The sequence below is a fragment of the Catharus ustulatus genome, chromosome Z (genome assembly GCF_009819885.2).
Source record: "Catharus ustulatus isolate bCatUst1 chromosome Z, bCatUst1.pri.v2, whole genome shotgun sequence".
Classification (NCBI taxonomy): domain Eukaryota; kingdom Metazoa; phylum Chordata; class Aves; order Passeriformes; family Turdidae; genus Catharus; species Catharus ustulatus.
This window is the reverse complement of record NC_046262.2, coordinates 62854912-62999090: the sequence shown is the minus strand read 5'-3', so window position 1 is coordinate 62999090 and position 144179 is coordinate 62854912. Positions and strand designations below refer to the sequence as shown.

General features: G+C 38.6%; 1 long non-coding RNA gene across 1 annotated transcript; it reads right to left on the bottom strand.

Moving 5' to 3' along the window:
* Positions 1-82403: 82403 nt before the first annotated feature.
* Positions 82404-120392, bottom strand: LOC117010530. The gene is made up of 7 exons (XR_004420702.1): positions 119734-120392; positions 118406-118692; positions 95555-95660; positions 93409-93465; positions 91385-91666; positions 89291-89441; positions 82404-84110 (listed from the first exon to the last, which is right to left on the bottom strand). It is a non-coding gene; the product is annotated as an uncharacterized LOC117010530 (long non-coding RNA).
* Between the last annotated feature and the right edge of the window lie 23787 nt (positions 120393-144179).

Sequence of the window (144179 nt, the reverse complement as noted above, 5' to 3'; positions counted from 1 at the left end):
CACCCCAGCTGGCACCGGGAGCAGGTGGGACTGCTGGGGCCCATGGCATGGGGAGGGCGCCTGGGGCTGTGTTTAAAGGCTACGCCAATCTGTGAAAATTGTTTGCAAATTGAGCACCTGCCAGTAAACCCTGTGATTGCGTGATTCTGTTACTTATTTGTTACTTTGTTGCATGTGGATCCTTGCTGCGAAAAAAAAGTGCGGCTTATAGTCCGGTCCGCCTTATATATGGACAAAGTTTGGAAATTTACTGACACCCGGAAGCATGCCTTATACTCCGGTTCGCCTTATAGTTGTGAAATTACTGTAATTGCTTAAATTCAGGTATACTTGTATCCAGAACTTTTTAATGTCTTAAAGAATGTGTGCTTACTGTATGAGCCAGGTGCAAAATCCCTAGGAGCCTATAGAATTCTAAAATAAATCTAAGTTTGGAACTTTATGCTGATAACTTGCAGAACTGTATGGGAGAAAATAGCATTCCAAATTTTAGGGAAGAGTTACTACGCAAGTAGCTCAAAACTATGTGCAAGTAGAAAAGGTAGCAGATTTTAGAATGTCTAGTAGTATTATTTTAAATTCTTGGAGAGTGTTCCATGGCTGACAGAAGTTAAAAAAAAACACCTGATGTTTTTGTTTTGTTTTGTATGGTTCCCCCCTGTCCTGCATAGGATTTAATTCAGGAGTAAGTTGGAATGTTTATGTGAGAGAACCTCTATAACTGCGCTTAAAGAAGGGTTCATTTTCTTTCCAGGGCAGTTTGGTCTAGGTGGTAAACACTGTAACAGTTTGTTAAATGTTTTGTTAAAGACCACAAAAAGATAAAATAAGAATAAAATAGGGAGAAGAACCAGTGACTGTTGGGTTCTAATTGAAGAGAAAATGGTGAGAGAAGGGAGTAATGCAGTACTGTGAGTACAGTAGCAACAACTAGACAAAGCAAAAAAAAAAAAAAAATTGAAAGCAGAAGATTTTTTACCTCTGTGTCTCAGTAATTATATTCATCCAGTGCTGTTAATAATTTGAGGTGATAAAACTCCCCACAATGAAATTTTGAGATTGTAAAACAGTTTAACCTCATGCCATAGCAACTGCTGAAATATCTAGCCACAGGCTGCCTGTCTAATTTAGCGTGGTTTGAATTTATTATCTTCACCAGAAAATTTTATTTTAAAGTATTCAGTTAGAAAAAAGTACATGCAAATAATCTTTTATGTATGGTGAGCTCTATTTTTTTATCATGTAGTTTGGAAAATGGATCAGCATGGGACAGATAATTCACAAAGTGAAGTGCTCATAAGTAACCTTGTTTGGTTTTGCTTTAGGCCAGAGAGGGGAAAAAAGGAAAAATGTACAGTAGGCATGAAGAAATACTGAAATTAAAACTAGGTTTATATAGTGTATATGAAAAATGACAATGAAATATGATGGCTATTAAAGAAATTTATTTCAGCAGTTTTAATATTTAACAGCCCTGTTTTATGCAAATTTATAGCCTTATTATCTCCTGGCCTAACCAAAGGATCAGAACAGACTAAGCAATTGATGACCCTAAATTAATACCATGTAGTCATTTCTATAAGTTAATTTCATAGAGTATATTTGCAGTGCCTTGTATAAACTGGAGAATCAGGGTAGTAAAAGCACTGTCACTCTCTGAGCTGATAAAATCTCTGATGACAGTGCATTCTTATGAGTGAAGGATACTGTCATCAGTCTCAGCTAAGAGAAGGAGACAAACACAATCAAAACCCAAAACAAAGCAAACATCAAAGCCCAAAAATCCCCAAACCACCACCACCAGCAACAAGAAAACGCAGTGGAAAAGTATATAAAGCAAGAGAGGATTCTCCCACTCAACCCACCCACATAATGAGGGCCTGGGAAACCCACGCCTGGCTGACACCTCTTCCCCTGCCTCATTTTTCACTTTTTGGCATGTGATATCAGCTGGCACTTGTCCTCTGAGGGTAGTGTGGGACCATGACAGCATCTAGTACCGGTGGCGTTCCTTACTTCCTGATACACAGTCCTGACTCCTCAGGGCTTTTCATCCTTCCCAGCATTAAAAGCTTTTTCGGTTGCTGTTTACATGATGATTAATGGCTTAGGCATCTGGGAGGTCTGATTGAAATGTACAACAGGATCTGTGCACGTACATTTAGAAGGAAGCAAACCCAGTCTTGTTAATAAGAATAAATTCTTTTAAACTTTTCTGACTAAGCAAGACCAGAAGATTTTGCAATTTACTCAGATGCCTCAAATACCTAAAGAAAATGGCTATGGGTGAAGTACTCTCATGCTGATAAAAGGCAGTGCTGAAAAGCTGCTGTGCCTTCACACCACACCCCTTTGGTGCTATGGTCTCCTTTATTCATATCAATATAAAAATGATTTCAACTGTGGATCCAGGTATCAGAGGACAGTATCTAGCTGTGACTTGCTGGCCTTGCTGCATCTCCCTTCAGATCAACTGCTAGATTCAGCAAACTTGCATGAACTGGACTCATGATGCCATGCAACTTATGCCTAGCTGGTCAGAGTGCAACAAAACAAAGGGCTCTGTTCCACTCTGCTGTGTGTTTTACTCTGGGATAAGAGGGAAGGAATTTGGTATGTTTCTCTGTTAAAACAGACTTTTCATCCTGCATTAGGCAAAACTCCAGGGAGACAACCTTTCCCCACCCTTAATTAATCCAGAGAGTGAACAGGAGGATGACTAGACAGATGGGACATAATTTGAGTATGGAAAAATTGTCATCATCCCTCTTTAATTAGTGTTATAGGATGGCTCTCTTCAGATATAAGTAGATATGACAAAGATGTGTTTCACATATTCAAGAGGGTAATTAAACTGCCACATGCTCAAACCAATATACATACAGATCTGATTAAAAAGCTGACTCTCTGAAAACAATGATGGATGAGGTTTTAATGCACTTGGGTATTAGGAAAGCAGCAAGAAGGATTTGCTGTGAAATGAATTGCTGCAGTTCTTGGCTGTAAAGGGGAAAAAAAGGGAAAATATATTAAATTTAAAAAAGGGAAAGGCTATAAGGAGGAACTGAGGACACAAGAGGATGAATTCATGCTATATAGTTTAAAATAATGCTTTAATTATAAAGTCAGAGGAGAGCAGGCAGGCTGTGCCAGTCATCAAACCACCACATATATCTCTGAATAGTTATGCAGCATGAACTATGCAGGCTGCTTTTTCCCTTCCAGAACACATGGTTGCTCCTCAAGAATGTGTGGTAGGTTAGGAGTTTGTATTTCTGGAGATGAGTTTCAACATTTGCATAGAAGCAGGCCAAAAGGAAACCTAAGGTCTTCAGTTGCTCTAACAGGGCAGGAAACTGTTCTTTGGGTTTCTGGCTTTTGTTTCTGCTTTGCTGTTGACAGAGTTTTTACCCAGTAGTAAAAGCTTGTTTCATCACTTTAAAGAGTAAAATCATCTAATACTATTTTTAGTGCAGCAACAATTTTACTGATTGAATTCTTGGTTTAGCCCATTTTCTTCTGGTGAAATCCATGTGGACTCTTGGAGACAGTGCAAAAAGGAAGAAGCCTGCAGAATTTCCAAAGCTGATCTATAGTCAGGTAGTAGATGTATATCACCTATCTATCAGCTCACACAACTTGATTGAAGGCTTTCCAAGGGTTGCTCCCTTTATAAGACAAACCTTCAGTCTCTTTTGACATTTGGTCTCCAGTTAGTGTCACTGTCTTTACAGAATGGCTGCTACAACTCAAAATCACAGAACAAACTCTAACTGCTCTGAGGTAACATGGAATTGATGTCTTAATGCAACACTGAAAAGTTTTGGATGAGCTTGTTAGGCAACAGAATTAAGGGAAAAGAGGACTTAAATATACTCATGTTTTCCTGTCAAAATATTGAATAATTCTATTTGCATGTGAGAAAGTCAGAAGAAAAACAAATGCCAGTTCTCTTGGTTAAAGGAAAGCTTGGGTGACAAGTTTGTGCCCAGTCATATTGTTTTCTATTTTCACTGTATCTGCTAAAATGGACACTATATAAAAATAAAAAGTTTGCATGGGAAGTGATGGTACAGTTGCTTTTATCTGTGAGATGTAAAAGGATGCAAAGCAAATGATAAAAGTTTTGGTCTTCCACAGATGCTTTCTCATTCAGCACTCCTGAAGGTTTCAACTTCAAATCTAATTTTTTCTCCTATGGTGAATCTTATTTCATGGTACCATTTCATCTGATCATTTCATTTTTTTTAAAGTGATGTACTAGTTTGAAAGCCAACCAGTGGGACATCCTGAGTCAGAGCTACAATGTAATAGGAAAATTAAATAAATGCAATAATACTGAAACACTGAGAGAGTCAGAATACAACCTGGCACCGTGTTGGTCAGGGTGGTGATAGCAGTCTGATTAAATGGTGGCTGCAGTCATGTTGAAATGATTGATGTGGTTTTGCTGAAGCAGTGATCCTGTTGAAGGGTTTGATCTTCCTCTGAGGTCCAGTGATGGTTATGGAGCTCTTGTCCTCTGGGAATTCAGTGAATAAAGCTGCTTGTGGTGTTCCAAATCTCGGTTTTTATCTAGGTAGGAGATGCTTGGCTCCTCCCCCTGGGAGGAGCATCTCCCAATGGGATGATGTAATTTTATCAGTCATGCAGTGGGACTCAATGGCCCAGTGACAGAAGAGATCTCTCTGGAGGAAGGATGGTGATGGAAAAGATAAAGAGCACTGCCCCACCTGGTTTTAACAGATGGTGATAGAATACATACTTTTGGTTACATCTTACATTGTAACCTAAGACAAGTGAATACCATACTCAGTAGCAGATAAATAGTTTCCTGAACATATTTAGCATTACTTTTTGACTTTGTACTACATCCCTGGCAGAGGAGTGCAGCTAATGAGCAACTTTGACAGTGTAGAATGACGAGATATTTTCTTCATAACCCTATATTTTACTGGAAGATTATAGCAGTTCCTAGATTTATTTGATTTTTCCCCCCGCCAAATTAGATACATAATTACATTCTGAAGGCACAAATGGTCTGACACTTAATATAGCTGAACAAAACAGAAATCAGTATCCATTAAAATTGGAGCTAGAGTTAAATAAATAAAGTAATATAGAAAATCCCTGGAACCTGCCTCAAATAGAAATTTCAACTCCAGACACTCAGCCAACAGAATCGCCCTGTTATTTATTTCCTGCCACTTTCATTATGATTTATTCTTTTCTATATAAATAATCCCTGTACCATACCCAGGGAGTTGATTCATTTTTGTGAGGTAGAAATCATTCATTTCCTGCCAATAGAAGCTCATAAAACAATATATTGACAATTACAGCCAGCTGAGCTGGTGATTATGAGATTAATTATTCTTGTGTGTGATGGCATTTAGCTGCTTTAGGTTTCCAGCTCTGTTGTGTTGGGCATTTTCTGTGGACAGGAGGCATCTGTGTAGAAAATGCTGCGATGGACATGGGGTCAGGCCTGTGCTGAGGACTCACAGCTCTTCTCCAAATGGGCTGGGGCATGACAGGCTTAGCTCTGGGATTTGCGGCTGATGGCTCCCTGACAGCTGACATTTTGTGAAAATGCCTCTAGTACAATTTGGGTCAAATGCTATCTTTGAAAAGGAATCTCTGGGCTTTATGTTTGGGTAGGAAGCTATTTTCTCTTCTATTTAGAGTAGGTTGCTCAGGATACCCCACAGCTAGCAGTCACCAGTTTTCCCTGCAGTTACCATGAGAAATTAATGCAATGACAGCTGCTTTAAGAAATTCATTTGCAGAAAAAGTAAACTGTCTCTCAGATGTTTTGGGCCATGTGATAGTCAGTGACTGTGATAGCTGTCCCAGAGCCTAGCTATCTGGTGATGCAGAAAGCAGGTTCACTGAACAGGATGGACACTGCTCTAGACGTCGAAGCAGAGAAAATTTAAGTGTTAAGTGTTTCTTTCTTCTTGTCAGGGAAGAGAGTCACTGGATACGTATTTGGTCCAGACCTCATAAGATCCTTGCTTTTGCAGCAGCTCTCTGGGCCAAAGCTGGTGGATCCTGGGGTGAGGCAGTGCCTGTGTGCCTTGCAGTGCTGTGGAGCAGCACTGAGCACAGGGAGTTGTGACACCATGGGGCAGCCCAGAGACAAATGTCTGAGGCACTCTGCTAGACGGGAATGGGGACCAAACCTGGCCAAAGAAATGGCAAATGTGGATGCCCCAAATCAGTCATTCAGACAGCTCAGATGGCTGACCTTGAGGTGATGTGCCCCCGATGCTGAGTTACATCACATCACTGCCTGGTTGGATTGCAATGGGTCCTTTCTTTTGTGTCCCTTGTCACCATCCTTGGAACGGATATATAAAACGGACATGGCCCAGAGTTGCCATGTAAGATAAATATATACAGAAAACCTCACTCAATGACCCAGTGAAAGATTCAAGGACACTTCATGTTCTAAGTAACCGTGAAAAAAATTAGGTATCATGTCACCATACAGTGATTGCCTGGTTATATAGATCCCTGAGAAAGGAAGTGTTAGAGAAAACTTTTATATATATACATATATACACACTTATATACATATACATACACATATATAGACGCTATAGATGCACACACACCACACACACACACACACACACACACACACACACACACACACACACACACATATATAATTTTATATTATATCTACATATGATATATATATGTATGAAGGGACAGTGGGGAGAGGAAGAGAGAGAATATACATAGAACACTTGTACCTTCCATTGTATTTCACTTCCACGGATATCAGACCTTTAAACTGGCCTAAATATCAAAGTTTTTTCGTTTCTGTTCCTTAATCTATACAACTGCCAACAAGACCACTATGAAATATTCAGTTAGTTATTACATATTGTTAATGATGGCATTTGATTTATCAAGAGCTAATTATGATGAGATTTTACTGGGGAGCAAAGGAACATGATCTGTGTGGCAGATGACAGAGAGCTTGTTTTGTAAGACTGATATCTGCAAATGTCAGGAGGTCTAACTTGGTAGCTGGTTTTATCTTGTCTCAGATATGCAGGAAGTGTCTGATATTTTAAACAGGCAGTGCAAGAGATAGGGAATAGTGTTAATTTTAAGGAAATGCAAATTAACAATGAAAGTATCATCACCGGATGATGATATAAAAGAAGACAGTATCACCCCCTCCTTCTCTGCTACCCTTTTTCTGAGAGCAGTTGAGAAGCCTCAATATGCAAATATTTTACTGGCAGTAGCATTTAGGCAGAGATCTAGGAGGGGGCTAAGGGGATGACCAAAGTTTCTCTAATTTCTGGAGTGCTTGGATGCTGTACAAATCCATGAAAATCTCTGGTTGTAACAATGGCAGGTGAAGTACCACACTAAACTGGGGAAAGTCCCTCAAGTACATTGTGAGGAAACGGACAGAGTTCAGCCTCTGTCAGTCCACACTAGATGCTCTGCTCTTGAGCACTGCAGTTATTTCTCAGACAATTCTTTGCACTATCTTTAAGAATTAATGCAATTGCAGGTGTTTTTGTTTGGGTTTTTTTTCCCTTTTAAATATGCTTTCTTTAGAGTCAAAGCATTTTCAAAACTGACATCTGGCCCATTGGGAGGAAAAAAAAACCCCAACAACAACAAAAAAAACCAACCAAACAAAAAAAAACCCCAAAAACAAAACAAAACAAAAAATACCCAAACAGGTTTCAGATTAAAATCGACCTTCACTTCCTTACTCAGTGGTTTGTTTACTTTTTACGTGAATATACAAAATTAAATACAACATGTAGAATGACCAGTTCCAATTACCCAAATGATCTCTCAGTGTGTCTGATTGGAGCCTTTCAGAGTTTCATAGTAATTCCTGAGCCTATGCTGGAGTGCATCAACTTGTGGTTTGGATTGTAGGATGGAGACTAGGGAGCTGTGCTGTGGTGTGGTAACACAGCACATATAAGAGGAAGTTTGATTCTGTCCTTCTGAAAGAATGCATAATAAGGAGCAAAGTAGAGTACCTCACTTTCTATGGTCTTGAACACTGCTTTAATTCAGGACAATGCATAGGTGGGGTGAAATTACCTTCTGAAAGGTGCTTTAGCTTAAGGGAAGAATTTTCCTGATACTTCTCTACTTTAGTTTCTGGCCTTTAAAAGTACAGTTCACTTTTCTGTGCAAATATTGTGTAAGCCAGAAATAGCTTTATTTGTCACAAAATTGCATTCCCGAAATTGAGCCTGTTAAGGCAGAACAGTTTTTAAGGAAAGACAGGAAAGGAGTTTTCCCTTGTAATGTTTAACCTTCTTCCAGAACATCACAGTTAAGTGGGCTACATTTCCCGTTCCTACCTCAAGCCATATTTAATCAGGATCAGACGTAATTGCAAACTGAAATAAAATGCACTTGTTCTCTGAAACCCCTCTGTCTCCATTTTAATCTTTCCGGTCAGCAAATCAAAATAGCAATAATTTGCCTCCACTTATTTCCAGTTGATGCCCTTCTCATCTGAAATTGCTTGTTTCTTTGAACAAGCACTAATAAAGAAATGTTCTTTCATCTGGAAGAACAATGCTGGAAACATTTCAGAAGAGAGCATTAAAATGTGGTAGATTTTGGTTATGACTGAGCTAGTCTGTACACAGGGGAAGCATACAAATATGAAGTACTTTGTGCTCTGAAATGCTCGTGGTTTAATGTTGGCAAGGCTGGAGAGAGGGGATGGTTTGACAGGTACAGGAGATAAAGGAGTTGGACTAAAAGCCTTTGTGCATCCTCTGCTCCCTCCTCTGTGCTACACACCATTTCTTCACAAACGTCTGTATGGTCTGCTAGGAATGATTTTATACCCGCCAGCCAGATTTCCCCAAATAAATATTTTTATACTTTCAAGTACGAGGTGAAATGTGATACACTCTGATATTTTATCTGAAGCCACAAAGTGGAATATCTTTTCATCATGTTCATAATCTCATTTTTTGTGAAGAAGAGCAATTCCAAAAAGAAATGGAAGCATTCGGTTGTATTACAGTCTCAAGCAGTTGGTTTAAATCCCGCATTGGATTAAGCGTGAATAGAGGAACTATCTCAAGCTGAATAGCACTTTTCAGTGATTTGTAAGTGCTGAAGTTTTCTGATCTAATGAATTATTATTTAATTTTTGGCCAGTTGAAGGAATCCTGGTAACAGATGCTATCATGAACTGTAAACAATTCAGCAGAAATTGGGGTATTTATTTACTTCAGAGTTAGCTCCTGCATCTGGACCAATAATAATGCATGACAGACTTGGCCAATATATCGATGTACTTTTGTCAAAGAGTTTTCAAGACGCCTAAAGTTTGGTGGTCTTGGGAGAAGATTTATGAACTCAGCACTCAGCTGCAAAGAAACTGTGGTAGTGGGGAAAAAAAGTGCCATGAGGGAAAATTCCTTTTATTTCTAATGAAAGGCAAACAATATTGTAAGGTTGCAATAGCTCTTGACTGAATCACCAAATCCTAGATCTGCTCAGTACTGTAGAGACCAGAAGTGTCACAATATTAGCAAATAGCAGAGAGCTTCAGGAGGATCCAGTGTAGGGCATATAGCATATGGCTTTTTACTGGCTTGTTGGTTTTGACATCAAAGCATTTTACAGAAAATTAGAGCTTAAAATATATAGTCATTAGGAAGATAGAAATAATAATCTAATTTAAATCTTTAATGCTAAATCAGTTATTTTGCAACTTAAGTTTCTAGTAACAGGAGAGGAGTTTTTCTTCAGGAATCAGTTGTATTGTGCCAGGGCTAATCTTGCACAGATTGTGTGGCTATCCAAATGCATGTCCCAAGGGTGAGAGTTGTCACATCTATGCAGCAGCCTGGTTGCTTGCATTATTATGGGATGCCCAGACATTTTTATGATGGAGCAAAAATTGCTTTTCCTGACTGACAACTACAAGTTTTCAATAAGGTACTGAATACTCTGGGATAAAACTCTCACTACAGCACATCTTTGGGGAAACATTGAAAAGGGATCCACACCTCCATGAGAGCACGTATGAGACAGTGTGGAGGGGCATTTACTAGTTTTCAGGTGTTTCACAACATTTTAGAAGTGGCTAGGGTTGCTGGCATTGGTCCTGAAAGGTTTCACTGGTTGCTGGGTATTTGCATTTTGCTAATAAATGGGTGGATCCTGATTTAAGCATGTTAATGTAGTTTAAGCTTTGTGACCAGAGCAGCTAGCACTTGTAACATATGTGTGTGTATAATTTCGGATTATATTTGTGATTTATACTTCCTAATCATGTAAAGTCCACAAGTCAGTTATTTCCTGATTTTGCAAGTCTAATACCTCTTATGTAAAGATTACTCTTTCTAAAGGAGTTACCAGCGTTCTGTTTGTTTCTTTAAACACCAACATCCCTGTTTATCTATTTCCTTCATACAGATGGATAGTTGGAAGTAAACATACAAAACTCCAATAATAATACTGTTTAGAGAGAAAACTTATTTATTCAACATCTTAATTTTTCTATATTAAATACAATTTTCTGTTAGCCTTTGTAGATCTTGATATACCTGCTGCCTTTCTGTTTTGGGAGATGGGTGCTTGCCACGTGGGAGAAAAGAGACCAAGAAATGCTTTGCAGCCAAACACATGCATAAGGTACACAGAATGCAATTCATTATTTCGAATTTGTTGTGTTTCTTTTCAATTCACCTAATATTGGTAAGATGTCCCTTGATAAATGGAAGCTGTCTGTCTGTTTCTTCTGCCTGGAAATAAAGGCAATAGTCCCATTTGTTATTTTTCTGGTTTGTTTACTGCAGATATTAAGCAACAGCAAAGAGCAGAAACAATGGCTTTCCTCGACTTGTGGAGCTACACAGCATCACTTTTCTTGCTGCCTTTGCCAAAGCTGAAGTAACCAGTGGAACAGATTCAAATGCTCAAATGATATGCTTGTGTGCAGCTGACCTGGATGTCACTGTGGACAGCTGATGGTGCATTTAACTGCAACATTGCTTCACTTGCCTGCTTCTTATTTTTTTTTTAAGTGACTAGTTGAAGGGAGTCCCTAGATTTGATTGCGCATGAAAGAAATTACTGAAAGCTTCACAGCAAATGCATTGGGAATTTGTTTTAAATTCCCAGGCAATCCAGCCAATCTAAACCTATATGCCTCATTAGTCAAAACAAATTTAAAACTCTTGGTACAAACCTTGTTTATCTTGCAGCCTGCATTAAAAAATTCCAGTGTATGCATCCATGGCATACTATTTATAAGACATCCTGTCCTTTAGTGGCCCCTCACAGCCCTTTTGCACAGCAGAAGTAAGTTTACAACATCATGGATTTTCCTCCCAGACTAACAGCTTTTGTCTTGATGGGCTTGAAAAACTTTGCTGTCTTTATGTATGCAGGTTGGACACAGAGGTTGCTATCCTGGTTCTTCTAACTGCAATACAGATTTCTACTATGTGCTGACAGGAAAACTAAATAGTGGGACCCTCTAGTCTGCAGCTTAGCTCTCCAGACAATTAGAGTAGTTTGACTGTAATGTGGAGCTGTTTTGATCCTGGATTGCTTTATTACCTCCTGTACTCTGAAGAGAAGGATGCCTGTTGCAGAGGGGCAGGCAACAGCACCAGCTCCAGACTCTGTCCATCCTGGTGTTTATACACCCCAGGGAAATCTAATGAGTCTTTTTATTACATTCTATGTTCACCTAGTCAGACCCTAACCCTCAGTTTATAACTCCAAAATATCTATTTGTCTGAGCCATACTCAGTAGAGAATTGATCTTATGTGGTGGCTATGAAAGCTGATGACAGTGCTCGTGACCCTGCAGTGCAATTGAAATATAAGGGATTTAATTAACTCTGAAACTTGCCACCTTAAGCCATCAGCTGAAGTGGTCTCCAGCTAGTGGTTTCCAGGTTGTGACTTTCTGTTTATGCTTTGCTGTCCAATCAGTTTTACACCCTTATCACACCTCTTGCATTTTGCTTTGACAAAATACCGTCACTGTGGAAACAGTCTCTGACATAAGACTGAGCTGAGGACTTTGGTCTTACCCGATTTCTTTCCCTCATCTCAACCACTGTTGCTTACTTTATTCTTTTCTGATTGGAGAACAAAGCACATGCTGGGTGAGTGGTTGGCTGACTAAACCTTTTTAGATGTCTGTGACAAGGTCAAAGGAACACTGGAATTTTGTCTCTCTGTGCCTAAGTGTAGTGGCCTCCTGGGGCCTTTTTGTTAATTGGGTAACATCATTTACACTGAAAAAACTCAGAAAAGCTGAAGTTCCTAATAGCAAAACTAAGCAAATACATTTTAAAGTCTCCAAAAATCTAATAACAAGGAAAAAAAACCAAAAAAATAAACCAAAGAGTGCAAAGGTTTCCCCCAAATGTTTTTCCAATTGTGCTTCACATTTTGATTTAGTTACTTCCCAAAGGTTTTTTTGGTTGTCTAGACTGCAAAACTTAGGCTATTTGAATTTTTTCCCCTTGCTTCTCCACCCCAAAAGCCACTATTTCTACTTTTGGAGTATTACTCACACATAATATCCTACCCTTTGTGGGTTTGTCAAAATCATATTTTCTTACTGATAGCTAGCACAGTAATCTTTCCTCTTTTTGAGCATGCCTTTGCTTGCTGAGGACATGAGCTATAAGTCTAAGGCCAAAATCCTGTCAGTTTACTGAATCCCATTTCTCTCCAAGCGCGACACTTGCTCATAAATACACCCAAATGCTCCATGGACTCTTTTCATTACTTATCACCTTCTTCATTTAACTGAGTTCTTTGAGAGAATAGTTGCACTGTTGAGATGGAGTTGGCTCATTTTGGCGAATGTGCATTGCAAGTGAACCTGAGAAATTACCTAACATTCATGGGATTTAAACAGTGAATGTTCTTACCTTGATTCATGAAGGGAACCCTGCAATTAGCAAGCAGAGCACTTGTTAATTAAATAAACATTAAATGCTGCAGTAGATGATTTCATCAATATTCTCTGACCATCAGTGGGGATAGGGAGGGAAGGCAATTTAATAGTGATTGGAGTTAGTAGCACATTTTCATCACAGGTGGTCATAAATATAGTTGACTGAATAATTCATTGCAGACAATACTCATGAAGGAGCCAGCTCCTTGTTCCCTGCTCCTAGTGATTCACAAGCTTTGCCCACATGAACAATGTCTGTCGAGCCCCATTAAATCCATGAGGGAAGAGCATTAATTTCTGGAAATGTGTTTTACTATTGCTATGTATTTGCCAACTAGCAGAGGTTATTTTATAGGCAATTCAAAAACTGTTTACTTTGACTGTCTCTCATTTAACATTCAATGAATGAACTTGGTCAGCTTAAAAGGATGATGCTAGAACTTTGTGGAGGCAAATAAATTTGGTAGAAAACTTTTAGTTTTTGAAAAATATTTTTTTATTATAAAACTGAGGAGCGGAGGATATATTGTATAATAACCAAATTATACAACGTATGTCAAAGCCAATAGGTGTTCTATCAACAATATTTTTTCCCCTCCTGGAGTTTGAACTCATAATAGCTCTGAGTAACTGGAAATGAAAGCTGACAAGCAAAAGTGAGATTTGTCATGTTTTGACAGTTTTACTTTTGTAGGCCTAGCTAAAAGCAGCAATTCTGCAGATGAGATTCTTTCGACAATGATGACAGTGTTTTTGTCAAAAGTATGTATTTTTTTAGAATAGTTGTGACTAATTTGATTAATTTTGAATGCTTTTTTTTCACATTAACCATTCCCCCTCCCCCAGAAAGAAAAAACCCCAAATCCCCTAAACCCTGCTGATTATGAGTGGACTGCTTCAGTTTTGAAAACAACAAATTTTTCCACTGACTCCTCCTCCTTTCTGTATCTATTTTTTTCCCTATTTTTAAAAAATTATTTTAGTACTTTTCCAATTTACCTCTGTGTGGCTGTTGATTAAATTACCTTCTGTCTCCTACTTTTTCACCCCCCACTGACTCTTGTCCACTTGTAGACAACTCTTAATTTTACAATTGTCTGGTGACAGCTTACACTAAAGGAGGGAGGTGCTCTTAAACAGACCATTGCCCAGGGAATATCTGCTGAATCAGATATTCAGTAGTTTGTGTAGAGCAACAATATGGCTTCAAGAAATGGGACAAAATAGCCAATTTCCCTTCTCTTGTACACTTGCCTTTCTATGCTTACAGTTGTTGCATAAATGATGTTGTGTACACTGATGTTGTGTAACAGATCTCTATCAGGCCTTCCTTTTCCTAAATATCCATTTAAGGGACAATTAATGAAACTGTCTAAATTCCCTTCTGAACCTTCAAATTCTGACTCCCTCTACAGAGATCTTGTGGTTCAACACTCTAAAATTTTGCAATCCTCTGTAGAAAGGCACATTTACAGACGTTCTTTTATTTTCAGTGAATACCTTGCTCTTATCTTATATTTTTGTTTCTTTTAGGAAAAGGGAATACAGTTAATTATGGTTCATCAATTTTTTCTCACTTTTCTGTTTTAGAAAACTTATTATCACCTGCATCAGACTTGTTGCTAAAGCAAATTATGTCATCCTTTCCTGGTGTTAATTTTAAGACAGCTGCTTCTTTCTTTTGACAATACCCAAACACAATGCGTGACTATAATAAATATGTGGTTACAACTGAAAAATTACAACCCTTGTGTTGTTCTTAGTACCTGCTTTCTTGAAGGCAAATTTTTTTTGGTGGACTCCCACTGCACATTAGATCTAGGTAGGTGAAAAAATATCCAAAAATAACTTCAAAATCTATTCTGAGATGTGGTGTCATATACTGGGGTTGCACTGTTCCTCCTACAAACTTTTTATCTGTTTGCTCATTCAAACATATAACATCTTTATTTTATTTAGCTAAAATTTTTAGAGGCTTTAAATCTCTTAATAAAAGAGGTGGTTATCTATTATTCCTTGCGATGCTGCACCTTCATAAAATATCCAATAAACTCTTCACCAAATAGCTAGTTTAAAATAAGAAAATGAATATTACTTTACCTCACGTCACAAATTTAATTTCTAGTTGTTGTTGAAAAGGTCCACAGAAGAGAGACTGGAAGATAGATGCACTAGTAGCTATTGGACAATATAAACCAGTTGTAAAGCCCAACTCAGAAAGCTGTGAAGCTCTGTTATCTAAACTCTGAGAGGTTATCTTAGAGCAAGTAGCAGTCCCATTGTGGTATTTTCCTTCAAGCAAGTGATGCTACTGGTCTCATTTGCAATTTATGTATGGATGTAAAGCAGCTACTGAGGTACTGAAGATAAGCATTGCAATTAAAATCACTAAAGAAGAGAGTTTTGGCCAGGACAGAGTTAATTTTTTTACAGTAGTTGTTAAGGAGCAGAGCTTGAAGACATATGGGTTTGTCAGGATTGTTCTAAACTGCTACTCAGAGATATAAAATAGTAGTTGGATATCTGCAACATTAAAACCAGTAATTCCTAGAATGAGCACAGTTGCTCTAAGCACAGTTTTCCATTAGATTTCTGCCCTCCTACTTCCTAAAGTAGTCTGGTTCATCAGCAGAGTAGCTCAGGTACCCTGTACATGAATGTACCAGAATTGCAATACTCAGCCCATGCCTTTAAAGCATGCTCAGACGGGAAGGTTAATGTATACATATTTGTCATTAAATTTAAATGAGTAAAGTCTTAGGATGACTTATTTATTAAATTATACCTTTCTTTAGGCTTGGAAGGATCTGTTGAGGAATAAAGAAAAATTAATGGAATTTTATTTCTTCTTTTAACTGACCTTATATCTTTCTTTACACCAGCATCTTTTGTTAATATACATCACTGTTCCCCTTACTGAAAGAAGACCATACAATTGAGATAGTAGAGGCTCAGTTTAAACAAAGATACCTAAATGCCTGACTTGAAAAGGGAAGACAGAATAATTTTTGTTCCACTGTAATTGAGAATTTAATGTTTCGGGAATGAACTATTCATTTAGGTAATGTTTATGTACTTTGAAACATTTAGTGGACAGAATGAAAGAAACAGTTCTGGAAGAACATATAATTTCTCTTTATTTGTGTATGGTTCATTGATCACTATCTACAAATGTTATCCATTTAGGAGAAATTGGCAGTTTATGAATTAGAAACGGGAATAATTTGGCAGAAATTATTGTTTTCACAGAATCACAGAATCTGCTGAGTTGGAAGGGACCCATGAGGATCATCAAAGTCCAGTTCCTGGCCCTGCACAGCACTATCCCCAGAAATCACACCATGTCCCTGGGAGCACTGTCCAAACACTTGAGCTCTGTCAGGCTTGGTGATGTGACCACTTCCCTGGAGATCCTATTTCCACCCTCTGGGGGAAGAACCTTTTTTGATGTTCAACCTAAACCTCCCCTAACTCAGCTTCAGGCCATTCCTTTCAGTCCTGTCACTGTCACCACAGAGAAGAGATCAGTGCCTGCCCCTCCTGCTCCCTCACAAGGAAGTTTTAGACTGTACTGAGGTCTCCCCTCAGTCTCCTCCAGTCTGAACAGACCAAGTGACCTCAGCCGCTCCTCATACAGCTTTACCTCAAGGCCCTTCCCCATCTTTGTTGCCCACCTTTGGATTCTCTCCAACAGCTTAATGTCTTTCTTATTCTGTGTCACCCAGATCTGCCCCCAGCGCTGGAGCTGAGGCTGCCCCAGCTCAGAGCAGAGCACGTCAATCCCCTCCCTTGCCCAGCTGTGATGCTGTGCCTGATGCCCCCCAGGACAGTCTTGGCCCTCCTGGCTGCCAGGCCACACTGAAGTGCACTGAGGACTGTTGATTAATCAATCAATTTTGATTGATTAATTAATTAATTTCTATGGCAACATTTTGTATTGGCATAGAAGGGGCAGAAGAATTGGTGCTGTGTGCCTCTACTCTCTAGAGCAGCATATGGCAATTCTGTAAATGTGGTCCTATAGTGGTTTATATGTTGCTGGTTCATACATGTTTTAATTAACACCTGCTAATTTAGTCCTACTCAGTGAACTCTGCGATGCAGGGAAGCAAGAAATAATTGCAGTGCAGCAAGAATTTCTCTGAAATGAAGGGTCATATTGTTCAGAAAGTATGGATACAAGAAAGCTGAAGAATATAGAAATAGCAGCAGGAGACCCAGGAGAGTGGGTGTCTTGATGGCTCTGATGATCTGTCTGAATTATTTAGTCACAAAACCGGTTTTACTCCAAGTTGCCAGTATCCTGGAGCAGGCAATAAATCTTAGTCCAGTGGAAGGTCAGAGAGCACTGGTCTTGGCTGGGCGCTGTAGTAGCTGTTGTATCACAAATGGCTGCTCATGGCTCAGGTAGGTATGCTCTGGGTAAAAACCTGGCTGGATGAGTGGGCCCAGAAAGAGGTGGTGAATCATGGCACAACCAGTTTTTGACTGGTCATTAATGGAGTTCCCCAGGGCTCAGTATTGGAGCCAGTCCTGTTTAATATCTTTATTGGTGATCTGGAGAGGAGAATTGAATGCATCCTTAGCCACTTTGCAGTGACACTAAGTTGGGCAGGATTGTTGATCTGCTGGAGAGTAGGAAGGCTCTACAGATGGACCTGGAGAGCTGGATTGATGGGCCAAGGCAAATCATACGAAGTTCAACAGTAACCCCATGAAGTTTGGGGCAGAGTGGTTGGAAGCTGGCTCAGTTGGAAAGGACCCTGGGATACTGAGGTGCAGGAACATGTCAAAAGCAGAACACTGATGCTGGTGAAGCATCTGCAGAACAAGTTTTATAAGAAAAGCTGAGGGAACTGGGGTTTACCCTGGAACACAGGAGATCTTATCCCTCTCTACTGCTACTTCAAAGGAGTTGTGTTGAGGTGGATGTTCAGTCTCTTCTTCCAGGTAACAGGTGATACAACAAGAGAAAGTATTGCACCCAGAGGAGGTTCAGATCAGGTATTAGGAAATTTCTTCACTGAAGATGTTTGGCATTAGAACGGCTGTTCTGCGAAGTGGTTGAGTCACCATCCCAGAAGTATTTAAAGAATTAGTAGATGTGCCACTTAGAGACACGCTTTAGCGGTAGACTTGGGAATTCTGGGTTAATGGCTGGACTTGGTTTTAAAAGTCTTTTCTAACCTAAATAATCCTATGATACTATAACAACACAAAATCTCTTTTTGATTTGAATGCAAAATCCCTCATCTATACTACCACCAAATGCTTAAGTGGTCTTTTTACAGGTTCTGTAACTCCAGGTTTTAACTCAGTTTTTAATCCCCTCAAGTGCTTTTATAGATCTTGAACATCACCCAGCTTCCCATTGTTCTCTTAACCATTATCATCTTCTACTGGGTAAATTAATCTTACCATGTATATCATATGCTCCATTAATATTTTTTCCTGTTGAAAGGATATCAAGCCCTAATCATGAAACATTTTTCAAAATTGTAATCCAGCTAGCTTCCCAACACTGTGCATATTGTTCTTTTTTCATCCATTGTTTTATTTTTTTTAAATGATATCTCAGAAAGTCTACCAGCCTTAAGCAAATATTATGTGCCATTTCGTATGGAAGTTAAATGAGATCCTAATCTACAGAGATATTTTCATGAGCTTGGATTGTTATTTGTCTTTTATTAGTATTACTGTTTTGACAGAAAGCTGTCTTTGGAAGAAGCTGAAACCCAAAATATATTGATATGTATGTATGAGGACATTACTTGTTCCTTCTTTGGAATGCCATAATGCCTGAACCAAAATCTAGCAAACACATATACTCACATTATGTCTTCCAGAATTGAGAAGATGCTATGTAAAGTATGCTTCAGAAGAAAATTATAATTATTTTTTAGTTAAGACAGATGTTTTTAAAAACTAAAGATTTTAAAATTATGCCAGTTTGCTGCTCCTTCAACAGAACGGAATGGAGGCATTTTAATTCTAATATATGTCACACTTAGTAGATTTTTTGGCTATTTAAAGGCTCATCATGTCACCAAAACTGCTGGTGGACAGTCTTATTCTCTTGGTTGTCTTTTCTAAGCAAAAGCGGGAAACTTACAGTAATTTTGTCAGTTGGTTTGTCTAATTTACTTCTCAGACTAGTCTGAAACCTAAATATAGCTAGGGATTTTGTACAAGTCAGGCCACTAATCCTCAGTCACTTAGAGTCACTTAGAATTTCTTACTTTCATCAGAGGAGCAGGGCTGGAATGACTGTAGTCTCCTTTGGGTAACCCACAAAAATGTTTGGGGATGGGGTTTCTTTCTCCCCTTTGTCTTCCTCTTTCACTTTCCATACTGTACCTCCACTTGAGACTCTATCCTCTGCAAACTAAATGACCCAATTTTTTTCCTTTTCTTCCCCAAATTGCGTGAATTTATAAAGAATTCTCAAATAATTAATTTAGAAAGCCTTGACATAACAAAAAAAGCCTAATACTTAGCTAATTCAAAGCCTGCTTTGATATTTGTTATTCTATAACTTGCTAAAGCATGTCTGCCAAAGGCACAGCAAATATAGCAGATTTTATCTGCCCTTTGCTGGATCTTTGAAACTTGATTAATATACTCAGTAAGTGGAGGCTTGTGTTGTTTTTTAGAGTTGTGCCAGATTATCGTTCCTTTTTTATTATTGTTATTCTTTTATTAGGCATCCATTTCCACTGTAATGCATTTTGTGCTGTAACAGAGCTCTGCTTTCAAGCAAAATGTTGTCTATGGTATGAAATGCAGTTGGGAGAGACTATATTATTTTCTCCATAATGATCAATGAGTTTGAAGTTTGCTTGAGCAACACTTTTTCTTAGCTGGGCTAAGCAGAAAATTGTATGAGTGTATTAAATAAATAAGAAGCTGTTCCTTAATTGTGGAGAGGAAACACCAGCTCTAATGACTTTAGAAAGAATTACTGTATTAATAAAAATTTTGCATCCGGAGATTACTTTCATGTATTACCTCATTATGGGTAAATTTATCACTGTTGGTGGGAGGGCTGTAGAGTTTGGTAGAAAATAGAACAGAGTTACTTTAATAATAGAAATATTTAATATATAAGTATTCATCTTTGGAATTAAAATTCTTCTGATTTTATTTTGCTTTTGCTATTGGTTTGTCTTGGAGAATTGCTGCCCCTGACAAAAATGTTCTCCACTTGTTGGAAATGTGTGCAATATTTTTCTCAATTAGGCTTACAAAGAGGTTGTATAATGGTTGTTGCTAAAGTATTTCTCAAAAGTGATCATCTAGAAACCAAAAATGTTAACTTTTACATAATAGGTATTTTTAAAGTGTGTTGGTAAAATAGACACAAAACAAGGAAATGTTAGTATATTAATTTCAAATTAAGGATTATACACTGTGTAGAGATAATTTTTACAAGGTTATGATTGTTTATTTTAACCATTACCAATAGAAAGTTACATTGCTAAAACAGTTATGAATTAGGAATATACTCTCCCCCTTATATGTATTTTTATCAAAATTTTGGAGTCTACAGAAGTAGCAGGGTATTTCTGGACCTGCTTTCTGAATAGAATATTCAGTAATTAAAACAGACTGCTAAATTAATTGATCTTCTGGACATATATAAGGTGCTAATTTCTTTGCTATTATTTGTTTCTTTTTTTCCCTTGCCCACCCTGCATTATTTGCAGATGGAGCTAACTGTTCAGCTGTCTGCTCCAAATGGCAAAATAATGACTTCTCATCCCTTTATTACAGCAGAACTATAAGAGAGTTAGCATTTCCAGTGTCATAGTTCTCTTTTGCAGACAAAATAAAACTGACCTTTTAATATTTTCCTGCAGTTCAAGACCCTCGTTGTAATTTGTTTGCTGGATTTTCTCCCCCTTTTAAGCACAGGGACAAAACCTGAGGCAGAACCTCATCCAGTGCTTTGACACTGCTCTGTATGGCTGAATGGTTATCTCCCATGCTTTCCAGAAAATACAGCTGACAGTAAGACTTGACTAAGATTGTCTTGAATGAGATTTGCTTTTCATGAAGCAGCATCATTAACTTAAAATCAGTTTGCTGGCTAATATAAACTGGAACTGTTTCTTTCACAGCATTATTGTTGCCAAGAGTAATCCTTTCCATATCTACTCATTTTGAATTTCCTTTTTCCCATTTGACACTTTTTACTTGACATTTGAGGATTCTTATGGATGCTTTCTGCATTAGCTCTGAAACATAAAAAGCTTCCTAATATTGCTGTTTAAAGTGTTGTATCCCTCATATCATAAGCAGAAAGATTGATTACATCTAAGAAAGCCACTTGAGTGTCCTTTCAAAGAGTTAGAAAACTACTGATAACATGCATAAAGAGTTTAATTGGCTATGAAATTATCTTCAGTTTCTCAGTTCTCCCTGATGGAATTAATAGTTTGACCTTATTCATGGGCTCGACCAACAGGAAACCAGTCCACAATGATTAACAGCTGCCTCTTTTCCATACATTTTTATGAGCTTGTTCTCAGTTAACTCCACTATTCTCAATAAATTTGAATATCCTTATAGTAAGATAATTAATTGACTTGTTTTTTAACTGAGTTGGACTCTGCTCAACATTCCTTTTTCATGCTCCTAATCCGTGTTAAAATCAATTCTGTAATTAATTCTGTTTTTAAAACTCTAGTAATAAGGCATTTTAATACTTCATAGCTTTCTATTTCAATGCTTATTTTCTCTCTTGATCTACAGTCAATGAACCTATACTTTCCATTTACTCTTTTCTGACTGTGTAAATGCAGTATAGTGTTTTCTGTTCATATGATGAATATCTTTGGCCAGTTTTAACTCGTACCTCTGTCCTATGGTTTCTAGTCATATATTGCTGCACTATTCTTTTTTGCCATTTTTGTGTGTTATGTTTTGATTTTCAGAGATGTCTTTAAAATTTAGTCATAGCTGTATCTTGCCATTTTTTGTATCTTTCGCTTCTTTGAGAGAGACTTTCATGTCATGCTTTCTTATAGTACCCTTTATAACTGACAGCTCTCCTGAATACCTCTAGTGTCTGCATTATCTACTCAAGATACAGTGCCTGTTCATAAGATTACCTTTTTTTTTTATCTTTGTGCTGAATCGGAAACATTTTTCTGAGGAAAAATTATGAAAATAAGAATATTTCTATACTATGATATCAGCATAACTAATGCATTAAAACCTGTGATTTATTTAGAATTGCCTCTATAATTATCAATGACACTGAAGTAAGACTGTTAGTTCACTGGTCAGTTGGAGTGCATGAAATGGAGCTACAGGAGTACAATAATTAGAAATAACCAGGAAAAAAAAAAAAAGACTTGTTATTCTGGACAACAAGTTTAGTTTGTTTCGTTTTTGGTAAAGTGAAGCCTCTTGTCAGCAGTCCAACAATCAACCAGGTCTAGTGGAAGATTCCCTGCCCACGTCAGTGGGTTTGGAAGCAGGTGATCTTTGCAATCCATTCTGATCCATTCTATGAGCTATGATTCTAGGTTTCACGTAGCTAAAGACTACCTCTAAATGAATTACACCTAAGTGATAAAATACAGCAGATGATGTAATCATAACACTGTTGAGACAGTTTTACACACTGCATTTATTGGTGTAATGTGATAAAGTCACTGTTTAAAATATTACATAACTTGATAATATCTTCTTTGTTCAGTGATACAGACATATATGCTTCATTTCTGCTAAGGTTTGGAGAGCAGTTTTACTTTAAAGAGACTAAAGAATTCACACCTTTTACAGCAAGATCTGATGCTATTCCTTTGGATATTCCAGCTGGGCTTCCTTTGAACACAGATTTATAGTGCTAACCAAACCAAGTACAGTGACCTACACTTGCATGCCACAGTCCCCTCTGTGTGAAAGCACAGTCATGTATAAAACGTTGAACTTTGCACACTCTACTGGGTGCAACTGATCTTGAAGCACCTTTCCTTTGTGAAGGCTGACTTGAAACTCACCACAGCCCAGAAGAATATTCCCATCAGTTCTTAAGTCTTTGTGTTAGGAATATAAATTAAACCTCTCCTGTAGAAAAAACATACTTACAAGAATGTATAAAGTCATCCAATCTCTTCAGAAAGCTTTCAGAGCGTAACTGCTCTGTTATTTTTGAGATGTTTGTTTAGGTATGGGTAGAACCTGGAGCTGTGCCTGTTTTCCTGGTACCTGAATAATTGCGCTCCTGAGGATGAAATTTCATGAGGTAAGGGATGATTTGACTTCTCAATTTATAAGTTTTTTGAAAAGAATATTTTAAAGGTCTTTGTTTTTGTTTGTTTTGTCCAGATAGTTTGTGCTGTTGTATCTCTCTACTTTATTTCCAAACTCAAAGTCTACCCTTTTCCCACATGGTTTTGTGATTATTCCATGATTTTTTATTTTCTTTTTAAAATCTTCAGTTGGTTTTGAGGTGTTGTTTCACTTAAGCCCCATTTCTGACTCATTTGACTCATCATAAGGATGTGTTTTCCTTATTTCTGGTAGATAGAGACTTACTTACACTCATATTTTCATTAATGTGTAATCAAATTATTTGTAAAAATTTGATGAAAATGTTGCTGTTCTTTGTATTTCTGGAAAACTGCAAGTATTTTATTAAAAAAATCAGCTGGAAATGTATTTATGTCAGCTAAGATTTTACATATTACCTGCTGTATAAACCAGCAATCTCATGCATGTTTTCTATTTCCCAAAACACTATGGTAGGGTGGGAGGCACGTGAAGGGTGACTGAGTTTGGATCCATCTGTCCCATGTGGAATATATCCTTTCAGAGGCATGGCCATGGCAGTGTCCAATACCTTCTAAGCTGAGCCTCAGCACCGGCAGGTCAGAACACCAGTGACCTATAGAGCAGCTGTCACACCTGTAAGGCTAAGTGTGTGTGCTGTGCTTTCCTGGGGTTTATGATGACTGATTACAATCAGTGGCCACTCTCAGTGCAGAACTGCAAATCCAGTGTCAAAACAGCAAAAACCCAAGTAATCCCCCTACATCTCTGTATGCTCTATCACTGTAGAGATAGATATTTTTTAATCTCCTGCTGAATCAAGCTAAGTCCTAAAGTTCCTAAAAATTCATAAATTGTTAAAGAAATTTCTGGTTTATCCAGATGCTGCTGCAGCAGGAATAATAAGATATATTGGCTTTGTAACAGCTATGCAGAAAACTTGAATGAAGGCAGCTGTATGTAATTTCTGATCATTGAGTCACTTGAGGGTGAAGCCTTGAAGGCTTACATTTGGGAAGTGTGATTTCTTACTAGAATGCCTGTTAAGTAGGACATCTTTTGGGGCAGGATATCCCCAAATATTTTACACCATTACTCTTCACTTTGGGTGCTGTAAATCGTGGAGGTTGACATATAACTAAAACCCCCTAACTTTAAATATATGTTAATAGCCAAACTTAAGGAAAAATTATGTCTCACACAGTCAATGCGCTTAAGAAGAGTTGTGTCAAAATCAAAACCCTGTGGAATGCTACAGGGTTGAACTGTTTCCTGCTAAAATGCTTAGCAGTGCTTTTGAAGCAGGGGCTACATAACATTATTTGCAAAAATGGTGAATCTTAATCTGAGTATCATGGATCATTCCTTCCTGTGGGTCAGATTGGTCTTGGGTGTATCTCAGTAAATCCTGTGTCTGGTTACAGTATGTTTCTCTTGGACATTTTTAGAAGTGCGAAGGCACTAGGTATTGAAGTATAATACTTTCAAAGAAACCCATAGTTTTCAAATTCTTGATTATGTGTTTTCTATATTTGAAAAGTCCCAGTCATTCAATATGGATTTACAAAAAAAAAAAAAATTTTGAATTATGCTTTCTTGCCAAACATCTGTTTAGTGCAATAGAAAGTAAGTACAGAACTGTGAAAAGACAATTTCTTGTCATTACACTTAATTAGCACTTTAAATGATTGTTATTGTACTTGAATATACTTAAATAGTGTACTCAGAGTACATATATAACAGAAGCACAATTATGCTTCTGTCTGAGTGGTCCACTGTCAGTGAGGAGTGAGTGTGTGTCAGTCACTGTGTTTGATCAGAATGTGTTTGTCAGTGGGGAGTAACAGACACACAGCAGATGCCAACTGGCAAGGGCAAAGGCAATGGCTAAAAAATTTGACCTGGAAAATGCAGGAATAGCAGAGGATCCTGTGAAATGGGAACACATATGTGCAGTCCCTTTCTCATATATCTACTTTTCATATGTTGGCTGTCTTGCTCTACCAATGGAGAGAGGTCCTAGAGACATCTTAGAAAGACTAGGGTCATAAGTGGTCTCAGAAAGAAATATACTACTAAAACAGAAAAAAATAATCGGAGCCTTTGCTGCAAAATGTTAGTGTTTGATTCTGAAATTTTGTAAAGCAGCAGATTTGCTTCTTTGCTTGTTTGAGTTGGTCTGGCTTAACCTTTTTCAAGGAGAGTATGAAGCTCACATCTTAAATTTGGAGCAGAACATTATCAAGGTGAAGATATAAAGGAAAATTTTGTCTTGAAGACCAAAGGACCAAAGCTGAAATTGAGAATACCTGGGCATGCAGAAAGAATATAATGATTGCAATATCTTTCTGAAAATGGATAATGACATAATCTCAAACAGGAAAACTTTAACAATAAGAGCTGAAGTCTGGGTTTTGCTATTAGAGCTTCTTACTTGCAGAGATTGTGATAAATGAGCAGTATCTGATTTATGGCTCTAGAAATGTCTCAAGCCACTTCCTAAATGTTCTTGATAAAAGTTTGATTGTGTGAGTCCATCCAAGGGAAATGTTTGACTAGCCACAAAGACACTGGGGTCAGAGAGTTTAGAGATATCTGCTCTCAGGAAGCAGAAAGTTACTTCTGCAAAGTCCTTTCATTTTCTTATTGTAAATTCCTGCTAAGTAGTTATTCCCACGTTTACTGAGCAGCACAAATAGTGCCTAACTTCACAGCTTCTATTGTATGTAAAAAAATTTGAATATTAATTACAGTAATTTCACGATTACAAGCCGCACTGCGTATAAGCCGCACTTCCAGGGTGTCGGCAACATTGAGGTCTTTGTCCATGTATAAGACGCACTGCACTGTAAGCCGCACTTTCGTTCACAGCGTGGATCTGTGTGCAACTTTCACAAAGTTGCCAAATAGTAACAGAATCTCAGGAACGCAGCGTTTACTGGCTCAGCCCTGCTCAGGGTGGCCGCCAGGGAGCGGCCCCAGTCCTGCTCGCCGCTGCCGCTGGGAGGTAGGGGAGTGGCGTGTCTGGCCGGTGCTGCTGGGAGGAGGGAGAAGGGTGTCCCTGGCTGCTGCCGCTGGGAGGAGGGAGAGGGGTGTGCCTGGCCGGTGCCACTGGGAGGAGGGAGAGGAGTGTCCCTGCCTGGTACCGCCAGGAGGAGGGAGAGGGGTGTGCCTGGCCGGTCCCGCCGCCGTGCCCCCCGGGGCCGGGCAGCGCTGCCACTGCACCGCCACTGCCCCAATGCCCGGGGCCGCTGCGGGCTCGAACTTCTGGGTTGGGAAATTTCCAAAATTTGTTCATATATAAGCCGCTCCTGAATGGATGCCCCACTTCTGGTTTGGGAGCAAAATTGTAGCCAAAATGGTGCGGCTTGTAATCATGAAATTACTGTAATTTTCATTCATATGGCTGCTGAAAACAGGTTGCTGAGAATATGAGAGTTCAGAGGATGCTGAACTGAGTATCACAGAATACAGGCTAATATGAACTTCATATGCATAAGCTGTGTAAAACCTATAACCATCAGTTAATTGGTATTTCTCATCCCAAATATTTTTTAATAGGAAAAGAAGATATTTCTGAAAAGTGTAACAGGAAAAATGCTGCAAGTTACACATATCTGTATAAATCTCCTTGCACACTCCACTCTTCTTCTTTCAACATGATTTCAAAAGTTATGAATAGGTTAATTAAAATTTGGGTAAAGATTCTTTCCATCCAAGGTACTTTTATCACCACAGTAGAATTTTTGAGGATGATAAGATTTGTAGTTAACTAGGTCACTTTTTCATAATTCCTCTTTTCCTTATTATCCTTTTTGCTTTGTACTCACCCTCAAAAGACAACTTGAACTGAGTAAAAACTGTACTCAAGCCTGCATCTGAAAATAAACTTCTCCTTCCTTTTTTCTTCAGAGTGTTATAATAATTTACACTTGGGCAGTATTCTTGTGTATGTCAAAATAAGACCGAGTTCCCCTATCCATCTCCTTCTTACCCCAAACCAGCTCTGTAAAGGCACTATAAGAATTATTGGTTACCGCTGAGGTTTGGAATCTGCTGATTCAAACAGGATCTAGGTTTCCTAGTTCTCCATTTCTTACCTGGCAGGTAATCAAATACTAATAGGAGCAGGGATGACGGTTCATACAGACTCCATAAAATTTTGCATACATTTTAACATAAAAGATATGCAGAAACGCAGAAACATTTTATAACAGTGGAAGAATTTGCACTAGTTTTTATTAAATTTTATTTTTGCATGATGACAGTTCCTTCAGCTTAAGGGGAAAACCATACAGTACCACAAAATGAGCAACCCTCCATGGCAAAAAAAGGATTGCTTCATAGCCCAGCTGCCTGCCAAAGAGGATTAACTCACTGCGCACATTGGCAGATGCTCCAGGGTCTGAGTGAATTAAAAGCTGTTTGAAATGAGTCTTCTCTGTGAACTCCTATGCTTTAGCATTCCTGCTCTCCAGGGGTAGACCTTTCAGTGGACAACTGAGACTCAGAAATAGCAGGAATTTAGCCAAAGCTTTCATAAATAGGCTGGTGCCATAATGAATGTTGGGTGGGAAAGAAACTTAAAAAAAGTATCTTTTCAAGGCTTCTCAATGGGTTGCAGAGACAGGTATTTTCTTACTGATTTAGAGGGGGAAAATGTCAGGTACAGTGGAAGAAAAATATAAAGAAAAAGCCCTTAATTGACAATTAAAACACTCTGTCAAGCAAAACTATTGACCAGAAAACATTTCCAACTGCTCTCACAAAATATGAAACAGAAAAATAAAGATATTTTCCATATAAGAACAGAGGCAATTGTTCTGGTTTCGCCAGGATATAATTATTTTTCTCACAGCACCCATGAGAAAGTGGAGCCTGGAGCTAATTAAGCATGTCTAGGTTGTTGTTCTGTACCATTTAGGTCACCACCAGTGGCAAGAGTAAGGGATACCCACTTCTGTGAAGAAGATGAGTGTGGCTTATGGTCGGGAAAAAAACCATGAGCAGCATAGAGGTTGCTTTCCATTTTCATTGCCATTGCTTTCCATTTTCCTGGGCTTCATGTTGCTGTTAGGGCTTGTTTTTTTATTTTATTTCTGTGTCCAGTAAATTTTTTAAATCTCACTCAGTGATATCTGCCTCTGTGTCTCTTGTTGGAGTGGGGAAGAGAGTGGTTTGCAGTTTTCTTTTTGGTGGAATTGCAAAATTGTGGAATACCATTTCTAAACCCTGACATAATGCAAAACAAAAAATACCAGAGAAAATTTTAAAATACAGTAATTTCACAATTATAAACCGCACTGACTATAAGCCGCACTTCTGAGTGCCGGTAACTTTTCGTTCTTTGTCCATACATAAGCCGCCCCTGATTATAAGCCGCACGTTACAATACAGAGTGTGATAAAAGGTATCTATTCTATCACCATCTGTTGAGGGTGGGGGCAGTGATCCTTATCTCAATGGTAGATGTTCTGCTAATGGGCCGTCCATTGAAACCAGGTAGGGCATTGTTCTTTATCTTTTCACAACCCATCCTTCCTCCAGCCAGTCATTTTCTGCTAATGGCCCATTGAGTCCCACTGTGGGACTGATAAAATTACTGCATCCCATTGGAAGTTGCTCCAGCCAGGGGGAAGAGCCCAACATTTCTTACCAAGATAAAAACAGAGGTTTTGGGACGCTAAAGGAGCCCCTTTCTCCACTGGACTCCAGAGGAAAACCGGATTTCTCCACATCACCACTGAACCTCCAGAGGGAAACTGCACCTTCTGCAGGAGCACTGCTCCAGCTGAATCACATCTGTCACTGCGGGAGGATGCAGCCACCATTTAATAGAACTGCTACCAACACTCTGCCTGACGGGGTGTCAGGTTGTGCTCTGACTTTGTCAGGGTTTGGAGTTTGTTTGTTTGTAGTACTGTATTTCTATTTTAATTCCCCTAGAAAAGAACTGTTATTCCTAATTCCCATATTTTTGCCTGAGAGCTGTTTGATTTCAAAATTATAATAATTTGGAGAGAGGGGCTTTACACTCTCCATTTCAAAGAGAAACTCCTGCCTTTCTCAGCAGACACCTGTCCTCCAAACTAAGGCAACAACTTTTTGTTCTTTGTCCGTATATAAGCCACACCTGATTATAAGCCGCACGTTGGGTTCGGACCAAAATTTTAGTCAAAATGGTGAGGCTTATAATCGTGAAATTACTGTATTAGTAACTTTTAAAGGGAAGAATATGCAAAGTATTCTGGGTAGAAAAAGAGGGGATGGAAAGATAGAAAAGATAGAAAAGATGTGATAGAATTAATTTACCTATAGCATGTAACAAAGTAGATTTTAAAAAATTGCTTTTAAAATTGGGGGATACGTTTGCGACTTGTAACTCTATAAGTGATTTTCTTCTGCGAACTCTTCTGCTTGCTTTTTTGAACATATTTAATTTTGGCACCCCTTTTATCTGCTGATGTAGTTTCATATTCTGATTCTGTATAGTAGAAAGAGAAATATTTTTTCACTCTTTGTTTTGTCTCCTTGGTAATCCTCAGCAGTTTTTCCTTTATTTTTAAAGAAATGAATCCTTCTCTTTGCAGAATGCTTTCAGTGCACAGTCTTGGCCAAAGCTTCCAGGACAGTGAAATACCTGTTATCTATAGTATCACCCTTATGAACTTGGCCATAGACTATTTCAAAATCTTCCAAAGTGTTAATGCATTTCCAGTATATTGAATCCACTTTATTGATGCAAGTTTTTCTCCTTTTGTGTGAGTTTCAGACAAATTAAAAAAAGGTCCTGGTTTTGTCCCAGTGCAGTTTGTTACCGCTGTAAGACTCCTTTTGCTTTGTAACCCAAAAGTTAAATAAATAAGAAATAATTTTTAAAATTATAAAGATTATATCAGGGCGTTAAATTGGAGACATTTTTAGATGAAAAAATTAGAAAGCATTAGAGGAAGTGGAAAGGCAACAGGAAGCCACAATTTTTCCTGATTTAAGACTCTCTTTAATCTTTCATTGTGTTTCAAAAATAGTGAGGGTAGCTGCAAATGACCTAGGAGAAACCTAAATGTCATTCTTCCAAAACTTATGAGCCTTGTTATCTTCAGAAATAAATAGCATAAATGTTTTAAAATTATCTTATATTAAAAGAGATTATAGTATTACTGCTAGAATAGCATGCTCAAAAACCTACTGGGTCGATCTTATTAACCAATATCGATCAACTAATATTTCACAGCACTGCCACCCATCTAAACGAGGAATTATATTCCTTCTTTGACAAACAGAATTAATGGGCCAGTTTTGAAAATTTTGTTGATAGATATATTATATGTAAGTAAACTTATAATTTCCTTAAGGAATGGGGGATTCAATGCAACAAACAATTTCTACAAAAAAGGACACATCGATCTATAACCACATTTTATAATCTTTGTCTCAAGTCTTCTCAATGAATTGAAGTGTGATTATCTGATTTTTATCTATAGAAATAATTTTGTTTTGCCAAATTCAAAGTAAGCTTAACTGCCTCCAAAGTAGGATGTATATGTAACATGTGGTTACATAGCACATTGTTAAAAGTTTAATATGAATAATTGAACTAATTATTAGGTGAATTGTCTCTTCCCTATAAATTATCTTGCTGAAGTATTTGCAAATAGTTCCGGCCACCTAGGAATTTGTAATTATCAGAGCTTGTATGCAATTTTGTATGAATCAAACAGTGTATCTGATTAAATCTGTATGCAATGTCTGAGTTTTAGTATGGGCAGGAGAGGCATCTTAGAGGCAATTTCTCTGCAGAGTAGAAAACGATTTGCAGCAACACAATGTAACAAATGAGACTACAATGGTAGGGCAGAGATATGAATATATGAACAACAGCTGCAGTTCCCTCCAAACCCCAAAAAGAGTCAAATTTGGCAATAGGCTTGTACTTGCAATCCTATCTTTGGTGACTTGGAACAATTGATCTTGTAGAGACATTCACAGAAAGAGAAATGGGATACACAGATTATGGAACAGTACAGATTTGCTAGAAATATCCTTTTGGAGGACTGCATAAAAAAAAGAAAATGAAGGTTATTAACTAGCCTTAAACCAGATAGAAATTCTTCACTTACAATGTTTTATGCTGTTCTTTAACTTACCTTTAGCTTTCCCAATCTTTGGGTTTCATGTCTTCTCCTCCTTAAGATGCAAACCACCACATACCTTGTGATTTATGTTAGATGTGCTGATAATTCACTCCATTCAATGCACTTTTGTGTTCATTGCTTCAAAATGTGTGGGATTGTTATCACTAGAAAATTTTAGTGATGGTTTAAAGTAAATCAAATATTTGAAAGGAACATTTGCTACACATTCCTGTATTGTATGGTTCATTGTAATATCCCATCACCTTGGTACTTGCCATTCTGCATAGGTTTGAATATGTATTCTGCATAATTTAGATGTATTGATATTTATTAATTAATTTCCTTTTAATTGGTAGATACCCTTCTGCAAACTGAGAGAAAAAACCAGAGCCTGGGATAGAAATTCACGGTCCAAGAATTTTTTTAGGAAATCTTTAAGAATTAAAGTCTGAATAGTGCTACCACATTGGGTAGTTCTGCTGTTTGCTTAGTGTCTTGTTATTCTTTATATTTATAGCTTTTTCTTTTATGAATTTTCTTATTCTACAGTTATAATACATAGTTACCAGTGAGATTTATTCAGACTCTATGTTATTTCCATTTCATAATATTTCATTAAACTTTATTTGTGTGTCATTAAACTCACACCCTCTCTACTCCTGTAGTTATCCACACTATAGTTATCTTGTCATCATAAATCCTTTGTTAATAGGATTTTATTTCTGAACTAACAATAAAAAGTAATGGAAAAATGAAAATTTTGTAACAAATTATTGTAAAGTGCAGAATCTGAGCCAGCAGGCTGGAAAAATGAGATAAGTATTTTTTTCACTTTCAGAGCAATATATTAACAATTTATGAGCTATCACTTCAAATAATCTAATTGGATTGGTGGAATCAGGACAATAAGTCTGAAATATTGTCTCTGAGGGGACATCTTCTATGTTATTTTTTTTTAAAATTTTAACAGTGTTTCAAACTTTGTCATAGTAACGGATGTGTGTGTGTGTTGAGTCAAAAGGAAGTAGTCTCAGCTATTTTTTAAATTTAATTAAAGATTTTTAAATGGATGTTACTTGCCATAAATACAAAAATTAGAGCTTTTAGAATGTTCCTAATTCATATTGGGCTGTACTTATCTATCATCATTTTGACTTCATGCCTTTGTTGCTTTATAAGAAGACTGGTTTTTGTTTCTCTTGGGGGAGATTTAAAACTGCTACATTACCATTGTATGTACTTAATATAAAAAAATACAATATTGGACGTAATCTTATATAAATTTATTTTTTCCTAAAAGAATGTCAGATAAGGTTGGAAAAATATTGTGATATTTTGTAATCACTGGTGCTTCAGCATGACACTTGTTTTCAGCTGATCAGGAATTCAAATAAGGAAAGTATTTTTCTATCTAATTTTTTTTCTAACTTGCACCTTTGTTTTCTTCTTGCAAGTAAGCTTTAAATATATACTATATATAAACAAATAATCCAATTTCTGGAGCTCTGAACATAGAACACTCAGCAAAAGTACATAGGTATCCCAGGAGACTCAGATATGAATGTGGTTGAAGTCTCGTGTTTTTTCTTTTTAGTTTTTTGTCTGTTCTGTAATATGGCAGGAGAATTCGAAAACTTTGCGTATGTATAAATTTACACAATACATATGCAGGTAAACAAACAAAAATTAACAGTAGAAAAACATGGCATAATAACAGCCTGTTTGAAATTTATATATAATTTAATTCAACTGGATATTCAAATCCTCACAGCAGCACTATCCAAGGTCCAGACGTGCATCTTAAATGAATCTAGAAAGAAAGTGAATGGTCTCCACCAGCCTTTAAAGGTAAAGTGCTGGTATTGCCTTGGTTAGCACCCTAAGAGGTACCTTTCTTCTACTGCCTTTAGCTTTGGGGTTTCAGCAAGGTCACCTTTTCTGTTATACTTGTCGTGGTTTAGTCCCAGCCAGCAACCAAGTACCACACAGTCCCTCACTCACTTCTGCACCAGTAGGATGGGGGAAAGAATTGGAAGAGTAAATGGCTGGTGGGTTGCGATGCAGTTTAATGAGAAAAGCAAAAACCGTGCCCACAGCGCAAAAAAGCAAGGAAATCTCTCACCACTTCCCATGCACAGGCAGGTGTTCAGACATCCCCAAGAAAGCAGGGCTCCATCATGTGTAAGACTTACAGTAATTTCACGAATACAAGCCGCACCAATTTGACCAAAATTTTGGTGGAAACCCGCAAGTGCGGCCAATATTCCGGGGCGGCTAATACATTAACAAAATTCTAAAAGCTGCCAACACAGAAGTGAGAGCCCGCGGCAGCCCCAAGCCAAGCTGGAGCCCGGCCGGCCCCGGCTGAGGTGGGAAAGCCTGGCAGAGGCGGGGCCAGCAGTGTGGGGGGCGGGCGGCAGAGCCTGAGCCAGCAGGGTGGGGAAGGGGGGGGCGGCAGAGCCCGGGCCAGCAGGGCGGGGGAGCCTGGGAGAACTGGGGCTAGCAGTGCAGGGGAGCATGGCAGAAGCAGGAAGGCCGATGGGTGGGGCTGCCTGGCAGCGGGGGAAGCCCAGCAGAATCGGGGCCAGCAGCGTGAGGGAGCCCGGCGGTGCGGGGGCCTGCAGTGCCGGTCAGGGCAAGGAAACGCGGTGGCGGTGCAGACGGGAGGGGGCGGCCGGCGAGCCTGGTGGCGGCGGCGGCAGCCCTGCCGGTGGTGCGAGCGAACGCGGCGCGGGGCGGCCGGCGAGCCCGGCGGCGGCGGCGGCAGCCCTGCCAGCCGGGCGAGCGAACGCGGCAGCGGGGCGGTGCTGACGGGAGAGGGGGGCCAGCAAGCCCGGCGGCGGCGGCAGCACCACCCGGCCAGCCCCGCCGAGCCGTGGCGCTGAGCTGGGCCACCCGGCCCCGTCGGCAACCATGAGCGGGCTGAGCCTGCCTGGCCCCGCCCCGAGCCAGTAAACCCCGCTATGCCGCGATCCTGTTACTAATTGGCCAATTTGTGAAAGCTGCGCACGGATTCTCGCGACGAACGAAAGTGCGGCTAATATTCGGGGTGCGGCTTATCTATTGACAAAGACAGCAACATTGTCGAGGCACCGGGGGTGCGGCTTATAATCCGTGCGGCTTGTATTCGTGAAACTACTGTATTTAGGAAGACCAGCACCATAACTCCAACTGTTTTCCCTCCCCTTTCCCTCTACTTTAAATACTGACCATGATATCAAATGATCTGGAATATCCCTTTAGTATGTTTAGGTCACCTGTCCTGGCTGTGTCTCCTCCCAGTTTTCCATGCACCCCTGCACCCTTGCCAGCTTGGTAGGATGAAAAGAAGAAAAGGCCTTGGCTCTTTGTAAGCTGTGCTCAGCATTAGTTAAAACATCTCTATATTATCAGCCGTGGGCTCAGCAAAAATTCGAATCAGCCCATACTAGTAAGTAGCTAGCTAGCTAATTCTACTTCAGCCCAAATTGGCACAGAATGCTAATGGTGTAATTGTGAGCCACATAATTATTCTACAGTGAAATGATTAACTGTTTAAATGAACAATGCTACATTTTCTGTAGTGAAAGGACAACTGTAAAGCATTGTGAGTACTAAAGTACCCAGTTTAATGTTGTTGTCTTGTATAACTTTAACCTACTTGAGACTGTGCTTTACCCTCTCACTACCCAGTCAAGAGCCTGATGTACAAATGTCATATTTACATACTAAATATTTTTACTTCTTTTTGGGCAATTGCATAAACAATGCAAATTAATATATAATACAGAAAGAAACTCACAAAACATTGCAACTTTAGCCCCCGTTAAGCTTCAGTTGAGGGATGAACAGTATTTGTGGCACCTCACTTTATAGGGATGCATTTTAGTCATAAATTTGTTATTTTGGAAAATAACCTTTGGAAATTCTAAGATGAATACCCTTCTGATATTATTTTCAGAAAGATTTTATACACTTAGCAATTTATCTCCTGGTTTCTTACTGTTAAATCAAACTACTTCTATGAAAAGCTGTTCTACTGTGTCTGAATCAGTGATAATGACCAGGAATAAAAATTGTGGAGAGAACACTCAGAAAAAAAAAAGAGGTAGTCACAGAACTACTTCCCAGTGGCATCCTTGCCTCCACGTGGGCTCTTGGCTCACCATTTTCATATTATGACAGACATCATGTGAAGTCAGTAGGAGACAGGTTCAAAAGAAAGAAAAGGAGGTGGCTTTTCAAGACATAAGTGGATGTGTTGCTGTGGATATGGAGTTGTGTATCTTTTTCTATGAGATTTTCTGGGCTTTCATGGTGTGGAAGGAGACAGGACAAGTTAATGTAAGAAAACTCTGCTAAGTCTACTATGTACTACTACAAAATTACATCTGGCTCTGGAAATCCTTGAACTTTAAATTCTTTTGGAAGAACTTTTAGTGTTGGTAAGCACTGTGTTTGAAGATCACTGGAGGCCGCTGTGAAGAAATCACTTTTGAGACTGGATTAAGTTTGCTTGTACCCTGAGCTGCCAACAGTAAGTACCTGTGGTCTTCTACTAACTACTACTACTATTACTAACTGTATTTTCTGTCAGTGTGAACCACTCCAAGGATTTTCAACAGTCATTAGCAAAACAACATACTTCTCAGGGATATGTGTGTGTTAGAAATTTCCTGCTTCTGATTTTGCAAATGAGTTTTTTGGTGTGGTTTCAGGAAATTAAAATAGCTCTTTGTTTTCAAGGTTTGTCCTGTTCTCATGTTTATATACTTTTACCTCTTTCCATAGTCAGGAAATAAAGTAGGAACATGATCTGGGAAAATGGAGAGTTTGCTGATGATGATTTGGGGTGGCTAATGAGCTCCCATTTCTCAGGTTGGAAGACAGCTCTGTTGATCTTATGAGTGCTGATGTCAAAAAGAGGTAGGAATCTTTAAAGTGGCACTAGAAAAATTTCATGGTGCATCTGTATTACACGGCTACTACACTACTTTTTTCTCCTTCAGGAATTATTGTTAGTTCCCTTAATTTTGGCACCTTGGATTTTGACACAAAACTCTGGCTGTCTGAGGCTCCACACATAAGCAGCATGGTCAGTGGTGCACTGAGTGAATTTTGCTCGACATGTATATATCCCACTATAACTTATTTTACTGGTAACTCTTTGTGAACCCCTCAAGTAATGTATCTATTCCACATGCCTATTCAGACACTAAAAAATATATGTTAATTGAAAAGCCCAAAAAAGAAGCTTATAACAGCATACACTGGAAGAAGATGCCAGTAACTCCTTTTACAGAGGTAAATATAAAACTCTGGAACTTTTTAAATCTCCTTAGGTCTCTGAAGTGAAAACTATTTTGTAGCATCAAAATTCTGTAGATATGAAGCATCATGGCTGATTAATAAAAACAAGAACTTCAGTGATAATGTTTTAAATGAAATCCTGAGTACCTACAGCAGAAAGCAGAAGAAACCTGTATGTAAATTCAGGCTCCCTATCTGCAGCTACAGAAATGGAGATGGACCTTAGTGAGGCTGTTAGACTGTCATGGATTCAGAGATTTCAAAGGATCTGATGCACCTTAAGCAAGTGCAAAATAAATTCCCTGCATACAAGCAGCAGCAAGGAATGAAACTAAATGCATATGAGAAATTGGAATTGAGGTTTTCCACTCTACGTATGTAGGTATGGTGCTCTAGGCAGTAAAATGCCACAGCTTGCCACAATTTCAACATTTTGTTTCTGTTACAAGTAATGCAAAATGAAGTAATAGGCACCGGAGAGAAGAGATGATGCATGTTTCTTCAAATTGTTTATTTTTCATCTTATTTGTAGACTGACGCCTTTCTAAACAGGTAGATTTACACAAACAGGATAGTTTTTTGTGCCTAACATGGTATAACTTAGGCAATAAATTGCAAGTAATGCTTTTTTGGCTTTTTGGGTCAAAAAAAATTGAAAGGTCCTGGGCTTTTAGCTGTAGGCATTTCATCACTTTGCAATAACCATTGGAAGCAATCTGTTTGGTCTTTCTCAATAGTAGGACCAGAAGTCTTCCCAGAGGATAAAAAAAGAGGGATTTTTATCATGCAGTACCCCTTCGCATCGTTTCTGAGCATCCTGAATTTTTTCTGCTGTTCAAATGACACATTCAACAGCAACTTGTCAATGTGGGTGTGTCTTTCAGCAAAGATTTTATCATTACTTTTGATTCACTGTGTATAGTATGTCATCATTTTCTTCAGATGTCAAAACAGAAAATTAGGCAGCCAGCTATCAAAAAGCAGAGAATGCTGAAACTGGGTTTTCTGAGTTATTTTATAATTCAGTTTATAAGAATGGACTATTCTGTAAAGATCTATTTTCTTCCTGTAGCTGGAGATGGAGCTAAAGATGAGCTTCTGCCTCATTTATATTCCAAGTAATGCCAGCAGCTCTACTTTTATTTCTACTCTGAACATTAGATAGACAGCTCAGAGCGATGATGACTATCAGATCAGCATGTCTATACATCCTGGAAATGTATCTACACCTGTAAATCATCTCAGGATTGTTCTAAATGTTGGCACACCTCAAAATGCAGAGGAGCAACTGTATTAAGTAAAAGGTCTGACACAGCACATTACATGAGTGCCTTCTGGACCTAAATTTTAGAAGCATAGGCTTACCTCTACTTTGTCATACCCAATAGCAATCCTAATTATCCAGTGGGGTTCACCTGACACGTTTGCTGCCTCAGAGTGAAACTGTAGTATTATCTGGTTTGTGCATCCAGAGGGAATTTTGCTCAGCTGTTCAGCTGATAGCTCACAGAAGAAATTTTCCATGCATCAAGGAACACAAAACTCTCCAAGTCAGAACATTACATTGAGCCTTCATTTAGCAGAAGGGCAATTTACATCCTTTTGTAAGATTTCTGTTTTGTGCAGCCAAAAGGGAGCACTTCTGCAGATTACAACAGTAGATCCGTGTGCAAATGTGTGTGTATGTGAATTAATATGTACTATTCCATTAAGAAGAGTGCATTTCTTTCCTGAAGGGGTGACTAACACTATGGAGACAAGGAACTCTACCACCTGCAACAATCATTGGCACTAAGTGGAGACACAAGAAGAGTTATGCAACTAAAACAACTACTTCAAAAGTAGTTATTTATTTTTCTGAAGAAGGAACTGGAACGAGTTGAAAGAGCAGTGCAAATTCAGATCCTGAATATTCAACTGCTGTTCAAAAAACACACTGACTCCTGTGTAATTTACTTTAGCACTGTAGCCGAAATTATTCTCATACCCTGGGATTATTTAAGTACTGTATGAGTGTTGATATAATATTCTCATCATAAGAGTAAACAGAAGTACAAACATGTGAAACCTTAAAATTTACCCTGAAAGAAGAGCACAAAAGCTATTGTAATAATATCATATATGGCGAGAGTCCTTTAATGAAACATAATGCAGTGATGTGGAGCACAGAAATGCTCCACATATGACATATTTAGAGAAATTTAGAGACAGACAGTTTTCCACACTTAATAACACAAAAATGTATAAGAGAGAATGAAATTTTGGCAGGAGGGGTTTCTGGAAATGATTCTTAAAATTTAAAAAGGAAGTAGCATGCCTCTCTCCTTTTGTCCTGGGGCTTCATTTTTTATGCACTTCATTGAGAGTCATATTTGTCATTCACACTTCAAGCACAATGGAAGCACCTGTCTCAGTAAGACATTATCTCCTAACTGGATTTTGTCATCTGTAAAGTGTTTAATTTTTTAACCTTTTTTTTTTAAATATATTTTTTTCTTTTTAGTATGAGTGTTCTAATGTTAAAATATCTGTGCAGCACTTGGAAATTGGCAGGTTGTTTTGGTTTGCAATATCAACTACTTACACACGAACATTTTCTTTCAATTTTACCTGAGTATAAAAGTGGCTCATGGAAATCCTTATTACTGTAGGATTCTGCTAGTATTTTCATTGGCTGGATACAAATATACCTGCAGAACATTAAGTGACAGCTTTTATTGCTGTGGAATCATATTTATGAGGCTTTTAAAATATTTGGTTGTTTCATAGCAATTTCTCTCTCTCTGTGGATCTCCACCTGTGTTCAATGGCAGGTTTGCATTCACCCCAGTCACCACCACACACAACAGCTGGGCACTGTCAAGCTCCTGTATCTCCATTCCCTTCAAGGTGGGCACTGGTACTTTTTCCAACTTGATTTGCTCTGTGACACTCCCAGCATCTTCTGGACTTTATGATCTGAGCCAAAGGTGAGGGATATGAGGGTGAGGAAAATTGGGAGAATTGCTACAAATGCATTGGCGATAAAAATATTTGGGCACTCACCCCAAACCTTGGACTTGCACCTGCACAAAAAAGCCATGACGTGGCTTTTTTTCTGTTTTATTTGGTATATAAAGATATATTTTCACACTTCTTGCTCCAGAGGATATATCTTTTTCTTGTTTGTTTTCAATTTCTGGGATTGTGAACAAGGAACCCAGTAGTTTGACTGCTGCCTGCTGCAGCCAGTGGAGCGTGTCAATCCTCACAGCGTTTGTAAGTACTGTGAAGGAGTTCTGTTAGCTTTCTGACGTCTATCCCTGGAGGAGATGTTTCACTAATCTAATATTAAATTAGATCTTGCATTCCAGCTACTACATAACCAAAGTTAATTTTGGAAAATAATTAAATTACAGCGCTGTGTTACACATGAGCAAGAGGTAACGCATTATGAATATTATATGAATTCAATCTACATGAAAAAATCCCAACTGTTTAATTGTAGAATTTGTTTACCAAATATTTGAAGTAGATCTACTTAAAAAGAAAAGGAGACAAGACAACAAAATGATTTAATTAAACAGAAAGAACTGAGACAATGAGGCAGTAGCTAGTTCTGAAGCAAAGCAAGTGGAAAATTAGCCACACCACTACTAACCTGCGGCATTATCATGTAAATTAAATGGAAAAGGTCTTAAATACAAAAAGAAAGTAAAAGGGAAATTTAAGGACATATTTTTTAAGTTTAATATTTCAGGGTGAACAGGGAGAGTTCAACATAGTGGAGACCAGTAGAGGATTACTCGTTTGTGAAGAATGAGGAAAGACTCATACCCTTGGAGATGCCAAACCATGCTACCTTCTAATGCAACTCAGTGCACTGTTACGTGATTTAAAAAACTCCCTGTGAAGTTCTCAGTGTGTTTTTTTTATTTTTTTTCCAGCTGTACTCACTTCTGCCTGTTCCCCTCCCATGCCTCTTATTTTTCAATACTGGTGTTTTCTTTGGTTTTGTATTTTCATCCTGCTGTGTGCTGTTTGACATCATTAAAGATCTGCTAAGGCATGAGGTCTGCACAGCAGACTCTAAGCAGTTAAGAGTTGCTTTTTATGGTGTTGAATGTCTCCAGATGTGTTTTACAGCGCTTGATTCAGCTAACACAACCAGACAAACTGTCTGGGAGAGATATCATGGTATCAAAACACGAGAGAACAAAATTTTCCTGTTATAGGCCCTGGACGTTGAAACAGCATCAACAACCAGACCAACTGAGAAACCCAGAGGTGAAGTTATGTTCTGCTTTGTGATTTTTGTAGTGTTTTGTGTTGGGGAACATTAACATGGCTACATGAGACTGCCTATTTAAGAGACATTTGTTGAATTCAGCTTCTTGAGTGAGTAAGAGACCACCATCCATCACCAGCTGGTTTGTTTTTCAGTATTTTGTTTCTGGGAAATTTTGTACAAAGCTACAGGAAAAAGGCTGTGTTTTTATGAATCTGATGCACCACAATGTTACTCTGACATAAACAATGATAATTACACAGCCAGTGCAGATTGTTTCACTGGTGATACTTTCAGCAAACAACTAGGTACCTTGTCATAGCAGAGAAAGTTAATAGCAGCATCGTTTGCTTTTCACCTTCATTGTGCTCACAATAAAAAGTCTTCATATTTTATTTTTCAGTTAAATATAATTTTTTGAAACTTGGATATCCAACACAAAAGCCTAAATAAAATTTACTGATAATTCTATTATAATCTTGGTTAACGTTTCTGGATGCATTGGAGTGACTTTGGATTTCAAGAATGACTTGGAAATATGTATTAGGAATCTTTTTTCTAAAAATTTGCAATAATTTTTCAGTCTATCTACCTATCTGAAAGGCCTTGGGAATATAGGATTGATAGAGGTGAAAAGTTCCCAGCTGTAATCCACTGCTGCATATACAGAGGCAGATAAATCAGAGAAAAAGAAAAGGTAGCAGGTGCTGAAATACGCTTTTTCTTGGTTATTTCTCAGTGTATATTATGACAGGTAGTGTTTTATCCATTTGGTTGGGATTACCTCTTTAATCTGTCTAGAAGAAATGAAATTAGAAATTATGTATTAATAGCTTGTAAACAATCTGTAAACATTTACACAAGCAATTGTGCTGTGCTGTTATACCAGACTGGAAAAAGCCTTTTCTTGTGGCTGTGTTGACACTGGGCTTTTGAACAATGAGATTACATTCAATGAGAGCGCATAGAATGAAACATAGGCTTTTAAACAGGGTTTGTCAAGAATATGGCATTACATCCATGACCTTGATTGGAACAATGAATTAAAATGAATCTTGCTTTAAAAATAGATAACATAAGTTCTTAACGTCCTAAGAGGGAAAAGAAATGGAAAATTCTGTTTATCTGAGCAAGTAGTTCCATCTACCAAAATGTTTCACAATATTAAAGGCAAAAGGGCACCTGGCTGAAGTGTGTTTTTGAACATTCATGGTGGAAGATTTATGGCATCAACTGCTGCAAAAACACTGAAATCTTCTCCCACAGGCTGTCATAATTGCATTTACTTTTCTACATCTTAAAGCTTTTCTTAAAAGTGATCTTTATGGCTTATTTACATTTCCTGTTGACTTCAGAAACCATAAGTTCACTGTAACTTTTGTAATGTGATATCCTTGAGCAGATTATACAGCTTGAGGTCTGAACCCAAGATCCAGTTTCTAAAACAACCAATCAAAAAAATAAAATTCAGGTTTCAGTAAGTCAGTAGCAGAATCATTACTTCAGTGTAGTAACATTGTTGCCTGAGGGAGGCAAAAAAATTGGTATTAACATTTTGTGTGGCTTCTGCCTACAGATACTTCTTATTACTTTGTATCACTGATGGCACTGTTTCCATCCTTTTTGTCACTCTTACCCCTATTTTCCTCAGGTAGAAGCAAAGCTCAAAAACACATCTGGAGTACATGCTTGTGATCTTTTCTACACATCTCTCTTTTTCTAAATATCTCTTCCTGACTGCTGTGTCTTGAAAGAGAATGAAAATATATGAATTTTTGCTTTTCTAAAATCAATTTAGATCAAGCTGTGATGCCTTTGCACCACACGTTGCTCTGCAGAGGAATGGGGTAGCTGTGTCAGATAATATTTTGCAAAATTAAACTCTGTTTTCAGCAGACTACCACCAACTTGAGCTCTCTAGAAGACTATTTGAATATTTGCTCATTTGCTAAACTGATTCCTGATGACTTAAGTAAAGCTAATTTTTACAAGCTGTATACAGGCATTTATTTTCTAAATTTTTCATACCTTTAGTTTCTCTCCCCCATTCCCTGAGAAGAGGAAATTTCCATGGAGAGGTGGGCCAAATAGTTTCTAAATCCAGATCAGAGTCTTCTGTGAGAGATCTAGGCTTTCCACTGGACAGAGTGCAAAGCTGCCCACAGAGGTGCTGAACCCTTGGTCCAAAAGCAGCACAGACCCCTAAGTCATGCTGTTGACAAATGTGTTTGGAAGGTGACCTGGAGATGTTGTGCCACAGCCTGAATTCCTGAATGTGATTCAGGAGCACCAAAGAACCCAAGCATCAGCCATGGTTCTTTGCTTAGGTGCAGGGCTGCTGGTGTGGGCTTTCAAAATTGTGCCAGATTTTAATGAAGACTGTGTTTCACATAGTTATTTATGAATTGCTTCCTATTACAATGAAAGGGCCAGCATGATTGTCTGTCTTAGGAATCTGTCTTGATTAGTTCTTACATACAATGAATAAGATCATATAGTGCAATTGGACACAGGTAATTTAAAAAGGGAAACTGAGCTATAGCGTGTGCTGGAACAATTTATAGAAATGTAGGGAGATATAAACCTAGAGATGTATGCTGTAGGTCTAATGTGATTATTTGATTATGAAAATAGACAATAATTAAGGCAAGGATAACTGTAAATCTATTATTTTTCCTAAGCCAGAAGTAGAATGTTAATCAGTTTCCAGAAATTAGAAGTATCATCCCTGCATTGCAGGCTACTCACCTGGTAGTCTCAGTCTCTTATTCAACATGCTGGTTTGCATAATAACTGTTAATCAAGAAGTCCTTGGTGCAATGAGTAGCTTTATGAATGGTACAGTCTGGATATTATAAAACTTTCTGGAAAAAGAATCTGGCTAATGATCTGCCTCAGAGCTAGAAGACAGATGCATGTTAATCTGATTTGTGTCTAAGAAGGTACAGTGACAAAAAAATAGTCACTACTGCCTGAATTAGCTTTTCAGACAAGGCCAAGTCCCATGGCAGACCTCTTTGACAAAGACTGTTGAGACAAAGTTTTATTGGTGTCCAAATATGATAAATAGGTAATTCTTGTTTTATGGATTGCAAATAAGAAGAAACACCACTTTCCCAAGACTCTCTGGGAAAAACTCTGTTTTGGTCAATATCTTCCAGGCTGTGATATATGTGTTTGTGGGGACTGAGAGAAGGAACCTGAGATATTCATTGTGACTGGACAGGCTAAATTGAACTCAAAACAGTCAATACAACTACTCAAAGCAAATGATTATGTTTTCTGAACTTTATTTGTTCAGCTATTATATGATATGTGTGAAAATAGTGAATATTTCCTGTTTTTAAACAGACAGAATGAAACAACAGTTTGTTCTCTTCACAGTCTGCATTAATTCCAGGGCTTTTAAAGATGATGGAATTCCTCTCAAGAAATGGTGCTTAACAGTGCATTGACTATTCTGACTGCTTTGGTATAGGAAGTATTTTGTCACCATGTAGGCGGTGCCCTGAGTGGGAAGAGATAACTTTCTATTTTACTTCCACCTTCTAAACTGAAGCAGTTTGGAATGGGGGGGGTTGCTGTTCAAAGGTCTAAGACTGAGCTACAGCCATGACAGCTAAAGCTCCAAATTTGGAAGAAAAGTTGTAGAACATCGGAAAAGAAATGCAGGTGGCTAAAAAAATGTTTCTTACAGTCACTGCCTGAATGATAGTTCATCAAGTTCCTTTAAAAATTTGAGACAGTCCCACAGTCTAACACAATTATGAGCAGGGTTATAGCTTTTATTCTTGGCCTTAATTGCAGCAGTAAGCGATTTTGTCCAGGAGGTTCAGGAACTATTTAAGGGTATATGCTCTTGTTATTTTAGACTAATCTGTTTTAATGACTTGGCAAGGTTAAAAAGAAGTAGGCTTGTTTTTTGCCACCAATGATTATATGTAGATCTGAGTGCTAACATCAGGCAGAAGTGAGAAAAGAGAAGGAATATCCTACAGTGGAGGATAAGTAAAATCTTCCTTCCACTGTGACCTTTCCTTTACCCTTTTTCAAGATCATTGAATGAAACTGCAATACTTGTTGTATTTTTTGCACTAATCTGATGCCGAGAAGAATATATTTGTCGGACAATCGGATTTGTAAGCTCCAAGTCTGTGTGTGTAATTCAGAAGACTTTTATATTTGGGTGGATACAGACTGTGAAGACATGAAAGTTTGGGTGGAATCACATCTGTGATGGAAAGATCAGGAGTATGTCCTCTGTTCTGTTGCATGTTTTGCACCTTAATTTCCTTGTTTGAAATTTAGTTGCAACTTTATTTAACCAGTAGGTTCTAGTTTTAAACTAAATGTTCTACATACATAAAATATATCATAAGCTAAGTTAAAAACTAGTGTCTGGTTTTACTGGACTTAGAATATGTTCATCTTGATTATTGCGTCACTATTTTTTAAACATTTGATCTTAGTTTTGTGAATAATGTCACCATTTTCTCCGACACTAGAAGGTACTTGGGATACATCATCCTCAGGAAAGTATAATCTTTACAGAATTCAGCAACAGGCTCTTGAGGCAAAAGGCCCACTGCTTGTGATTGGATTTGTAGACAACTTCAAATTATCTCATCTGAGTTATTCTTGTATATGTTTCCAAATGAGGACAACAATAACTCACCAGATAGAAAGTTGGAATACATTTTTTCACACACAAGCCTCCGTGTGAGCTTTGATTTCTACTGAGGGGAGAATGAATACATTTGATGTAAGTACTGCTTCACAGAAATTACTTGGAAAATTACAAGAGTTTTCACTTCCGCCTGCTCCCTTCTTCTGCCACTTATTTTTCAACAGTCACTTTTACTGCTGTTTTCTTTGGTTTTGTATTTTCATCCTGTTGTGTGCTGTTTGACATCATTAAAGATGATGTCCATCACTAAAGATGACTTTCTCTGGAAGTCCAATGTAAAAACCTTATTGATGTGCCTCCAGATTTCACCAAACATTGAGAACTCTATAATTTCATGCTCACTGTGCCCCAAGCGACCTCCAACCACCACATCTCCCACCAGCCCATCTCTATTTGCAAACAACAGATCTAACACAGTCCTTCCCCTGGTGGGTTCACCCACCAGGTGCAACAAAAAGTTATCCTCCACACACTCTAAAAACTTCCTGGACTGCCTCTTTTTTGCTGTGTTAAGTTCCCAGCAGACGTCTGGTAGATTAAAATCACCTATGAGAACAAGGGCTGGTGATCCTGAAACATTGTCTAGCTGCTTATAGAATAAATTGTCTTCTTCCTGATTGGGTGGACAATAACAGACTCCCAGTAAGATGTCAGCCTTGTTGACCTTCCCCTTAATTCTTACCCATAAGCATTCAGATACCTGCTCCTCTGCCTCCCTTGTGAAGATGTTGAAGACTGCAATGTAGTAAATAAAAATTAATGTAGTTTGTTAGCTACTTATAATTCCATCTGTTTGATTTTTTTTTTTTTTCACCTTTGCCAAAGGGAATTCCTGGATAATATTTAATTTTCTTGTTAACACATAAGGTCATAGCATCAGTTAGGTTGGAAAAAACCTTCAGATCATTGTATTCTGCTGTTGATCTACCTTTACCAAATCCCCCACCAAAGCATATCCCTAAGCACCTTATCTACACGTCTTTTAGACACCTCCAGGTATCATGGCTCATCCTCTTTCCTTGACAGCCCATCCCAGAACAAACGTTTTTGTGAGGAAATTTTTCCTTATACCCAATGTAAACCTCCCCTAGCTCAACATGTTGCTGTTTCCTCTTGTGTTGTGATGTGTAACCTGGGTGCTCTTGCAAATCAATCCTTGCCTGGCTACACCCTCCTTTCAGGCAGCTGTAGAGAGCGATAAGATCAGCCCTGAGCCTCATTTTTTCCAGACTAAACAACCCAAACTTTCTCAGCTTCTTCTCATTAATCTTATGTTCCAGACCCTTTCCCAGCTCTGTTGCCCTTCTCTGGACATGCTCCAAGGCCCTCAATGTCCTTCTTGTACTGAGGGGCCCAGAGCTAAACAAAGGATTGAAGGTGTGGCCTTGTCCTGGTTTAGAGGACGGGTATGCCAGAAAAAAGGCAGGAAATTTTCCTAAAATGGAGAGTGAAAATCCCCTCCCTCCCAGTTTACTATAATTTGGAAATTAAGGGGCTCTCAGGCAAAGGGTATGGGTTTAGGAATAACAGTTCTTTACTGATATATCTACACCACAAACAAGAACAACATCAGCTATGAAAATCAGTGACAAAACAGGACAAAACTCAGTTCCAGTCCCTTTTCCAGTCACAGACACTCTTTTCCTCCTCACGGTCCCGGTGGTGACCAGGGCAGGGCCCTCGCAGCTGCAGCAGCAGCAGGAGCAGGGAGGCGGAGGTGGAAGCGGCAGGGCCGTGTCCCAGGTGGGACAAGGGTGAAGGAAGGCTCTCCGCTTACCATTTGGGTCCTGGTTCTCAGCGGTGGTCTTAGAAGCAGGAGACTGTAGCAGTGCAGGGTGCAGGGCAAATCCGACCGCAGAGAAACCTCTCTCCTCGGCATTCAGACCTGTGAAAGTTTCCTGAGCTAGAAAAAAAAAAAAAGACCAGCCACCCAGACCCCCCAAAACCCCACCAGTGATTCAGCCAGCCAGCCAGCCTCCACCCATCCCTTTTGTCTCGAGCAATTAAAAGCTAAGGGAGTCACCCGGTTGACTTCCTTAACATGATAATGGGAAAAATTCTCCACAAAAATTGTCCACAAAAGAATTCTCTCCCCAATCCCCAACAGGCCTCCACATGTTGAGTACAGGGGGACAATCACCCCTCTGGTCCTGCTGGCCACAATCCTGCTAATACAGGTCAGGATGCCGTTGGCCTTCTTGGCCAACTGGGTACACTGATGGCTCATGTTCAGGTGCTGTCCACCAGCACCTTGATATCTTTTTCCTTTGGTTAGATTTCCAGACACTCTTCCCCAAGCCTGTAGCACTGGGCTGTTGTGACCTGAGGATAGGACTTGGTACATTCCCTTCTTGAACACTATAAAACTGACCTCAGTGGATCAATCTAGTTTGTTCAGACCACAATTCAGTGCCTACAGCACATCAGGGACTCATGCCCAGCTTGGTGTCATCTACAGGTTGACTGAGAGTGCACTGAGGGTGGCCTTGTTCAGATCAATTGTGGTTATTAAACATTATTTTATAATGACAACAGACATTCTGGAAAAAATTTATGGATGGCCTCATGAACTTGCATGTCATGCCACTTCTTACATTTATTAAGGGAAATAGTACACTTCAGCTTTCTAGAAACCTTGTATTTAAATGGTTGAGGTACAAAATATGTATTTTAATGCTGTAGATGATCAGGTGGTGCATTACAGAAATTCACAGCACTTGATGTACTTGTTCTATGCCCTATTAAGGCAAAAATTAGAGACGTGGTAAAAAAATCCAAGAAAGCATATGCTTTGGAGAAAGCTTTCTCGTATTGTTCTAATGGTTTCAGAGTTAGAAAAAAGGACAGGGAGAAGAAGAAAGCTCCCTTCAAAGCTTCTTGAAAAATTCAGTGGAAACTACTGTTGCTTCTGAATGTTTCACAGATGTAGAAGAACAGCACGCTAAATACATGAGTCCTCTCCTGAATCTTACTACTCTTGAATTCAGCAATGACAACTGAGTCTTTTGTGTATGTGTGCATTAGAGCAATGAAAAGTAAAAGGTTGTGCAAGCATCTGGCATGGCTGATGTTTTTTGTCAGAAGTCTTCACTACAGATCCTTATTGTCTTTTGCTGTATTTCTGCTACTCTGACCTTTAAAGATCTCCTAGATGCAGTTAAGTAATACTTCAGGTAGCTGATATGTAAATGGTAGAAAGATCAATCTTACTCTCCAGTGTGCAAATCATCACCCCTCATACCAGGGTATTGTTTAAATACCTAGTTTTTGTTTGCTTAATGTGTTGCGAGGGATGGAAGAGTCTTACTGAAGCCCAAAACAAATAAGAAAATTATTTTTCAATGTCCTCAGCAGTCTGAACTGCTGTTTCCCCTCTGATTTAAGGACCAACTTGCTAATATAGTAGCTCCAAATCTGTTGAATATATGTAAATTGAAATTTGGAAGCATGGAATATCCAACCTGGTAAATGATATGTAAGTCACACATAATGTGGAATTTAATGAATCTCATTAAATACAAGGGACATTTAGCAGATTCCAGTGTTAAGGCAACTTCCCCATCTGGCTATCCAGGAGCACTCTGGCAGTCACACTTCCACTACCAGAGACTTTAACTGCTGAGACTGAGGTCCCTTTGAAAAAGACACCCCCACACCCCTCCCCCCACATGGTCAAACAAGGTTTCCTTACCATTTTGGCACGAGGCTTCCCTTAGAAGAGCCTCAGATGTCTTATTCCATAAAGCAATTTATTCAGGGTACAGTATCACAGAAACAGCTCGAGCTGGTGCCTGCAAGGAGGGACCCCCAACGAAGGAACCCCTGGGCTTTTACACCTTCACAGTCCAAGGGCAAAACTATTGCTGCTCCTCCTGAGCCATCAGCTCCTGCTGTCTCTCAGTGTCTGGTCCCCAGGCTGGTCCCTGTGCCCTTTCCTGTGCCAAGGGTTGGCTTTTCCTGTCTTCTTTCTTTGGGCTCCCAGACAGAACTGAACCTGCAACTCCTAGCACAGCTGCACCTGAGCTACCTGCACTGAATGTGTTCTTCAATGTTATTTGGAGATGATAGGAAAACTTACCAAGTTGTACTGGTATTGTTGAATATAACTTGAATTTGGACAGTGTTTTGCCTTTTCTGTATATCTCCAAATGGATACACTGTACTTTTTTTTTTTTTTTTAATTTGTTAATAGATCTCCACATTTCTGTTTTGAAGAATTTGTCATATAGGTCTATGTTAGGCTATCAGAGGTCTGTTTGACTCCTCTTCCAGATATTGTTGTGATTCCCCAGAATATGATCTTCTGCCATTAATTTTCAAGATTAGCATATAAAAGTAAGAAACAAATTCCTTAACAGACTGAGCTATTTTTATGAATCTGCTGAATCTGAATAGGGTTGGCTGGAGGTCCCCTCTCTGGTTTGTTCGTTGAGTGCTCAGAATGAAGAAAATTTTGTGGTACCTCTATAGGCAAAGGATCACACCCTGTCATCAACAGATTCTTCATTTTGCCATTCCCACCTTCCTGTTCTCATCTCAGATGACTGAGCTTAGCCTGTGTCTGGGGCATTGCTAGGTTGGTGTTCCAAGGTACAGCTGGTGAAGGCAATTATTTGAACCATTCTATTCTCATAGGAAATCTATGTCAGTTTAGAGCAAGATGCAGACAACCCTTAACAGGTGCACATTAGGTTTTGACATGCTTCTTCAGCACATGGTGAAATTAGAATTACTAGAGGGGAAAACAAATTCACCCTACACCTACTAAACTTTTACCCTTGGTAATTTACAGTTTGACTTTGCTTTAGTTCCTCCTATTCTCATATACCAAGAGACACAGCATCACTTTCTGTTCAATAGAAGTAGTTGTCCCTCTGAAATGATTGCCTTAACCATACTTTTCTCTTGCTTCTTTTTCTCATTCTCATCCCTCAGGAGAGATAGAAACCACATAGTTTAAGCCAAGTGACAGGCTGAGTTGCTTAACTTATGCATAGGAATGCATTTCTCTTGAGTTTCTGAAACAGTTTTTAATGTTTGAATGGTCTCTATGACAGTAGGCGAGAGGAAAATAAGGAAGAAAACAATCTGTGTTTAATGTTTAAATTTTTGAAATTAACATGTTAATTCTATTTTCATAAAACATTGAGAAAAAATTATCTTGAAATATACAGCTTTTTCTATCTGTACCTAATTTTGGTGAGCTTGTGCTTCAAATTAAGTTATAGAAAAAGAGGAAGAGCAAGAGGAATAAGAGGGCCTCAGAGTAAATTTGAAAAATCTGCTGTTGGGAGAAGTTTATGAGGGGATTCAGTAAATTTCAATGTGAGTTACTCTCACAGCTTGGCCTGCGTAAGAAAGAGGGAAACCTTGAGACTAGTGACTTACACAAAATCACAGCAGGCTCTTCAGAGTATTTGTCCTGCTACTTAGATCAGCAAAATCTCAAACAAATCCTGCCATTGCAAGACCTTTCCTTCTCTTCCTTGTCACTGTATTGGCTCTGATCTTTCTCTTTTTGCTGTTGCTACAGCCCTATTGTAGAAGCCCAAAGCAGGAACCCTCAGCTGCAGCTCTGCAGAGAAGTGCTGCAGCGCTGCTGGAGGAGTGCCAGCTGAAGGCCAGGTAAGCAGAGGGGGGCAGCCGTCCAAAAATGTTTTGCTAATTTAGAGATGTGTCTGAATTTTCCAAGCTTTACCTCTCAGCCTTTCCTGTCCCCAGAGGTCTGGCAAGCAGTTCTAACTAGGCCCTCCTTCCTCTGTACTCAACATATTCCCACTTTGAAAATCTTGCTGAAAAGGAAAAACTTGCACATAATAAAGTGCTTGGGAAAGTGATTGCTGTTAAACACCTTGGAGGCAGCAATTCATTCTGCCACCATACAGAATAACATCACCTGCTGTACTGCTTCTGAAATCATTGAGCTATTTTTGCTGCATAGAGGGAGCAATGAAAAGTAATATGAAGCATAGCAGACACTGATTAGTAAATTGATGTCTCAGCACCACTGACCCTAGATCAATACCTAAATCCACAGATAGACTGGTTGCTTTAAAAGCACTTAAAAATAGAGAATATAGTGCAAAAATTCAGAATTGGTGGGGTGAAAGATAGTTCTTCAGCTACTTTGTGCCAGACCCATCTAAAATTAGCTAGGGTAGTGCATAGTTTCCACCAGGGGCATCTAACAATTACTACTGATATTGAGTCTTTCTTTTTGACACTCTTCCATGTGTTGCCATTCAAATAGTTTAGGTGAGAGGAGGGATTCCTTTTTATTAATATACTGAAAGACTTAATGTTCATAACAGCCTCCAACCTGCTAAAAAGTTACTCTCAATTTAGGAGGTTTTAATTTTCTATCTTCCCTTACTTCAGCATTTTTACCTATGTTTGTTTGATTTTTTGTCACATAACAGTTTTTAAGAGATGGAGCTTAGGTTCAGCAAGATTCAAGGCAGCACAATATGATAGCTTGATGCAGGCTGCATAAACATTTGTTTATCTTTCTTCTAGTGACCTTCTTGCCTAAAAGATAACAGGATAGGCATATTGCATATTGCACAACAGTGTGCTGAATATAACTGTTAGCTGCAAAGAGAATGTGAGAGAAACTTTCAACCAACTAAAGAAGCTGAATATTACCAACAATAAGAAGAAAACTCCACAGGGCTCAAATCAAGCTTGATAGCACAAGCCTTCATATGAAAATAACATCAGAGAGATCCTTTATTGGATATCACCTCATGTGTTAGTTAGGCTTACAAAGGCTTAAAAAGTTTTATTGTAGATCTTTAGCAGAATTGCCAGCTTCAAACCAATGACTACGGTTGAATCTCTTTCCAGACTACTACATTTTCTTGGATACAGATGTCAGAAAGGTAGTATCTTCTGCATGGTAAAGTTGCATGAATTTGTATGGCTCACTGTTTTGAAGTTCATAAGAAAATAAGCAATTCTCAGCATGAATAAGTTATGCAACAGAGTTCCATTTATAAGATTACAATTGACCTTTTGAAGAATTATTGTTCTATAAAAGATGGTATGACTGACAACATGAGTAGGAAAGTGGAAATATTCAGTCTGCTAGAATGAGGACAATGGGTTTTCCCTTCAAAGGCTATTTGATTCTAGTATGAAAGTGTTATGCTGGAAGAAGCAGCTGTCTAGTTAAAATAACAGCTTGCCAATGATGTTGGCTAAAGCTCTTGCTGAGAATGGGAAGGTCTGACTGCTATAAATCAGTCCCAGCAAATCGGCAGATTTCACTTGTGTGAAGGAAACCCTGCAGAAGTAAGATATGGTTTAATTACCTACAGGTAGAGTTGCACATTTTTAATCAGTGGCTATTTATAACAATACTATGGTGAGTGAAGATTAAAGTCCTTAGGCTTGAATTTCTACTTCTGCAAATTAGGAATTAGATCCGTCTGCTGTAATTAAAAAATCCACCAAAGAATCCAATTTTTACAAAAAGGACTAAGAATTTTTTTCCTCCATATTGTCTTCCTCAGGAGGAAAATGTTGCTATTCTTGGCTCCAGAGGATTGAATTTACCCTGCCAAGTATGGGATAGCTGCCCACAGTCCTTTACAGCAGTGGCGCTTGCTGTACTACATGTCTTGCTGATGGAGAATGATATATACAGGGATAATTCATCACATGCTAAAAAATACCTGAAATAGGCAAGATGCAACACATCATGGAACTGCACAATTCTTTTTGTTACATGTAAAGGAAGATGTATTGGACAGAATTTTAAATTCCTAAAGTAAGGGGAGATATATTACTTTTGAACTGTTTGTCAGACTCACATCAACTATACAACTCCTTCCAGTATTTTATTCAATCACTCAACTCAAATAGTCTCATTTTTACTTTCCCAGGCTCACTAGTTGTCCTCCTATAACCTTCAGCAGTCTTGGGAAGTCCTTTATTTTTGTCTTGTCCATTCGTGCAGTGATAGAGAAAACATTTGCTTAGTCCCTTGTTATTCAACTCCTGCTTTCCATCATATTGTTTATCATAATATTCTCAATTAGTTTCTTGGTGTTGGCTTTCCTTGAAATCAGGTTCTGAGGATGATGAGCAGAAAGGAGGAGAACTTTATACTTTAGACAGACTGATCTGAGAGTGAGGAAACCAGGTAGATGATGTCTCATTTTACACTCATATAATTAATATTGCTCCAATTACAGTACTGGTCTTAGGAATTCTGTCAGTTGTTGATATTTCCTTCAGGTGAAAATGGAATATATTTGCTAATATGTGGTGAGCATTTGTGTAAGGGGCAAAAACCTCTTTTGGAATAAATCACGAGAATTTTGACAAGTGGGGCAATGTCTGTACTATTGAAGCTACAGCTGTGATATAAGACTGAAATTCAAGTTTGATTGACAGTTAAAGCTGGGGTGTATCTATGTACCAGGACTCTGCCTGTATGCCTGCCCTGTGCAGTCAGCTCTCACTTCCTTCCCTGTGTGGTTTGCACACCAGGCTGGGTCAAGATAGGCCAAGAGGCAAAGGAGCTTTTGGTAGACACCTTCACAGCAGAGGAGCAGAAAACAGGGTAAAGGAGCTTGTTGAGAATCCTGAATCACTCCCTACCCTGGGGGAGCCTCACTGTACCCAGGCTCCCCGTTAGGCACTTTTCATATGCATTGATTAGTCATCTCGGTGGGAATACCTGGGGCAGTCTGCAGCAGGGATATCCCCAGGCTGTTCCTGCTGTGCAAGAAGGTCTGAACAAGTAGTAGGCAGATTTTAAATACTCAGTAGAAACTGTCCCTGCTTGTGCAGACAGGTTCCCATATGACAGTTTTCTACATGCGCCTGGAGATGATCAATAATACATGGTCACGTGTATGCTGAAGGAATTGCGTAGGGCCACAGGTGAGATGGGTCATAAAAATGGTTCAGGATCACTACTGGGCAAATCCTCTTTAATTCTGCTGAATACTCCACACAGGTGCTTGTAATGGAAACTCCTGTCAACATCTGGACAGCCAATGGCCATTGAATTTGGGAGCTTCAGTTTGCCATGTAAATACTACCCTATTCAAAAGACCTTAAGACATTAATAGTTTCTGTAAAGGTTCTGCCTGTGTGTGTCTGTCCAGGACAGGAGAGACATAATAAGGCCCAGCCAAACTCTGTAGCCTTGGAAAAAATCAGCATAAAACATGATACAAGAAGAATCTTATGATTCCCCCTGTTTTTACCTCTTGAGATAGTTTTATTTGGTTGCAAAATGGTGATCTGCACAGATGAAGAGTGGTCCAGATGTCAACGTTTTACACAGAAGAAATTGGCAGTTGCCTTCTTTATCAAAGTTATCTTTGTGATGTTGAGCACATTCTTTTTTCTTGGATAATGGGGGCTGGATGAGTATCATCAATAGAGAAGTATCTCTGCAGGGAGAAGATTAATAGTACTTGAGGAATCTAATCTCTCAGAGAAAAGCAAAATGAAGTCTTGTGACTAGAAGTTCGAATTAGAAATAAATGATGGAATTATTGGAAAGTTTTTGGACTGTCTCAAATGATCTATGTGCTTAACCAACAAAAAATGTGTATTTTTTTTCCACAGAAAAAGAGAAGGAATATATTCTACTCTTATAGCAACTCAAACTACCACTTATTTAAATATTTTAGTGAAAGGCTTCTTTGATACTGGATTTTATTTAAGCCCATATTATAGCCAGCAGAAACTATCCACCACTTTAAGCATAGTTGTGTTAGAAGTCCATCTAAAACAATGTGATGAAACCAGTTTTGCTGAAAGGCACAAAAGGTGATTTAAATCCCTTTTTTCTACATATATCCTCCTGCTCAACAGTCCTGGTTAGTCCTAGGTAATACCTAAACACAACTGCCTTCCAGTGGGAAACATTACTTCAGACCTACTCTTAAGCAAATTCTACCTTTTATAAGTTAGGAGGAAGAACTTTTGAGAATGGATTTTCATAACACACAGGAGTGTGTATCTATGTTTTTAAAAGAGGTAGCATAAACTATTAATCTTATTAAATTTGAGTAAAAAACCATACATTCCCTGTTTGTTCCAGTGTAAGCATAATAATTCAAAACAGGTGGCTTAGAATGCGAGGTATTTGGACAGAAAGAGGATCATTACTATATAAAAGTAGATTTGGGCCATTTCACAAACTAAACAGCCTGGCTCATGTAACCATAAGCCAAATAACTACACGTGTCAGTATTTGCCATTATTAATAACTTGTTAACTCTAATTTTCATGCTGCAAAATGTAGCAAGAATACAAATGAAGGTGGAATAGCGACAACACATACTGTGTTGAGGCTCAGCAATTAATTTGATACCTAAAGTAAAAGAGGAGAAAAGAATGAGTCTTGCATGTTGAATATTTTCACTTTAAATCATAGAATTTTGCAGAAAGTTCTTGCAGACATTGGTTAATGTGTCATATGCATTAAGTTCTTGTGACATCCAGAAGATGTTAGCGTGGGGTTTCTAATTCAAACAGAAAAAATGCCTATAAGGAGTCACATTCTGGACATATATACACAAATCAGTGAAATACATACACACACACACGGGAGACAACAACATAGTTAAAAACATGAGCCACACATGTAGTTAATGTAAATGTGTGGCTTATTAACTTATTTCCAGCTTCTAGTCATCAAAATTTTAGAACACTTAATATTGAACTACCTTTCCTTAGCTTGAAATTTACTCAAGGGGAAGGAACTCCTTAAAAATAATTATTTTTCTGCATTATCTCTGTCTTATGTTTTGATGCAGCTTCCTCTTCCATGGCCCCACAGATTTCATTTGCTATGGTACAATGCTGGTGTGTGGAAGGTCAAGTTGTCAGGGCCTGGGCTGAAATTTTGTGGAAATATAGAGGAAAGGAGATGCAGAGAGCAGGAGTAACAGACTGTGAACTGGTATATTCTATAGCAAACTGGCTTTGCTGAGAAGGCTTCAATCCAAGTAAAATAATGATTTTGGTGGTTGGGTTTTCATTTATGCAAAATCAACTGTTGTGGTTCCAGAAGGCTAAAGGTGCCCCGAAGGGACTACAAATGTATTTTATGCCCAATTAAAAAAAAAACAACAAAAAAACCTTAGAGCATGCAGGATATTTTAAAAATTATGTAACTGTATAACTGGAGAATCTAGCCTCTGGTGTATAACTGCTGATTTAATTCGCAGCTTCTCTGGACAATGTGCTCCTGTGCCTCACCACCCCCACAGAAAATAGCTTCTTCCTAATACCTAATCTAAACCTACTCTCTTTGTGTGAAGCCATTCCTTCTTGTCCTATCACTGCATGCCCTTGTAAAAAGTCTCCACCTTTCTTGATGGCTCCCTTTAGGTACTAGAATGCCACAGCTGGGTCACTCTGAAGCCTTCCCTTCTCCAAACATGACAATCCCAATTCTCTCAGTCAAGGGAGGAGCACGTCTCTCCTAGGAGGGTTTTTAATCCTCTGATTGACTTGGTGTCCCTCCTCTGGACTCCCTCCAGCAGTTCCGTGTCCTTCCTGTGCTGGGACTCCAGAGCTGGGTGCAGGGTTCCAGGTGGGTCTCACCAGAGCAGTGCAGAGGGGCAGAATCCCCTCCTTCCCCTGCTGCCCACGCTGCTTTGGATGCAGCCCAGGACACAACTGGCAGTCTGTTGGACACTGCCTTCTGGATGTGACAGTGCAGTCAATTCCTTATCCACCTGGTAGTCCTCTCAGCAGATCCATCCCTATTAACTGTCCTAGGTAAACTAGATGACCCCAAAGAAGAAAAAAATTTTTTTATTCCATAGTTTCTCTCCATGAATCCCCAAAGTCTGACCTCTCTCCATGCATTTTCCAGTGTGGCCAGCAGGGCAAGAGGAGATTCTGCCCCTCTGTTCTGCTCTGGTGAGACCCACCTGGAACCCTGCACCCAGCTCTGGGGTCCCAGCACAGAAAGGACATGGAACTGCTGGAGGGAGTCCAGAGGAAGCCAACAAGTCAATCAGAAGGATGAAGTATCTCTCCCATGAGGAATGACTCATCTCTCCTTATTGGTGGAAGGGTAGTTATTAAAACTAAGGAGAAGTAACTAATTTTGGAGTTTCTAATCTCTTCTTTTTGTAAAGATGTAAATTTAGCGAGTTGGATGTGAAGGACCATGTCAAAGTCCTGATAAATGGCATCTGCTGCCCTTCCCTTGTCCACTGGTGGAATCACTCCATCATAAAAGGCCTGCAAGTTGGTCAGGCAGGACTTGTCCTGGTTAAAGTCCTGCTGGGTTTCCCAAATCACTCCCTGTCCTCCATGTGCCTGAGGACAGCTTCCAGCAGGATCTGTTCCATGATCTTCCCAGGCACAGAGGTGATGCTCTGTGTTCCAGGGGTTCTCTTTCTACCCTTTTCCAGTCACCTGTGATTTCACCTGGCAACCACAGCTTTTAAAATGTCATGTATTTTTACAATTGCTACTATAATCAAAGTTAAAATTTATTCAAATTATGACAAAATTCAGTAAAAATGAGAATATATTTAGCATGTACAGTAATTTCACGAATACAAGCTGCACTGAGCATGAGCCGCATCTCTGGGTGTTGGCAAATATTTCGTTCTTTGTCCATAAATAAGCTGCACCTGAGTATAAGCCGCTCTGTTGTTCGCAACGAGGACCCACGTGCAACAAAGTTGCCAAATAGTAACAGAACCGCGGCAGGGCGGGGTTTACTGGCTCGACTCCGGCTGTGCAGGTTCGGCCTGCTCAGGGCTGCCGATGGGGCCAGGTGGCCCACCTGGCACTGCCACTCGGCGGGGCCGCTCGGGGCTGGCCGCCGCTGCCACTGGGCTCGGTCACCACGGCCCGGCGCTGCCCCGTGGTGGTAGGCAGGGACAGAGCCCCCCCCGGCTCCCGCAGTGGTGGTGGCGGGCGAGGACGGAGCCCCCCTCCGCCTCCCCGAGCCGCAGCAATGGCGGCACGGGGCCCCCGCCGCCTCCCCGAGCCACGGCGATGGCGGCGCGGGGCCCCCCCGTCTCTCCCCCGGGGCTGCGGCAGAGGAGGGAAGGAGAGAGCTCTCCCTCCTCTCTCCCCGCCCCCCCCGTGCTGCCTGCAGGGTGCCAGGCTCCACTCGCGGCGCAACAGAGTAACAATTTGTAACAATCACGAAATGCCGGCTTTTACTGGCAGGTGCTTGGCTCAGCACTCTGGCTGGCACTTCTGAGGTTGTAAATGTCAGAAAATTATTCACATATTAGCCGCCCTAGAGTATAAGCCGCATTTCTGGTGTGCGAGCAAAATCTTAGTCAAAATGGTGTGGCTTGTATTCGTGAAATTACTGTATATTAGAAAATGCATGGTTAAGCCTTTAGTATCAAAGCAGAATATTTTCCTCTCAGGATTTAGAAATGTGTAGCTACTTCTATATTCCATTCTTAATAAAAATGAGTTTTTAAAAAATAATTTTCAAGAAATAATTTTTCATTCACATTTAAACAACTTGAAATGATATATTCTATTTTAATTTTTTAAAATCCCATCACAAATAAAACATCATTTCATTGTGGAAAACAAAGCACTCACCTCAAAGAAACCCAGGAATAGCATAAAAAACAAACATCAATTAGAAATACTCTAAAACAATCTAAAACAATTCAAAAGGAGTGTGTAAAATATTTCAACTAGCTTACACAGAGTTTCATGCAGAATTTAGCAACTTCATCACAGCTCTTTGGGCAGGTGAAAATTCTGACTGTGGTCTCACCAGGGTCAGAGGTGTTTTTCAGATTATCATTTTATTCCACAAATTACATTCTATTAGGGTGCCAGACAATCAGTTTTTTTGTCCTCTCTGAGCATATGTGTGTTTGTAAACATGCCCCTTCCTCACCTTGTCAACATGTGAGATTAATAAAAGTTTAGGGTAGTTTGAAGTAGTGCCTCATGAAGTATTACTTAAAACTAGAGTCTGTCCAAAGAACACAAAAAGAGGTCTGTATTTGCAGCTTCTAAATGGAGCATAAAAGCTCAATCCATTCTAGTTTCCTTAAGAGTAGAAATAGCCAACCTTTCTGTTTTTAACTCAAATTAAGTGAAACATGAAGTTGTCTCTCCCTCTCTTCCCAAGATCTCAGACCTTAAGTTCAGCAGATACAAGTAGCAGGAAGAAAAAGAATTCGGAATGAATAAAAAAAATGAGTTCTTTTCCCAAGTATTTCGACAATCACACAGAGATTGACTTCAGCTTATTAAAATGCATTGCCACAGACTCAGCAGGCTGCATCTTATTTTCGTGTCTTATTCACTCTTCAAAGCATGCTTTGTGATGTTTGGTATTTTGTGATGAGCTGTTATATGCAGCAAGTCTGTGGTGCTAAACTCTCTAAGCACTGTCTGATGGATTACAGTATGCAAACAATTTCCCCCACCAAAAGTCCATTTGGCCTCACTAAAGATAAGACATCAGTATCTCAGGGTATATTTAATCCCTAGATATGTTGCTATTTAATTAAATCTTTTTCATTTCTTTCACGTGTGAAATATGAGCTTCCTGGTATTAAAAAGGGGAGATAGCAGAAAGAGAGAAGGCATTTTCCTGTAATTACAGGGCATAAACTCTGTCAGAGAAAAGACACAGACCCCTCATTATATCACTTTTCCCTTCTTTTTTGCAGTCTTTTTCTGTCTTGCTGATAGCTATCGAACATCATGGACATATTTTTTCTACCTGCAGAGTATTCAAGCAAAATCTGTGTCCCAGAAGATAGGTTTAAATAATTCAGGAGGCATGTCATGTTGAGCAAGGGATCAAAAGTGGGATAAGTTTGTAAATGTATGTAAAATAAAGCCAAAATATTGGTCTTTCTGGATAGATAAAGGTCAGCTGTACAACAGCTGATGCCAATCCTACTGTGTGCTGGCAGTTGGGAGCAAGGTGTGTGTTTAGGTGACTTTGAGCCCAGATGTAGGATGTATGTGACAAAGACATCCTTATATGCTAGTTTGAACATCCCTTTATTTTAACTTCATCCTGCTCAGCCTTCAAGACTTTCCTTTCAATGGGAGTGAGAGGAATTTTTAAAACTCAGTGGCCCTTATTTCAAGCTAATTTGGGTGGGAATGTGCGTGTTCAATACTCTTGAAGTAGTTGCTGACAAAACATATGCACATAGGTAGAAAGAATGGGAGAAGAGATATTCCACTTGAAAAAGAAACTGGATATGCCATCCTTTGTATTACACTGTTTAATAACTTTTTTGATGAATGGAAGAGTGTATGTATGAAATTGATTTTTCTTCAAGGAGAATAAAAACCTACAGAGAATTTTTTCAGCTTTCCAAAATCTGTTTTTAATGGGAAATAAAAATTCCAGAAAGAGCCATTTAAATTGCAAAGAACAAATAGTGGTTTTGCAGACCTTTTGATGATTCTACCTTCTGTAATTTCACTGTAAGCTTACAGTGATCTGCAGCAGAAGTGTGTAATAAGATTGTCTGAAATGTTGCATAGGTTTAAATGACTATTTACTCATTGCTTCAAGTAAGTTACATCTGTCCAGGTATGTATATGCATTACATTAAGGTATTAATCTATTTAAATACCCTTAACATGCTTATTTTTATCAGTGATCTGTACTTTAGCTTCTTATCAATTGTTTTGTCTTCCCTGAAGGTGACTGGAAAATAGATTTACCAGTGATCCAGGCCCTGAGATATACGAGCCTCAGTGTTGTAAAACGGGTTTCCAGGGTCCCATTGGATGTGATAATTGCTGGGGTTCTTGCCTACAAAGAAGGAATGAGGAGAATATCAGCAGGCTGTGATCTCTGCCAGCCACCCTTGCAGGACTGGCAGCTCCCAGGCCATCTTACAGCTCCTTTTCCTGGAGCTCCTTTTCCTGGGTACCTTTTCCTGGTATGCATGCTGCATCTCAGTGCATGCTGACAGCATGAAGCATGCCAGGCTGCCATGCACATACACATTCTTTGCAAGCTGGAAACTTCTGTAAAACACAGTTAGCCTGTTTTATCATTTTCCTTCTTTTGTGTTGTTTCAGTGCTTCATGATTCCCTTAAAGTAAGGATCCTCACTGTGCTTAATGTAGGTCGTTGTGTTGTAAATAGGACAGACAAGTAAAAGGGGAGACAATATTTCCCCTTTACACATGAAAAGTTTTGGTTTAGAGAGATTCATCCACCTGTCCAAAGCACAAATCTGTCCTTGATGTTGCTTTCAGCATGATAGCTTTTACTTGTGGTGGACATGCCCTAAATCTTATGGAAACAGTTGATCTCAGTACCCAACCACCTAAATCTGGATTTCTTTCCTATCAACGTATAATCAACTTTGCAGTGCTCCACATATATTGTATAAAATTTGCTTAGGCACCTATAGTTGCAGTATTAGGTGCAGACACATACAGTGATTACAGGGAATATTTAGAAACTTAAACTGTCTTGGTTACAGAACGAAAAATTTGTCACAGGTCTTGGAACATGCCAGACTGGATATTTTCAGAAGGACTTCTAAATGCTGAGAAACTTTCTCAATTCAGTAGATTTTCCCCTGCCACTCAGCTGCTTAGACTCTGAATTGCTGGCTCTTCCTGACTGTTCTTTTAGATCTTTTCCTCCTGTCGTGTCATTCTTTGACATTCATAAAAAGGGAACTCTATGTCTAAACCAGTGATTATACATTAAAAAGGAAACATGACCTGTCAAGAAAATGACATTCTCTTTTCCTTATCCTGTTTTATATTATGAAAGGGTTTTTTCAGTGTTATTTTACGTATTAGTTTATTTATATATTAAATGATATTTTGCATTCAATGGTTTTCAACTGAAGATTATACAGCACTTTAGGAGCATATAGAAATTCATAATACCTGTTATGTAACATCTGAGACAAATGGGCTGGAAATAATTTAAGCCAAGAGAAGGGGCAAATTGCCAAGGATTTTGTACAGTAGCAGAAGGGACTTGATTTAAGGGTATTCAGAAATGCATGAGCTATTTTTGACAAAAGAATTCTGGCAGCTGGTTTGAAACATCTCGGTTTGAGTAATGAAGGTGTTATCTGGGCATCGTCCTTTCCTGTCCCCTACCTTGAATTCCTCATGGACACCTTCACCTCTCAAAACAAGAAATTGATGATTCCTGACCTTTCCAAGCTCTCCTGTAACTCCTGGGCTGTTGATATGAGGCAAGAAGGTCAAGCACCCATCCTGCAGTTTGAAAAATGGTGTCATTCAATGTGAAATGGTTCTATCAGAGCCAGGTATTTCATTGTCCTTTATGAATTTAAAAAAAAAAGGAAGAAAAAAAAATTAAAAAAAAAAGTTTTTTTCCTTCCTCTCTCTCCATTTGACAGCTAAACTTCTGACTATGCATCAACAACAGCTTTGTGAGCCTATTAGCACTGTTTTAAGTGATTAGTTACCAACTAAACATAAGAGCCACTCTGGGATTGAGCCGCATCATGTGCATAAAAGATAGCTCAGTGCCTGTTCTATGGTTACTGAACCAGGACAATGCCACATACAGATGTTTTTCCCATAGAAAAGTGCAGCCTGCAAGAGAAAATGGGTATAGACCACAGGTTGATGAATGTTCAGGTGTATTCATGGATGGTAAGAGTCTGAAGAAGAGGATAGGACAGTCTCCTAATTGCACAGTTGAAGGCAATGATGCATCAACTTGGTTACAGTCACTTGCTTGTGACTGTAAATGCAGCTACAGCCCTTGAGTTCTTATCCAGGGTTTTGCCTCATTGTAAAGATTCAGTTGTTAATATTTTTGGAGATACGCCTCTGCCTGAATTAAGGCACAAACAAGACTCTATGCCAAAGTCAATATTATGCACTTTATTTAACAGTAAATGTGAGAAAGAGAGAGAGAGGGAGAGAGAGAAAGAAATATTAAAAGTGATAAGGGAGGGAGTGATAGAGACAAATTGAGTAGAAAATGTCACCACTCTGTGGATCCTGAAGGTATCCCGTTGATCCTCTCCATAGAATTCTATGCATCCAGCATAAAGAACAATATAATGTATTATTTCAGCCAAGCAAAGAATATTAATTAAGCTTTTGGTGAACCATATTGCAGATAAAAATTAAAAATGAACAATACCCTAATAACAGGCATACATCTTAGCATAAAATGAGATAGGGTTCTGTAAAACTTCTCACACATAAATGTATATAGCTTGTTACCCACAGATTAGTAAAGTAAAATAAACTAAAGTGAAATGGAGTGCCTTCAAGATATAGTGATCATACAAAGGAGCTGCACATCGTGAGAGTTGTAACAATTATCTTGACATTTTTTATTTAGGATTTTATTTCTTTCAACCAAAAGCATACATACAACACCACACACTATGCAATAGTTCTTTTCCAGCTTCATCACTGGATCACTATTGCTGCTGAATGCCCTCTAGCATTATGTAATGTGTCTAATAACCTGAGAATATTTTCCTATCTCATCCTTTCCTGAAGGAGAGCAATTGTATTTATAATACTGTTATATTTGTAGAATTTTCTCCCTCACACTATTAGCCTACACATTTTTCTGCATGTTCATGTTAAAAGAGTTGTGTCATTTTGCTACTGGAGAAGAATGTGGAAGGTTGTGTGGTAACTCCACCGCTGTTTGTAGAAGATTTTGGAATGTCTTTTAGCCATGATTTAAAGAGAGTAGTTTCCTTTTGAAATGTTCATCCTTATGCCCAAGAGGGAAATATCGAAAATAAAAAAATGAAAGGGGAACTGTAATAACCCCTTATAAAGAATTAAGGGAAAAGAAAGAACCCAGGAAACTGTTTTTCTCTCCAGGGCATTTCAGTAATAGTCCCTGAAGAACACTGAGATGTGTCTGTGCCCAGGAAACCTTTATGGAGTCTCTCAGATGTCATTAAAAATTGGAGGAACACTACCCAAATTCTTGCTTGTTGGCCTTACACTGATCACTTAAAACCTTGAGTATGAATTGAAGAAATGTATGAATCTCAGAAATTACTAAATACCATAAGTTGCTTACAGCCTCATAGGAAGAAATTATAAAAACCAAAACTACTTACAATAACAAAAACCCCTTATCAATCTCAAATTTTTTCTTTTCATGCATTATCATGAACAGAGCAGCAAGGGCATACCCTAATCTGTGATGATGTGTTTAAATCCAGTTATGTGATATGTCTTGACCTCATTCCATAAGTTTTGCTGACAACTAAATCAATGGTGGGTTCCAAAAGTAGACAATCACATGATAATTAAAATATATCTGCTAAAAAAAGAAAAAAAGGGGGAATATAAGTCAAACTCCTAAACCTGTTGCTAACTGACTGGGCTTAGAAATAAAATGCCTTTTGAACTACTGCTATTTTACATAGGGTATGGCACCATTTTTTCAGACATCTGTTGTTGGGAAGGATGAATCACAAAAACCTTATAAATGTGATTGCCTGGCAAAAGATCCAGAGAATATGGAAACCATAAGCGAGATTGAAATGAAAGCCATCTTTGAGATAACAAACCTTAGTTATTAAATAAATAGAAGACAATAGAATGGCCAACCGAAAGTAATCCCCTTCTGCTGGAGAGCAGGTCCAAAGGTCAGAGAAGACCCTGCTGGCTTGGCAGAAGGGGTCCAAAGTAGTTTTTAGGGTTTAAAGTGTAACACAGTATGGTGATGTAATGATTCTTATAGACTGTATATAAATGCTATAGGATTTGTATCTTGTATTAGATTGGTTAGTGGAAATTAGAATATTCAACACAGCAGAAGATTTATTATATTGTAACGAGAACCTTGCACTCTTACTCTCTTACTCTCTTACTCTCTTACTCTCTTACTCTCTTACTCTCTTCCTTCTTTTACCACCCTCCTACCTCTTTCTCTTACCCCCCAGTCTCTTACTGCCCTGCTCCGAGCTGCAGCTGGCAGGTCCAAGCAGGGCCCTTTTACCCCTTTTGCAATAAACCACACATTTCAAGACCTGGCTTTAGAGATCTCTCCATCTGTCCCAACGATCCTGCCCACCTTCATCTCCTACAGTCTCCTACAATCTGTTATTTGGACTGTTGTGGGAAAAACATGTGAGTGAATGGGCAATCCCTATATCTCCATATCTCCATAGCTGATAAGTTTTTTTTTTATTTTCCATGCAAGTGAAAAAACTCCTAAATTTAAGCTGGTGTCTCAGTTAAGACAGTATTTTAGTATCCTATTATACATGAATTTGAACTTCTTTCTTGGATTTGTTATAACATTTGTTAACCCAGTTGACATAACATTTTGCTGGAAAGCTCACGTATGATCTAGTAGCAAATTAGGAAGAGCTCTATGGATTTGCAAGGTTAAAAATACTTTTTCCTCTGCATGTTGGATAAATGTGTACGGTCTTTCTTTTGACTATGTGAAATATTGCTGGAAATGCACTCAGCTGAAAGAACACACTTTTCAGCTAGAAGCTGCAGGATGGAAGGTTAACTACAGAGTTGGTTTCTGAGCCAATTCCCAGAAGAATTTGGGCTCTAACAGGACATTTTTAGAACAATGAGAAACTTTGCAAGCCCTACAGAGCATAGCAGTGAGGATTTGTAGATTTGGTTTTAGTTTTTGAACAGCTGCCTGGCATGCTTACGCTTCAGATGGTAAATGTTATCATGCTAGAAGATCCAAGAAAGAATGGCAAAGGTTGGTCTGCTCTCGCATTAATCTGTGACTGCTTTAGCCAGGATTTTGAGACATTTTTGTTAACTACTCTGAAGCCTCTTGTCAGCCAGGAGCTAATAAGGGTGTATAGCACTATCGTGTCCTCAAATGAGAAATCTCACTATGGCAGTTCAAATCAATTTTGGGGCCATCTAAAGAGCATATGGATACTTTATGTACTATAGCAGATGGTAATTATGATTGGCATCACTCTTGCCCTTTAAACAACATCAAAAAAACGACTGCTCTCCTTATTCCCTGCTCATTCGCAGAACATCTGCTCCAATAAAATATGCTGTTGCTTCAGTCACAATAGCTGCTTTTAACATTATAGACTATCTTCTATTAGTCAATCAGTGTTACAACCCTTAAAGAAAAGAGACATAAAGACATAAAACTACAATCCACACAGTGATTACTGGCATTTAAAATAAGTCTAGTCTCACTATGTACTTTTGGTGTCAGTCTTCAGATATCACTACCAGAAGACACTGGCAAGCATGGGAAGACTGAAAGTGCATGACCTGTGGGTCAAAAGAAGATACTGCATTGTAAGAGTCCTGCAAAAAAGTAGCCTTTATGCTGCTATTCAAGGATAAAATGAGATCTAAAAGCTCAAAAAGAATAGGAGAAACAGCAGAGACAGGAGTTTGGGCAGCATAGTGCTCCATTGGTGCATATATCTCCGGTTAACCACAATTCTTGAGGATGTGAGCTGTGCACACTTTTGCTCACACGTGTGGGTTTAGTAGTATGCTGTTGTGGTATCAGACTGAATATTTATTGTCAAAACAGAACTATCAAGGGGAGATTTTTCTCAAAGCAGTATGAATGCTAATAGCTATTCTTGTCTACACCCTTCATCCTGCCTGTGTGTTTAGGCTGGGCACCAGTGTCTGGGCTGGTTTTTGCAAAGGCTGCCTGGGTTTCACCAGGGAGAGGGAGGGCTGATGCAGGAAAGTGTGCAAAGCCAATGCAACAAAACACCATGAGCCTGGACATGCACTTGTAGGCAGAATTACTGCCCAGCAAGTGCAGGTGAGGTTGTAAGAGGAGGCTGTTTATGCATGCTGTTTCCTGAGACTTTGTTTCTGTCTCTATTTCCAAAGTTGACCTATGTACCCTTGGTGTTCAAAATGATCAATGTTATGAGTAATTCCATATTGCCAGACACATTGGTTTTCCTAGCTAATTGTGTCTTATAACCTGTTTTGATCCTAAGACAATCCTGTTTGAGATGCCCTACTGTGCAGAGTTTGTAAACCATGAGCAGGTCTATAAGTATTGATGTCTGCTCAGCTGTAAAAATTACTTGGGTTAGGTTCCTTCCTGAGCTCCCATTTTTGTCTTCTGATGGATGAAAAGGAGAATTTAAAACTGAGTTCTCTTTTGCTGCAGAGAACAATATACCATGAAGGGATATCATCAGTTCTGACTGGTGTGCTGGCTGCCTGGAGTGTGATTGATCACTAGGAAATGAAGGTATCATCGCTATACCATCTAAGATGCTATATCTGAGAAATGCCCAAATTAAAGCACTAGCCCCACCCCAAACCAGCTTCTTCTTCATCCCCTACAGCCTTTCCCATAAGACTTTAAGATTCAAGAATATAAGTTTAAGCAGTGACCTAAGCAGTGACCTAACTGTGAAATAGGAAAAGCTAAGATAATCTGTGCAAACAAACAAAACCCCCCCAATCCCCCAAAGGAGAGGAACAGTGTTTGTGAATGTTTCCCACATTTGTTTCCACTATAAGAGTGTTTTCTGTTTCCTCTCTGTTTTACCAAGTTGGGCCAAAAGGTTGTCTACAGAGAACAGTCAATCATGGGGATGAAGAATAACCACTTTATTTTTAATCAAATAATGGAACCTGCTTGCAGCAACAAATTAAGCAGCTATTTCCCACAGCAGTATCTCGCAGCTGCTCCTTCAAATGTACTGATTTCTATTCCTCTGTCAAGAACATAAGAGGAGCAAGAACTAAAATAAGGAATGGGATCTATCTATCACTTAAAAGTGAACTTTACAGACTAAATGTGGGGAGGGATGCAACTGCTGGATGATAACTGGACATTTGTCTCCTTTTAAATAAACACAAATACTTAAGATTCACTTAAATGTAAAATTAAGTAAAATTTGTAATTAAATATGATGTGGAAAAACCTCATAGTGCACAGCCAACTGCCTTTTCCTGAAGTCTTCAGTTTATTATAAAAAGTAAAACTTGTTTCATAAAATAATTAAGCTCATGCGATCACTTAACCTACATGTTCACAAAAACATGTGTACGCATATAACCTCTGGCTGGGAGTGCTTTGAAATTCATTGGCCAATTCTAAATTAATCTAAAAAATGACTATGGAAGCAAAATTATTTATTGCCGAAAACACACTCTGAGAATAAACATTTGGAATAGAAAATGGGATCAGTTAGCATGAAGGGGAGACAACAGTGGTTTCTAACTGTTTTTCACGCATGCACTGAAGGGTGCAAAAAGAAAGGGCTTTGACTATGAGTAAGTTTTTTGGTGTTTGCACATGTTTGTTAGATAGCAAAGGGCTATTTTCAAAATTAAATTAGAATATAATTTTCAAATATTTTTAAATATTTAAATGAATTTTACAATCTGGACTCTTACCACTGAGGAGACTACCCACAGATTCCTTTGGATTTTCTCAGTGGGGCAGATATATTTTATGATATGTCATTAATTCTTGTTTCCAGCTGCCCAGACCTGAAACCTGATGGAGAATATTACATCTTTTGCTTTCTAGTTTGCTTCTTCACAAGTGTGTGTGATGGCCCTTGGCTAGGTCATGTTCTGGTGGTAGAAGACGGCTGTAGTCTGAGTCTGAGTCAGGGTCAGGAACAGCACTGGTTCAAGGAGTATGTACCTGACCATTTGTGTAAGTGTGGGCAGTGACATACAAACTGCCAAGAACTGAGCTGGTTTTGCAAAACCTGGAGCATAAGTTTCTGAAGCCTTTAGATAAAATTTTAAGCTTTAGCTTAAGTCTGAGGTAAATCTGAGCCAAAAATCTCTGCTTGACTGCAGGTATTCAGCTGTTTTGGACACTATTAAAGGTAACGTATCACACATAGGCTATTAATTTTCTACCTCATAAAGTATATTTGCCAAATCCCTTCTGAAAATCCATAACATCAATTAATTCTTAAGAGTCTTCAATCTTTGTATAGTCTATGTGGGTTACCCAATTAGTTATACATTATTTTAAGCCCTATATTTGTACTAGGTCTTATCCTTCAGAAAGCAGCCTCCATTTGGAAACAATAAAAATTATTATTATTATTATCATTATTATTATTATTTTCATGGTTCCAGTAAAACTAGTTGGGTTTTTTGTTTTGTTTTGATGAATTAAAAAATTTCATGTAAAGATTTTTATCCTAAACTAGTGAACTTATGTTTTATCAGAAATTTTATGTATTAAATAAATTAACACCACCTTCATGGCCCAGAAATGTTGTACAAATCATGAAACCAGACAGTGGTCTCTGAGTGGACCAAAACCTATGTTATGCTGATTAAGAACCCAGGTGGATGCATGAGAAAACAAAATTTGTTCTATTATTTGAGGGCATTTGCTTTGCAGCAATGTCCAGGAGGTATTCCTGGGATGTGAAAGTCTGGCATGTCAGACTGTGACACCACAAAAGCCAGGCAGTGCCTGATCCCTAGAACTGAAACCTTTTGAGGCAAAGACAAGAACAGCATAATGCAAAGGGCTGTTCTCCTGGTGCTTGGATGGGCCCATGGACTTGAGCACTGAGGCAAAAAAAGGAGTCATTTCCATAGGGATAGAAGAGTTCCTACTGTCACAATGTGGATTAAAATGCTGAATAAAAAAAAGTGCATTTCTTCATATTTTGCAGAAAGATGAGTACTCTGGGAGCTGGAACCAGCCAGTGAGAGTATTGCTGCACGTTGTCACAGAAAGGGTTATTTGTGAGCAAAGAGGGACAGGGAGGGAGTAATCTCCTGCGTTGCACTTTCCCCACCCCCTCCCCATGTCTCGCAGCCAGCAGTAGTATGGTCAAGAAATCTCCCTTCGATCCCACAAGTGTTGCAAATTCTTCTCACTGCAAGCATGGAAGCTGGCAGGAAGGAAGTTTTCATGTCCATATTGAACCAAAATTGTTAATGAGAACGAACAAAAACATTTCCCTCAACCAAAAAACTGAAACTTAGACTTACAATAGCAAAAGACCAATTCAAGCAGATGAAAAGCATTAAACACAGGGTTCACAGTGGTTGTGAGAGAGGGCATCAAGTGGCCTGCATCAAGGGGAGTACTTAGTTTGGAAGACAGATGTGGGGATGACCATATTTAAATCTTCACGTTTCCCTGGTTCATCCCAGATGTAGACAGTGTGAACCATGAATGCAGCCATTGATGGCTCACCAGACGCATGACACAGAGCGTAAGCAATGAGAAAGCAGAAGGCATGATGATTAGAAAAGGTTTTTTAACCCCTGTTCTTGACTGTGATCTCTTTTTCAGAAGAAAAATGGTTGGTTTTTTGGGGAAATTTTGCTTTCTTTCACCTAATATGTTTCAGTTGTGTATGGCAGACATAAATCAAAGAGTGAAATGCTAGGCACAGTCACAGATGGAGGATGTTCATCCCTGTTAGACTGCAGTAGGACCTTTCCACAGCACACCTCTCCCATGCAGCTCTTCCTCTGCCCCCCACCCTGTGCACTTTGTCCAGTGCACATTATGAGAAAGAACTGTGAGGGCATGAGGAAAAATATCTATGAATCAGCAGAACAGCATTGTAAAACCTCGGTATCCTTGCATGGGGTCCAGACAGACACTCGTTGGGAGCTTCCCCTATATTTGCATTATCATATTTCTGTGATGCCCGAAGTGTTTATCCTGTAGTTAGCTTGGACTTTTTAATACTCCCAGGTTTCTGTATTTCAGTGGTTAGAAATCTGCTTTTCAGGAAAAGAGAGAAACTTTTGGCAGTGAACTGAAATCTCAGTTTATTTTGGAGGAGATCAATAACACTGCATAGAATTGGAAAGCAGTTTTTCTCTAAGAATGCTTTATTCTGTGAGGTTTAGCCTGGCAAAAAAAAGTAAAATATTAGCTTGGAATCACCATTTCCACTAACACTACCAAATCCATACCATTTAAAAAAGGATTTTACAATTACCTGTCTGTACTCTGTGAGCTACTTGGAAAATGGTGTATTGACAGTAAATTATGGTTTGTGAGGAAAGCCCATACAAGATAAATCCTTCTATAACAACTCATATCACAATGCATTTCTGTTTCACTAAGTCATACATAGTCAGATAGAGTTATTAGATTATTATTTCTCTAATATTTCATGTATCATTGTAAGGGTGGCCACAAAAAAGGAGACTGTTACTTATCTAGTTGTCTACCTGTTTAAACAGGTCTCTTTCCATGTTGATATGGCAAAAATCATCTATGTGGATAAAGCACTCAAAATAACCCTTCTCTGATTCTGAACTCCTATAACTTTTGCCACCTGAGATAAAACTGAGACTATAGTTCTATAATATAGGCTGAGTTTATTCAGAAATTTCCTTGTCTGTAGATGTTTAAAGGTTGTATCTTAATACTTTAAGCATAATTTTGTCTCACAATCTGCACTTCATTAACTGGTCATATAATTAATAGCATGAATACATATGTTTATATTTTTGTATTTATTTTCTCTTCTATCAGCTGTAATTGACATTTTTTATACTTAAAAAAAGGGATTTAGAAGAAGTATAGAGGAATACAGAAGAATATGAAGCTCACACATTCTAAATCTAAACCCTTAATAATTTCTGACATTTTACCAGCTTGATCATTAATTATGCCCAGACTGTTCTTTCTTCAGAAATATAAATCCATGTACTGATTTATAGCATCTATAGGTGGTTAATCTTTTCTTCGTATTTGCATCTTCACCATGTATTTCAAAAGCGACAGCTTTCTCCCCAGATTCCTAAGATGTTTTGGAAATTTCACTCTAAAATCAGCAGCTGAGAAAATTTAATAATAAATCTTTCAATTGTATTTTATATATTTTCTGCATCCCTGCAATGAATTATGTAATCCTGAGACCTTAAGGGCAATGAATCTGATCAGCATTCTGTCCAATAAATAAAATAGCACACCATCAGCTAACTACAAATTGCTCAAAATATTGTACTGGAAGCACACTTCACTCCATTCTTTTTAACCATCACAATTCTGATAAGATTACTACTTTTGCATAAAATATATTAAAAATAAATGAATAATATAATAATTTTTAATACTTGATCCAGTTCCTTTTTTTTTTTTTTTTTGGTCTACTTATCTTACTTCTGTGGAAGTGTATTTTGTTTCCTGTTTGTCTTTCAGGGCAGACTTTGCTCTCCAAAGTTGGATTAATGGCTCTGAATGCATCCTAATGAATGAGATTTTCTGCAAGCATTTATCACTGCACTATCTGAATCTTTCGCCAATATTAATTAATCTATTCATTATTTATGGATTGTGTTAAGAGCTGCAAAGACTGAAAGCCAATGCTAAAATTTCCTCTCTACTTTCTCCCATAATGATGAATCCTGCCTAGTGGGGGACTCAGAGATCAGATGGTAAAATAGTGAGTTTTTTTATTTCTAGAGAAAGCATGGGACACAAAGATAAGGTACTCTCCCTGCTCCTCTGGAAAGTAGCAAGGGAAAGTAGGGGACAGGGCAGAAGTGACAGGAAATTGGGACACAGGAAATCAGGAGACACAGATCAGGAGGATAAGAATATAGTGAATGAAAGAGGAGAAATTTTTGGGTTTATGCTTGGTAATTTTATGCTTTCAGAGTGGATGGTAGAACTTCATATAACCAGATCTGCATCCCACAGACACTTTCCCCAAATTTTTCACTGGAAAAATATCAAAACCTTCTAAGATGCCATTTTTCCCCTTATTGAAGTTTTGTTGATGTTTAACCAAGGAGATTTGAAGTCTGACTAGAGTGCTCTCCTTTAGCAAAGGATGTGCAGGTCCTATTCCCTTCTCTTGCTTTGTCTTGATTCATCTCATGTAGAAAGCAAATAGCTCATGTTTTCTCATAAATTTCACCCTCACAGACACTTTAGTCAAAATTTTTATTTCTATTCAAAAACTGCTTAAATAAACTGCATTTTTTTCCAAAGAAAGTTTTGTTGTTTCCAACATGATTGTACTAGAGAGGATCTGAAAATTTAAGTACCCAAAATATCATCCAATCCATGACTCTATGTTTTTCCCAGAAGAAAAACAAGCGGATATCCTAAAGAGAAGAAACTATTTGGGTCCACTAGACTAGACCCACTTAGCTACTTTTAAATTTTGTATCCTAGCAGGGCCACATTTCTAATGCACCATCTGCTCTTTCAGAAGCTGAGCTCTCTTTTTTTATGCCACACCTGTGAATTCAATCATGTTTTGATCATTAACTGTGATAGGAACACAAATTCTTGTATTCAAACTTTTACATTATCATCTGCTTTTGTAGCTTTTTTATTATTTCAAAATCTCTATTTACAATGTGTGCTTTAAAACTCTTAGACAGCATGGGATTTTTTTTTCTGACTGAGAAGCCATTCCAGAACTGAGGTCTTAGAACTATTAAACAGTGAAATTCAAGTGTTTTCTCTGACATTGGGGAACACCATCACAACATGACAGATTGGGTCAAGATGTAAGGGACCACAGTAGGTCATCTGGTCCAACCTCCCTGCTCCTAGAGCACATGGCACAGGACTGCATCCAGATGGTTCTTGATTATCTCCAGTGATGGAGACACTGCAACATCTCCGGCCAATCTGTCTCACTTCCTGGTCACCTGCACAGTAAAGAAATTCTTCCTTGTATTCAGGAGGAATACCTGTGCATCAGTTTCTGCCAGTTGCCCCTGGTTTACATAAATCTGTTTGTCTTTAACCAGCTTCGTCTCCCACTGGAAATTACACTGTTCTTGGAAATACTTAATAAGTACAGACATCATAAAAAAGCAAAGGAATAAATCCCAAAAGTATGTGCTGGAATAGCCATTACTAGCACCAAGGGTCTTTTCTCAAACTTTTAGAGATTAGATTTCTTCCTGGCAGATGAACAAAACTGGATATTAACAATTCATGTCACCTATCTTAATGTTTCTCAATAGCTCCTCTATTCATACTTAACATGCAGAAGGTATATATTGTCTGAAGAGGAAAGCCAGCATTAGAGGGAAATATAATGTCTTTCTATACAATTGTTCTTCTTCAAAATGGTGCTATTACAGGTGCTATTACAGCTGGTGATTGCAGTATTTTGTCTTTGTGTTATCTGAGATCACTTTCTTTTCATGTCAGTTGCAATGCGTTACGATGGGTATAGAAAATATTTTAATAAGAATAATAGTTTATAGGCAACTTTGGGGATGAAGAACAGTGCTGGCTTTTTGTTCATTGTAATGTCAATTCTCTTGAATTCCTGACTGACCAATTATTCCAACTCTGCTGGAAAGCAGAGCAGGTGTTAGGGTAAAACTTGAGAAGTTATTTCTCCATCTGTCTGTAGTTCTCCATGGTGCCCTGAGGCTATACTGTCCCTTCATATCTGTTCCTTGCTTCCACGGTGGGGACCAATAAATGAATAAAACTCAGAGCATAAACAAGAGCACAAGAAAGTTGAAAATGTGCTGTAGATTTGTAGCTGATGTTTGCTCAGGGAGCTTCTCCAAAGACAGAGTAAATATAACTACTCCTGTGTACAGAATTCCTGGTGTGATCCATTTTTCTCCTTTTCTTCTCAGTCATATGTGAATTCTTACACCTTCTTACATATTATATGTATTCTTATGTGTCTTGGGAAAAAAACCCCGAATAACAAAACAATAATGCCCCCCAGCCCTCAACAACTAAACCTCAGAAACTCTGAAATTCTAAATGTGTTGCTTTTCAGAAAATAAGTTTAGGCGGTAAGTCTGAGAAAAGCTTAGCACATTCCCTTTCACTTCAATGTTTGCAAGAGGACTGTTCTTACTTTTAAGACATGAGTCAGTCTCCTTGCTGCCTTCGTTGGGGGAAAACGAAGGCAAGTGGCGACCTGGCTAGAGCGGGCCACGGTGAACACACACGCACACTTTTACAATCCCAGTCGCCGGACAAATCACTCGCTACACTGATGCAGTCGACGGTGAAATGCGGTTATTTCTCAGCAAACACGGGCTTAAGTAACTTCGATACAGCTGTGATTGGCTAATGCCATGGAGAGGGCGGGGTCTAACTCCTCGTGCTTAACGACGTCTTCTGAGCGAACTTTCTAGCTCACCACACTCCTCCTGCTCCTTGTTTGGAAACTTTTGCAGTATCGAAAATCATAAAATCATGGAATGATTTAGGTTGGAATAGGTAATTAAGATAATTGAGCTCTTTTTGTTAAGGAAAGTGCATTCTGGCCATTCTGGAGACTCTCGGCAGTCACAATTCCACTGCCAGAGATTTTAACTGCTGGGACCAAAGCCCCTTTGCAGTGAACGGCTCAAGTGAGCCAAAGGGTCCCTACTTGACTCCCTACACCTCCCATGTTCGCATGGTCAGACAAGGTTTCCTTACTGTTTTGGCTCCAGGTTCCCCTTAGAAGAGTCTTGGCTATCTCGTTCCATAAACTAATTTATACACAGTACAGTAACATACAAACAACTCGAGCTGGTTGCTCCAAAGAGGGACCCCCAAGAAAGGAAACCCTGGACTTTTATGCCCTCACAGTCTAAGCAAACTCCAGTCTTCCCCTTCTTCCTGAGTCTTCAGCTCCCGCCATGTATTTGCCTATCTGGTCCCCTGGTCAGTGACACTGGCCCTTTGTTATGGAAAGGGCTGGTGGTTCATGGCCTCTTCTCTCAGACTTGAACCCAGTGGCTACTGCAGCTTTGCAGACCGAGCTACCTGCACCAGATGTATTCCTCAAAAAGTCCTTACTGGAACACTGCCAAACATGTCCCTAAGAGCCATATTTGCACGTCTTTTAAATACCTCCAGGGATGGTGACTCAGCTCTAGTAAATATGTGAAATATGCTTTTCATCCATTGATTTTGCACCTGTGTGGCTTTCATATCTTAATTGCATTAAGCCGGAAGCTAAATATTTATTTTTTCTAATCTCTGGCTTTGAGTTAGCTTAAATCTTAGGATAATTAGAAGTGGATTATGCCTCCACAGTACATAGAAGAATGTATGAAGACTTTTCCTCATACTTCATGGAATTGTTCCTTCAGGGAGCAAACTTTCTGTTTGCTTAGTCATTCTGTAACCCTGTGATTCTGAACTTGCTAGGAAAAAGGAATTGTTAGTATAGGTTATGCTGGGTTACAGCCCTGTCCCTGGGTGATGAAAGAATTCCTTGTGGAACACACTCGTGTTTATGGTATGCTGGGTTAATGTAGAGGTCTCCATAAAATAAATAATTGAAATTAGCTGTGCTTTTTGACACACTCTGAACCTAATTTTCACCACATTTTTTATTTTTGGATCACACAGGAAGTCCTTTGGAAATGACAGAGTACAATGTATGCATACAGAGTAATGTTCCTGGAATGGGTTCCTGTCTGAACAGTTGTATGTCAAGTCTAATTCTTGACTGCTTTGGACTTAGATACCATATGCAATTGAATAAAGGATTCTTCTGCAAGTCATTCCCTTCCTACCAAGGACACCTCACCTCCAAGGGAAAACAAATTGGGGAATTTCTGGTGGTCACAGGTTATGGGAGAAAAGAAGAGGATTAAAGGCCATGGAGGCCTCAGTCAGGAAAGGCAGGGACATCCCAGGCACCAGAATAAATTGACCATTGAGATCCAGATCAAACCTGCAATAAATCTACTGAGGAAGATAGGATCTGCTCACAAAGAACAAATACTGGCAGAAGAGTTCTGTGTGAGCACTTTTTATTTCTACTGTCTGACTGAATGATTTTGGTTTTTCTCAGAAGATGAATTTTCCTAAATACTTTTTAAAGAGAATCTGGCTGAACTGGAGAGCCTTCTGTACCTGGGGGAAGTAAGCTGTGATGGGTAATTTAGCTAGATTGATCTAAAGCTCTGGCTGACCTATCATGCTAACATGATCCCAATTGATAGACAAGAATCAGAAAGTCAGATTTTGTTCTAACTTTTTACTGTATGCACCTTCAGGATTAGTTTTGCCAGTGATTCAGACTGAAGACTTGCTAAAGCATGTATCTGTGTACCTCATGCAGCCTGCGTATCTTTTAGACAGAAACCAGAAGTATACTGCTCTGAAGTGCTTCCACCTCATATCTTGGACACAGGTGACACATGCTTCTGGATTTGGGCTCTGGGGAAGCTGCATCTCCTTGTTTAGATACAGCCTGTGCAACTAGCAACATCTCCTGCCCAAGCAAAGGTGGGCACTGGGATGCAGATATGGTGCACTTCATGATATGACCACAAAGCTCTTCTCTGGAAGAGCAACATAAATCCTTTCTGTTATTCAGGATTTTGGGGAGAAGGGCAGATAATTTATTTCAGCAATAAAAAACCTGTATGATATCTTACTTCTACAGTAAAGCTGAAAAATACACAAACCTTAATTTTGCCCAAGGTTACATGTGTGATGCAATTTCTTAGAACAAAAGAGGAAATCCGGTGTGTTGGAATATGTAATACGTAATGCATATTTTCAAGATGAATATTTTGTTCCAGCCCTAAACTGAGTTTACACAAGAAAGGGGACTACTTTGATTATACTGTTTTGTTTTGTCCACCAAGAGGTTCTCTTAAAGAAAACTGAGCCAAATGATATTTGTTTTCTTAAAACAAACAAAACAAAAACCCCAAAAAACCCCATATTGCTTCTGTTCTATACAATTATAGCAATAACTTTAATAGCCTGTTAAGTGAAATTCAGGGATTGCTTAGGCATAAGGGAATTTCAAACGACAAAACTCAATCTGTGCAAACCAGACCATGGAGAAATGCAGTTATTTACTGATGACTTAGGGAAAAAAGCATTTTAAAATCTTAAAAAAGTAGCCTGTATTCTTAAGAAGTTCAACAGAAAATAAAAGCCTCAACCAAACCAAACAAAATTTGATCATCCAAATTTGCAGTAAAGGAAGCATAAAGAATTAATTGATGAGCTACTGGTCCAGGGAAAAATTAAAATATGTGGTGGAAGAAAGACTGATTTGGTGACATTTTTTGAGAGAAAAGAGAAAAAAATCTACCATGTGAACAAAGTGAAAAAATTAACTTCAATCTTTCAAGATCACCTTCATATCCAGGGAAGTCCCTGAGCATGCCTTGGGAAAAATGACAATTAATGTGTGATTTAGGTGCAGGGTTTTGTTCATGGTAATCTTTTTTCTTGCTAGTAGTGACTGAAATATGCTAAGATTTTTGCTTCTTTTAGAGGCTGTAGGTTATTGCTGCTGCAGCTGACCAAACTCAAACTTGTGTTCTATGGAGCACGCAGCTGCAGAGCAGTTAAGGTTCTCCCAAGGACCAGTACAGAAGTGTGCCCAAGGCAGAAGTCTGAAAACCAAGTTACTCTGCTGCCCTGATATGTAAATACTTGGTGTGTATGGTGTTCTTAGCAGGACCTAGGCAGGGCTAAAACTGAAGCTGAAATATTTGTTCAATAACTGAACTAGGCAAACAAAATTTGGTCAGTCTGGGATGGACAATGATGGGAGAACTTTGAGCACAAAGCCACTCATACTGAAGTAATGCTGTCCATGAGGCCAAAGTTTTCTGGGAAAATGTGTTAGAAATAACAGCTTTTGGTACTGTAGCAAATCTGGAGTAAATAAAGAAAAGACAGATAGGAATATGCTGTTGAGAAGAACTTGGAGAAAGACCAAATATGGAAGTAAGGCAAAAATATGAGTCTGAACTCAGACAAAGTAGGGAATAAATTAAAAAATTATACTTAGGAAAAAAGCTTAAAAAAGTGGATCCTTATTCAGCAGGGGTGTGGATGCCAACAGACAACAGTAGTGCTGGCTTGCATGCCTTGACTCATCAGAATGCTGAAGGGTCATCCTGTTCACAGACAGGCTGTCCAGAGTTGCAGAGGGAAAGGAAATAGATTTGTGTTTCCATACTAACAGAATTAGGATTGAGTAGTGCTCAGGTATTTGATTCATTAGATTTAAGAGCTGTAATTAATAGCTTTATAGTCAAGCATAACAGTCTGCATTATTATATAATTGTTATATCGCCAAGATAATTTATTCTTTTACTTCTCTACCAATTTCCAAATGGTTTTCTCATTAGTAAATAAGTATCTTAATCAGCTGGCCTCTGATTTAGCTGTGGGAGTGTGGTACTGTGGCTGCAAAGTGGTGTTGGAAAGGATGTTGTCTTTCAAGGGCTAAATGTGTTTCACTCCGCAAGATTTTAAGTGTCTCACAGAGCAATCATCATTGGATGAGGTTCGTCTTCTCCGTGGTACCCCCACTTGTCTTCCACAGTCAGGGACAATATAACCTAATATATACAAGCAAAGTAAGACCAAGCCTCCATACTACCATTTTAAAAATTAGTGCTGCTCTTAAAATAAAGATGTCTTTTTGCCATAAGCGAACTTCAGCTAATGATGCATTTGGGAGTGAATGTTAGCTGTCACGCAAGGCAACACACAAACAAAACCCCAGTTGTTTCTTGTTCCTCAGGCAACATTTTGCAACATTTTATTCAAGATCAGATACTACTTTATTCTAGGGACTCTTGTATGAACTACTTTAAAGATGATTACTCCACTGACATTCATAATAGTGGCTAACGGGGGAGACTCAGTAGGTGGAAGTGGCTCTTCTGGCTTCATCTGGCTTTTTCTCATTTGTGTTAGTCAGGATATAATCTGTTATGTTTTTTACATGCTTTCTTACATTCTTCACAGTCTAAATTATGCTACTTCTGTGTTAAAATTATTCCACAGGACAAAAAATTGTATTATTATCTCTGTTAAATTCCTCAGTCAAGTTTTTTTTCCTTCTGCTTTTGAAGACTTTTTTCTTTTACAAACAAGGATTAATTTCAAATACTTTAAAAACATTTGTAGTCTTTTAAAGACCTTAATATACTCTTAAAGATTTATAATTTGCAAGAGATTTATAAAGAGAACAGAAGATGCTACAATGACAGGGAGGAGAGAATCAAGAGAATAACTTGGACAAGAAATGCAGCTGTATTTAATATAGGGTGGCTGTCCATAATTAGATGCCCTTTGAATTATGGTGTTAGGATCCCTAATTTGCTGCATGAAGAATCTTATTTCAATATTTCTTACACTGAAATGAATAAATAAATGCTCATATTGATTTGAAAGCATGCTTTTACATTACTTTTGGGTGCTTTTAATGACTTGCATGCAGTTAAAAAAAAAGCACCACTGGTCAAAAAAGCCTCAACAATCTGCATCATTAACAGCAGCATTCTTGGGTAAGCACATCTTATATTCTCCTCTAGCCTCTGCTGTTTGGAGTTTTTAGATACCTTGGTTTCTCATAGGCTATAATCCAGCATTGCAAAAATTTTGCATCCAAACTTTGTGCCAATCCTCTGATGAAAGCAACAGAAGTGTCTGATGAAAGTATCAGAAGCATCTCACTAGGAAAGGAGTAAGTTAAGGTAGTGACAGAGAAAGAAAAATTTATACTTTAAGTTCACACATGTCTTTTATAAAGGAGGGACTGAAAAGATCTAAACTGAGAATCATAATCATTAAACAGCCAATAGCAAAATAAGCAGCTGTCACAAAAATTGATGCATAAATATGTGTGCACATACATATATATTGATTCAAAGTGTCATGGTAGTTAATTAGACACTTTGTGACTTCATTTACTAACTATAGATCAGCTAAGAAGCAGTGGCTGGTGGAGAATACTAAACACTTAATCACGTGCACAGTAAGAACATATAAATGGTCTCTTCACATTTGTTATCACAAAACTCTGCAAAATTTTGGAAGTCTTTTCCCTATTTCTAGGACAAAAAGGATGGGTTTTGTAAAGCAGAATTAAAAATTGCTCGCATAAAAATATTTTAAAATTATCCCTCACCAATGTGTCTGTTTTTCACTCAGCTGTAAAGCCAATAAAAATCTGGACTCGTGTAACAAGAACTGCTCTAAATGAATGAGATTATTACATAGTTTGCACTTGATCTCCTCTGATTCTTAAAATTCTTAATGCAATTTTTTAAAATGAAAGGAGTAGTTGCTACATGACATGACACCTCACAGAACTTTTTGGTTCTACTACAAAGACAATCATATAAAATTTATTTTTTTTTTCTTGTAATTACTAAATCGTATAAGAAATCTTTTTTGTCACAGCAGAAGCAAATAACATCTTTGCCCTTTAATCCAAATAGTTGTCCAGAAGTAAGCAAGCACCACCTTCAAGTACTGGATTTGTAGCTCTTGCTTCATACTTTTTCTTAGCTAAAATACGTATGCCATAAAATTCAGAATTTGGTATGTCTTCTTACAATAAATTAAATACTTCTACCTCTGCATGACCTAGCCTTGATGTGCTAACAGCCTTAGGCAGCTTCTCTGCTTGTAGCTCTCTCAAATATGTAAAGAAACATAACTGGTTTCTTTCAGTGAATCTGTATGTCTGAAAATGCCTTCAATAGTCTCTCATTTTGCCCTTGGATAAGTTCATTTTAGGACTGTCTTGCTGCATAACAACATCTGTACTAGAAAGCTCAAACTAACCTAAATGGGTCATGAGATGCAGATGTTGGATAGTTGATTGGGATACCAACAGAGCTACATCAATCATCAGACAAAACCTGAGGCTAATTTGTAGGCTCAACAAGTTGTCTGTGCTGACTTAGCTTAGCTAAGATTAATATACTGCTTCATATCCCCAAGACAGATAATCTCACCTTTCTGCTCATTTTTCATCTATCTTCTTGGTCTTCTTGGTCTTCTGGGGCTTTGTGGTTTTTTATTTTATTTTTATTTTTATTTTTATTATTTTTAATTTTTTTTTTTTTTATTATTAGTAGAGCTCTTTTCCCGCTTTCAATTCAACGGAGGCTGACTCTCACCTCTGTCTGGGGGCTTCATAGTATCTTACACAGCTCTTGAGACCTCCTGCTGGGGAAGCAATCACCACAGCAAATCAGAAGGAGATTCAGACTCTACTGCTCTTCAGAATACAGCTGAAATGTACTGATCATTCCATCCTCTCAACTCTCACTGTGCTTAGATTGAGAGAGTCCCTTTATATTCCCATTTTCAAATCCTGTATAGGACCAGTGCTGAAATCACCAAAACTCAGCTACTTTGGGCTAGCTAGCCTTTTGTATGTAGTTATATGAAGGGAAAGAGGAATGTTTCAATGACTTCTTACTGAATCATATTAGTTAGTTGGAAAGACTTGTATGATGCAGACTGGATTTAGGGTGCAGGGAGCACAAAGTGCTTGGGTGGGGAGATACGAAACAGAACAGAAAGAGGGAGCTGCCCTGGATTGTAATTGTCAGAAGCACTAAAGCCTGGGTCTGCTGAGCTCAGAGGTGAGATGTAAGCCTGAATCTTTCTTAATTCAGCAAAGTGCCTGGATTTTGTGTCTTTCCTCTCACTGAATGAATATGAATTTACTGCTAGAGAATGCAACCATGTCCAAATCTACTGTTCTATGACCAAGGCAGTAAGGGTAAGCAGGGACCTCAAATTCCTATGTTAACTGTGATGTCCATAACTATCCCATGGAGCACTGGTTGCTGAATCCTTTGTCCTTATCCTTTGAGACAGCAATGTATCTTTATGAAGGTGAAATTAATAAAGTAATTTATTCAGTAAGAATACTTAACAATACCTTTAGGCTAGTCAAACCATGCTATAATGACTTACAGTCAACTCCAAAAAATTCCTGCTGATTTCAATGAGAGAATTATTGGTAGAGTAGGATTTGTTTTAAAGTACTAACTGGATAGCTGAAATCAGCTAAGCAACTTACATAACAGACACTCTAGTCAATAACCTACAGGGTTGTTTGTCCCATCCTATGACAGATATTTGAATTTATCTTTCTCTTCAAAAACCTGATTTCTCTACTAATTTAAAAGGACTCTGGCTGACCAGATCAAACTAATTCATAACTCCTGAAAATTTTCAGCATGGTGCCTTTCATTCCAGAACTAAAGAAAGCAGCAAGTCCTAAAGTGCTTTTTACAGAATACTGAACTCATTGCATCCTGGACCAGCTCTAATACAGTGGGTGCAGAGATTGTTCTCCTCAGAGGTCTCACCTCAGTGTGATGACAGACCTGTGTCAACAGAAGTGTATGGTGATGAATAGAATAGTTGTTCATATCTTCATACCCCAGCCACAAACAACAGAATACATTTTGTTGCATTTTCTTTTCCCTTCTTATTACTCAACCAGTCCACCCCCATTACACAAAAGCAAAAATTCCTTGCATAATACTGAATTTTAAGAAAGTGCTGAAAAAGAAGGAGGATGGACCAATTCCCTCAAAATAAGCATCGACTCTTGCTTCTGCTGACAGAGCTGATGGAAAAAATTGCTATGATGATCAGTCTCAGACACTTGTTCCCCAGCCCAAAGCTGTTGTGAGGCATCATCAACTGGGCCTGGCAAGCCCTTCTCCAGCAGATGGCATTCATAGCTTGTTTCTCCTTGATAATGCACCAAAACCACACTGATGGCTGTGCCTAGTCACAGCTCTCTCATTTCTGATCAGTGTGCATGACTGCCTGTTTCAGCTCTGCACCAAAATTTTAACCCAAGCATCAGTATCCTGTAAAATAATAAAAGAAAAAAAGGACTATAAGTAACACCTGTTTTGTAAAATTTAGCTGTGCGGTTTTTTTTTTCCCACTCAAAATAAAAGCCTTGGGCTGCTATCACTTTTACTTTCTTTGTATTATGATGCTTGCCAAGAGTTCAGGAAAATAAAAACAGATAATGCAACTGGTGTGTATGCATGCATGTCTGCTACTATAAAATAAATCTATTTTGCCCCTTTTTTTCATCTTTCCATTAGCTAGAGATTCCCTGATGAATCTTAACTTATATAGCATAGTAAGTCTTAGGAAAATTCATTGCCTTCAGAAAGATGACCCCACCTTTTACCCCATTAATTACAATTTAATTATAATGAAAAAGGTAGTCAGAGATGATGGTACATTTGCTCATTTTACCCTGCTAGACAATGACAAAGTGCTTTCTGAGCTTCTATCAAGGTCTACTGTGTTGTATTTCTTTCAACAGGCTCCATGTTGACAGGATGGCACACACAAATCAAGGTCTTGCAATAGGCAAAGTGAATATTACTGCTTTTGTGGAGCTGTACTTTCCTATTTCAAAGAATTTGGAACTTGAAAACAAAGGACCAATCAGGGACAAAAACTTGCAGCCTATATGCAGCTGTGTTTTAAATTAACATTCCAAAATATTTTGTGCTATTTGTTCCTATTACCTTGTAATGAATATTAATTCAGCTTTCCAATTTTATGAGGAAAGGAAACACTTACCATAAACATAATTCATGCACACACATAAGCAAAAGCTCACACTCTTGTCAGACTCAAATTGAAAACACCAGAAAAGATAATTTAACCAAAATACCTACTGCACCAAGTGAATTTAGTGAGGGAAAAGTTATCCTCATCTTCAATCCACCTAGAATTTTGCTGCACCTTTATGAGTGTGCACTAAGTATAATGTCAATTACAAATGTTCTTTTATATGGCCTCTCAAAATGTTGCAGTATTTTTTTGAATACTGGGAAAAAGATGCTCCCAGGTATGCTTCCATGAAGGAAAAATGCAGCTAGATAAAGTGCAGTGCAATGGCAGAGCGTGAGACTTTGGCGCAGTTATCAGCTGATTAGGAAACTCCTATCACAATATAGAGACTTGCCGTTGTCCTGCATTGCTGCAAATCTATTCCTCTTTGGTACTGGTTGGGAGCCTCTGGCAGCTTCTGGCCATTTTTGTGGACTCTGTGGACTGAGTCCTTATCTAAGTTTGTGATACAGATGTCAGGCTTGATGGGAACTGCAAATCACCCCACAAGGATCAGCAGTTTCTTGTCAGGTGCTTCAAAGAAAGGAGAAGACTGGGGATGTTAGAAGCCAGGCTGATAGTCTTATGCTTGAAGGAGCTGTATCAGATCCTTTGTGTATTTTAACTTCTTCAGCTGCCTGACGACCAATGATTTTATACTTCTTTGCTTCATTTCCTGACTTTACAGCTTGCCCATATTAGTGCTTCTTTGCTTGGAAAAGATTCACTAACTTTTTTTCTGTTTGAAGCCACTGCAATACTCATTCTGAGTACCTTATAATGTATAGATGAGAGTTCCAGAGAGAAATTATACACGTGTGTCTTGGGTTACAATACAGAGTGTGATAAAAGGTATCTGTTCCATCACCATCTGTTGAGGGTGGGGGCAGTGATCCTTATCTCTGCAGGAGATGTTCTCCTAATGGGCCATCCATTGAAACCAGGCAGGACATTGTTCTTTATCTTTTTACAACCCATCCTTCCTTCAGGGAGTAATTTTCTGCTAATGGCCCATTGAGTCCCACTGTGTGACTGATAAAATTACTGCATCCCATTGGAAGTTACTCCAGCCAGGGGGAAGAGCCCAACATTTCTTACCAAGATAAAAACAGAGGTGTGGGGGACACCAAGGTAGCCCCCACTTCTCCACTGGACTCCAGAGGGAAGCTGGATTTCTCCACATCACCACTGGACCTCCAGAAGGAAAACTGCATCTTCTACAGGAGCACTGCTTCAACTGAATCACATCTGTCACTGCAGGAGGATGCAGCCACCATTTAATAGAACTACTTCCAACACTCTGCCTGATGGGGTGTCAGGTTGTACTCTGACTTTGTCAGGGTTTGGAGTTTGTTTCTTTGTAGTACTGTATTTCTATTTGAATTTCCCTAGTAGAGAACTGTTATTCCTAATTCCCATATCTTTGCCTGAGAGCCGTTTGATTTCAAAATTATAATAATTTTGGGGGAAGGGTTTTACATTTTCCATTTCAAAGAGAGGTTCCTGCCTTTCTTAGCAGACACCTGTCCTCCAAACTAGGACAATGTGGTTATTATACTTAGAAAAGGCAGAGAAGATCTTTCTGCAGTATTAGTTTGGCAAACTCAAAACAAGTACCTATGTTCAGCAAAAGATGGGATTGGGTTATTTTACATAATTTTTATTTTCAACTCCCCCTTAATAATGAATATGATTAAAGGGCAAAGCAGTATGTGTGAGACTGGAGGGAAATTTTCAGTGGTCATCAGAGGTCATCAATAGATTTCAGCTAAATAATTAATCAATCTTTTTGTATCTTTCTCTATTTTACAAAAATGCAGAAGTGCACTATGAGATGTATCTGAATATAGTGAAATTGTACACACCATAGTTTTCTCTGTGTTAAGATATGTACTTGTCTTTAAGGTCTACTGCAATACTAGGGTAGCCTCTGATAGATATTGTAAGAATCAAAGTCAGTTAACTGCTGAATATTCAGAGTTTTGCCATGACACTTGATATATATAATGGCCAACCTTTGCCTATTTTATATGATTTATTTTTCTTTTCCTTTGGTGATAAAGCAGGTAACTGCACACTAAAAAGCCTGGCTAGCTAAGAATGACTGTCATGACAAACTGGATGCAAACTAGACTAGCAAAATCAAATGACTTAGGAAACCTGGAAGCAGAGTCCAGAAGTTTAACAAGTTTAAATTTTAAAATTTTCTGCAATTGTTTTCTATTTCTAGTGATTATAAAATGTATTTAATCCATATGATAATGAAAATGTTTAACTTCAGGAATGTTGTGGTTTTGTGATATTTGATATTCCAAAACAGAGATTTGGGGAAGGCTGTAAAATGCTGTTTTGAGGTCATTACCCTTGAGGATGTGAAGGGGTGCTCCACAGTTCTGCTGTGCCCTTGAGATGAATAACTGGCCTAACTGTGATCTCTCTATACTTTCTTAGCTTTGCATCTACCTTTTCTGCTTTTCCTTGCAGTTTTGCCTTACAGAATCATTATAAGACAGAGCCACCTTTGCAGTTGCTGCAGTAATTGCAAAGTTCTTGTTGGAATATTCTGATGATTCAAAGCTGTTACCATTTGGAAGGATTTCTTTTCTCTTCTCTGAACAGCTTTTTCAGTATGAGCAAGGTGTAGAAAATGCTTTTTGATATGTCTGCGGCTGGTGCATTTCTGTCTATTGCTTTTCTGTTTTCAGCAGTTAATTTGCAGTCTGTGCTTCTGATTTTTTCCTGGATTCGTGTTATCGTTAAGTTAACTACAGTCTGTTCCTTATTTTTGCAGAGTCTGATGCTGAGTGGTGTTTGTTGAAGGCTTCTCAAGAATTCTGTGCCTTATCTGCTTTATTGACAGGGTGAGGTTTGAGGCTTTTTGGTTGTACGCATTTGTAAGAGTTTTTCCCTCACTGCTTTTGACTGGTCCATTTCTTCCTTTGAAATTTCCACACAGAGCTTCGCTTTTCCCAAATACGGTACTTTCTTATCACTGCAGTGCTTGCTTCAATTTCTGTTTCCAATGTAGATCCATTTATCTCGTCTTCCAGTCACTCCTTGAATTCAGTGCTTGCTCATATGTGGCTTCTGTTTTGTCTGATACTACCTACCTGGCCTCAGTATGGGGATTTGTCCTGTCACAGCTTTTGCTTCCCAAGGTCTCCTGGCTTGTCTGATTCTTGTTCTGAGTCTGTTGGTGTCCAGCTGTGCCTGCAGCGGGTTGAGTCACTGGTTCTGAATAATCTGTGTTTTTCTTCAGTTCCACAAATGTTTACATTTCCCTGCTATGATGGTATCTTGGTACCTATCCTGTTCTTCTACTAAGAGGAAAAAAATCCATGTGTAATCTGCTTGCTGCAAATTTTGTGTTGCTACTTGTGCTTTTTCTTAATTATGAATTCTCAAAAAAGTAGTTTTACTTTACTTTTAGCTGATCATGGTTTTTATGGTATTTTGAGTTTGACAGATTACCAGATTGGAAAGATAGTTCAACTGTGGTTGATACAACCATATATTTTGTTATCTGTTAAATTCTGAGATAATTTGTTTTTCTTTAATGAGAGAAGTATAATTTCAGCTCTACCTTTGTGTATAAAACACAGATTAATGGTTATTAAGTTCCTCAGTGATTCCTAGCCACTGTCAGCCACATGTTATGCCTTTAGATAACATACTGGGTGTTAGCACAAGATTTGTGTCAAGAAGCTTGAGGGGTCTGCCATTGCAATACCAGAGGTGACTTAAAACTTCTCTTTGTCCCCACTGTGGACTCAAAACTGGATAGAATGGGTAAGATTTAAGTCTCGTTTGAAATCTCGCGTTTACCTTGTGGATTCAGAGATTTTCGTTAGATGAGTGATTTTTTTCCACAGGGTGTGATAATGAGAGTTCCTATGGTGTATGCTGCTCTTCTGTGTGGGACACAGCTAATACAGATTTTCCACTCTCACATTGATCCAACTCATATTTCAGGTCCCTTGTCATCCATCTCCCCGACAATTACTATTTTTTTTTTTTAATTTTGGAAACCTCCCTTCACAAGCAGCAATTATCAGGGTATAAATGTATTTTCAAGAAGCACAAATGTTTTCCCTGTCCTGAAGTTTTGGAACTGGCCTGTGCAAAAGGTGGGTGAAAGGCTCTTGCTTCTTCTTGAAAAAAACAAGTGATACAGGGTGTGAGGCTGGTGAGGGATAGCGAGACTTGTACCCACTGCCTTGCTGTCTCCAACTCTGGCACCACAGTTTCAGGAATACGCCCTGAGCAAGCCAGGTTGCCTGGTCTTACGTTTGGGTTATGTATACTGGTGGGGGAGATTAAGAGATGAATTTCACATTTCACTATCTCTTTGCTCAACGTTGTAATGTAATACTCCACTAATAGTATTTACATGAATGTATTTGCCACTTACTTAATTTACTTCAGTACTCCTTCAGAGGACTAGGAAACTAGGCTCAGACTTAAAGCACACATGTAGGTTACAGGATTTTTTCTCCAGGGAAAGACAACGCTGGGTAGATTCCTGAAGTAAAGTTAATGTTTTATTGCAGAGCTCTAATAATCTGAAAAAATATTTGAAATGAAGAGTTTTGTGACGGTAAATGAAAATGTTTTTGATGGTAACACAAAAGAACTTATTGTAAACACAGTAATCTTGTAAAAAGTCTGCCTAGGCATCTAGAGACATTTAGAATAGAATGTTACATTTCTGTTCCTTTTTGTAATATCTTTTATAGCCTGATTCATAACTTACAGGAAGAAAAAATTAATGAAAGTTAAATATCCTTAGTTTTCCTGTCATGTAATCCTTACCCTTTTTCTAAACAAACAGTAAGAAACCAATTTTAGCCAGGGATGTACAAATACATTTCCCTCTATATCAATATAATTTTACTGTGATCTATGGCATTACGTTAATTTGAATTTTCATTAACTCTCCTATTTTTTGGGAAATGTTTGAAAACTGATTAAATAATAGGAATAATACAAGGGAGAGTAATTATATTCTCTAGGATAGATGAATTATCTAAGAATTATCCATTAGCCGTGGGACTTACTGTATTTGAGGTTTAGAAAGGAAAATGGAGACTTACAATTATTAGTTAAATTATTTATGTGGTTATAAATAAATAAATCAATGAAATATCTACTCATTCGAGCAGTGTTGAATAAAAGAACTTAAGAAGCAAAATGGATCTGTCATAGCCATTTGGATGCTAATAACTAGCTTCAGCCTGCACAGCTGTGCTGAATGGCTTCTTGTTTTACCATACATGAGATTTGGGAACTCATCAAATAATTGAAAAATACACTGAACTTCTGTAATTTTTAATTGCTAGTTAACTGCTATTTACGCAGCTTTTTCAATTGCTGGTGCATATGGGGACAAGGACCCCATACGTGCCATAAAATATGTCTGTAAACCACAGCTCTTCCTGCTAATCCAAATCCACTTAATTGAAATTTTCTCTTCTGCAAAAGTACAAGCGTCCTGTGAGTATCTATATGGCAGATGTGCTACTCCAAATGACTATTCCTAAATGTCATCTTAAAACTTAATTGACAAATCTAGATAGAAGGAGTTGAAAAAAAACAAGGGAGGGAGGCTGACATACAAGCATGAATTTTTTTGCTAAGAATCATGATATGGGTTGAAATCTTGTGAAGATGATGCTGTAATCTTCTCTCTGGATTATTAGTGGCCATGGCTAATAGATATATTTTTTAAATTTTGTTAAGCTTTTCTGTAAGTGGGCAGACATTAAATACGTACCAGTGTTGCTTTCCTCCTTTGGTTTAAATACTAGTTAGCCAAAAATGCTAAGAAGAAAAGAAAATCTGGGAAAAGAGTACCTGCTTAGAAATTCATGAGCCTACAGGCAGCCAAAAGTGAATTTAAGTGCTCAAATTCTTCTCATGACAATGCAAGGCAATATCAAAGTTTCTAATGTCACTTGTTTGCTGCTGATATCTCCATTTCCTTTCCCTTCCTTTTCTCTCATTTGTGTCTACACTTTTAGTTCAGTCATTTTGGAAATGCACTTTCCTGAGAGCTCACTGATGTTTTAATTACTCTGCAGAAAGTACTTTCAAGAAGAGAAGAGAAAAGAAAAGAAAAGAAAAGAAAAGAAAAGAAAAGAAAAGAAAAGAAAAGAAAAGAAAAGAAAAGAAAAGAAAAGAAAAGAAAAGAAAAGAAAAGAAAAGAAAAGAAAAGAAAAGAAAAGAAAAGAAAAAGAAAAAAGAAAAGAAAAGAGAAAAGAGAAAAGAGGAAGGAGGAGGAAGTGAAAGGTAGAAATGAAGAAGGGCAAGAAAAAGGAAAAGGGAGAAAGGGAGAGGGTGAGGAGAAAGGGAAGGGGTACAGGAAAAACAAGGAGAAGCAAGAGAATACAAGTGTGTTAATTTGAAATAAATTTTTGGAACTTTTCTGTTGCATTTCCTCTTCAGTTCCAAACTTCTCAATTTTTTTTTTTTTTTTTTTTTAACAACTTACATAACTTGTACTTACCTTGCATTGATTTCTGGGAATGCACAACAAGATTTATGCTGTGGAGGACAAATGCAGTTGAATCATTCATAAAAGAAGTCACAGTAGCCATTAACTGATGGAGTTTTCCTTTCTAATGCTACCAGCCTTAGTCCTCCAGAGGCTGTGATGCAGTTTTCCTTCCACAATGTGCGCGCCGTACCGTGTTCCCCTCAGTATTTGCCAGTAGTCAGACATTATGAAGAATACTGCCTTCTGCACAGTGAAGTGTAAATTTCTTGAGTATTAGACCATAGATGTGTCCTTTTAAAAGAATGTCACATAATGTATATATGAATAGCAATTAGAAAATAAACCAGCCAGGAATGATGATATTCTATATTAAATCACAATGCAGTTCTTCCCAGGGTTGTTCCTGTCACTAGAGATTTGGCTGCAAATTTACACGGCAGTACTGCTACATTTTCTGCTTTGTAAATCTTGCTAACTGGTAATGGGGATTGTCAACTCCTGAGCCCAACAAATTTATCTAAATAGATATACATCTGTTGTATTTGAAAGTACTTACTGAGTGGGCATTCTACTCCCATTGAGACAAAAAAGTCACCAGTGAGATACATGATTTTTTCCTTCAAAACTCAGTATTTGGGCCAGAAGAAAGACAAAATAAACAATTTTATGGGAATATTTTCATCACAGACCTCCTTGCAATGACAGCAGCAAGTCATCTGAGTGGGTCTGAATTAATGAAGTCTAAATAGGTGAGATTCCACTGTTCTGTATACATTAAAAAGCCTCCAAACACTGGAATTCAGCCTCTATCTGGAGGACATTAATGTGAAACACTGAAAAAAACCCGTCAGTGAGCAGGTGTAAATTAGGTAAGAGTCTCAAGCAAGATACAGCTGAGATTCCTGCTGCTGTTTGATCTGTTTCTCTCACTCTTGCACAGTATAAAAAAACCAAGCAAGTTTGTTGTCACACCAACGAGTCACACCAGTTAATGGTATTTATTGCCTTATTTTTAAATGTTTCTATAAAAACTTGAAACATATGTAAAACCACCAAGACTCTCTGAGAAACAAAAAGATTAAGTCATTAAGTTTTCATTCCTTGCCTAAATGGTTTATGCAGAAGTTAAGAGTATCTGATTGTTGCTCAGCAACTTAGAAAATACAGCAATTAATTAGATACTCTGCACATGCTTAGAGAACTAAATTTAGGCAGCCATTTATTAAAGACATTTGTTCATGCTCTTTCCATTGAGCTTTCTGCATTTATGGATGATAAACTACCAATGTCTGAGGGTCTTTATTATGGGTGTTTTTCAACCTTTGGTTCAAATAGAAAAACCTAGTTCAAAACAGTGGTTTTATCTGCTTAGTGAATCCTGACAGAACCTCTCAAGAAAAATACTTGTGTGTCTCTTTAGAAGGAATATTTATTTTTCTTTTTAATGGTGATAATATATGAATATCTCTGCTTAGAGTTTCAGCAGAACCTTGTAAATGCAGTGGTAGATGAAGTGAAACAAACTATGAGAAGGGCTAAAAGGTGGTTACTTCTGGTTTTGTGTTTCTTTTATCCCTGTATAATTCCATGTATCCTTATAGCTATATCAGAGTTGTTCTAGCTTGATAGTCTCTCTGTTAATGACTGGATCTAAATATTTTATGTGAAGTTTATGAAATTATAATGTGTAGGCACTCTAGGATTCACCACCCATTTTAAAAATATCCTGCTATTCTCTTCATTTAATGGTAGACCTCTGTAATGATATATGCCTCTTCTGAACTTTATTTGAAGTAATGCAAGCAAAGGCTAAATACTTTCTGAAAGTAATTCCCAATCCTACCATATGTTTTTTCTAGTTTGAAGATATCGAAGTCTATACTCATATATACAGGTGGGGGAAGTCTGCCTAGGGGAAGAAATTTAGTTATTTTTTAACTGAATGCTCAAACTTTCTACAAAAATTCATAGTGGCTGCAGGCCTGGCAGGTAAACTCAGAAAAATGTTTCTTAACAAGGAAAGAGACACTTACATGCAGTGTCAGTACTTCAGAATTGCTATAGTAGTCCATCAAACTTATGTAAAGCTCCTACAGGAGGAGGAAAAGGAAATATTTACCAATCAAAACCTAAATTAGAGTACAAAGTTAAAATCTAAATAAACCGCAATATCTTTTTTACTGTGACCATGGATATTGCTGCTTATCCCTAACAGAATTTCCAAACCCTATATTATATGTTATGCTACACAGAATTTTCTTTGTTCTTTATCTCTATTTGTATTGACATCCAAGTTTTGTTATCTGTTACTGCTTTTTCTACTTCCAATCCCCCACTCCCCACCCTTTAACAAAGGTATCCAGCTAGTAGTTTAGGGACAGGGTAATCCTTGGAGACATGAATTTAAAACACCTTTCCTAATAGTTCCACTTTTTTTTTAAACAGACTGCATATAAGACTTGTTTTTAAACTGTAATTTCTCACACACCAAAAAACCCCATGCTTAGTTTCAAGATACTGGGCCTTCCTGCCAGCAAAGGACAGTATTATTACTCCTGTTCTTAGAGCATTGACAAGTTCATGGAACTGTAGTAAGCTCCTGGTATCCTATTGACTAATGATTGTTTTGGTTTTGATTGGGATACCCTGGTGAGCAACTTTACTCCATTTTTGGAATAAGGATTGTGACACACTGCAAATTTTGGTGCTTCTGTTACATATTTTCACATTTTAAATATTTACAATGCAATGTAGGAAGAAAGTTTAAAGGTTTGTCGGTGAGAAAGGTTTAAAATCACATCATCAGGAGAAACAATTTCTATGAAGAATCGGGAAATCAGAGTTATTTCTACCCGGAGTCGATAAGACTTTGCCACTCACTCACAGGGTACAGAATCATGTCACTGGACAGCAGCAGCATAATATGTATTAAAAATAAAATCAGGGTACAACCAATGCCTATTCCAATGATACAGAGTTGGTAGTTTTATGACGCTCATGCTGTAATTCCCTCTGCATGAGGGTCTGTGAAGTGGCCTAGGGGCCATTCTTTAATAACCAAAAGGCACAGTCCCTTTTTCACCAGGTGGTATTTGTGCTCTGAAGTCATGGTTTGATCTTTCAGCAAATCCAGCTTTCAGATGCCAAAATCATATGAAGTGTACAATACAAAAGGATGATACAGTGCAAACTAGTACAGATTAATTTCCCCTCCTTGTCTTTGCTTCAACATCCTTAATGCCTCTGAAGCAGAACAAAGCCCAAGAACCTGAAGAAAAGTAACAAGAGCAACAAAATTCTAGTTTGTTGTATTCCCTCAGGCTTTTTGCAAGATACCTTTCATCTGTCCTTTCCAGAAGAAATCCATACTGCATCTTCTAGCATATTAGTCAAAAATACGATTTTGTGTTTGTACCTGACCTGGATTAAAGTTCCATTGCTGATTGCTGTTTTAATAACCATGAAGTCAGAGCCTTGAATTCCTCCTGCTATGTGTGCCCTCTCATTTCTCTGCATTTAAATTCAAACCATGAAATTTCCTTATTGCTGTGGAAATATTTCTGTGCTGGGCTTGCTGATAGGAAGCTGGCCTTAGGACGCCCACATAGTGTTACTCTACAGTAAAAATTTGGAATAGTCATGCCCACGTGCATATAAACCTGTAGAATAAACTGGTCATGTTTGGGAAAACCTGAAAAGCTTGAATTTTTCATAAGAAATGATAGATGAAAATCTCACTAATTGTATCTTACTGTTGAAAAATGGATTATTAAAATTCCCTTAATCTGGATAGAACCTCTTTTGTCAAGATATGGTTTGATCCCAAAATTCTAGGATGGTATTATGAATTTTCAATTATGAAGTCAACCAAATAAAGTGAACCATTGGGTTTCACATAGAGCTTTCTACCAAACAAGATGATTATATATACCTTTTGAAAGGTGGGTTTCAGGATAAAGGGAGTGTAGTCTGTCAATCTTTCATCATCAGATTCAAATTAGGCATGTCCTGTCCAGTCGAAATTTTTAGCCACTGGTCTTGATCTTGCTTCATTCTTTCTATTACCAACAGGCAATATTTCTATATACAGGAAGTGAGTGCAAAAATATTGACACAATGACCCTGCAAAGGTGCTTTGGCAGGCTATGAAAGGATCACGAGGAGGTGAGAAATGTTTACCCAGGCCCAAAGAGCAAGTTCCACTGCTGCAGTCTCATCTCACTCCAAGCAGTTCATGTTTCCTGAGGTTCTTGTCAACGTTGAACAACAGTGAACACTAAAGGCCCTGTAAGAGATTCAGCAGGACAGTGAAGACAAGCAACCCAAAGTGTTTGTGTTAAACCAAATTGTGAGTGGAAACACCAAATGTGCAGGTGTGGCCGAAGGTGTGAAGCCACAAGCAATTATGGCCAGAATTCACCTAGCCTGTCCTTTTAAAAAATATGTATGCATGAAAGAGGGCTGAAGCAGACCTAGTAGCTCACCTGTTGGAGCCTGCTGGTCCCTCTGTGAGCTTACTCACTGATCTGCATGCATGGCCAAAATATTATAATGGATAATACAGTAATTTCACGAATACAAGCCGCACCATTTTGACTAAGATTTTGCTCCCACACCGGAAATGCAGCTTATACTCAGGAGCGGCTAATATGTGAATAATTTTCTGACATTTACAACCTCAGAAGTGCCAGCCAGGGTGCCGAGCCGAGCACCTGCCAGTAAAAGCCGGCATTTCATGATTGTTACAAATTGTTACTCTGTTGTGCCGCGGGTGGAGCCTGGCTCCCTGCAGGCAGCACGGGGGGCGAGGAGAGAAGAGGGAGAGCTCTTTCCTTCCCTCCTCTGCCGCAGCCCGCAGCCCGGGGGAGAGATGGGGGTACCCTGTGCCGCCATCACCGCAGCTCGGGGAGGCGGCGGGGGCCCCGTGCCGCCATTGCCGCAGCTCGGGGAGGAGGCGGGGGGCTCCGTCCCCGCCCACCTCCCCTGCCATGGGAGCGGGGGGTTCTCCGTCCCTGCCTGCCACCACGGGGCAGCGCCAGGCCAGGGCGAGCGAGCCCAGAGGTGGCAGCCAGCCCCGAGCGGCCCCACCGAGCAGCAGTGCCAGGCTGGGCCACCTGGCCCCGTCGGCAGCCCTGAGCAGGCCGAGCCTGTACAGCCCGAGCCGAGTCAGTCAATCCCGCCCTGCCGCGGTTCTGTTACTATTTGGCAACTTTGTTGCACGTGGGTCCTTGCTGCGAACGACAGAGTGGCTTGTACTCGGGTGCGGCTTATTTATGGACAAAGAATGAAATGTTTGCCAACACCCAGAGATGCGGCTTATACTCAGTGCGGTTTGTATTCGTGAATTTACTGTAATTTACTACCATATCAGTGAGCTGAAAGGCTTCAGTAAGAGATCTGATGAGCACCAAAACTGGTGAAAAGGAACATTTAGGCTCAATTAAGAGCTGATAGAAAGAGAAATCTTCCTGGTAGTAGCAAGCATCAAAAAAGCTCTGCTCAAAACAAAGTGCAAGAACTGCATGAATTAAGAAAACCTGGAAGAAGCTCAAGACCACTTTAGGAGAATGTAATTTGTTCATTTAGCTTAGAAAACAATGAAAGCAAGAGATGGTAGAAGCCCTTAAACAAATAAATATAATATTTCAACTTGAGCTCACCACTAACACCACCAGTTAATCTTAAACTCTGTGGAAAACAATGGTCAGTAGTGCATCCTGGTATTCTGATGAAGATTTGAGAGAACAGAGAAGAATATAAAATACGTTTTCACCCATATCTTCTTCCTGACCCATCCTCACTCTAAAACTATTTTTTATTTATAACTAATGTAATTTACTGTCTTTCAATTTATGTTAAATGCATTTTATTTTGCCTTCATGCACCTCCACCTTCTTTGTAACTACCATTAGCTTTTGGAAACACTCATGAGATCTCTCCTTTCCTCATTCTTGCCCAGGCTAATTTGGGAAAATGGGAACCAGCCCATTTCCCACATGCTCTCCTTGTACATCCCAGAATGCAGGACTCCAACAGTCATGGTGGGTCTATCCCCTCCACATTACCAGAATCCAGCAGGAGAGGTTCCTGTGTATCACCCACATCAGTTTTCCCCCTATTAATGGATTAATTCAAAGAATTACCTGAAGACCTTGCATAATGCTTGATTTTTTTTTCTGATTTAAGTCGTAGAAAGTCAAGTATAACTGTGTCTAGTACAATAAAGAAAGGTTTTGTTCCTCCTAATAGCCACACCAAGGAAAGGGAAAACCTTATCCTACCAGGCTGTCACTGGTCATGAAAGAGCAAACACTTACAGAGAACACATGCACTAATTAAAAGCAATTGGCTTTCCTTGTGTGCTTGCACTATTGCAGGGCAAATACAGGCACATCTTAGAGAGTTCTCAGCTGCACACCAGGACTGAGTCACCAGTGAAGGGGACAGACTTCCACTGAGAATTTCACCATGTCCAGGGCCCATGGCACAACATTTTTGCCAAAAGATGTCATCTAAAATTTATTTTAAAAAACCTTAATTATTATACAAGGAAAGGCTCATTACCTTCTGACTTTTTCTTTGTTCTGTTCATTCTTTATTTATAGATCTATGTTTCCAAGGACTAACTTGCTTTGTATGAGAAAGTCTCTGTCTCTAAGTTTTGGAATTAAGATATGTACAGTCAAAATATCATTAAATTTCCCTATTTTAGTGTGTCCAAATTTTGTGTTTCTAAGGTTTGTGGTTAGGGTTTAAGTTCATTAAATTCTCATATTTCTGAAGATATATGCAAGTTAAGTTGATCTCAAATGCTATTCTTAACATCAAAAAATGTTTAGTCCTTCTTTTTAATGTATTTAAAAGTCTATCAATGTCTTGTTGAAAAAATTCCATTGAATACAAGACTTTCTGAATCTCACCGGAGTGAGTGCTGGCTGAATTCTGACATCAGCTCTGAACACAAAAGTTGTGCTATTCTTTAGTTTGTATAAAGAAAATTCAGACTTAAAAATCTCCTTTGTAAGCCTGAATGCAGATACCACGTGTTGCAGGTGCTGCCTTTGCATTTTGAATGTTTCAGTATCTATTGCCTTTGCATTCTGCTACTCCTTTGAGTATTGCACTTAATTGAAGGAGATTGTTGCATAGACACAAATAAATGTGAAAATGCTCAGTGCATGTACATTTCTGTCCTGAACAGATGGAACAATGCTATACTCACGTTATGCCATTGATATAAAGTGATTTAGCACAAAGACTTTTAGGCTTATGATATGCAAGGAATCTATTATTACACAATAACTATAGTAAAGTGGCACAACTGGGAAGTATTTTTTCTCCATATGGGAACTGCCACACTATGTAGATTTTACAATGAGCTTAATTAGATGTCTGTAAAGGAGTGTTTGATTTTCACATCAATTGAATATAATTTGCTGCAGAACAGGGAAAAAAAAAAACCCAAACAAAAAAACCCACACCCAAATCCCCTAAATCATTCAGCCTTGAAATTGTATGAGAAATCAGAACAGGTGATTTAGGAAATAGTCATGAGGTAAGTTTAAGAAATGAAGGGAAGGTGCCAAGGCATAAAGATGCTGACATATTTCTGGTTTTGAAGAAACTAGAGAGTTAAAGGGCAGTACTAAATGTCTCTTAACCCCTCTGTTCTTATGATATATCATGGCATTAGACTTGAGTGCAAACAGGGATGAAAATCCAGCCCCCCTTACTCAACTGGACAGCTTCTGCTAAGTCAAACTACTTAACAAGATAGAAGCTGTAGAGAAGAATCCCAGAGCTAGATTAATGATTCCAACAGAAAATGATTTCACCTACACTGCAAAGGTTCAATGATTCATAATAAGGATCCCTACTTCCCACCCTCCCATTGTAGGAAAAGGCTGGCACCAACCACTCCAAGGGAGATGAAAGCTGGATTCAGTCACACAATCAGAGCATGATGGTTCACAATTCAAAAAATATGCAGTTTTTCACTTCAGACTCCCTCAAAGTAACATGTACTGTTTGCAGCAAAACCAACCAAAAGCCACACCCACCAATTTCTGTCTTTGTTTTTTTGTCTCACTTCCTGAAATACAATTAATAAAATAATAAAGAGGTAAACTGACTACTGTGAAGAGATTTTGTAAAAAGTTATGCCAAAATAATACAATACACCAGATAAATATACATGCATCTATAACTCAGAGGGTAATATAAATATCTGAATGCTTCCCTTATATTGCTAGATATATATATATAAACAAACTTTTTTTGTGTTTGGGATGATTATGGAATCAAACAAAAAATAACTCCCAAATCCCCAATAAACATTTCTTTTTTCTTCCTGAGATTGCATGAGTTTTTAACTATCTTGCATAGTTGTTTAGAAAAAGAATATCCTGCCGTTTTCAGGTGTTTATTTCTTAGCAAATAACTCTGTAGAAATTAATTTATCAGTTTCTCCCAAGGGTCTGTTAAAAAAAACCCAAACAAACTAGGCATTTATTACTTTAAATGACAGTGCCCCTATTTAATTTTCTATTATAATGTGGAGTTTTATGTGTTGCTTCAGCTGTAAGAAAAAAACAGAGATGTCAGCTCTCAGTATATCATATCCCGAGTGTATCTTTCCATCTAATCTAGCAATACGTGTGCAGAATGGGAGTCTGGCTGTTTCTGAGTTAGATGAACATTGTCCAACAGCACTGTTGTGATTGCAGGTGCCTTTCTAGCAGCAGAGTCATATCAGAAACACTGAAGCAATTTGGCTGAAGGTCAATCTGTGAGGGGCAGACTGCAGGTATGGGCAGCTGCATATCTGAAGTGAGACATCACAAAAATTGCATTTGGACTTCTAAAACCAATGTTGTGTTTTCCTACCCATGTCCTTTCAATCTAGCTGTTGAAAGGATGAGATACCTGTAAAATGAGTTCAGCTGGGGGGAACATTCGAGCTGTGTTTTGCAAACAGAATAAATATTCTAAGAATTTTTTGCTCCAGGCATTTCTATGTGAGCAGCCCCTAGTAGGTCCCCTGTTTACCTGTATTTGCAAATGACAGAAGGAAATTATAAGCAGAAGTGCTGGAAAAAGAGCTCCAACTGTGAATGCAAGCTTCTTTGGCAAGAGATGTGATAATTCTATGTGAAATGTAACTCCACTAATGGCAGTAATGAAGCTGCCTTTTATTATATTTTTATTATATTATACATTGTTATTATGCATTTCTTTTATTATAAAGCTGCATCAGTTTCTTTTTCTTTCAGTGATTCTTGGAGTTCTGATCTGAACTTGCTGTAGCATTTAGATCCAGAACTCTCCTCAAAAATAGACCTGTGTTATGTCTTTTCCTGTGCCCTTCTCTGTGGCTGCGTGCAGACATATAAACCCTGTATATGGGCTCTCTGAGACCATGTCTCTGCTCACAGGATTGACAAATCTACTACTTCCCTGGAGAGATTGTTCCAATGGCTGACTGTTCTCACTGTGGGCTGGTTCCTGGTGCTGAACACAGACTGAACACCAACCACTTCTGAAGGAGCTCTCACTCCTCTTCAACAAAGATGTGCTTTTCTTCTCCAAATGACATAGAGGATAATAGAGTTAATATTATAGACTTTTTGTCAGATGTCTTGCAGGCTTAAAAACAATGGTATGTCATTTTTTGCTGTTTGTCTGCAAATGGAAATTTTATTGCTATGGTGAAATCATGAGACTGTTGATGTGTGCTACCGTGTGATAAACTGGCACAGTTTAGAATTGTTAGACTGTGCTTTGGTTACAAAGGCATTAGTACTTCAGGTGCTTGATGAAAATACTATTGTGCAAACTACACAAAATGAAAATACTGTAATATGCTGCCTTTAGATATTTGTCAAAATGTGGCTTTGTTCTGGAGATGCTTATAATGGACCAAGTGTTGCCTATATTTCTGCAGTTAACATAAAGTGTGAAGCCTAAATTGTGTCCTCTATCAGGTCAATAGAAATGTGGTCATATGGTTACTCCCATCTTCCTCATTTTGGAAATGATGGGTGTTCCACTGGAGCTCAGGCCAGTAACAACAACAGGCTTTGATAAAAGACAGCTCAAAACTTTACCTTGTTGACTTTCCTAGGCCGTCTAGACTTGAGTTGGAATAACTTCTTTAGTATCTTTATGATGCAGGAATTGTGCTGTTTATCTTCCTTTGTCTAGAGGTAAGTATATTCTGAAATCTAATCTTGTTTTCTTCTATCTAGCATTGTCAGTTCCCAGCTGGGTAGATTTTTGTTTAGCCTTTCTTTCTGAGTTAAAAGAGCAACATTTAAAGTTGTTTCACTGCTTTATCCTGAATTTTCACGGCCCAGTTTGGGAAAGCAGTCTCATAATGGTTTTCTAGTCAAGTTCAGCCAGATTTTAGGACTGATTTTGAAGCGTGGTCTGGAGGTGACTGTCTTCTGCTCATCCCACAGGGAGCTTAGGGCCATCTCTCTATGAGTTTATGGGAGGTATTTTCCCAAGAAAAGCTGGTTACTTATTACTAGCTGCTATTGCAACACTCATCGTAAAGCTAATAGCAAAGGAAACATACTTAGCTAAAACTTGGTATTTCAAGCTGTATAATGATTTCAAAGTAAATACATCTCTAACTGAATACTACTTTAAAAATGTCACTTCTGAAAGCAAAGTACAGTAATTTCATGACCATAAGGCGCATCGGACTATAAGGTGCACCCCCCAGGAGTTGGAAAAACTCACAACTTTTTAGATCATATAAGGTGCACCGGACTATAAGGCGCACTTTTTTTTTGCAGCGAGGCTCCGCCCCCAGCTCCCCCTGCACCGTTGCTGGCCGAGGCCCTGCCTCAGCCTGGCAGCCATGGGCCCCGGCCCCGCCTGTACCCAGCAGGGGCGGTGCCGTGGGCCCCCTGCCCCGCCTTCACATGGCAGCCATGGACCCCCTGGCCCGCCTCCACCTGGCTGCCGTGGCACTGCCGGCTCCCTCCACGGCTCACAGCTCACACTTCCGGTTTGGCAAATTTCTCAACTTTGTACATCATATAAGGCGCATGGGACTATAAGGCGCACTTCCGGGTTCGAGGGAAAATTTTAGTCAAAAGAGTGCGCCTTATAGTCGTGAAATTACTGTAGTTGTTTTGGTGCTTGGCTGCTGCCCTGGGGAACTTGGGTTCATGTGTATGGTTCAAGGGTGCAGGAAGATGTGCTTGGGCTCAGGAATGGGAGTTGCTGTTGGAACATTTGAATATCTCCTTTGTCAGGCTGAAAAGGAGAATCAATAGAGAGCAGAAAATACAACAGAGAATTAAGTAGAAAATCCATTGTAAAACATCCCATAGTCCCTGCTGTATTTAAGTGCAGTGGGGGAACTGGGCTATAGCTGAATTATCTTTGCAGAAGGTTGAGTGGTAACCTGAACACTGCCTGCAACAGTTGATTAAAATAGTTGAACAAATACAACCATTGAAGAAGTTTCAGGTTGATCAAAGTACAAAATAGGGAAAGGAAATAAAATAAAAATTGTGGCCAAATGACTGTAGGAGACTGTAAATCAGGCTTTGTCAGGCTTTGTGAGCCGGGTTTCAGACACACACCACCATGTGCACAGGAAACAATGTCCCTTACAGAGCACATGGTTCCAGCCCTGCTGTTTAGCCCCTTTGTTATCTGTCTCTGTTTTTGCAAGAGAGGTCAGAATGAAAATGGTAATGGTAGTTTATTCAAAATGGCTGGCACCTGAAAAACTCTGGAGAACCATTGGCAATGTGCAGCCTACAGACTGCTTGTCTTAAATTTCATTCTCTGAGCACCCATCATTGAGAGATTGTTTTTTTATAATTTAAACACCCTTGATGACTCGGTAATATCAGAGAAGTAAAAATTTCACAGTCAGTCATTACTTGAGTCAAAATTGTCAGTGAGTTCTACCTTGTCATTTTTAATCTTCTCCTCAAGATGATCTCTGAATTTTACCTCCTGAAAAAGGCTGATTTTGTTCTTGACATTTAATGGTAAAGTTATGAGGAAATAAATAAAGGACAGTTCCATCTCCTTTTTCAGAAAAAAATCCCGTCTTTATCAAATAATGTTTCCCTGAGTTGAGATAGAGAAAGATAGAAAGCACTTTATCTTCATATTTCTGAAATTCCTTTTTATTCAGACTTGAAGGATTTTCTCTGTATCTCTTATCAGATAAGGAGATTACCAAAATCCCATATAGAGAGTCTGAGCTGTCTGCAACACCAGCAGAGGTTCTGTAACATCTCTTTATCTGGAGGTGGTCACCTTTAAACTAAATAACATGAAAAATACCTGTTAACCATAACATCAGAAGGATTTTGGAGCCCTTCTTTGCTGGTATGCTACTCCCAGTGTGCTGAGGCCAGAATGTTTGACCATGATTTTTCAGTTTCTATTCCCCTGTTCTTTACTATGTATAGTCCATCCCTTTTCTATGCTCCAGGGTCATTTTCTTTTTTTTTTTTTTTTTTAATTTTGTTTTAGTGTGCAACTGTAATTTCATATATATCCCACTAAAGATTAACCACCTATCTATCTAATGGTTCTCCTTCATTCTTGCTGAATTTAGGTGAATGTTTTGTTAGAGGAATCCTTCAATCACTGGGAGCATCATGTGTAGAGACTGATGTCTCCAGGGCTAAATACAGATTCCACTGAAGTCATGTACAGTAATCAAAGCTCTTATAAAGACCCAGGAATTTTGGACACCAAAACCATGAGCACAGTCATGCTCTGCAGAGTTTCCAAAATGTAAGGTTTTTATTCTAAAACTTGATATCTGTTCAGCTGGAGTGCAGTTTGACTCTTCTCAAGTGGAATCTGACTTGACCTAAGTAGAAAAAGTCCTGTGGCTCTCTGTTTTCACTCTCGGGGCACATTCACTTATTTTGCAAATCACTTGGGAAAAAAGTGAAAATGAATCTGTGAGCTCCAGGACATAAAGCTGACCATGGTCTTTCAGGAACAAAGTTGTATCTTTGATTTTTCAGAATGAGCATTAATGGAAATGCTCTTCATTACTCCCAGACTATCATCAGCTGAATAAGAAGTAATTTATGGTGGCTAGGAGCTATCCTGATATGTCTAGAGGTGATGTAAAATTGTGCACTTTGGTACTGGGAGGTAAATGGGGGTAAGAAACTAGATTTTTGCCCTTAAACTGTTTAAACGAAGCTGGAGGGCTGTAAGAAATTGTCAGGGAAAGGCTTTCCAGTATTTTGCTGTGAATTGATCTAACAAAATGAGTATTTCTGGAAGAATGACATGAAGCAATATTTTTCTTCACATTCAACCATAGCGGCTTAAATTGGTCATTCTCACCTTTGCCACCTGGCCCCCTGGTCATGCTAAACTACCATATAATGTCTATCTCATCCATGGACTACTCCTAAATTCATCTAATATTGTGTTCAGAACAAAAAACTAAAAAAAAGCTCCCAATCTCCAAAGGAAATGCCATCAAAAGGCTATAGAGTGCACTGAAAATGTTCAGTGAAATACTAAAGACAAAGGAAGATAAATCTGGCACATTTCCATGCAAGATGAGTTTAGGATTTCCACCTACAATTTATTTAATTATCTGTGCCAGCTTCACAAAATGCTGCCATCAGAAAGTGAATAGATTGCAGGTGTGTTGAACTGAGTAGGTTTAAAATGTTGTGACTGCCTTAATGGCTACATATCCTGTAAAATGCATTCATTTTCAAGAGTGTGATTATGGTTTGCTTTTTATGTGCCATTATGTCTAATTTGTTTTATGCTCAAACAGAGAAAGTTATTTTCCTCTTTCCAATTTATATGACAAACACAGAAGAATAATCAACTGAAAAATATATTCATTTAATATGATCATACTCAGTTTCACTGTGCAAGTGCATACCATTCCTGAACTACACTAGCAACAAATAAATACTTTAAGCATATGCAGTTCCCCGTTATCTAAGGACCTTACTTTTGAAGGATATTATTCTTCTAAAAAAAAAATGGTTTTTAAGAAGCATAAAATAAAGTCACAGGGACTGAATAACTCTCAGGATTTGATCTGTTTCACTGTTTAGACTTAGGATTTTTGTAAAGAACACAAAAAACCCCGGTCTGAACATTTCTGTAATAACTATAAGCTCAATAATGTTTCTTATAATTCCGGAAGATAGTTTTTTCAAGTCACTACATAAAAATCATAAAATGTCAAGAATTATTAATAAAATTATTATTACAGATCAAATATTTTTCATTTTCAAAAAATTATGAGACAAATAGTTAAATAAAAAAAAGGTTTCTATTGTTGTTTTCTGGTTCAAAAAGCCATCACAATTTTAAAGTAGAGTCAATGAATCCATGCATAATTTTAGTAATTATGGTGTGAAGCCCAGGCTTTTTTTTTTTTTTCTTTTTTTTTTTTTTTTTGAGTTGCTGAATGTGATATTTTTAAATCTTTTTATTGTGATAGTAGTATAGCAACAATACAGTGATCAGTCCAAGGTAATGACAGAATTACTGATGACCTTTGTGAATGTAATTTCTTTTGAAGAGGCAACATTTGAGAAGCTGCTTTATGCTGCTTTTAGTAACCTCCAAAATCAATTATTTAGTATTTAAAATTGTTACAGTCTGATCTCAGTGAATGCAGAAAGACCTCACAGCTTTACTAGAAAAGATTTCTACAGTTTGCCACTTTTTCAAATGTGTGCCCCAGGACTGTGAAAGCAAGAAATAAGAAGTCAGGGAAAGAAACAAATTAATATCCACAATTAGAAATGCTTTGAGTACAGTGGAAAGAATAGATATCGAAAGAGAATGAAGAGGAGAATTGATCTCTGAACTGGTAACTTTAAAACAAAGTGAATTTGCATTTCTGCTAATAACAACAGTGTTTGATGTTCCATTTGGTGCCAGTTCTGTTTAAGAGTTTTATTATCAATGATCTGAATGAAAGGCTTAAGTGCACCCTCATTTGGTTTGCAGAGGAGGAATTCTGGTCAGAAAATTGTTTTGCTGGAGGGCAGGAAGGCTCTGCAGAGGGATCTGGACAGGCTGGATTGATGGGACAAGGCCAAAGGTGTGAGGTTCACCAAGAATAAGGCTGGTTGGTCACAACAACCCTGTGCGGTGCTACAGGCTGGGGCAGAGTGCCTGGAAAGCTGCCCATCAGAAAAGGGAGGTGCTGGTCAACAGCACCTAAACTTGCATCAGGACAGTGCCCATGTGGCCAAGAAGGCCACTGGCATCCTGGCCTGTCCCAGCAATAGTGTGGCCAGCAGGACCAGGGCAGGGATTGTCCCCACGTACTTGGCACTGGTGGGGCAGAACCTCGAGTTTTGTGTCCAGTTCTGGGCCCTTCACTTCAAAAAGGACATGAAGGTGCTGGAGCCTATCCAGAGAAGGACAAAGGAGCAGGTGAAGGGCCCAGAGAATAAGTCACAGAGTAGCTGAAGCAGCTGGGGTTGTTTAGCCTGGAGAAAAGGAGGCTCAGGGGTGACCGTATCACTCTCCACAAGTGCCTGAAAGGTGGCTGTAGTCAGGTGAGGGTTGGTGTCTTCTTCAGGGAACCTGTGACAGGGGTAGAGGATGCTGCAGTAGGGGAGTTTTAATCTGGATGTTACAAAATTTTCTTCACTGAAAACATGGTCAGGCATTGGAACATGATACCTTGGGGATTGTTGGAATTGCCATCCCTGGAAGCATTCAAAATAAATTGAGCTTAGTGGACTTAGCGGACTTGGCAGTGTGGGACCTGATGATCTTAGAGGTCTTTTCCAATCTTAATTGTTCCACAAGTCTGTGATTCTAAGATGGCACTTACCTTACATGCAATAAAATAACTGGGGTTTTGAAAAAGAAAAATGCAGTCCTTTGAAAAAGAAAAATGTTCAAGCTTGGTCAGCGGCTACTGGAACTGACACAAGAAAGGAAAATAGGAAGAAACAGTTAGAAGGGGCAGCCAGGAGAAACAACACCTACATTAACAATCAAACAAGTCACAGGAAGAAAATGGCTTTCAAGTTGACCTGATGTAAACTGTTCTCAGATTATTCCTCACTTAATTTATCATGCATCAATAGTAAATTTAGAGGGATGGTAATAACTTAGTCCTTGAAGATGGAGATTTGCAACTGATTCAGATAGAGGTGTATTTCTTTTTTCATGGGAACTATGACATTAATTTCAGGCCCTTAATCCTAACATCTCCCACACACCCCGAATCTGTACAGGATACAAACCATACTTCATTTAAAATCATATTATCCCTCTTGACTTCTGTTTATAAGCAAAACACCTAATTTTATGTTCTAAACTATTAAGTCAACATTCCACTTAAAATATAGAAATCCATAGCACTACATTTGTTGTTAGTGAGGTAATTTTTTCTTCCTAGGTCTTGTTGTATTTCATGCAATTGTTATTTTCTTCCTTTATCAGAAGTCACTCAGTCACATTGATCCTGCCAATTGTTTAGGTAGTACAGGAGTGACACATGCTAGATACATACGTTTACCATGAACGAACTCACTTTTTGTGCCGATGGCCTGCCCTAAAACCCCTTGAGCAAAAAGCTTAAGCAGAAATAGCATATGCCATTCAATATAACCAGCTGGCATCTTTACCTCCTCCACACTTCTCTAGGAATTAGGTTTAAGGGATTCATAGCAACCAGCCTGAGAAGTCATCTCTCTGAATGTCTGCTCATCCTGGTCATGGAGCTGCATTACTGCTACAAGTTTCTAGGAGGAGGATTGTCATTGTAGTCTCTCCATGTCATTATGAGAAAGACAATAACTGTTTGATTTTTCCATTAACCTTTCAGTTAAATGTATTTTGATATTCTTGTGGAAATACACCAACATAATTAAACAGCATTTAAATGTGTTTATAGTGAATTCTCTTCTTACCCAAGACTGCATTAAGTTCAAAATTAGATACTACTGTGAATTTCTTCTCAGTACATTACTTTTTAATTTTTTCAATAAGACTTAGAAATTGTAACATTCCTATTAAACCCTTCTAATTAACAGATATAAAAATGTTAATATTGAGATATTCCTTGAATTCCAGAACAAAAAATATAAAAGGCAAATTTTTTTAGCCTGGAATTAAAACATCTTGCAATACCTCTAGAAAATCTGAACTTCTTTGGCAGCAATTAGAGATAACAATAAGAAATGGCTGGAAGGAGGGAGTTCCCCTCTAAATTAAGGGAATGCATTATTTGTACTCTGTGAGAAACTAGAATAGGAACAAATATAGCTTTAAAGTCCATTGATCTCTACTGAGAACTTTAAAAAGTCACATATGAAAATATTCAGAATATATTTCTATACTAATAATGAAATTCCAGTCTCCTAAATACATACTTAGTACATTCTATGAGGGTAGCCTTTGGCCTTGCAATGTGTCCAGGAGATCAAAAGAAAATGATTCAGTTAAATGGGACATAAATAAGACTGGTTCTTAAACACAAATATAAGGTGGCATATTAATTTAGAGGGATGATACAGCAATGGAATTTAATCAGGTTACAAGTACAAGGTAGTAATTATGATATACAGTTGTCTCACATGAAACATGATTTCCCTTCCTGGTCTGTGTAATATGGAAGACATTCACACTCTTTGGCAAACTCGGAGACAAATAGTTATACACTCGGTAATAACCAGTCGATTATTTCAGTGGATACAAATGGATGACATGCTCAGACAACAAAGTTCCATTAAAAAACCACAAAGTAATACTTTCATTCCAGAGTACTGAAGGAACTAGTGGATGTTGTAATGGGACACTGTACCCAGCACTGATAAGGTCACCCCTTGAGTTCTGTGTCCAGTTCTGGGCCCTTCACTACAAGAAGGGCATTGAAGTGCTGAAGCAAGTTCAAAGCAGGGTGATGGAGATGAAGTGTCCAGAGAATAAATCCTATGAGGAGCAGCTGAGGGAGCTGAGGTAGTTTAGCCTGGAGAAAAGGAGGCGCAAGAGAGACCTAAACATTCTCTACAACTGCCTGGAAGGAGATTGTAACCAGGTGGGGGTTGGTCCCAGGGAACCAGTGACAGAGGGAGGGGACATGGCCTCAAGCTGTGCCAGAAGTTCTGGTTGGAGAGCAGAACCGGAAACAATGTCAGGCATTGGAACAGGATGCCTGTGGATGTAGGGGAGCCACCATCCCTGGAAGTGTTCAAAAGACAACTGCATGTGGCACTTCATGCCGTGTTTTAGTTGACATGCTGGTGATTGGTCAGAGTTGAACTTAATGATCTTTGTGGTCTTTTCCAGCCTTAATGATTCTAGGATTTTATCACATGCCTTGATCATCTACCAAAGTTCTTGGGAATCTGGGGAGGTCCCTGCTGACCGTGAGCTACCAAAGTTACTGCAATCCATAAAATGATCAAGACCCAAAAAACTACAGACCTATGAGTCTAACCTTCCTGAAAAATTATGGGGAAGTTTTACTGGATACTGTTGAACGGTATTTAGAGAACAATGCAATCGTCAGACACAGTCAACTCATGTTCAGAAAGGTAAAGTCCTATTTAGCTAAAATCTGGTATTCTACGATGAGCTCACCCACCTTGTGGATGAAGGGAAGATGGTGGATGTAGTTTTTCTTGATTTTAGTAAGGATTTTGATGCACAACATCCTTCTGAAGAGGTAGTTCACTTGTGGAATAAGCAGGTTCATGATGTTGGGTGAAGACCTGGCTGAAGGGCTATGCTCAAGGGAATGTAGTGAATAGGACTTACACCTGGCTAGTGACCAGCCAACAGCAGTGATCCTCACAGCTTGATTCTAGGGCCAGTTCTGATCAATATATCTATCAACAGTGTAGGTGAATTAATTGAATGTATCATTTACAAGGTTGCTGTTGATACCAAACTGGGAGGTGCTCTTGAATCCCTTGGAGATTGCAAGGCCATGCACAGGGATGTAGATTGAAGCATTGGACAAAAATTAATGGTGCAAAATTTAACAAGTTCAAGTGCCTTACTCTGCACCTGTGACAGAGTGACTAAGGATATGGGTCGTACTCCCAGACTGGGAGAGGAGTGGCTAGAGATCAGCCCTGTAGAGCAGGATCTGGGGCTGCTGGTTGGTAGCAGGCTCACGGTGAGCCAGCAGTGTGCCTAGGCAGCCAAGAGGGCAATCTGCATTCTGGGGACATTAAACACAGCACAGCCACAAAAGGGGTGGTGATCCTGCTGTACAGGACACTGGTGCCACCTCACCTTGTGAGCTGACAGTGCTGGCTCCACAAACTAAGAAGAACATGAAGGTCCCTGAATATATTCAGGGGAGTGGCTGGTGAGACGGCTGGGAGAAGTGCTGCTGAGCTCTTCTCTTTGTGATCCAGTGACGACATGTGGGAGTGGCTCAAAACTGCACCAGAGGTGGTTAAAGCTGAACATTAGGAACCATGTATTTACAGATAAAAGTGGGTGGTCAAACACTGGAACAGAGTTCCTAGAGAGGTGGTCAACACTTCAGTCTTTTCAGAATTTGTAACGCTTGGACAATGCCTTTAATAGCTGGCTTTAAACTGGTCAGTCCTGAATTGGTCAGGCAATTGGACTAGATAATAATTGTAGGTCTCTTCCAGCTGAAGGGGTTCTATTCTATTCTATTCTATTCTATTCTATTCTATTCTATTCTATTCTATTCTATTCTATTCTATTCTATTCTATTCTATTCTATGCGAAGGTCATCCTCCAATCGCCTTTGATTCTTTGTAATGTTGTTGTTATTCACTCTCTGTGGACTTCTCAAAACGTTGTGAGAACCTCAGTCTTACCCATCTCCTCTGGAGCCTTCTTACATGATAGGTGAGACAGGGCACAGAGGACTTGTCTCAAGAGACCTGTTTACACAGAAAGTCTAGTTTCCCCATTAGTTTTTGTGGTGCTTCACTCTTATGTGACTTCACAGCTCATGCAATGCCTCAGGGTCAGGGGGCAATATGCTGTTCTGCTATTCAAATTGCAATTATAAGGATCAACAGGAGAAATAATTACCTGTTCTGCATGGAAGAGCTGGCCCTTGTCAGTGAACCTGCCTCCCACCTTATTGCTGTCATCCACAGCACCAAGTGATCTTTATCTTTTAGCCCTATACTTTCAGCTTTTGTTGGTCAGACACATCAGATAGTAGCCATCAATAAAAACTGAAAGGGACCAATGTAATGCTGTTTCCTTAAGAAAGGAAATAAAAAAAGACAGATGCCACAGTTTTGCACCATCTTTATTCCCCTCCATTTCCTCAACTCCTGCTATTGATAACCTACTCTGATTTTTGGAAAAGCTCTCTCACCTCTGTACTCACTAATTTCCAATTCCCCATCTTTCTCATTATTTCTCTAGATTTCCTTGGAGATCAATTTATTTGTATTTTCTTGTCTCAGTCTGCACTCTACAATCTTATCCTTTCCCCTTCTTTCTTAAAATCAGGGTGAAGACCTGTATCTTCACTGCATCTTGATCTAGTCACAGTAATTTCACGATTATAAGCCGCACCATTTTGACTAAAATTTTGCTCCCACCCCAGAAATGCGGCTTACACTCAGGAGCGGCTAATATGTGAAAATTTTTCTGAAATTTCCAACCCCAGGTGCCGAGGTACCGAGCCAAGCACCTGCCGGTAAAACCTGGAATTGCGTGATTGTTACAAATTGGTTACTCTGTTGCGCGGCGGGTGCAGGTGGGTTCTGCGCCGGCAGTGTGTGTGGGAGGAGGTGGGGGGCTCCGTGCTGTCATCCCCACAGCTTGGGGCAGAGGCAGGGGGCTCCATGCTGCCATCCCTGAGGCCTGGGGGCGAAGAGGGGGGCTCCCGCCCCCGCCTGCCACCGCTGCTGCTGCAGGAGCAGGCAGACTCCATCCCCACCTGCCGCCGCGGGAGTGGGGGGGCTCCTTCTCCTCCTGCTGCCACCATTGTGCGTGCCAGTAGGCTCCATCCCTGCCTGCCACCGTGGGGCAGCGCCGGGCCGGGGCGAGCGAGCCCGGCGGCAGTGGTGGTCGGCCCCGACCAGCCCCGCCGAGCTGGGCCACCTGGTCCCGTCAGCAGCCCTGAGTGGGCCAAGCCCACACAGCCCGAACCGAGGCAGTAAATCCCACGATCCCGCTACTCTGTTACTACTTGGCAACTTTGTTGCACGCAGGTCCTCCCTGCGAATAACAGAGTAGTTTATAATCAGGTGCGGCTTATGTATGGACAAAGAACGAAATGTTGCTGACATCTGGAGATGCGGCTTATATTCAGTGTGGCTTGTAATCGTGAAATTACTGTACATACATTTCTTGGTACATGTAATACATTTTGTATTTCTTAGCTTGGACTCTGTTAGGTTTTATAGGATACACAACAAAACTCCATCAGATATAGAAACAGCTCTCAATAAAACATTAAACCACTCTTTTCAACTTTTACATTTTTAAGCAAGTCACTCTTTTTGGCTACCACAAGAAGAAAATCTGAGAGCAGTTTTAGAAAAGCAGTTTTTCTTCTTTTTCTGAATAAAATTCAGAAATTAAATTCATAGAGTTGCATCCCTGTCAACAGACTGTGAAGTGATAGTTTATGTTGCTCATGATTAACCTTTCATTAAAAAATTGTAATTTCCATGCTGCTCATTAATAAAATACATTGTTGCACTCACCAGAGATAGAAATATTAATTTACTGTCTGTTTTTTGATAGGGGATTTCAATATCAGGAGCACTTACACTGCACATCACAGCTTCATCACTGAAGTTTACCCAGGGGAGTGAGTCAGTCATTATAACTGTTTGTTGTCCGACAGCTGCCAGTCATTCCTTGCCATAGATTTCTACAGTTTCACTGATATCATGAGCTCCAGACAGAGTAGGGAGGTTGGAGTAATTTGCTTTTCGACAGACTTTCTTTCTTCCATGGATGATGTCCTAAAACCACTAGACATTCAAGTATTTCAGAGCTTAACACAGAAAGCAGAATTTAGGAAGCTGCCTCTGCTAATTTAAAGATCAATACATTTTTGTTTGAAGCCAGATTTACACACCAACTGAGACTTTAGCCTTGACTTGTTCACGGCTGCTTCAGGAGGAGGCTATTTAAAGATTAGCCTGTAAGCTGGTTTTCCGTAAGCATATATACTGTCTGTTCAGCTTGATGTAAAGCTACAAGACCTAAACGAGTGAGTTTTTTTTAAATAGAAGAAAGAATCTGACATGCTGAATTGATAAACCTCTTAGATAAGCAATTAAGCTTTTTATAATAGATTTTGTGAAGGCAATAAAAAACTGGTTAACTGATGACATTAGTATATATATCAGATGAAAAAAATTGAAGTGCTTCTGAAAACATATTGTTGTTCCCAAAGACATATGCATCCTGCTGACCACAGTATGTTGAAAATCCAAGCAAATATGACTCATCCTTAACATTAAACAGTGTTTTTCAGTCTGCAGTGTGAAATCAACAAAACCATAAAGCAATGGAATTTTCTCTAAACTTCTTAAAACATAAATTAGACAGGAATGATTCTAGTGCCAAAAGACTTGGTGGCTCCTTCAAACTCCTCCTCAATCAAAGAACTGTAGAACTTTGAAGCAATGAGAATTTTGTAGAAATTTGAAAATTTTCCTTCTAGTCAAAGGTAATATTTTAACATGGTTCATTTTGTCTTACAGGCAGCTAGCATCTTTGGACAAAATACTGATTGCCTGTGAAGCCGATCATGGGGCTGCCACTGCCTTCTACAACAGCAGGATTTTGATAATATTTCTCAGTTTTGTGTTTATAAAATGAATAGTGACACCACCATTATCAGAGCTGCAGGCATATCTGATCTTGACAAGACTAACTTATAACTGCTTTTGCAAAAATTTCTAAAACCTGCATCTTTAGGCCTACAATATTCTGAAATATCTGTGTCTTTCTCATCCACTTCTTATGTGGTCTCTGAAACTCAAATCCATTTGAGTCACTTTGAGTTCATGTAGACACTATTTTCTTGATATCTAATTTCACAATGTTCCCATAAAAATATGTACCTTAGAAAAGCAGTGTAGTGTTTCTGTAACAGGATAAGGTTGGATAAAACAAGATGAGTAATCACTAAATCATAACAAATCACTCTGTAATTGAAACAGAAGTGCTAAAACAGAATATGTACATATACAGTGTGTACTCAATAATTTCCTCAAGAGAAAGAGAAAAATGTCCTTTTCCAAACTCCTTTAAAATGAATTAATGGGTAGAGTGAAAAATTTGACTCCATATGCAGGTAAAATTGATATGTGCACTGTGCACTTTTATTTGTCCAGGTTTTAAAAAAATGCATTTTTTTCAAGTAGTATTAAGTGATTGCTTCTGATGATGTTTTGAATTTCTGTTGTAGTTGTAAGAAAATAAGAAAATTGGAAGAAAAGAAGCTTTTAGATTCATAGGAACAGTGAAAGAAGGGAAAAAATAAACACTTAATATCAAAAATGAGGCCCTTAGAAATGGTTTAAAAATAATACAAGCATTTTTCTAAAAATATTCAAATGAAACAAATACCACTATATCTATATAAATTTTAAAGGACTACTAGATAGGTCACTGTTTGACTAGAATACCCACATTACTTTCTGATTACTGTTAAATCTGGCTTAAAATAAGCAGTTATCTATGAAGTTTCACTTTGTTTTGGTGGTCTACATCTGTATGTGTTTTACTTTCTGTCTTAATGTTTAGCCTTATTTTTCTGCCGAAAAATGCTTTTTCATCCTGCTTCTTTTAATCAGGAAGAAAAAAGGAATCATTATCAAAAAACATATGTGTTATTAAAGAAGGATATCAAACGTTTAGCAGTTTGTTGCTTCTTAGGCCCCTTTGGCTGACTTTATTTTTCTGACACTGATATCTAGTATATATAAAAACATAAACAAGAGTATTCAATATAAATGCTCCATTACTAAGTGGGTTTGATAGACTATTGGGAAATATTCCTATGATATTTTCAGTCCTGGAAAAAAAATCTAACTGAAAGTGATATATAAAAGGAAGAATATTTAGGTTGCTCTGTAGTTGCAGTAAAAGATGAAGAGAATATCAGCATTGCAGTTCTTCACTGTTGCCTAGTTACTTTCTTAGCTGAGTTTTATATGTAAATAAGTGGTGGGAGTTTAAGGATATTTAAAATACATTTCTTATTTAAACATTTAATGTAATTGTTGATCTCACAATATCTGAGTTTCCCAGTTAAGCAACTCTGGAAAAATCAGGTTTCTCTTCTATTAAGCAATCATATAGTCCAATTATCTAATACCTACTCTCTGGCTCACCACAGTTTAATAACATGTGGTTAAAGCTGCAAAACTTTCTGTTTTCTGTCTTCCTTATTTTTCTTCTTTCCCATCAAAGTAGAAAACAGGTTCTTCAAGTAAGATATTTGTACAGAGATCTCTGCTATAAACAATCCAGTGAATAATGGCATTTAACTCTTTCTAACATTTCTCTTCAACTTTCAAATTCTATAAGCTAATATCAGCACCCTCATAACAAACAGGTGCCTGAAAGAACTTGCAAAAGTCTAAGTTACTCTGAAAGTCCTAAGAATTTTTGTATCTGAATCCAATGCTCTAGTGCATGTCACACGGAGTTGCTTCCTCCTTAATAATTAGCCTCAACATCTCTCTGCTGTTTTTATAATGAAGCTGTTGCATACAGAAAACCCAGAAGACATTTATTTGACTCTAAAGTACTCTTGGGGAACGAGCCTGAATAAAGAAAAGTGAATCACATAACAGATGAAGAAAAACATTAAAGTTAGGATATTCTTAAAAAACTAAAAACTTCATCAGAACAGGTGTTTGTGATTCACAGTACCCTACTCCTTGTATATCTAGAGAGTTTTTAGGTCTTAGAAAGTCTTTGTGGACTTGCTTTCCTGATCAATGAGATTGTGCAGCAGCTGCTGACCTCGGCAACTTCCCTGGGGGAGTAGGAAGCTCGGGAAGGTATGGAAGCTCTGGTTACATTTGGTGGGTGCTGAAGAAGGCTGCTGAGAAGATGACGCTTGTGATGAGCATCACTTGTGATGTGCATCACTTGACGTTCAAGAGCTACCAGCGCAGGAGGGTCAAAGGAAGCTCAAGTGCTAGCACTCTGCTTCAGATTGCAGAACTCACATGAGAGCATCCTTCAGAGGTCAGGCAGTGAAGACAAAGAGAAGTGACTGGAAGGCTAGATAAGGAAGTAGACCTTGGGGACCCTAGATGCCCTGACTCTTGACTAATTGGGGTGTTCATTAACCATGGCACAGGTTGCACTGAACAGCTTGCAAAATGGGACTGAGGCAGCAGGGAATGTTTTCCAGAAGGTCAGTAATAAAAACTTGCCTAGGAATAGAGAGGAAAAGAGAAAAGAAGAAAGGGCAGGAGATTTGGGGTTGGGAGACCTTAGACATCTGGTACCACCTCTGGGACACGACACAGGTGCCTAGGTTCCATGTGACATAGAGAGCAAACACAGAGGGTGTAAAGAGCACTGCTGAAAAGCAGAAATGCAGGGAGCCTGGAAACAGTTTGAGTAGTTAAACATATAGGGAGAAGATGTGCCATGAACTAAAAAGAGTTTGTGTTAGTAATTTTTGCTCTTCTCAACCTGCAGTAAATTTATTCCTCTTTCTTTAATTCACTTCCTTTTTTCATTTGTGGTGGAAATCAAGACAGACATTCTGCCCACTCCAGTTCAAGGAAGCAACAAATAGCTGTGATCTCACTTTACAGCATGGATCTCAGTCCCAACCATGAGAAATGAGGCAGTGAGAGGGGGAAATAATTTGATGCTAGTCAATATATCACACTGCCTGCTTTTACGCAAAGAATTTTGTTGCTCCTTACTCAGGCTTAAGTGACACCTGGGTCTCAGGTGCATACATTTAGCATTACAGGTGCATACAATTAGCAATAATATCTTGATGTAAACAGGTGATGTGCTCTGCTGACACCTCACTGGGACTCACCTGCTTCACTTTCTCTCAGCCTTTCTGCTCAAAAGATGCTTTTTCTAAATTCACTCAATTCACTAAAAACCCTATAAGCCCCATAAGCACTAACTATGCAAATGCCTGCCCTTCATACAACACTTTAGGGGACTACACTGGGTAATTGTGGTTAAATATATTCACGTATATATACATAATCACATTATTAATGTGCATACAACTGTTCTGCTTCTGAGTGGCAGAATTTAGATTATGCTAAATATAAGTTTCCCACTGTGTGATGGTGAATGAAGAAAAGTAATGAAGCTTATAATTCCATGCAAATATAGGTATCCTTGGATACTGCTGACACAAATAGTTGAGATAATAAGAAATGGAAGATATGGAGCTCAACATTGACTTAAATTGTGACTGAAATACCAGAAGTGTATCTAATGAATTGGTCTGCCATTTCTTTATTGCTGGGGCCAGAACTATGCTCATAGTCATATGGCCAAATCCAATTAAAGCCTCATGATTAATTTGCTGCTTGTAGAAGGTGAGGAACTGTCAATGTAAAAAATGGGTGTGTTCTACTTTGCCACATGGCACACTTCCCAGACGCACAGTCCTGACAGGATTGCCTCTCAAACAGAAGGGAGAGGGGCTCTCAGTGAAACACCTCATAAGAGCTGGAAACAAATTTTACACCTGCCTTCCCTATAACTCTGTATGTGCCACATTCTTTCAAAATAGTAACAGTTTATGACACAATTTCCAAAGTTATTAATTTATAGCCCAACATAGCCAATCCATTTCAATCTCTTGATTCTGGCTGGTATATTCCTAGTTCAAGTTGGTCTAAAATCTGGACCCCTTTTAAATTTATTTGTTGATTTTCCTGCAGTAGCAATATAATTCTGTTCTAGTTCCAAGATGCATACTAGTGAATTAGACAAATAGGAGGGAGTAGAATTACTGGCTGTGAGCTGGACTAAAAGAGGTTACTTCTTTGATTAGTTAAAGTAGAGAAAGAATTTGTATAATTCAAAACTTATAGGGTCACTTACACAATGAATTCACTTTCGTTGGCATATTGAGAGGAAAACAAGCCAGATCCTTGTTGTAGTGGAGATGGAAGAGTATGAGAGACAAAATAAATCACTGGAGATGTCCTAAGGGTTCTTCTCTCACCTTGGAGAGCAGGTAACAGCTTTTCTGAAGCAGTACTTGCCTTTAGGAAGGCACAAATTACATTATTCCAGAATAAATTCCAGGTTTGCTTGGAGTAGTTCTTCAACTTCTTGACCTCAGAAATCTCAGTACATTTTGCGATGTTTCAGCAATGGCTTATCATCTGTGAAGTGGAGATAACTGGTGTCAAAGGGTTGGTGTTAACTGCATCTTACTTCCTTGTGCAACCCACTCAGGTCCCAGGCCTTTATGCTGGAGCCATGACAAGCCAAAAACTTTGCTTCTTAACACAGGATCAAAGACTCACAACAATATAAATCCTTGTGCTCACCCCAAAAGAACTCTCGAGTCTCACCATAGTATTGAATCCTCTCAAAGCAGATGTTAAATATTCTTGTCAATAATTTTCTTAATGCAAATCAAATAAGCTTCTCCTCAAGCCACGCTGCTTAGGAGTACTTGAAAACTACAGAAAACAACCTATTTTGAGGTTCAGGAAGGCTGGAAGCTTGACCCTTATGTATCAGTGACTTTGAGGTTGATTCATATAAGCTGAGGAACTGACACAGGGTGAGATCAAGTTTTTCCAATTTCTCCTCCCTATTGTTCTATATAGAACATGTAGCATAGCCTACTGAGAGGGAACTGGTAGGATGCACAGGAGCACCAATTAGAGCCAACAAGTTTCAGCTTCCATTCAAACTTTTAATTCTTGACCATATGACAAGGGATCATCCCCTTCCTATCTTGAATGCCTGTTCAACAATGTTAGATTGTTCGTTACCACTGTTAGCACTGAATTTGGGCAAGATGAAGGATTAAAATGGAAAATGGAAGTGTGTTGTAATTTGACTCAAAATTATCATAGGAGAAATTTTTATCTACCTTGTGCTAGACCTTTGACCTGCTTAATGTTGCCTGTAATCAATAACTAAGAGGTCATTCAGGCTTCCTGCATGTTATAGCCCCACATATGGGGCTATACATTAATCCAGCACAGAGCTTGTACAAAACAGCGACTTGTGAGCCCTGTGCTGCAACCTGGGAGAACATTCATACAGATGTCCTTTGACAGAAATAGCTAGGAATGTCTACTTTTCTTCAAGGTTAAAAAAAATGGCAGTGGAAGTACAAAGGCTCTGACAAACCTTGAGGGGGCTTTTTGATTCTGCATTTTGCTGAGCAATAAAAGGCCAGTACTTACATGTCAATTAGATTCTGCTGCACACCATGCCAGTTCACAGTGCTGTCAGATGAGCAGATCATCAAAGCGCAGGCCTCAGTGATGGATGCTTTTAGTTTCTCTCCCTTGATGTGATGATAGATTTGTATCTGTACTGATAGGCATTGGTAGACATCTGTCTTTAGGGTTATGTATGCTGTTACTGCTGCAAGAAAATGAATAGGTGCTGACCTGAGGTCTACATGTCTGAACAGAGCATGAGATGCCACAGGACATGAGATGAAAAACTGCTGGCTGTGATGATAACAGTCAGAAGCTGACAAAAGCTACCCAGAGTGCTATGAGACAGTTAGATTTTGCAGATGGTTAAGGGGAATTGTGTGACTGATTGCCAAATTTCAGAATGTTAACTGAGGGAACCTTTCAGGGAGTGAAAGCTTATAGGGCAGCAGTGCCAAATGCCAAGCAGTGTCAAGGTGAACTAGGTAGTGGTGTAAGAAGGGTCAAATTCAGGTAAGGAGATAGCAGAACTGTGACCAAAAGGTAAAAAATAATTCTGGACAGGCTGTTTATTTGGAAGTGATCTGGGACATCAAAGGTACAACAAGGCAAAAAGGAAGATCAAGAAATAGGGAAAGAAATAATAAAATATGGAAATGTTGCAATTGGTGCTGTCTCGATATTCCTCTCAAGTATTCCTCTGCTTTGTCACAACAGAATAAATAGGAGCAGAAAACCAAAGCCAGTGTGTTGAATCCAGCAGAGAGGTCCCACCTCAGTGGCTGTAGAATAATGAGGACAGGGCTGGCTGCTTCCCTGAAGGACTGCTGGAGGGACCAGCCAAGCTTCCTGGTGTAGGGTGCTGCAGCATCCTGTGTAAGCGGGGGAATAATGAAATGACACAACCAAGAAAAAGAAGGATTTTGAAGGGGGCAGTAGGGAAGAGAGGTTAATGATTGAAAAGAAGTAAGTGGGGTAATGATTGAAAAGAAGTAAGTGGGGATATTGAAGGGGATTAAAATTGAAAAAAAAAAAGTATATGAGTTAAAGAAATTACAGTGATTCTGCATATACATATATATCCACACAGTTTAAAACTAACTTGGCCACTGACCAAATTTCAGAGAAGGGAGTATGATTTGTCCTACCTTCTGGAAGTTGTATCTCTTGAAGCGTCTGTCTTTCAATCAAGAGGTTGCTTGATTTGATTCCCTTGCTGATGTTGTCTCCTAGCAGCCAGCTTTTAGTACTGATTGCTACATAGCAATCATAGCTGTTATTAACTGTTATAGGCATAAATAAAGCATGATGGATGAATTAACTGAAGAGTCATAAAAAAGTACTGTCTTACAGGAGGTTTTATATGGTTGCTGAACTTTGCTTCAGCCAGACATGTATCATATATATAGATACATGTGATTGCAAATATTGATATTTTCATGCTTTATTTTTAAATGAAGTAAAGGCTGACAGTATACCTTAGAGAAAGAAAATGTCTTTTTTTTTTTTGTGAATGAAGTATTTACTTATGTTTCCTATTGTTTCTGCTTACTTTCCTGTTAGATATACTTAACTATTGATTAAAATTTTTATTTTACTTACTTTCATTTAGATAGTCATAACTTGAATGTTCATATACAGGATATACAAATTATTTTTCTCTCCTACTTCTAAGATATCAACAATATGACCACACCAGCTTGTGTGGCTTTATTGCATCAGAAAATAATAGATGATTTTCAGATTGGTCTAGCTGATAGGAAACAAAGGCCCTTTGAACTGGAAATTGCCCACTGTACTCTGAATGCAGCCAAATGGATGAAGGGAGTGAATTTCCCTGCACCTTTTCTGAAAGACTTCCCTTCTGTTAATTGCAGTATTGTGCTTACATTTCCATCGGTCTTCACAGAAGAACCTAAGTAATTGTTAATTACATACAGAAAGAGGTCCAAGACAAGAGTAACTGTGTATAACAGCTTTTGAAAGGGTAAGAATGAGTTCGGGAGACAATCTTTACCAAGCAAAACCAAGAATCAGTCATAGTAGTTATTATAATCTGGTTCAAGACTCCCAGGAAAACAAAACCATTCTAAAATTTATTCGATCAGTTTTAACAATATGATACTTCTTCATAAGAGGGAGAAGACCCACAACCCTGCACAATCCAGAACACAAAAAAAGTCCTATTTCTATAGTAAGCAGAGATCTTGCAGAGCATCATTTCCCACCTCTTATAGGTTTCGGCTAGGTGATGTATGTGAACACATGATAACAATGTCAGCCTTCCGTTGAAAATACACACCGAATATTTTCCTTCATTTATCATGAACTTACAATGTTTTCTTTGAGGTCTATTTCTCTCTGGCAAATATGATTGAAATTCACCAGTGAAGGTTAGAGAAAGTGTGAAAGTGGAACAAGCTACTCAATCAAATAAGTCTCATTTACTTTGAAAAGTAGGTTTTATGATGATTCTCTTAATTGTGATAATAATTGGTAGTAAGATGCTTGAGCATGGCTGCACATATGCTGCTCTATAATATTCAGGGCACTGCTGAAAATATTCTAGTACTGCATATAATGCCACTAATCTAGCTTTTTGTGCTCTAGCCCACCTATACAAATTTCAGGGGCTGACTGCTCTGCTTTCATTTCTATGACTCTCCAAGGGGTTATGAGGAAAATCATTAAAGCTGGAGCTTTGTCACTTATTGGCTCTGAAACTTACTTATCTATGCAGAAGAGAAATTACACTAGCTCGCTTATTTCATCATGACATCAGCAGCCTTCTTTCATTTCAGAGCCTATTTCTCAGGCTCTGCAGACTGTGAATTACAGCATTCTGAGAATCATGTGAGTAAAAATTTCTCTCATGTCCATACCAGGCATCTGAGATTGCAGCATAAAGAAAATGAGGGTAAAATTGCAAAGGATTTCTGGTCTTGAAAATTTTGTTCATGTCTCAGAAACTGAAGCTGTTTGAGCTCCTGTTAATAAGAAGCCATTTATTTCACTGTCAGACTATATTCCATGGAGAAAAAGTTTTGTTTAGGAGCAGACTCTTCTTTACGTAACATTAAGCACTAAGCAGTCACACAAAGGGACTTTTTCTCTTAGAGAGAAATGTTAGCAGAAAAATTGTGCAGGATGCTGCTTCAGAAGGTCAGTCTATATTCATTGCATGCACTCCCTTACTCCTCAGAGCCAGTGAGCTCCTAGCAGCATGAGCTCTGAGGCTATATTATAAAGATTCCTACCCTCTTCATCTGTGAGCCTCTTGTTCAGCAAAACTCTCAGTGGACATTCAACGAAATAAATCCTGTATTTTATGTCTATGGTTCCTATTAGAAATATTTTTTTTTCCCAGTAGAGGTAGGAAAAAAGAACCTCTTCATAATTTTGCTGGGTTAATTCATTCCTCACAAAGTTTTCTTTTTTTGCCTAAGCATACTGCAGAGCTCTCAAATAGGGACATAAGTGTGGTCAGCTTTTTCCACCAGGCCTTGAATAGCCTGCCCTGTGCACAAGAGGCTTTACAATCCGTTACCATTTTACTCATTTAGTCAACGTAGCTTGGAAAAATGACTATCAGGTGGTAATCCCAGCTTGGAACACACAGGCAGTAGAAAGCAGAGCAAAATATTACTAAACAAACAATGTTTTGCATGTTAGAGTTTAGGGAAATGCAGCAAAAAGCATATAGCTCTGGGCTGCTCCACTCATTCTGTTGGAAGCTGGAGTAATTTTTGCAAATTGCTACTGGAACATGGTGCAGGGGGATCTAAACTTCCCAAGTGAGTTCTTTTTTTCATGGCATAGGTCAAGTGGCTCAACTTATTTAGAGTAGCTTTATTTTATTGTTAAATTTTTTTTTATGCACCAGAGATCATCTCACAAGACAGCAGAAGTCTTCTTTCTATTTTCTCTTCATAAGCAATTTTACATGAAGAAAGCCATCAGCACCTGAGAGCTGTACCTGCATTGTTGTCAGATACTGCACTTGTCAAACCCAGCAATGGTGCTGAGGGAAATATCTTGAACTAAGGGATTTTCAGTGAAGCCTTTTTTTGTTCAAACAGTGAGTTATGGCGGTACTTTTTCCAGTAAGACAACTATTTTATAATGAAATTACTATCATGACTTCTTATAGGTGGAAGGAGAAGGCATAGATTATTCCCTGCTGTAATGAATTTGTAATCCGAGACCCTGACCCAAAGCTGATTAAAACCTAAAGCAAAACCTACACTTCTCAAAAGGAAGCCTCACTAGCAGAGGAGCAAACAATTTTTTTCTTGAATGATCTCTTTAATTAGAAAAATCCAATTTGAGGATTGCCAAACCTGTACTGTATTTGATGAATTCTTTTTAACAAGACAGGAAAATTAAAATAATATTTTTAAAACCCCAGAAATCAAAGAGCTGTCCTTTCTCCCACTCTCTTTCCCCTCCCTCCTTTAAAATAGCCCTCCTTATTTTAAGAGCATAATATCTACTTCCTTACTTTAAATTTATCAGTTTGTGATCTTATTATGAATTCAGCTCTCTGAATACATAATAAGTTAGATCAAAATTGCAGTTTTAAAATGGAGGTGGACATTCCTTGTTAACTTGATGCAAAGCCAATTCTAGCAATTTTCTCCCCTTGGTTAAAAATAAAAATAACTTTTCTTGTGCCTAGTCAGAGTTAGAGGAGATAATATTGGGAGTTACTTCCGTATCATAGACAACTGATTTCTAGGCTACAATAAACAAAAACAAGACGAAGTAAGAATGACAATATAGTTACAAAGAACTGCAGTTATGTCTGAAAAGTATGAACACATAGGACATGTTTTAGCAAAACCTAAGATTCAGATTTAACTGGCTGCTGCTGCAGTGGTAGATTTAACTGGCTGCTACTGCAGTAGTAGAGCAAAACAATGGTGGAAACTTCACATAACCTGAAACAATTAGCTGGATTTTAAATTTTTTTTTAATTTTTTTTTTTTGAATTTTATTTTTTACAAAAAGAAAAATCTGAAGAATGTCTTCAGGTTTTATGGTTTTGGTCAAATGTGGAAAATAATGGGAGAGCTTGTTAAATGGCAAAATTATTAAATATAATAACCACAGAAAACCTGTTCCACCATCTTTTAATTCGCACAAGTTTTTTGGATCCCTTTTATGCAATAGACACATGTGTACACAATCCAAATCACTCTCACTGTGAGACTTATTTTAAAAACCTCATTGTGAAATTGAACTTGAACAAAGAAATAATACAGTTCATTAAAGAACTCATCTGTGTACCAGTCTTGTTATTAAGCAAAACAATCAGTTTAATTTTTTTTAATTTACAAAACCATTTTGGGATAATCAGAAAATTGAACATTGCATACCACACTGCCATATGTACATTTTAAGATAATTAGATGTTCAATATCCAGGATTCCCAGGAAGAGCAATAGCTACCAGCCTTATTCTGTTTTGAAACTCAAAAACCCTGATTGCATTTTCATTACTTTTTCTAACCACTTGACTTTTTCTGTCTCTCCTCTGGGTCCTTTTCTACCCCAGCATGATTTTGGATGTGTGGGACAATTTATGTTTATTGTTGTTCGAATGCAGGTTATATGAAAAAGATGCAAAAACACTGGGAATATCCTCCAGACTTGTTTGTGCTGCTCCAGAGAGCAAGGAACTGAGTGGTGAGAGCTCTCTGCATTCTGCTTAATGATATTATTTTAGTGTCTATGGATTCTAAGTGTAAACAAAAGGTTGTTTAAAGTGAAACACTGTACAAAAAGAAATAAAAATTTCATGCTAAAGAAACAATGTAAAACCTGCCACAAAGTTCAACTACCACAAATATCTGATTCAGGAGGTTGTGCATCACAGGAAACTACACCTACAAAATACTGCAGTTCTGCTAAAGTCAGTGTAGTCACTGATCTACGTTAGATGAAGAGCTCAATAGGGTGTATAAAACTTCATTGTGTAACACTACAGGAAGCATTATGCTTTTCCTTTTGTTGAGTGTTTTTATTTTTCATCTTTTTCTTCAAGCCACCCTGGGAATTCAGCCAACGAAGTTTGATTCCCCTACATTTGCCACTCATTTGCTGGTTCTAAGTTTAATGCCCAGAGCTGCATGGCAGAATAATTGATGCAAACCGTAGGTTTTACTCTGTATGCACACTTCCCTGCTATGTGATCCCCCTGCCACCTCTGCCTGTGCAGGCAGCTGTGTGGATTACTGCTTCTTCAGTCTGACCCTTTTTGCCTGATGCAGCCAGATTAAGCCATGATGCCAAAGGAGATGCGAAGCACAAAATAGGTAAGAATAAATACATAAGAAGAAAAATAAAACAAAACAAAATTACTCTGCTAATCTCTTTTCAAGGGAAAAAACCTCCCCAGAAGTAAAATTCCACATCTTGGGTATTGCCACCAGCAAGTCATTATGGGAGGCATATATCACCTGGGCTGGATAAATCCGGCTGTGCCTGTTATCCAAAAGAAAATGGGGGATGTTTGCCTTCTGTGTTCCGAGATGTCCTTCTTCCAGTTCAGACGGTGTGCAGGAAACTGCTGGAGGATTTAAAGTAGGAGTTTTCATGACACCTCCATCCAACTGAACTGCCAGCAGGTTTGAGCTGTCACGGCATCCCAGAAGATTTTGTACACTCAGTGCTGTCCTCACTTGAAAGTTAGAGTTCACCGAGAAGAATATCTTCCTTCTCACCACAAACATGACATTTTTCTTATTTTTCTGTCCTAGCCTTTAATATCTTTACCCCATAAAGGAATTTCTTACTGTGTTTTCCAAAAGGCTTTTTTTAATCAGAATTAATTATTTTTACAACAGGAAAACACTGATGAACTATTTAACTACTTAACTGAGAGTTGCTTGAAAAAGATTACAAATTTTCCTTACCCAAAACATTCTACTCTGAAGCAGTTCAGCACCAAGCTGTGCCTTACTGCAGTGCAGCACTGTCCCTTGAAAGCTGTGGTCAGGCAGTTCAGTCTGATGCGTTGATATTTTGCAGGTCCCAAATTTCCTGTATGAACTGTGCCTCCTCTGGGGTCTGTAAGTTCTCCTCTGGACAAGCCACAGAATTCACGATGGGAAGCAGAAGATTGTGGCTCACAGTAATTAACATAATAAAACAAAAGTGCCGGTCTCATCAGACACTGACACAGTAGCCATAGGGATCTTAGTATTGAGCTGACCTGACACAAAAGATTTAGTATCAGCTTAAAAATCAAAGTGTTCTGCCCTTTTTGCAATCTTTTTGCTTGCTTATTTCCATAAAAGAGTTCGAAATGCACATTCATTTTTTCAGGATCTTAGCAAATGATAAGTATTGATAAAAATATAAGAGAGCTGAATAAACCTAATACTTTTCTTTTAACAGTGCCTGCCTTTTTTAGTGGTTTATATAGAGCTATAAGCTCTCAGAGAGCAGTTGTTTCATTGTTATTTGTCTAAGGAACAAAATGTAGTGAAAGTGTTAAAAAAAACCCAAATTCCATGCAAATTGCTGACAAACACTTTGACAAACACAGACACACAGGTCCAGGGGTTTGTGAGGCTTGCCAGCTTCTGTAACATCTACAGGAGTCTGGATTTAAACTCCCTCTGGAGAGATCCCATCTGGTTCTGAAATACAGGCAGTATTAATATCAGCCAAAAGTGAAACTCTCCTTAAGATTCTAGGATTAAAAGACGAAGGATGACTACAGAGGAAAAGAGTTTCACCTTGATGCCAAATACAAACCAACATTTACCATTTGGAAGGAAAACAGGAAAACAAAAGATAATTTAGTGTTGTGTTTTGGTCCCGACAAGAATTCCACTGCTACTTTAACTAGCTAATGTATACTTTCAATAAAGTCCTTTGACTCATAAACTAACTCATTCAAAGAGAAAAAAATAATCAATAACTCCAACTTCCTATGTGCTTTTATTTTACTCTCTCTATTTAAGTGCATATTTTGACTACACCACTGCTAAAGAGTACCAATATAACATTCCCTATAGAGGGAATTGTGGAAAAAAATTGGAACCTTTTGTGTGTGAAGGAGATGGGAATAGAGGGGAATAGGGGTCAAATCATGACTCTCTACCATTTTTAAAAGAAATTGCATTCTCTAGCTGCCAAAATAAATGAACTTTACAGAAATAAAAACATGCTCTGGATCAGGTTTGGACTTAGAAAGTGGCATGAAAACAGGTTAAAATTGAACATACATTGAAAATCTAGGCCCTGGTTTTAAGTATTAGATGTCTTAGCATTCACTGTAAGATTACATCTAAAAAGCATTGCAAAGGATTTATAAAGAAGACAATAATTACACTAAATACAGATTGATTATTTTGTCTGTCTAGAAATATAATTCAGAGAGAACATGTCATTGTCTCATGTGTCTCCTTCATTTATGTTGGTTATTTGTGATTTACTGGCTACTTGAGGAATAAAAATAAAAATAAAATAAAAAGGTAAGGCAACATGTGCCGAAATGGTCCACAGTGCCTTCTGACCTTCTGCTTATTCTGCTTATTAACAAGTCCACCATCATCAAGGTTCTGGTAAATAAATGGAAGAAATCTTCAGGAAAAAACAAGGTGGTTCTGCAAGTTTTGATGGGGGATTCCACTTTGGCACACAAGCACTGTCTGAATTTATAGATGAAAAGATCTGCATAAGCACTCTATGGGAGCAACTCTTCGTTATGTATAGGTTTCCTACCAAAAATCCTGTTATCTGATACATATTTTTTATACCCTAATTCCTGCAATCCTACCTGATTGTCTGCTAGAGGCTCTGTGGAGGATTCTGCCCACCAGAGAGAGAAGAAAATTTGTGTAAAACAAGTAATGTTTGCTTCCTACCACAGAGAGAAGAAAACTTGTGTAAAACAAGTCATGTTTGCTTGCTGACTGCAAAATACGACCTCTGTGACTAAGACTCCAGACAAACATAAGTACTGATGGGAAGGCAATTATTTACAGCTGAAATGTGACTGAGGTACTCAGAAGACTTCAAAGTTGGTGCTTCCCTGGGCTCTGTGATATAAAAATCCTCAGTACTCAGAAGGAGATTCAAAAACACGCAAGGACAAATCCCAAGCAGAAGAAATACCCAAAGAGCTTTATCAGTTTCCACAAATTATAAGTGCACTCACTGTCATATGCTAATGTGATTAAGTGTGCCAGTGGTGAAACTCTTCTGATCTTCAGAAGAGGTAGTGGAGCCGAAACAGCAAGGACGAAATTCAGCACTGTGACCCAGAAAGTGAGACAAAAGCAGTTTACTGAGAACCCTTAGCTGAATGCAAAGGTCTAAAGTCACTTTTGTGCCATGAGTCAGTCACAATACAGAGTGAGAGAGTGGAAGAGAGACACCCAGCATAGGGGACATTTCAACAGCCTGCTTGTGATTTGTAGCCCTGGCTCAACCACCTGCCTCCTACTGTGGCACAGTTCTGTTTACTGCAGATGTTATCCTGTATTGGTCCAATCTGCAGAGACATTTCAAGCACCTTAACTGAGGGTTTTGCCTGTGCATTCATAAAACATCCTGCAAAGCAGCGGCAGGTTCTTGGGTTCTGCTGTGGGCTGAGTCCTGCCTTGACTGTACCTCCCAAGTGGTCTCTTTTGGGATTACAGTCACTCCTCAGAGTTTCAGCAGACTCTTTTCCCAGTTTTCCCTAACCTTCCCTCACCCTCTGTGCTTCTTTGCCCCTGGGGACGTGAAGGTAGTGGGCCCTGTATTAATGAGACACAGGCTAGTCCATGATGTAGACATTTTTAAAAGGGTTTTCTTGATGGTTGAACTCCTTGAGGATGCATATCTGTCTGCTCATAATCCTTAGCCATTTCAGATTATTATCTAATGATTTGGTTTGCTTTTTCAGTTTTGGTTTAGTTTGATGTCTTTTGTTTCTTCCCCCCGCCACCCCTCAGATGGTGTGTTGGTGTTTTTTCCTTCCTGTCTGCTTTTTCTGTCTCTCTTTCATTAGTCAGACCCCTACCTGCTTTCCTGTCATATATTTAATCTCATTGTCTTAAAAATGGCATGCCAAAGTATTCATGAAGTCTGCAAGTGCCAGTTTCTTAGATCAGTAGTAGCTTCACAGACTGTGAACAAAAGGGCTAATGTATCTCATCATGATTCGTGATTCAGTTTCACTGTATAAAATCAGCCTCTGTCCACTTGCAACACAGGAGATAACCACTTCGTAACTTCATTTATTGGTACATAACAAAGCTCTGACTTGAAAGAAAGCTACAGAAATAACTAGGAGAGAGTAGAGAGAATTATAATAAGCCCTGATGCTGTGTTCTCAGCCCGATAGAGTGATTCCATATTCCTTTCCCTGTACAAGACCTGCACTCAAGGAAGAAGGTGCTAAGACTGACTTACAGAAGGTGACAGACTGACAAGCTGACTGTTTTTTGGTAGGTTTTGCTAAGTCTATGAGTACCTGATAAACCCAGCTGCACTAGAAACCCAGCCAAGGCAGAGAAACTCTGCTACCATTCCAGGTGAAACTTCCCCAAATATTTGGAAGTGTAAACGCAACTCTTCTAACTGTGAGTTTTAGTTACCTGTATAATTAGGTATGCTTATTAAGAAATACCAAGAAACAGCAGAACTGAATTTTATAGGCAAATAAGTAAATGACAGTGGACCAAAACAAGCAAGAGCCTGAACAGCTGTCACATAATGCTACCATTTTTATAACCCAAAATAATTAAAAGAAAAAAAAAAAACAAATTTGAATGCATTAGCCAGACTTTGTTTAATTATTTGACCATTTCAATAAATTGGGAAGTTACTTGGGTTGATCACAAGAACTTGGTGAACTGTTATTTTCAGAAACTGAGAATTTAATTATTTTACTGAAAAGAAACTTACCCTAAACTTTAATTTGGCTTTCCAGAAAATAAATAACTATGCATGGAAATCCAACTCTGACTGTACTAAATATGCAGGACTTTCAATGGGTTTTTTAATATATTTTTTAAAAATTTTTATTTTCTTTTAAAATTTTATTTTATTTTAATTTTTTTTTTGATTGATCATAAAGCTCAATTTGGCTGCCCAGGTATTCTAAAGGACCTTATGTCCATGTGAATGTTATTTTAAAATCATTAATATGCAATACCTAGAGATCCCTTTTTATGCAGGATATTTCAGTGTTGATGAATGTTGACATTATGTATGAAATATTTTACCTCTTAAGCACATGTGGATGATTAGAACATCTACCATAGGCTTTTATGTTGTATTTATATTTAGTCTTTCCTTCAAATTATGGCTTGTTTAATCTTTTGAAGTAAAGGAAAAGGTTAAATATAAACAGAAATATTTGCTGGATTCACATGGCTACAATGATACAACTTAGTGATTTTTTTTTTAATTAAAATTTTTCGTACTTAATACTTAACCAAGATTTGTTATTGTGTATCTTTCAGTGGATTCTACATCTTTCCATAGCTACATCACCGTGATTTTGTCTTCTAAACAGTTAAAAAATTGAGTTCCTTAATTTAAACAGCTTTTTCTTTCTTTCAATCTTTAGCCTAATGGTTAGATTTTTAAGTAGGCTTCTTTTTAAAAAATATTATTTTTGTTCTACAAAATATTTCTGGCATGTGCTACACCAGAACAGATCTTAGCAAAGCTATAATACACATAATATCACTATATAATATTATAATTTGATGGTCTCTGTTAGAGTGCAGACAGTCAGAAAAACATTAGAGAGGAATTTGTTTTTGAAAGGTGAAAGTACTTAATCTTCATGAAGAGATGTGCAATAACTCAGCCATCCCATCTCTTGTGCAAGAAGCAGCAAGGAATTCTTTCATGCAGAAATCCCTTCCAAATTTGCTTTGGAGACTGCCTAGTGCCTCATGGCACTCTGGAAGCCTTGTTAAAATTCCAACTACTTAAAAAACAAGTTAATTGAATCTGAAGTCAGTTAAGTCTTCTAGTGGCCTGTCCCAAATGAGAAATAATGAGATTTTCTGAAATGAGCAGATGAAGCTGTCTGTTCTGTGAAACTTCAGGCTTAGTATTCACTTAAATATTCACCTCGTCTACAAAATGCTGTGTCATCAGGAGCACTGGCCATATTTTCCCTAAGAAGGAAGCAGGAAAGAAGAGTAGGAGTTAAAAGATAACATAGGCAAATTATTTTCTGTGTTTTAAAGAATCCCTCTAATGTACTGAGAGAGTCTTTTTTCCCCTAACTATTCAGTACACACACATGAAAAATCACCTGAAGACAATGTCACACTTATGACATTAAAGAGAGTTTTGCCATTGATTTCACTTGCACTAGGATCTTGCCTTGATGAGCAGCCACCTTTGCTTTTTTTTAATTTTACTCTTAGAAAATTATTTGATGAAAGAAAATTTAGAAATTAGTTGGACAACAGAACTGTAGATTTCATTCTAAAATGCTTCAGAGTGCCATCATCGATAGGATAGAAAATTTCACTGTCAAAATTGTTTCAGAAAATTTCTTTTATTAATTTCATTTTGCTGCAGTCAATACGTGTCACACTACCACCTTAAATCAACCAGCAGATGTTACACAGAATTGCCTCAGAGAAAAGCAGTCAATATTTTTAACCCCCAGGGGTATTGTTGCTTTTAGGGATACTTGGTACTACTTGTAGCTAGATAATACGTCTTTATTTAAAATTTAAATGTCTAACAGCAATTTTACAAAGCACAGTCTTAGTACAGCCTTACTGAGTTATTTTTTACTATTGAATTTTCTCTAGGACTCAACTAAATGAATTATCCAAAAAGCTTATGTGTAAAAGGAAATTATTCTCAAAATCGTGTCAATAATCCCATGGCAAAAATTCTTCATTACAAGGATCATGATAAACAGTCTCTAAAATTGTCATATAAGTTTCAACCACTTCAGTTTTCAATATATGAATATATATTAAAATCTTATCTGTCTGAAATATATGATTAATTCAGGTACTGACATTCAGGTCCTTTAAAAAAAAGGTGAATGGAATTTGAATGTGATGGAGACCTTGAGCTTTCCTCTCTACAATCAATCTGCTACAAAAAGCCTTTGTGAGAGTTTCAAATAGTACCATTACACACTGCAAATGCCAAGTTTCAATTTCACAGGTTTCCACTGTCACACAAAGCTGTGCCTTCACGTATGTGTCTCCCAACATGTGCATACACGTGCACCATGATGAACCTTATCATATTACAAGGAGGATTTCCAAAATGGTTTGACAATTTAAGGTGTCCAGAGGCTTTTGAAGCACAGGCTTTCATAGGAGTCATGACCCTCTAAATGAGATATTCAGATCTGACACAGCAAATTTGAACATAAAAGCATAAAACTCTACTATTGAAGCAAAGGAGTTTCATTTTTATCTTGTACAGGGTCTGAAATTAGAGACAAAGGTATGCCACTGGGCATAGATGAGACTCTGTCCAACAGATGGAAATGCTTTCAGATGCCTTTCCAAATGAAGAAATTTGTACTTTGGTCAAAGAGAGTATCTGGACAATGCAGGTTATGCCCTTTAATTTTCAGAGGAGTACTTCAGAAGAAGCTGAGTTTTTGACGAAGCTGGACATAAATGCTTGATACTTGCATAATGTTCCAGTGTTTCAACTTCAATTCCATGATTACCCTATTTTCAGTCAAAAGGATGAAGAATTATTCTGCCAATTATCCATAATTATTGGCGTTTTCTGCCTGTCTCTTTGTCATGGTTTGACTCTGGCCCAATGCCAGGCACCCACAAAAGTCGCTCGCTCACCATGCCCTGTACAGCTTGGCAGAGGAGAGGGAAAAATAACTAATGAAGGGCTCATGAGTTGAGATAAGGACTGGGAGAAAACAGTCCAAGGGTAAAACAGGCTCAACTTAAAGTTGCAAAGTGATTTTATCACTAAATAAATAGCTTCAGGGGAGGATAATGAGAAGGAAAATAAGGCCTTAAAAAACTTTTTTCCCCCTCAGTCCCTCCCTCCTTTCCACTGACAGTGCAGGGAGACAGGGGCATGGGGGTTTGGTCAGTTTATCACCTGAGGTTTTCTTCCACTGCTCAGGGAGAGGAGACCTTGCTTGCACCATGGGTTCCATCCAATGGGAGACAGTTCTCTGTGAACTTCTGCAGCATGGCTCCAAATCTCAGGAGCAGCAGTCCTCCAAAAGCTGCTGCAATGTGAATCTCCCCCGTGGGCAGACAGTCCTCCCAAAACTGCTGCGGTGTGGGTCACTCTCCCATGGGCTGCAGCCCACCAAGGACAGGCTGCTCCCGCCTGGAAGCAGGGCACCTCTCTCCACTGGGTCTCCCACCAGATCACAGCCTCCTCCAGGCACCCACCCACTCCAGCAAGGGGCTCCTCCATGGGCTGTGGGTGGATCTCTGCATCCCCCGTGGATCCCCATGGGCTGTGGGTGGATCTCTGCATCCCCCATGGATCCCCATGGGCTGTGGGTGGATCTCTGCATCCCCCATGGATCCCCATGGGCTGCAGGGGCACAGCTGCCTCACCATGGTCTGTCTGTACCATGGGCTGTGGGGGAATCTCAGCTCCAGTGCCTGGAGCAACTCCTGCCCCTCCTTCTCCACTGACCTTGGTGTCTCCATGTTGTTTCCCTCACATGTTCTCACCTCTTTCTCATCTCTGGATACAAGAAAAATCTTTTTCTTGGTTTTCTTATCAAATCTGTTATCACAGAGGCATTACCAACCTCTATAGCTGGCCCAGCCTTGCCCAGTGTCATGTCCATCCTCAGATCCGTCAGGGATTGGCTCTGCCAGACACCGTGGAAACTTCCAGGAGCTTCTCACAGAAACCACCTCTGTGGCTCCCCTGCTATGAAAAACCAGGTTGTGCAAAACCAATACACTCTTTCTCTCACTAATTTAGGTTAAGTTTTCTGAATAAGAGATAATGCCTCAGGCTTGCTCCTGAGATGGAAGGGATAAGATATTTAAAGTTTATCTTGACCCTTCAAGTGCTATAGTAATCCACTCTAATGCATCCTTGAGCGTTCTGATTGCTTCATTCCTTTTGTAACTTAAGTGGTACTATATTACCTAATCAAAGTAATTTTATCTAACTTTTCCCTGTTACCAAAAGTCAAAGAACACTAGACAAAGTCAAAAATGGTAAGAAAAAGATAGACAGACATTTTCCATACACAGGTTTGCATTCTCTTTGGAGACTGGATAATCTTCTTGTGGGTCTCCTCTACAACCTTATAATAGCTAATTAATGTACCCAAATAGTCTGTACTTGTTGCTTGAACAATAGAGAAAAGAGAGAAAAGCAGAACAAATATGTAGCATGGGTAGTGAACTAACCCTGTTCTTTTAATAATTCCCTCTTGACATATTTACATTTGGAAAGAAGTAGATTAGAGTAGTCATGGGAAAGCTATTTAAAAACAAAAACAAAACCAAACCCAACAGAAACAGACAAATCACAAAAAATCCCAGAAAGAAACCCCAAATCCAAATTATGAAGTTTGCAGTGGTAGAAGCAGGATGTAAGACAAAGACATAGTCTTTTAATCCCTGAACTCTTGACTGTACCATGTAGGCTGGGGAAAGGATTGCCATTTAAGAGGATATTTGAAACAGAAAAAGGAAAAAAATTTCAATATCAAATATGTATGCAAATTAAAAAGTATTGGTGACTCGAGAGGAATGTGCAATTGTTTTGTGAAAAATATGAGTAAAAGAGAATTGTTCTGTCAAGGTCATGGAGTTAGTAAGGAATTGAAACAGATGAGACTTCAGCATGAATTTTCATGCTGAGGATGAATATTAATTCCCTTCCTCACTTCCTAGATAAGTCCTAGGATTCAAGGTGGAATTGTTTTTCAAATGGACAGTGTCATCAGTGACTGCACAAAAGTTTCTTTTTGTTCACATTCTGCACTGGAAATGGTAGGAAAGACCAATGTTTGGGTGTGGACCAGCATAAAACTGAGGCAAGGTCCAGGGTCTCCCAAATGCATGTTATGCAGAAGTATTTAGAGGTCTTACCTCCAGAGACACTTGGGATACAGATGTGACTGCAAGCAGCATTATTGAAAATCTTCCTTCACTACATGATGTGAAGAGTGGAATGCCAGGGTTTTTCACAAACCACAGAAAAATCCATTCACTTTTCTACTCCAATATATTTTTCACCTCTTTCCTTGCTTAATCACTTAGACTAAAATTTTCATAGTATAAACTGTCATGTTTTCATGCATGTGTGCACACACTTGTCAAATATTACCTAGGTTTCAATTAATTTTTGTTATGTGAAATAACATTTGCACACTCTTCACAGGGAACAGTTTTATATGCTTTGCAGATACTGGCATCTCACTGACACATATGAGACTTTTTACAACACTGCAATGGTACTGAACTAGCAGGGCTACCTCATATGGTCAGTGAAAACGTGGATTCAAGGAAGGATTTATAGATTCCATCGACCTAGAATTCATTGTGTCTAGATTATAAATTATGTTAGTCCTGAAGTAATGTTAATATATCAGGTGTTCAATGTCATCATGGACTTTTCAGACAAAAAGAGGAGAAAATAGAAAGTAAATTAACTCCCAGAAGAAGGACAGTAATGCTGTGGAGGACTGGTGCTGCGAACATGTGTCCACGTGACTTTTCCCAGACAGTTTTCTGTGTACCAATGCCACCGCACATGTGAATGCAGCGCACACACTGGCATGTTTATGACAGCCTCTCCGCCAAACTGATGTGCTGCAGAAAGCACTGTGTCTGCATGACAACTGAGAAACAGTCTGTGGCTCGTAGTGTTGTCTCTGTCAAGGAAAAACACACTGTTTCAGCAAAACATCAAAATTATTTTACCAGTAAGGCCAGAAAAAAAACAACAAACCAGTTAAAAGGCGGTTCTAATAATCCTTTCCTTTTATATTGCGTTAGAGGGCAGCAGGTACTTTTCATGAAGCGCAGGAAGAGTTTAAATATGTATTTTTGAGCCTTGTGAGATTGTGAGCCCTCTTAGTAGACTGTTGATTGAAATAAAATGGTTTAGGAAAAAAAAGGAGCTGGGGTACCCAATATACGATTCATGGATGCAGCTTACTCCAGAGTCTGAGAGACTAAGGTAAGCACTAAGAAATCTGCTTGTTTAGTCTGGCAGACTGCCGTCTCATTATCATATTTCTGCTAGAGTTCCTAAAGGGCAGGTGCCTGTTTCACAATTGAAAAAAATTGCCCAATTGCCTTTGTAGAACAAAGATTTAGCAACTATAATAGGATAACTTTTCAGTCTTAGAAGGCCAAGTTGCTTGTGGAGGGAGTGGGGGACCATGGAAATTGGGCTTCTGGAGGAAGGGGGAAGGAAGCAGCCTGTTTTCAATGCATAATGTATATTTTACTACTATGTAACAGCTGATGAATTGTACTTTAGCATAGCAGGTGGAGCTTATCCAAAATGTCTTTGTCACAGGCGGAAGACCAGAACAAAAGTAACACTTCAGTCAGTGAGACCTTGTCCGTATTTGCCCATCTCTTGGGGACCAATCCACACACAGAAGAATGCAGAATTGAGCCTCTATAGAGAAAAAAGCTCCCTGCATCCTGAAGATGTGGGAGGGTCAGAGCAAGGACCGGGGCACCTAAGATCACGTCAGGGAGGGGAAGGTGGGGCACCAGCCTGGGCTGGGGTGGCCATGATATCAGTGAACATCATGGAATAGAGGTATAAACTCCCGACTGAAATTTCTACCTCTCCACTGCAGCACTCCCACTTAAATAAATTGTAAATTTAGTGGGTGGTGTGGGTTTGTCCTTTCAGTGATCTCAGGCACCTCAGCTGTAATCTCCATAGTGAAATTCTGTCTGAAAACTAATGCTGTGGGATTAGTGCTGAAAAGATGTATTTTTATTCTGGAGACTGTAGAACAGTGGGAGAACCTTACAGAGCGACTGGAAATGTATCTCATTTGAAGGAAGGATGGTTCTGAAAGAAAAAAAAAATCTGCTGTTGAAAGAGGGTATTGCAATAAATAAGAGTTCACTTTGCCAGTCTGAAATTTACCTACTTCATTCTTGCTCATAAACCTCAGAAAACTCAGATTATTGGGTGTCAAAATAAACAATTGGTCAGTTATTGGGAGTCACAGATGGGAAGCAAATATCTAATGTGCCATTTATTTTTTATGGATGCACATAAGTTTACACACAAACCGTCTTGATTTTTTGAGCAAATAAATTACTATCTTTAAGCTTCCCTCTTTTATATTTACATTTATTTGCAGAATATTCAATCTTTCTGAATATTTCTCATTTCCTCTTTAAAATACTTATGGTTTTGACAAATGTTCATAGATTATCTTACAAAATATCATTTATCAAAGCAATTAAGGCAGATATTTTGCTAAAAAGATACACAGAGGGATTACATTTATAATTAGGTGGAGATAATCTCTCAGAGGAAATGAGAACATTATATAGTGCTGAAAGGAGATTATTTAATGAATACTGAGCTGAAGACAAAATCAAACTAGATATTAGTGACTAAAAAGTGAGTTTCACAGAAGTTTACAAAATCCTCTGTGAAATTAAGTAGAAAACATGGAAGAAGCATTCAGCTGCTAAGACATTTTTTATGAATGTTTAATGTGCAGATATAAAATAGCTGGCATCTGTTTTCCTATAGTTTAAAATTGCAATGCTTATCTCAGATCTATTTCTAAGTATAGAACCCCTCACATGTTATATCTAATCCAAATTAATATGAGAATTATTAATTTTTATTGAAAGGCCAAGAAATTTGAAGTTAAAATTTCCAACTTCTGTTGTTTAGAAAGGAAGATATACAGCTGTAAATTTCACTCTCAAAACATTCCTGTGCAGAAATTGTCTACCCCTGCAGGTATTATATAGCTTAAAAAAATAACTTAGAAAGAAATGTAAATTGACCTTTGTAATCAGACATCAAAGCTTGCTTTACAAGTTCTGAATTCAGTAACATGGATAAATCTGTCAGGCCTCACTCTGAGCTGATGGCACTGCAAATACCTGAGCTGCAGACCAGCTGCATTTTCACATCCATTGGTCTTCCAACAGAGCCCTGTGGGTAGTAGGCATTTTTCAATCATTATCCCAGTTGGATTCTTGGAAAAAAAATAATTTTAACAGAATACCATAAGCAGATCTCTTATACTCACTTGTGTTTTAAACATGATAATATATACTGTGAGGCCTTGTGTAAAATTAAGTCTCATCATTAGCATTATCCTAATTTCTCTGGCATCAAAATAACAGTGGGTGCTGTTGGAAATATTTGGTGAGTTCTGCAGGAGGCCTGGCTGAATTCAGTACCGAGCTATCATTCTGCTGTTTAGCTGCCATTTATTCAATTGCACCTCAGGCTTCCTAAAACCAGCAGAGTGCTCCTTCAGCTACAACTCTCGGGAGCACAGTACAGAAAATACGCCTGGGACCCATCACACGTTCATAGTGTGCCTGCTGAACTCCCTGTCAGAGCACTTGAACTCAGATGTAGTGTTGACATATTTAGACAGGACTTATGATGACAGGGAGAGTGGTGGCAAACAGCGTGTCCTGCCTGCATGTACACGCTGAGGTTACAGAGGACCTTTCAATTCCAGCACAAATAACTTCTGATTACAGATGGAAGACTTGCTGTTTTCCTAGCAAAGAGCATGATACTTTCACCTGCACTCACCAATGTGTGTGTCAAAATCCACTCTTGTCACATAGTAAACAGAAAATAATTGTATGGAATGAATCCTCTGCTAACTATCACTTGTAATAAAACATGAACAGGGCATCACACTTCCTACAAATAAAATGCTATCTCTTATTTCATACTGTTGCCAAAACTTTTGATCACCATGCAGAAATAATTAAGCCCTAAATTAAATAACTGGCTTTTGTTTGGAGAGTAGCAATTTCCCAAGGACAGTTTACAGGGAAATCCATTTGCATTTCACAGGTCAATGGGCTTTAGAAATGTCACAATTTTAAATGAAATAATTGAAAAGAAACCCTGATTATATATTCAGGATGTAGAAGAAGACCTTGACGACAGTTTTATGGGGACATATTTCTTGAACCTTTGAGAGAGTTTTTCATTTTGTCTTTGTAAACAGCTATAACTGTGACATGTGGACTTGAAGTGAGATGTCTTATAGTTCAAATATAGCAATGTATAAGGCCTGTTCTTTAGTTCTTGGAACTCAGAGCCAACTTATTTCCTGCTTCAGTTTCTCATCTCTGAAATGGAGATGAAATGCTCCTTGTAAATTTTTATCCACTTGGTTTTGTGAGCTCTGAAGAATAGCAAATGTTTGCTATTTTGACAAGTCTTCTGCTTTGTGGATAATCAACATGCTGTACAATGCAGGCCTTGAAATTGAATGAGATTCTTGCAGGTCAGGAAGTCCTTATGAAGGAAGGAAATTTACTAACAACTGTGGTTCATCATCTCAAAAACTTAAATAAAAAGCATAACTATAACACAAGATATCAATACTGTTTTACTGCCTTATAAAACAATGCAGTTCAGTACACAACAAGTGTTTTATTACTGCAGTTCAGCTTGGTTTCCATGGTCATATGATCCTCTCCACATGTAGCTTGACCAGCATAAAACAATTTATTTATAGCCTTGCTTCTTGATTAAATTATTTTCTTCATATTGCAGATGGTAGATAAAGCCACATTCAGCACAAGTGGATACAACATTTTAAAAAATAAATAGATTTGTTACTACTAAATTCCTGGATCAGAAGAGAAAATATTCTGAACCTTCTTTATTCTTTTGAACTTCTGCTATTTTTTGATTCCATGTTTATTTCAAGGGAAAAGTCTTTCCTTTATCAATTCAGTTCTCTAGTAAAGTGCTTCTGGACCCTCTTGTGTGAGTTGCAGGACTAATGTTTGTCAGCGGCTAGCTGGCATATAAATTTTGGGAAATGGAATAGGTGTTCCTAATTTTGTCTTCTCTTTGAGAGTTCAAGACTTCAAAATGATTTTGTCATGCTCAAATGGATTGCTTGAATAATAAGATATTAAAGACTATGAGATAAAGGTGATCAAAACCAGGATCCATTTTACAAAAAAATGTATCTAATTGTGTGAAAAGACATTACAATATGAATCTCTAATGCACCCAGCATAAAGTTCTAGTGTAATAACACAGAATAAACAGATTACAATCAGTTTGGAAGAGGAATGGGACTGTTTCAGAATTTGGACATTTAAGTCTCCTGCTGTCTACAAGCAGAATAATGTAAAGAAAGTTATGGATTACCATTGCATATTACCTTAGTACTATAGGAGAAATTAAAAAAAAAAAAAAGAAAAAAAAGGAGAGAATTTGTCTTGTTAATGATGTGCCTATAATTGGTGATATTAATTTCAGAATAAAAAAATCAGTGAGAACATATGGTTGCTTCCCTACAAATGAGACAGTGGGAGAAATCATCAAGCAGCTAAATGTATCAGCATTGAGATGTTCTATGTTTCCCACATGGTGTAATAAGATATATCCCATTCCAAAATAAACATTGTGTTGAAAAAAATATAAAAGTCTGTCATTTGTAAGTATAAAGCAAATGCACTTATCAAAATGAGCAGATAAATAGAACCTTTAGGCTGTGCTTTTCTTTTCTTTTTTTTTTTTTTTTTTTTTTCCAGCATAGACCTGTGTAGGGGACTCCTTTATGTTTTAAGGTGTTGTCAGTCAGTAGAAAAAGAAGGTGGCTGTTATGAACTTTCTGTCTGTGCTGGACTCACCTGCTGTTACAGTTCTTCTAGGGCTGAAATATTTCACTCATCTCAGTGTTCTTCTCTGAAAGCATTAAAATGAATGCAGAAATTTCACTCAATGAAACCTTCCACCAAGAGACTAGTCAACAGCACTGCTTTTGTTGTTTCTTCATATAAATGTTCTAATTTAATAACTTGGAGACTTACTTTTATCAGTATCCCAAATGAACATATTGCATATAACAATTTTTCATATGTTCTTGAATCAGCAGACTGCCTGTTAATTGCCTCCAACACTCCCAAATTGGCCATTAGGAGAAAGAACCTCTGCAAAACTTTCATTTTCTGCCTTCCCTGCTCTCTATGCCACCAACCCTCAGATGAGAAATCAAGTGCCAGAATGTTTTAATTCTGTGTCACCTTTCAGTTGTCCAACTGGCAGGCCAGGCACCAATACATTAGGTGCCTTGAAGATATCCTTTAAAACATTTCTTTCTCAAATTGTCTATTAAAAAATGAAGTGCCTTGTTAGACACTCAGCAGTATCTGACACGTAACCACACCATTGAAATTTTCCAAGAAACATTTCCCATATGTTAAGATATTCCCTTAGCTTCCATATTAATAATACAATTTATAATTACATCTCTGCTAATTGAGGATACTGTGAATCAATACAAATGTGATACCTGCTGGAAGTAGATTTTCAGGGCTTTTACAAGATTCATGTGACTCACAGTCTGCACATTCCCCCTGCCTTCATTAGCACAACTTGGCCACACAATAACTTTTGTATCACAGTTATAGCCTTTCAGTCACTTTAGGGACAGTAACTATGAGTGTCCAGTTATCACTTTTCTCAACTCTATAGTAATTTTTCCAGAAGAATGCATCATGGCTGAGGTAGCCTGATGCCTTCAATGCAGAGTTAGTACTGTTAGGATCTGTTTGCAAAAAAAACCGCCAAACAACAAAACATCCCTTTTGTTACAGAGTATTGTCTCCTGACCATCAGGAGAGAAAAGCAACAGCTTCCTCTCACCCTACAAATTAACTACTTTAAATCAGAAAGAGTTTTGCAGCTGACACAGCCTTTCACAATACACCTACATTTCTACCATATCTGACACTCCCCCAAACAAAATAAAAAGGTGTGTCTATAAAAATGAGATAGGGCTGTGTTGTGTTTTTCCCTAAATGATTTAATTAACTTCGTTTTTCCGTCATGCTGTGTTGGGACTCTGGAGCTTGGGAATTTTGAACTTTCTGTGCTTTCTGGCACTGACCCCTTAGAAAGCACTGCCTTTGACTTGAGGCCTTGGAGAAGGCTTCCAAATTTGAGTGATTGAGTTAAAATCTCTGGTGTGCAGTTTCAATAGAAGCGGAAATGCATAATATCACAGGGTTAAGGGTTTGGAATTTGAGGTTTTAGAATATAGTAATAGGCATGGGACAAGATGGAGGTTCTGGGGTACTGGCCCTTTTGCTTGTTGTTCCTTCTTCTTCTTGGTTTTAGGTAGTACTTTTTTAATTGGATAGAAGGTACCTCACTGTGGGTCATGGGTGTTTGGTCCTTGGGTAAAAAGTATAAATAATATAGGTGTTAGCTTTTAATTGGATTGTTTGGCTTTGAAAAACCTTGTAACAAGCAAGATGCGGCTCCATTTTCTCGCTTTTAGCTTGTTATCTAGAAGTGCTGTAGCCCTCATTGTACTATTGATTTACCAAGACATGAGTATTGGTCTAACACCGATACTCAACTGTGACAGACACAAAAGACTCTCTAACAATTTAAAGTTAGAAACTGTATGTTTATTCAGAGCTAGGCAGCAGCATGGGGTAGCCCCCTAATACACACTGCAAAATTACAGGTGGTCACAGAGTCTGTTTATTGACAAAAGGTTCAAACAAATACATATTCATAATACCGGCCCCTCCCATCCCTTGCTTCCTATGGTAATTAGCTTGAATGGCTATTAAGCATGCGTGGTTGGCTTCTTGAATTAAGTCTGGGGTCGTTTTTGTGGGGAGGTGTCTCATGAGGAGGAAGTAAGGCGCGTCTTCCTCGCCGGGACCTTTTCTATTAATGACAATACCAATGGCTTTTGGGGCAACTCCAGTTTTGCAAAGAATGAGTTTCTGTTTGCAAATGTTTGTGTTCTTTGGACATAACTACTAGTTTCATCCTTTCCCATTGCAAACACTAAGCAAACATAAAGCTAAGAAAACATAAATTGACAGGCAATCAATTATTTAAGTTTCAGGTAACTATCTCAAGGTCAGTTCCTTCTAACTTTTAACTAAAATCCTAATTTCTGTAAGATTAGTGTTTCACTATAGATAAGAATTAATAAACAACTGAGTCCAAACATGAAACTTCATCTCTCATGTTTCAATCCTGACTCTGACTGAAGGCAGAGGAAAAAAGAAGATAACCACTAATAATGCTGAAAGACAATTTTATGATTTTAATGGAAGTAAAATGGCATTTAGTGCATTCAGGCAATTTTATGCTTCTCATCTTGACACTACAATACAGAAAGTGTCAGCACTGGCCCTCTGAATCTGGAGACAGCCACATGGAGCCTGTTTGTAATTACATGCCCAACTCATAGTCACTTGAGTCACGCAGCTTGGCCTTCACATGCATATTCTCTAGCTATAGTGGTCTTTTGGTGTGAAGCTGACA